The sequence below is a fragment of the Argopecten irradians genome, chromosome 3, assembly GCF_041381155.1.
Source record: "Argopecten irradians isolate NY chromosome 3, Ai_NY, whole genome shotgun sequence".
In the NCBI taxonomy this organism is placed as follows: Eukaryota; Metazoa; Mollusca; class Bivalvia; order Pectinida; family Pectinidae; genus Argopecten; species Argopecten irradians.
This window is the reverse complement of record NC_091136.1, coordinates 22,549,633-22,672,862: the sequence shown is the minus strand read 5'-3', so window position 1 is coordinate 22,672,862 and position 123,230 is coordinate 22,549,633. Positions and strand designations below refer to the sequence as shown.

The following is a 123,230-nucleotide window of genomic DNA, read 5'->3' as shown; positions in this document are numbered from 1 at the left end:
GAAAACATGACAGACACAATGTATAGATACCTGCACATGGATATTCTGTACATAAATAAATCAACCAAAGGCCAAAGATACAAGATATATGTATGTGTCTACAATTCAGACAAGTCACAACACATATGTGCATGTACATAGACACCACAGGACTTTGGTTCTATAGATATACGGACACCTCATATATGTGTAACACAGTATTGCCCGTAAACAGAGGTGTCTAAGGCCTGTGGTAGACGCCATATATATATATATCTTGTTTGTTTGTTTGTATATCTGCAATATGATCAAGACAACATACATGTACATGTTTGTAGATACAGTAGTGTATCAATGAAATGGACAAGACATATATATATACGGTGCAGTGTATCTACAAAGTAAACGAGACACAACACACATGTACCAATGTATGGTATATACAATGTGGTCAAGACATATCACAAATGTATATGTATGTACATTTGTATACATGTCCCTATGGGGATTTAGTTGATGGGGGCTCATGTCCTATAAATTAACACCCTCTTTGTTTAGCTACATGTATAAAGCTATATACATGTAGGTAGAGCATTGTACACATGCATAATATTTAACCTTATGAAACATTGAGATGTATATATATATATGCTTTATTTTCCTGTTTTAGTAAAGGTACAGGTAACATGCATAATTTGTTTCCATATACATGCAAGTCCCTAACTGTTACAAACTTTTGATTTGTCAACAATTCTTCTGTTGATGGTATTGATACTTTTGTGTCGAAGTATAAGAAAAAGGTTAGACTAGGTTCAATGATAAATTAGTTGCCTTGGTAACAAGTAAATTACTGCAGTGTGCACACATATGAAGAGTACTGCATTGCAATTTCGATTATATCCATATGTAAACCTATTCATCTGAACATCTTTATTTCGAAACACATACGCTATCGGCTTACTACATATGACGGAATAGGTAAGAAATGATATAGAATATTATACATGTAATGTTGAATATTATTGACATTCAAAAACTCTTCTAAAATAATAAGACTGGTGCATAAATATAAAATATTTAATGTTGTTAACAGTTAATGGGACAAACAAAATGTTGTACAACATAATAAAAGATATCTTTCCATGTTTCATTCGACTGGAGACTCACATAAATGTTTCTATAAGCAGAAAAAATGCATTTTTGTGTTGGCTCACTTTCAGTTGCCATGGTAACATTTTAGACCCAAACATAAATTATTTGTCATCAAATTGACCATGTTCTCTTCAAAAATCAATATGCATGTTGAAAGGTAACCAAAATTATAATATAAAACAATTTTGCTACAGCGAAAGCAAGACAGATACAGCGCTAAATAAAAAAAATTGCAAAAATCATTGGTTTGGAATATTTCTTCGTAACCATGGTAACAACTAAAACTAAATTGAAAAGGTGACATCCAATGGAACTTCAATCTCTTATTTACTGATATACTTGATTATTAAGTTGTTACATGAACATAAAAATCACTTTCATCGGCTTAAGAGCTTTACATGTAAGAAACTTTAACATTTTTATGAAAGTCCCAAATTCCGGTTGCTATGGTAACGTCATTAACGCAAAAACATAATTTTTCACAGAAAATCGGAAAAGGGTGTGATCTGAAGTTTCTAAATATATATGGGTTGAATATCAAAAATGTTGACGCAAAAGGGTGAAAAATCACTTTGAAACAAAATATTCGATTTCCGTGAGTTCCACAAAAAATTCTTGGGAGTTAAGGGGTTAAATCAGAATATTTTCATCAAATAGTAAAAAAGACACACGACTACGTAACGAATCAAAATAATGTTATTTTACTTACATAGGTTACGCTAAGAGGCAACAGTTGGTCCTCCTGGAAGTGTGGCCAGACCGAATTCATTTTTTCGATGATTCCCTGCCAATGGTCTTTTCTTTCTTCCTCCGGTACTTGGTCCCATTTGTTAGCGATGAATAAGACTTTTGCGGGGTCAAACGAAGGGATTTTCCCTTCTTCACGCAGACGTTTAATTTCGTCTAGTATCACAACCCCCTTGGAAAAACGAATAATGAATTCGGACCTTTATTGAGAGAATGCGTAACTATACATCTACAAATAATTATCAAAACAAATGATGATGAATATTTCAGTAATAATCGTTGCAGTATTACACTTATAAAGCACCTTATGCGATATACTCACTCTGTCATCGGCAATTCCGAGGGACACTGTAGCGTTGAGAATAAAGATGATCCCTATAGCTTTGGGTAGGTACTTCACCAGTGACTTCGTCAATTGTTCATTTTCACCGAATCCAGGTGTGTCCACGAGGTACACATTGTCCTTAAAACATAGTATGGTAATTAAAAAGGTTAGAAATCAAATACTTATCTGATATGAACAAAGATATTAATTGTCATATTTTATGTTAATCCATTCGAGTATCTTCATCAAAATATTGCCAACAGATTTTACGTTCGAAAGAGAATCATCTTAAACTTACTCGACCCTGGAGGCTCATTTTAGATATATGTTCATTTTTTGATTTCAGTGGTTTTGTGAAACAGTGATTTTATCTAAGGGTAAAAAAACATTGAATGTATGCATTAGAAAAAAAGTTTGAAATGAAATGCAAATTTCTGGAGAAAAATTAATGCCACTAAAAATCTGTAAATTAATAATGTCATCATTTTAAAGAAATACGGTAAGCACGATGAACAATATAAAATGACTCCAAGATAACAAAGGAAAAACGTAACCAAGACACAAAAGAGCAACGACAAGTCTAAATAGAATAAAATTTGTAAATAATGGTTTAGATTTAATATTTTTTGTTCTATTGTAACGATGATATCAGTATTTGTTGAAGAACATGATATAGTATGTGTTGTTCTACGTAATGTCCTTCGGCAATATGAAGTTAGACTTGTTCTTTGCTTTATAGTTTAGATATTGGGTCCAGTTCGAAAAAGGAGAAACTGTTTACTATTTCGGAGCATCTGAATCTTTATGCGTTTTGTTATATTTTAGGCTTTTTCTTTCTTTATTCCTTTTTAAACACATATTTCCAGTTTTGTGAAATTTAAGATGTGATTATATTCCCATATATGATAGGCTATGAGTTTGGAATACTATTCCTTTTTTGTATCTATTGCTCTTTCTAGTTTTTACCTCTAGTATGGAACTGGGCACTAAAACATCAATACATCTGTCTGCCTCTTCACAATTGTTTTTGTTCACAAGCTCTTTTAATTCGTCTTGGAACTCCTTTTCAGATTTACCGACCCCACTGATGATTCGGGGCTCGCTCGATTTAGAGCCATCAAACGAGCTGACGTGTGCCTCAATTTCCTTGCCTTTTGTAATGCGACACATACAGTGGGTACAGGGACGGGTTAACACTGGAAGGACTTTTCTTCCTATCAGTAAATTAAGGAAACTACTTTTCCCAGCACTGGTTTCTCCTTTAAATATAAATAAAAAGCACGTAACATCATTATGCAAAATAGTTGTAATAACTTTTTTTTCAAAATCGAATACGCAAATTCTGTCTATTTTACAAGGCACTGAGTTTGGTAAAAATAAATATCAAAATGTAATATTTGGTGGTGTTATCCTGAGTTTTCGAATGCATATGAATAGAAACTTCTTGACTGACGTTGTTGATTTAAATTACTACATGCATTTAATACAAAACATTGTTTATTTGTACAGAAAAAGAATTTAAGAAGTTGTTTAAGTTAGTATCATATAGATAGAGAATACATGGTTATTATCTTACAGTACAAGGTTTATTTTGGTGCGAGACTTAGGAAAGCCGAGATGATGAGGCTTTGCCGAGTCATCTCGGCTTTCTGTGTCAAGCACCAAAATAAAACTTGTATTGTAAGATATTAACCGTGTATTCTGTGTATCCTGCAACCATTATAGCATTCAAAACAAAAGCAAATTGACAGTTATTTACTTTGTTTCGCTCGAAGCGAGACGCTTCTTTGAAGTAAAGATTCATTCACTAAACCAAATGAGAGTGTACTTCTTTTTACTGCCGGGGGAAAATAAGCGCAATCACAAACAGTATCCGTAATCCTATTCAGTGTGATTTGTCACTGAAACAAAATGAAAATACTCAAAAAACAATAAATACCATTAAAGAATTACTTCACAATACACATTTTTGCCATGAGTCAAGACAAAGACGACATCGCCATATGAGATTTTCGATATCGTAAAAATGACCTCATTCCGGTTAATATGACGTCACGTTTTAGCGGGACTGAATGCCGTTTCATTCACCGGAAGGTTCAAGTTCTGGATCAAGTAAGAAAAAGTCAGATATGGAACAAATTCACGTAAACGTATTGACGGATAAAGCACAAGTTTATCCGGCAGTAGTTATCTGTCAGTATGTGGGACAGTTGCAGGATAAATATATATATTAAAAATGAAATCATGCTATCCTTTATTTAGAAGGTAGGTAATTAGTTACCAATGACAAGAATTGGTCGGATGGCTTCTTTTAGATCGATGATGGCTTGACGCACATGTTCAAAGAATTCAGGATCAAATTGCAGTACATTTTCCCTGACCATTGAAATACTTTCTGCATAAAACGCTAAGTGGTTGTAAATATAAAGTAGTAGTGCGCAGTCTCTGTCATCTTTCTCTAGTGATTGTTTCAGCTTTCGTTGGAACTAGATACAATACAAAATATAAATAAGGAAATCAGTATTCGTAATAGTTCAATGAAGTATTATAATCAATACAATTTCTATTATAGATTGTCATATATATTCATAGATAATATAATTCAAAATCGTTTTTTTGGGGAAAAGGAGGAGAACATGTTGATTTACCTCTGTTTCTGTGACAGCTACTTGGACCATGCTGAGAGTTTTAAACAGTCGACCAGCAACGTGATGCAGGGCACCCTAACTTTAAACTTTCTGTAATAACAAAGTTATTAATTTATAATAAAAGTTGTTAATATATGATTGTAATTCTTGTATGAAATATAATATATCAAAATATTCAACAGTATTTCATTAATGTAAGAGTCTGAAATTCACTTTCTTAGCTAAACTCATATGTTCAGACAGGAAACCTGTATGACATATTTAAAGAATATCAAAAATCTTACTCACATGCTCAGGCACAAAATTGTACGACGTGTTTGACGAACACCAAGTAGGATATTTACGATTAAATAGTTTTAAAAGGAAGAAATTTAATCAGGTTAAACAAGGCGGTCCAATAAGCTACATGTATGTATGCATTATATGGTTACCTGTGGTCTATCAAATGCAACAATTGTATTTGAAGTCATTCCCAGTTTCATTTTAGATTTTATCCAGGATGAACATACAACCGAGTTCTTTCTTCACCATGTAAACTCTTGTCGTGAGCTCATATTGTATATACTAGTAATCAATAACATGTCGTGCTTATGTCTGTGCGTTATCTAAAGTAAAGACACAACTATACGGAATGTTATTCTTATACAGATCAGCGATCAATAATTTGAAGGGACCTTTGACCTATGAACAAAACATTAGCTTGATTTCGTATGGCGAGAAAAAAACGATCACCATATATGGACGAACCCCAATCGAATACCAAGAAGCGTCTTATCGTGTGAGGTCTAAGTTTACCTATCTCGTCCACGTACATAACACACATACGTCATGTTACTATGTACATCCACAGTAAGACTGAACCTTAGACAGAACACTATAAACACATTCACTGTTAAACCTTATAATATGTCAGATACTGTATAACATGAAATATTCGTGGGTAATTTCTGTCGTGGTTTGAAGATTTGATATAATTTCGTGGATTGAGATATTCGTGGTTCCGATGGAACAAAAGTTACGATGATATAAAAACCAAAATTCGTTGTTTTTATTTTCGTGGTTTTACGGCAACGACGAAAACAACAAAAGTTTCTACAGAATGAACATTTCATTTTATCCTGATGGTTGTCTAAATAGATATTTTGTAACCTGACAAAATTGTAATTTGAACAAAAATTTGGGGTGGGGGGGGGGGGGAATGAGCAAATGTGTTGATTTACCTTTGTCTTTTTTATTGTTCCTTATCTCGTGCTGACAATTTTATCCAGTCGATCTGAAAAGTGATGAAATGAACCCTATATTGAAAACATTCTTTAATTCAAATGTATTTATTTGTTATACATGTAGTTCATATGTCATTGCAATGCAATTTCTTGACTCACATATATGATATCAAAATAATTCATTCATGAAAGATTCAGAAACTCAATCTCATTTTTAACTTAAGCTTTTTCTTAAACTTACATCTTCAGGTACGACTGCATAACCAAGAAGCCTATTTAACCGATCTAACAATTTTATAGGTAATAAAGTAATATAATTATATTCAATATACCCCATACACCGATTGCATTTTAAGCTATTTCATGGGTTTCTGACCATTTAGATCGGACGCCAGGTGAACATACAACTGAGTACTTCCTACACAATGTAAACTCTTTTTCTCATTGTATATCCAACGAACATTATGTCTGTGCATTTATCTAAAGTACAGTAAAACCCCATATAGCTCGAATAGCAGGGAACCAGATCAATAGTTCGAGGAATACAAGGTATTCGACTCATCCGAGTTTGGTCACGATCGATTATCCACAGTCAAATTGCCTGCTCTGAAACTATGACAAACAATGCATGTCAATGGCGTTTTAATTACCGTAATTTCTAGCATTTTGAATTTTTTCGAAAGTGGTTTTTGATAGCAATATCAAATTGAAAACATATGTATAACATAAAAATAACAATTTCCCAAGGGCCGAACACCTGTTCGAGGAATATATGGTTTAATACTATGTATTTGATGAAAAGGGGATGATTCTGATTCGAGGAATAAGGGATATTCGACGAATAACTGTTCGAGCTATATGGGGTTTTATAAGGACATGGTCGCGACCATGCAATCAGTTCCACGAATAGGTGTATTCGAGGAATGGGGGTTCGAGTTAGAGGGGTTATACTGTATAAACTCGTCCCTGCAGAATGTTATGCTAAACAAAGACAAACTCCTTCCTTGTAGCAAGAAGCGTCATATTGTGTTCATAGAACGGTTGAGTTAAATTTGAGTTTACCTACCTTATCAACTTACGTTACCTGCTGTTGCTATGGACATCAACAGACTTAACATCCTTCAAGACTTTGTCTGATACATTTTTCTAAGGTTACTTCTGAAATATCATTACAAAATAACTTTCCAACAGTCGTTGACATTCTACTCCATAATTATAAAAGAAAAATCGAATTTACAAAAGTCGATATAAAACATACCTGAGATCTTTATCGGTCGCCTCGTTCTCGTTTTCCAGGTAGCGTAGTGAATACAATCACCGGTTAGTTTAGATACGTTATTCGAATACCTGCTCGCAAGGGCAGATTACTCTGTAATATACAAATCCAGAATATCTTTAATATTATGATATCTATAAATATCATAAACAGCAGCAACCTTACTAGAGGTATTCGGTGGATATTGATAAAATATTTTATTTGTCTTCAACAATTTTTTATGTATACTCAGTATAGATCAATACACTGTAGTGACCATCTTATTTTCCCACATTGCCAATCATTATGTAAATAATTCGAAAATCATTCAAATACATTACCTAAACTGTTTTCTTCTCGCAGAACTGAAATGTATTATGTTTCCGTTTTATGATTGCACTTGAGCATATAATTACTATATATATGTGTGCTCAAAATCCCTAATTTTGAGTAGTAAACATTTGAGATGTTGTTGTAAGTTCGTAATGGTTTTTTTCTGATTCTACCAAAAGTAAAATATCCTTTTATTGTCAGTGGAAACAATTAATTACCGATTACAAGGTCGGTTTGTTTCGGTTAGTTATCCTTCTATGCACACATTCAAAGAATGTTGGATTAAATTGCAGAACATTTGCCCTGACTAATAAACTGCTTTCTGCACATTGTTGACCTAGTTGTAAACATCGACAAGTAGTTTGCAGTCGATGCCATTTTTCTTTAGTAATTTCTAGAAATTATCTCAGCTTTCGTTAGAGCAAGACATAAATAATACACATGGTAACTGTATCATCAAAATAATTTCTGGCACGGATTGTCATGTAATGATATAACTAATATGATTAAAAATCTTATGTGAATTCATCGGTGAAATTTGGGGGAAATGAGGAGAACATGTTGATTTACCTGTGTTTCTGTGACAGCTTCTTGGGCCATGATGACAGTTTTAAACAGTCGACCATCAACGATGCAGGACACCATATGAAAACATTCTTTAATCCAAATGTATTGATTTATCTTAAATATGTGATTGCAATGAGTAACCTTTGTTAATGACATCCCCTTATCGCTTAAATAGATGGCGCTCTAGACGTTGCGATCCAAGTGCATTTCCGGTTTCGGTAAAGATGGTATAAACACGCCTGTTAACTGTGCAGTGTATGCAACTGAAACGAACGTGCTGGGCATCAATTCCTGATGTTCGCCGAGATGTAAGAGAAAAAACAAATTCTGCTGCAAGTCGTTCATTCTTTAGAGAGAAATATTTGCCGACATGATGCGACGGCAAGTAGCATGGAATGTTGACTGTAATAGCTATGCCTAATACCCATGGGGTGTTGAAATACTAACAATTATAGTTATTTTGTTATCACCTTGTCCGAAAAACTATAGGTAATTATAAAGTAAAAACTCAAACGGTTGTAACATTATGCGTAAACGATATATTTACTTTGACTCGATGTTAAACAAATCACACTCTATGCCATTTTGATCATTTTAAATTTTAATGCTTGTTGATGCTTTATTACAATAGATTACACCAAAAATGTGATTTAGGGTCAATCTAAGGAAGATGAACCTTGCCGCATAAACCAAGATCAACAAATTTCAAAAGCAGATACATTGTTGGCCAAAAAAAAAAAAATCCATCAGTATTTTCTTGAAAAACCATAATAAGATAATTTACTTATTAACTTCAGAATACGATATATACATTGTATATACAATTTCATTTTTGACTGATATTTCGGGTAATTTAAACATATTACTTCCCTTTGCGATTGACACTACATGGCATTATATTTGCTAATAAAAACAGAAGAATTTTACAAATAAACAACATAGAATCATTACGAACGATCTTATAAGTGTTTTGAAACCAATTATACAAAATTCTATCCATATATCTTGCGATTGAAAATTGTATATACGCAACAATTTCTATTATTCCAGTTCAGCCATTAAGTTCGTTTTTCCATTCCATATAATGGATAATGCATACATATTTACAGAATGAGTAGAATTTACATAAGTTATTTTATAACTTAAAAGCTAAATATTCGTGAACTTGCAAGAGTAATTGCTCTTGACAATTTAAAAAAATAGCACTACCTGTAGTTATAAGACAAAGTCATGTTCTCCTTCATAATTCAATGATTTTTTTTTCATTTCAACCAATTTTATTGAATCAATCAAAAGGATTGGGCAACAGGCTATGCCTTATAAGCCCTTTCCTAGCCAGAAACTATAATCAAATAAAAGTATATACATGTATTAAGTTAATTAAACAACATCTTAATTAAACAAAAGAATATTATAATTACTATTAATATGCTAAGTATTATACTCTTATGGATATATAAGTTTGGGAATAAATTTCAAATTGATATTTTTATATATAATATAATTGTACAAGGGAGATAATTCATAAATAGACTGAATAATATTATAGTAGTAAGATAGTAATTAGTTATGTAATATAACAGACTAGTAAGCCACTAATTGTTTTTTGTTGTTGAAGTTTTCTCAGTTTTAATGGGTACATAATCCAGTGATTCTGCCTGTGTCTGGGACTACAAAAGTCCATAGCCAATTATTAGCAAAAGCCCCTAACACAGGCGCACCCAATACAACTGGAAAAAGAGAGTAAAGCTTAGTATCATCATTATTGTGATTCAAATAATAAGAGGATTTTTTTTTTTTTTTTTGAAGTTCAATGATATGGTATTGGTCATTTTCCTATCTAGACAGTAGAAGAAAGACTCATTTCAATGAATTCAACAAGTTTGGGCAATGACTCATCCAACACTTTATTTGAACGGGTGACCCTGGGTTGATCAGCAACATTTTTTTGTGTAAATGTTGACCTGAGTCCATCCTCACCATTTCTCTTATAAATGGTTATCAGATGTTGAAGTGTCAATCCAGATCCAGCCACATTTTCAACAGTTGGTAGTTTAAATATTCCATTTGAAACTAAAACTTTCAAGGAGTGAATATTTTTCGACTTCTCGTGCTTAAACATTAATGCTCTACACACATCAAGGAAAGAAAAACTGTGCGCTAACAAAATGTTCCTCGTCACCTCCTTCTTCCGTAGTAAATCGGACAAAGCTTTTACGTCCTCACAGGCGTCATGTGCCCCATAACTATAATCTTCTCCTAAAAGAGATTTGGCTAGATTTATCTGCTTGTAATTCAACTGACCCGGAAATGCTTCACGAAATACCCGGATGGAGTCAATACAACCAAAGGTACATGACAAAAGCTGATCTAATTTATTGACGTTTTTGGCTGCGTTAACAATCACAGGAAAGTCAAAACGCAGACCGTAATGGGCAATTAGTACGGGATTTTGGTACTTTTCAAGAAAGTCACAGAAGTTCTGTAGACCATCAGCTATAGAAAGTGCATCCTTCTTGTATCCATTAGCGATTAGCTCACCACTGCTGTTGATAGATATTCCAGTCAACTTTGAAGCTACTTCTCCGATTGGTATAGTCGGTATGACGTAGGTGTTGTAGACATCCCCAGTGTCTACTACGCGAGCAGCAATCTGGGTAATTTGAGGCATGGTATGTCCTTCTACTGAAATGATAAAATAATTGTTTTTTTTTTTAAATCCTAAGCACTTGTTCGAGTTAGATAATCATTAGATACTTTTAATGAATTTTCATACTGTAGACTGCTATATATATTATGAAAAAACAAAAATCAAAACAAATATGCAATCCCTAGCGCTTTAGCAGCTACTGCTGCTCTTCAGGGGATGTTTAATGTTTCTATATATATATATATATATATGGGACAAGGAAGTAATTCCAACCGTGTGGACAATATATATATATATATAAGTATGCTTTATGCTTTACAGAAACATCGGGAAAATAGACAATATGCAAGCTGAGTATTTAAGGAGGAATTTCATCAGGTTTTTGGATGATTGTTTTATAATCTGGCAAACTTAATAAGCTACATCCTGATATACAGTATACAATGGATTCAAGTACAGTAAAACTTCCCTTTTTGGATACATGTATATCTGTACATATTAAAAATGGTGAAATCACTACTGACTTATACTGTAAGCCGACAGATTCGCATAATTATCTTTATTTTTATTCAAATCATGCAAGGCATGTTAAGCTAAATATTCCCTTTAATTTAGCGTCCCGTCTAATCATAATCGTAAGTGATAAAACTATTTTAGCTAAACGCTTAGATAACTTATTTCTTTATCCGCGCAAACAGCATTATCCACAAGAGATTACGGAGTTGAAAGCGAAAAGAAAGAAGGACCTATTCATTTAATGAAACCGAATAAAGTGGAATCCAAAAGCAATATAATTCCTTTTGTCAGTACTTTTAATCCTAATAAAAAAGGACATTTGTAGTAAATTAAAGGGCCATAACTCTGATAAATAACATCTGCTGAAAGAGTTGATCGAACCTGGCTAGGCACTTAAGGCATTCAACCTTGGTACCAAGTTTGAAGAAAATCGGTTAATATTTATTACAGTTATTGTACGGAAGTGGCAGAAACTGAATTTTTTTATTTACGCAAAGGGCCATTATTTCGCTGAATTACGTGCGTTAAAAGTCGCGATGGAAGTTGGCCGAGTCCTTAAGGCATTTAACCTTGTTACTAAGTTTGGAGAAAATCGGTTTACATTTGTTACACTAATTGCACGGAAATGGCAGAAAATGACGTTTTTAGTAATTCAAAGGGCCATAACTCCGCTAAATAAAGTCCATCGACAGTCGCGATCGAACTTGGCCGATCCCATAAGGCATTAAACTTGTCACCAAGTTTTAAGAAAATCGGTTTACATTTGTTACAGTTATTGCACGGAGACGAAGTGTTACAGACAGACAGACAGACAGACAGACAGACAGACGGACGGACAGACAGACAAACCCCAATTAATATCCCCCGCTCCGAAACGGGGGATAAAAATAGCGACAGAATGAAATCGATATTATCTAAAAGGAAAATTATAAATTGTAAGCGTCAACATAAAAAAACTTAAATGTATTTAATGTGCATCAAAATTTGATTAAAAAATCAAGATAATTCTGTCACTATATGTATGCAAAAGCGTTGCAAAACATGCGATATTATTATAGAATGTAAACGTTATACATTCAAAAATGGTTTTCATTTCAGAAATAAAACTAATAAACTTGAATTGTACATCCAAAAATGTCATATATGCTCTTATTTTAATAATCGTTCCTATTTTTATATTGGTCAGACAGGAATGGACTGAGAAAGAGAGTTACATTACAACGACAACACAAAGACCATCTCAGTTATTTAACAGTAAACGAACATTGTCATTTGTGTGCTAATGATAACTTTTTTGTTTTACCAACATATCAAATGTCTGATTCAGATCTGTTAAGAAGAGAAAATAAAGAAATGCATTTCATACAAATTATGAAACCTGTGGTAAATTCAGAGCGGGACAGAGGAATGTCACATTAATAATCATTTGTCCTTATGTTTTTGTTACAGTTTCTTCTACCTTCTTTCACTATGTTGTTGTGTACAATATCATGACGTAATGTTACTATAACATCATTGTACAATTGAAGAAAATTAAAGCGGGAAACATAAGGCTATGATTTTGTATAATGGATGAAACTGAATAATTACAAATTTAAAGGCCGGGCACGACCTACTTAAAAAACCGGGTGGTTGGCAATTAAGCCGATAAGGGAGTAGGCGGTACTATACAGATACTGCATAGTGACCAGCCTCTGCTGCTACTTGTAAACACTGACCACATGTGTCTATAAACCACATGGTCAGTGTATACACTGTAGATGGTGAACAACGATTGCCACTTGCCAAGCACATACATACACTAGTAACAAAATAAATACTGTATTAGTAGTTTATTATTCAACATAGAATCTTTATGTAACAGTTATATACAATAATACATATATACATACATGTGCATTATAAATATATGTGCATGATTTGCAATTAAAATGTGCCTATAGATGTTGCCCTTAAAACAAATATTGTGCATTGTCTGTCTCACTTTGATATATATTATTGAAAATAATTGTATCTATTGTTACAATATTTATTGGATAAAGAATCTGAATTCAAAATACTTATCTGCATTTCTTTCATTTACATTTAAACAAAACAAAAAATAAATGTATTTATATACATACATGATTGCATGTACAACATACAATCATTTACACGTTTTACAAACATAACTATTCACAATTGAATTATTTCTGAATTAATATACGTTAAGTAATCTGTAAAGGACGTTAATTGATGATGAAATAATGCAATAACAGAAGCGTCCTATATATCAGTGCATGTCAATAATAATATTGTATGCTTTATATCTGCAATCACATCACTTACAGTTTGGCACAGTTTGATTAACTTTGATTAATCAGGTAAGTGTTATTTCTCCTTTGGTCCATTCACAGCTGATATCACCGAAAGATGTTATTGATCAGTTCGCTCCAAATTGAATTTGTATATCGATGTGTTGGCGCTTTATAGTTTTTCTTCCCTCGCTGACTGTGGGGAGCTTGTGCCCTACGAGGGTTCCAAACTGAAGTGTAGGGTCTGTCAACATTTTCGTTCCAATGGCAAACAGCCAGCTGTGATCTTGCGAGATACTGACTGTCACTAAATGATATCCTCTTGTCTTGAAATATGTTCATGGTGTTGTTGAAACTTTCCACATAAAAAGTATTCCGAGAAAGTACATAGTTCTCAGGATGTTTGAAAACAGCTGAATTAGTAATAACTCTCAGGAGTAATTTTTCGGCCGAAGGACTCCTCAAAAGTGTCACAGAAGGTTCGTATTTCTGCTCCCGTTGACATCTGGCTGATGGATGACAGTTACCATGGTTATTATGGTAATGCTGGATAGCATTGGTCAGAGATCCTTGAAGTTTTTTTGAATCATTTTCACAGTTTTGCATTGCCCAGTGAAAATGCGTACATACTGGTTGAACTTTATCAGCCAGTTCTTCTGACCATGTTTTTCCTTTCAAGTATGCTGGTCCTTTCGATACACCCTGCAATGCCTTTTTCATAGACTTGACAGCATGCCACGAGTCATTCTGGTTGGTAGTGAGAGGACGATGGTCTTTGACATACTTGTTGATGGAAAGATTCATATCATGTGTATGCACATTTATAGTAACATCTTTGCTATCAAAATAGTCATACAGTTTTTCTGTTCCAAACCGTTCATGTCTTTGGGACACAACGTCATCAGCTTTTGTTACATGGATGCACTCCAGGACCTTGTGCGTTTGTTCTCCAATAGCGACGACACTGGAATCTTTTGCGTTTTTCCTCCAGCCATGTCGGGCATCTGTCATGATGTCGATGCCGTGAAGGTCCTCATACATTCCAATTTCCTCCAAAAGTGCAGATTCAATGCTCTCTTTGTACGTTGTCTCAATGTGTTGTTTGTATGACCTAAACATGTAATTTCTTTTCTCTTCATTGATATTTCCAATATTGGAGGCACTGCAAAACCTGGTATAGTGAACAGGTAGCATTCCACTGCATACGAATCCATGCATCACGCGGTGGTTGATGAGATACTCATTGTTTGGCAAGTATGGCGATGATGACCAGAGTATCGTATGATGTTTCTCTTTTGAACAATTAAGTCGTATTGCAGCAACATGTCCTTTACTGGTCAGAGAGTGACTACCGAGGTTGCCATCACAAAGTCGAGCATGGTTTTCAGTGACTTCAACCAACCTCAGCAGTGATGATTTTGCTGTTAGAAACACAGGTTCATCAACATTGTTTTTTGGCACTTGAAGAAATGTAGATATATTTATATTTGCAGTGTTGGTGTTTGCTGGCTCATTTTGATGCTGCTTCATAAAGGCATCCAAGACATGTTCCAATATGTCACCATTGTTCACAGGACGGTTCCACTTACTATAAAGTACTTGTTTCACGTCATGTATTTTTGACAACAACTCTGTTTTTCTGCTGACATCACCGGGAATTTCAATCTTAAAACTTGATGCACGTTTTCTTTCAGCCATTGTCTACGATGTGTGAATCAGGATTGTGACATCAATGGATTGACCCGGCCCACACACATTTTCACATCTATATATACAATTCTTGTGAACCTCATAGAAGTCACCCCCTAATGCCAGCAACTGAAACCCAAGCTGACTACAGAATCTACATCTTTGTGTTTGCTTCTATACTTTGAACTTGATTATTGACAAGACCTTTAATCATATCTAAACTCTACCAACTGGAATCTATAGGTGATACTGTCTTTTTTAAAATCATATTAGTGGGACGTTTTAAAGCTGTACATACTACATTGTAAATCCATTTAATTTACACTTCAATTACTTATATATAACTAAAAATGACATATAAACTAGCACATAGCTTAAACTACTGTATTGTTTAGGATAATAAAAACAGCTTCATAAACCTCAAAAATTGTATTTCTGGGTGGCATCAATATTAGTCTCTGAATAATTATCATGAATTAGAAATAGTGAGGTAAGTTTACAAAACAAAAACAAATATCTATACAGGTAAAGTGTTCAGCCTTACCAGGCCCAGTGGGATGTCACTGCGGGGCTTAACTGACCATATGGGTGCTAGCACAGTATGACATATCTTATAACTATCAAATTAACAAAGATTTGTCAGGATTGCATTATCTACTCTTCTTTAAAAACATTGATAAACAAACTTTTATAATATATTTATATATTTAATATATATACATATATCATGCAATATTTTTTTTTATAATTTTTATTTTGAAATTCTCTTTTTTTTCCAATCAGTATCTAAAATGTAAATCAACGTGATGGTCAGGTTGAATACTTAAGCAATAAACTGTTACCAGATTGGACATACAGTTGATATGAAGCCCATCCGGAAGGAAGATAAATAGAATGGCGCCCGTTAGGGCGCCATGAATATTTATCTTTCGGACGGATGGGCTTCATATCAACTGTATGTCCAATCTGGTAACAGTTTATTACTTATATTTCCATTACGATTATTAAAATTCAACACTATACATGTATATCCTTTGAATTTTCCCGCTTGCGCTAGTGTTGACGTCACCAAGTTTAATAAACGGAACAGCCATATCATCAGCTTCTGAATATAGTTCAACACAAAACGGTTTGAAACAAGCGAACAAATGAAAATTATGCGATGATATTCTTTAATACATGCTATTTTGTAAACATGATAATACTATTAGATTTCATAGACCATGCAACTTTAAAACCACTTTTTAATGTTTTTGACCGTTATGTATAGGCGCAAGTATATATTGTATACACTGTCCGTGACGCGACGGAAACGTTAAATATTCATACGCTTGACCAGATTGGAGTTCATAGCGTGATATTGCCCATCTGGTTTAACATAGATCAAACGGGAAACTGAAAGTAGAATGGAAATATATGTTTCTAATTTGAATATTGTAATTTATCTCTTCATAATTGAAATATTTAGACTTTGTATAAACCAACAATTGTTCTAGCAGTCTTCTGTTAAAAAGTTAAAATGGACCTTTTTCAATAAAATAACCTTTAAAAAAATCTGTTCATCATAGAAATTTTGTCATATGCATTGCGAGGACTAAGTAATCGTAAATATATATATATATGTACTTTGTAAAACATTTTAAGATAAAATTTAGGGGGTTTTAGCAAGGGTGGCTACAAAACCCCCAATACTAATGAAAATCAATTTACTGTTTGGTGTGTGTATATGTATATAAATCAAACACACTGTTTGGCCTCAAACATCAGGTTTATGGAATTACTATCATCAAAGGGAATTTGACACCTAACTCCATACCAATGGTATGATGCAACAGGAAATACTGACCTCCTGTTAACTGGTCAGACATACAATCTGGAGGGAACTGTGCCCCTAGGTCACAGTTGCTAGTAAGGTGCGGTACTATAAGCATGGCATATGAAAGGAAATATTGTTTCAATTTTGTACTTACTTAGACCTGTAGTTTCCAAATCAAATGTGATGTTCGTCAAATGTCGACCATTTGGATCCAGCTTTTTGAATTTGCCTTTTGGAACAGCCTCTGGAATGTGCTCTATATCTACATTTTCCTCTAAGCCTAAAGTGTACAATATCAGATATCTGAGTTTACTATTTATTTAATGCTATCTATGACTTCATAAATTCACACACAATATTATAAACAATAATCTGAGATGGACCAGGTACAAGGGAGATGTTTTTTGTGTTATTGTTGATAAAAAATAATAATAATAAAAACAGAACAAAATAAGAATTGAATACATACATATGAATGATGAAGACAAAATATACGCAATTCGCCACGAAATAATGAGATATATATACTTGACGGATATGTGTCGCCCTCAAGAGACTCGTTCAACTGGAGCCTTCTGAGTTTAGAAGACGGAAGCTTCCTTTGTTGTTTAAGCTGTAACTTGCGTTTTTGGCTTATCGCAGCATGCATCATGTGTGTATGAACCTGTTGATCTACCTGCTATCGTGTTCACCTGGATAAATAGAAAATGCATGCCTTAATGGAACCGAGATTTTTTCAAGAATTTATTTTAAAATATGAATAGAAGTATTATATGTATTTATATTTGTTTATCTGTGTATATATCTTGTGATTCAATATATAGTATCACGCAGTACACAGAAACCCGTTGAATGGGTTTTAACGTCATATCTACTTATAATCATACGCATTGATAAATAACAACTGGTCAGAATATCAAAGATTAACGTTATGTACATCTGACTAGATTTGCATTCATGTGTAACTACAAAAAATATAACTACAAATACTTTCGGAGCAGGACCACGCAGGCTCATTGCTAATTGTTGAGTGTTTTTAATCACTCATTGGATCCAAATGGTAGACCAAAATGTACTATACAATCTTTGAAATCATGGATTAATAAGAGTTGTCTCCCCTATCTCATTGGAACCTGAATGATCGTGGAAACAGATCATTAAGTTTGGATTTAAACCATATTGTATCTAGGGGGTATGAACACATCATCTTCACATGACTCCATATAGCTAACAACCCCGGACCGATATACATCCCCATAACCAGAAATGGGTTGAGGATGAGGCATAGAGTAACCCTTAATTTTGCTATGGCCCACATACGAGGAAGTTTTCAGCCTAGCCCCAGCATCGCTAATAGGGTCATATATATCTCCCTGACTTGAGTTTACTCTGACTCCTCGACTCAAATCACAAGCATCTGCTTCTGATTTTGAAAAAAAAAACATAATAGCCTACCCCTACAAAATGAACGAGGTAATACATTCCGATACATCAACTCTGGAACGGAAGTTGACCTCTCAAGCGAGTGATTTTGTAAGAGCAATCTGATTGGTCGATTAATTTGTAACACATACTTACTAATTTAATTGACCAATCAGATTTCTCGTCAGAGCCAAAATTACAAATTCTGTTCCCCTTCCCCCAAGAACTTTCTGGCCTAATTTGGTCACAATCCGTACAGAAACCTATGACAAGTAGCGATTTAATTACCTCTATTTTCCCTACTGGGCCCCGCCCCTCACGCCCTAGTGGGTCAGAGCCAAAATTTATACAAGGTTTGTTTCCCTTCCCCTAAGGATGTTTCTGGCCAAATTTGGTTACAAGACATGCATATCTCTATGACTAGTAGCGATTTAACTTTCAGGGGAACAAAACAAAGTGGCCGCGAAATCTGCAAACTTTCAAGATGACATAGGAGTTAACTTATAGTGATGGGGTTGTGACGGAAACTGGAGGGCCTGGAGAAAAACAATATAATCTGGTCTGGCAGATAAACCCTTACCTTTCCAGTTATGACTAAATCACTAATATATACTACATACTAGATACCTGGTCACCTGATTTGTGTAGCTACTATATAATATATAGTAATTATATGATGTACCTACAGTGGCAGGACATACAATAATTGCTTTAAGACTGAATTACCAACAGTGTTTGTTTTTGTTTTTTTTTTAAATTTTTTTTTTTTTAATTTTTAAATTGTAGCAAAAAATTAAGAAAAGACAGTATTGCTTCTTTATTTACACACTAATTTTCAAATGCAATATACATTAAAATGTACTTTCTCTTTTATTCATGAGCACTATATCATATCAATAAATTGCGAATCTCATAAATACTGCCTGGAACACTGTCTGGCTCTACCATTTAAACTTCATGAGTTTCCCGCTCACTTTTAGAATCATTCCTAATCAGACTACCTACATTAAGTCTTAATATGAATAATTCCAACACCATATGCAGGGATGGGATATGATTCTTCCTCTTTTCATAGGATTCCCTTTGATTGAACAATATTTATGAGCATGAAGTCATGTCAGATGTAATCTAAAACATCATAAAATTCATTGAGAAATTTCCTTCCTTTACTGATAGGTTAAATCACATATGCACATGGTAAATGTTTAATTACAAACCACTACAATCTACTATACCACCAGTTAACACTGCTTACAACATGTGCATTAAATTGAGCTAGTCCTGTATTTGACATAACATGTAGTAATGTGAATATAAAAAAAATAAAAATAAATATTCATTGACAAATGACCGTGTTTAAATTCACCATGGATATAATGTGCATATAAATTAGGTGTTTTAATGAACGTTACATATCCAACAATGCCATAACATTCGTCGTTTTCTGATTGGTCAGGAACCAAAATCACGCTTAAAAATTAGCATATCTATACACGATATTGGAAATACCAGCTTTCCCATCTAATTAAATGATTTTCCAGAAACATATACATCAATAATTCTACTTTCGGTTTCGATTCTTCATAGATAAAATGTATATCATGAGGTCTAAAACTAAAACTAACTATATCGTGTTATCAGTAGTGTGAAGTAGTGTACTTATCTGGACCACGTATATTGCACAAAAACTTACTATGCACATTAACAGTAAGACAAAAATTTAGATAAAACACTATAAACATACTCAGTGTTTAGTTTTTAGTTTTAGATACGTTATTCGATTGGGTTCTACTTTCGTTTTCGCAACATTTATACAGACCCCCTTATAAACCTTTTAATATGTCAGATAATGAAAATCATGAAATATCCATGTATAACTTAAGTCGTGGTTTAGAGATTTGATATACGTTTGTGGATAAAGATATCCATGGTTAGTTGATGAAGGAATAATGACAATACTATTAAAACCAAAATTCGTTGTTGTAATTCGTTGTGTGGATTTTAAACAATTTTTGTTGTTGTTTTCGTCGTTGCCACAACGAACATTTCATGTTATTGAAAAAAAATGTAATTTGAACAATGACATTCACGTATGAGGGCCCTAGCGCGGTAGTGTTTAATCAGTTGTTAGCTTGAATCAACAGATCAAATGTTTGAAAAATATTGTAAAATCTGAGATTTACTGTTTTGACATTCGAGGGAAAAATGAGTAAATATGTTGATTAACTTTGTCTTTTTTCATGGTTGTTTTGGCCATACTGACAATTTTATCCACTCGACCTGAAAAGTAATGCAGGGAACCCTTGATTGAAAACATTCTTTTATCAAAATGTATTTATTTATAATACAAAGTTAATATGTGATTGCAATTTATTAATTAGTAATTCATTAATGAAAATTTCAGAAACTCAATCTCATATTTAACTTACACTTTTTCCAATCCTAAATTGACACCTTCAAGGGATCATTCAGACAATACGCATATCTCTTGTCGCTATATTTTATATGTATGTTCTATATATGTTCATTGTTTATGTTTTTGTGTACGTCCGTGACCGTCCTTAATATGTAATTTTATTTGTTCTTGTTTCTTGACAAAGGAGTAGATCGCCTCGACAATCTTTTGTCCACACAGTTAGAATTACTTCTTTGCCCTATATTTACTATTTTAAGTAATTCGTATCCTACAGACATATGTCTATAAGGATCCAGTGTTATATGGAAAACAACTGTTGATATTACTTCCTTGACCCATATATATATATGGACAACAATAGACTTAACGTCCTCAGACTTTGTCTGATACTTTGTTCTTATGTTACTTCTGAAATATCATTACAAAATCACTTTCCAACAACCGTTTTTAACATTCTACTCCATAATTATAAAAAAATTCGAATTCACAAAAGTCGATGGAAAACATACCCGTGATCTTTATCTGTCGCCTCGTTCTCGTTTTCCAGGTGGCGCAGTGAATACAGTCACCGACTAGTTTTGATACGTTATGCGATTGGTTTCGCTTTTGATTTCTGCAACATCTGTACAGATTTCCTTATATAATTATACTTCAAGATTTCCGACAGTTGCTTTACAGGTATTGTAGCTTGTGTATTTATGCACTGTACAAGATATATTGGGGTATGAAGGTTAATAGTCTGTTTCTATTGGATCAGTTTTAAGTCCGAGTATAACATATAGGGAAAATTTAGGATGTGAAGTTTAAGAAGTAGAGGAAAACCGGAATATCCTGTCAATATCTAACATAAACCTCATGTGAGGTTTTAGCTTATTGTTCTCATTGAAAATACATTTGTCATCAATTCCATTACATTCACTGAGTTTGTAGGAATTAAATTGACAGCTAAGAGTGTAAACTTGAATTTTCCGCATAACACCAATTGTACAACAGTTTAATATTAGGAAACAAATGCATACCTTTAATATTGAAATACTTATAAATATCATTTACAGCAGCAAACTTACTAAAGGTTTTCAGTGGATATTACTTAAACCTGTTACTTTTTTGTGTTCAATAAATCTTTTTATGTATACTCAGTATAGATCAATAGTTACCGTCTCGTTTTTGTCTTATTTTTTGCGAATATTCGTAAACTTCGTAAACATGAAATAGATACATTGCAATAATCGATAATAGGATATACGGCGTATGTAAATAGATGATATAATTTAGTTTCAACTTAAGGGGAGGAATTTTTATAAGTTAACTAATATATTGCATAACGTCCCATTCTTTTTCAATTTTAATGAAATAAATTTTTTATTTGATGAAAAACAATTCTTAATTGAATCGTTTTTTCAGTCATTTTTGTAATAGCTGAGAATTTTTTGTAGAAGTTGCAATCATTCATTCAAATCAGTACTGCGAATTAAAACTTTATTTATTTTTATTATCGTCATTTTGATAATCACGTTAAGTACAACGATACGATATTTAATTATTAAATATTAATTCGTATAGAAGATCAGCAGTGATCTTTAACTATTAGTAAATTACGCCTTGAAAACAATTATGTAAATATGTCTCGCTAAAAAGCTTGCTGGAGGTCAAAGTTTACCAAATGTGACAATTTTTTATTGTTTTTATTATTTAATTTTGTCCAATTTTTGTTTGCATTACACCGATGCAGTATGTCATTCTGAAGATTTTGATATCTTTAGATTTAAATTGGTCCACTAATTATTTTTTATGACCTAATTAATTAACAAAGTAATTTTGGCAAATTTCGACAATTATATTTTAAGCATATCCTCTGACTCCATCGGTCCGATCACTCACACAAGATCTTCCATCTATCACCGTGACCAATTCTTGTTTATATGGTGTTGATTCAAATTCAAAATGGCCGCAATGACGTCACTTCCGGTTTACCCTAGACAGCCATAACTCGTTAACCACTGAGCAAATTTCTTTCATTTTGTTATATGTTATGTAGAATAGCATATGGAGAAACTTTGTAATTGTACATTTTTCTCTAGAATGTCATCTTCCGGTTGATCATTGACTGATAATGCAAGTTTGCCGTTTTTGGTGAAAATCACGAATACATCTTCTTGTCAAGTTCTACATGGCATAGAGGCTTGATATGGTGCATGAAGTATGCTTAGGTAGTTGACTATCAGGTTTGAAAAAAAGAACGAGCTTGACCTTCATCCAAGGTCACAGAGTGCTTGTGATTTTAGAGCTATGAAAATTATCCAGTGAAAATACAGCTCATTAAGACAGACGTAGCTCGTCAACCACATCGCCAATTTCTCTGAATTTTGGATATGTTATGTAGAAAAGAAAGTGAAACAATAAACTTTGCTACCACTTTTCTGTAAAACGTGAACTTTCGGTTGCAAATAAGGGTAAAATTTCAAAAGTCTAATATTTTCACAAAATCATTAATAAATCTTCTCAAATTCTAGAAGGCCTACATACCTAATATTTAGCATGTAGCGTGCTGACATTAATTCCTACCACGTTTATTAATACGATTGACTTTCATCGATATCCAAGGTCACAGGGGCCAAAAACCCGAAAATCTTCAAATGACATCTGTTGTTCTGCAAGACCTAGATACCTTATATAGACATGCATGATTCTGAAATAAATGGCTACCAAGTTTGTAAATATGAAAGAGCTTGACCTTCATTCAAGGTCACTGTGGCTAACAATCTTAAAATCTTCAAATTACTTCTTGTGAAATTCTGAAATGGCAAAGACCTGGAATTGGGCGTGTAGGGCGTTAAGACAAAGTGCTACCAAGTTTAAGTTTTAATTACCTTGACCGGAATACCTTTTAGACGAAAAGCGCGTCAAATTGTCCCGGTGACAATTTCTAGTTTTATTTGTTCTTCTTATGTCTTGACAAAGGGGCAGATCGCCTCAACAATCTTTTGTCCACACTGTAAGAATTACTTCTTTCCCTTATATTTACTATTTTAAGTAATTCACATCCTACAGACATATGTCTATAAGGATCCAGTGTTATATGGAAAACAACTGTTGATATTACTTCCTTGACCCATATATATATATGGACAACAATAGACTTAACGTCCTCAGACTTTGTCTGATACTTTGTTCTTATGTTACTTCTGAAATATCATTACAAAATCACTTTCCAACAACCTTTTTGACATTCTACTCCATAGTCATAAAAGGAAAATTCGAAATTAAAAAAGTCGATGAAAACATACCCGTAATCTTTATCTGTCGCCTCGTTCTCGTTTTCCAGGTGGCGCAGTGAATACAGTCACCGGCTAGTTTTGATACGTTATGCGATTGGTTTCGCTTTCGATTTCTGCAACATCTGTACAGATTTCCTTGTATTATTATACTTCAAGATTTCCGACAGTTGCTTTATTATATATTAATTCGTATAGAAGATCAGCAGTGATCTTTAACTATTAGTAAATTACGCTTTGACAACAATTATGTAAATAAAACGAAAACCATTCTAAATTATCTAATGCTAGGTTTACACTATGTTCCCGGCGACCACGGTAGCCCCGTTTGCCCGGAACGTGGTGCGCCGTGGAATTTTGGCTATTTTTGTCTCTGTATTAAAGTTTAGCTAGGTCTTGTAAAGTTTTGCCACGGTCTTCTACGGATTACGTGGTAGACCGTGGATATAGGGGAAAGTGCTGTTCCCGGAGGTTAAAGGTATACTACGGCTTTAGCACGGTCTATCAAGGATACCACTACGTTCTCTCTAGGCCTGTTACGATCTGATAAGGTCTGCTACGTTTTACACGTTTTGATCAAACCCCGATACGTTTTTCACGGTCCGCGAAGGCTTACTAGGGATGAAAGTCTGATGCCAGGCTTTTTTGGAGCAAATGAAACAATATTTATTGCCGAAAATGTCATTTCAAACACGTTTTGATTACAAAATTATAATTATCATAGCCAAGTGTTTCTACGCAAATATTTTTTTTTCTGAAATGGTTCTCACTTAATCTGCCTTTTGAAATAATAGCTTTGGTATAATATGATGGTTTAAATGTGTTTGATAATGACTATTTCTATTTATTAATACAAATTACTCCATGAAGTAGCAAATATGTACCGGGCCAGGCAATCATATATTGCTTGCAACGCAAGACCGTAATAAGACGCAACACGCCGTATCACGTCGGGCTTTCAACCGTTACAAGCCGTGATGTGCCTTGACAGAACGCATCGAAATTGCTATCGTCCACCTTGGCTTGCCGTCAAAGCCTTGACAAACCTGGACAAAACGGCACAAAACGTGCAACCAATCTGCATCAACCGTGATAAAACGTGGAAAAAAACTCAACAGAACGTCACAAACCTTGAAATCACCGTGAGATTCCGGGGAACGTGCTTGCTGCCCGTTCCACCACGGACCGTCTGGACGTTTTGTTACGGCATCGTACGCACTGTTAGGTTTTGTTACGTCAATCCCGTTTTATTACGTCCTTTTGCGTTCACCATCAGTACCGTGACTGCCGTGGCAAATTTTCTGACAGTTTAAAAATCTGGCACGGCATCCACGGTATTCACGGCCGCTTACGTTTGTCTATCACGTCCTTCTGCGCTGTCTCACGTTGTCTCGCGGTCACCACGTTTTGTCCACGGTGGTCTGAAACGGGGCTGCCGTGGCCGCCGGGAACATAGTGTAAAACCTAGCATTAGAGTAAAAATTAAAGTGCTCAAATTACTATTAAATGTAAAAATAAAGTGACAAAAGTGTATAATTTCACGCATTAATTAATGCTCAATATTTTAATTACTACGAACCTGGTAAAGATTTACAGCAAAAATTAGCTCGATGAAGCTAAAAATACTGGCGCTACGATGATTTAGATAAAAACAATTTCAGTAAAAAATGGTAAAACTGTTGCTCTACTCAAAGCGAAAAAAAGGCGAAACGAGACTTCAACGGGACTAAAACCTCAGAAGAATACATCCTTAATTAGCCCAGTCTGTAATTTTGACTGTGAGGAGAAAGGTTAAACATGAAAACTTCTGTATTACAGATATCAAATATATCGTACCTGAAAACATTCGTACTCCGCTGTACATGACAAAACTGATCAACAGTGCCTACATTTTTACATTAGCAATAGTATGGATGCTTTACCCCTCAGGTACGTAATAGCTGTATTATTAGTAGTATTTTATCTATAAATGTCTCTCACTTACCTTTACACCTTTCTTAACTTTACTTACGTTTGTTTCGGTTTGTTTTGGTATTATAAAACGGTCTATAAGAAATTTAAGTTACTTCAAGTCAGTCTGTCTTCTTGTACGCGATATGTTGTGTGTAGTGAGTGCTATTTTGGGAGGCTGCGGTACGCTCGTACTGTCGCAGACCGGACGCTTGCCTATTTTGTGATAGCCAAGATATTAACGATGATTTACTTTTTATTGAAACACGACTCGTAATATGTTTGTGTTTATAGAAGTATTATCCAACCAAGTAGTCCATTATGGCTGAAACGCGGTGATAATGGGGATGTGGCAGGACATAGATAGATAGGATGACAAAATATAATGTGGATGTTGTTACCATAGAGAGATTGGATGACAAAATATAATGTGGATGTTGTTAGACGTAGAGAGAATGGATGACAAAATATAATGTGAATGTGGTAGGACACACCCGTAGAGAGGTTTATGTTCTGGCAGAAAAACACAAGTGGATTGCATCAATATCAGTCTGATAGTCCAATATATATTAATGTAAAGTAAGTTTACAAGAGAAGTCAGACTTTATTATGACATATTTATGATATGACAAAGTATTGTGTTTTGTTGGTCCTACTGTGTAATAAATCTCTCTGATATAAGATGTATAACAAACAAAGATGGCGAGGAGAGTAATCCCATTTGTCTGTGTTTACTTTGTAGGTGCCACTGACTCAGTATTACTGGACCATTTGGCGTGTGGACAGGTATGTTATCGCGAACATTATAAACCTTTTCTTCTAAAAATCACACATTTGAAGATGCTTCATCGCCAACATCATAAACGATGCTCATCATTTTAACAATAATTGGTGTTTAATCGTGAATACATATGAATAATTTACACAAAAAATAACATAAAACAATTTAGTTTGCTTTTGATGCATGTACTCCATTCCATATAGGACATAGTGCCACGAAATTTTTTCGGAATGCAATTAATCATATTTAATATTTTTATCCTGAAGTAAAATTTGAAGCTTAAACTTGTCAATGGTGGTAACAGTGTAAGTAACTTTTGTAACTGAAGAAAAATACTAAATCGTTAGCTCCTGTTTTTGATAGAGAAACAAGACCATTTGTCAGCGATGGAGCATCTCTAAACAAGGAGAGATGACTTTCAAAAACTCATATATTGTATGGCTTCGAACTGATAATTGCTGTTAATATACCGACCCAAAAGGAATTTCAGGCGGGGCGAGAAGGGCGCAGAATAAACGAGTAACATTCATAACCGACGACTTGATATGCTATCCTACAAAACTAAACCTACTTCAATATTCTGTTTTATGTTGTATTCTGGGAATTAATTGTGTAATTGTGATAGAAGATAATGCTTATTTGGTTAATTAGCATATTGAAATACCAGATCATTGGTCCTGACTAGAGTAATGTGTTGAAAAAGATTTCGTGGCTGACAATTAATATCGATGTGTTATTTCAGAGCGATGATCCCTTCCTTGAGACACATCTACATTTTGATATTTTTTATTTGATATTTATTTTTAGGTTTACAATCTAAGTCGTGGTGACTCTATAGATGTGCAATGGAATGGGACAGACCTCTCTTACAACTGTTCGCTGGGATTCGTGTCCAGAAACAAGTTTTGGGATACTTGTGTCAAAATAAAGCAATTCTTCATATATGAATGTGTATTTGAAATTCAAATACAGGATGCAAATAAGGTGAGCAATTAATTTTAGGAACTAGCATTCTATATCAATAACGAAAGTCTCTTTATCGTATTTGTGAATGTCGTTGATTCGGTTTAGATGAATTACTAAAACTTACATAACACTGTTTGGGGGTTAACAACATCCATCAGGGCCGCGTTCTTGTTATACTGTCGGTATTTCAGTGTAAACGTCTAATATCTTTCCGAAACAAAAATTGAAAAATAACACAATAAAATTGATATTGATGGTCTAAGATTTTATATTTCTTCTATAAGATAAAATGCTATATGCAACATTCTTAGTCTGTTTTGCAACTGGTGCAAAACGAAAACATACGCGAAAAGGATTCTGCGACCTCTGAAAATTATTTAATTCGTCCGCAAATTGTACCTTCAATGCTTTAGAGGCAAGTATTTGATTTCTATAGGGATGTTGTCAGATCCTCGTTGGATAGAGTGACATTAAGGCTCTGTATTTTGATAAGAATGCCTGTTGTTCTTATGACAGGTAGCAATTGTTCGTATTTTGTTACCTTTGGTTCTGATGTTGGTAGTAGCACCCAACACTTGGTCATTTGTGATCCACCATGTCTGGACCGATTGTTTTATCTTGCAGCTCTATAAAATCAAATTGTTGATAGAAATATGGTTTCACCATTGCGATTCCGCCCTTGATTTCGGCGTATAACGTGCTCCATCATTGGGCGTTAAGATAATCGAGAACGCGTTTGATGGAGTGGTATGATTTGGTATTTAGATGTTGACGACGTTTTTTGTTTCAGACATATGACTGCAATACCACAGTGATAGGGGAGGAATATTGTATATCCTCACAACAAACGCTCTACCTCGATTTTATCTACAGATACACCGGCACCATCACCTCTAGCCAAGAGGTTCGAGTCCGTGTAGAAGTCGGAAAGAAGAAGAGCAGCGAAGAAGGTGGAATTAATCGTAAGAAAATTACTTGTATATGCTCATTTATTGTTAAGTTTTGTACAACAGACAAACAATATAAAGCCCAATTGAGTAAGAATAACTTTTCACCTGTGTGTCGAAATAAGATGAATGAATAATTTGAAGAAATTCGAATCCAAAAATATATGACGTTATGAAATTAATCTAAGTATCTATGTATTTGCGATTATGGCGGACAATAGAAGTAGATCGACGACTAATTAATTGACACCTATGGTCCAGCCTATGTGTTGGTAAGTGTTGTGATTTGAGCCCTTAATCACACGAACAAGTGTTAACTCTTTGAATCCATTTATTGAACTAACCACATGTTACACAACTTCCGGTACTTGACACGCGCACGCGTATAATACTTAACCTGAGCTAAGCGAACCGAACCAATATTATAACATCTCCCCCTTTTCAAGGAAACAAAGTTACCAATAAACTCTTGAAAACACTAAAACTTTACACATAGTAAACATTTAACCATGTCCATATTAATCAATGAGCCATGTCCATATTGATCAATCGACACATGTAGACAGCTATGCCTTAGCTAGAACTAAACAAAATCATCGAAACGCTTGGGTTTCACAACACATCTACCCGAGCGCGTAGTAATAGACTTGGTTATTGAATTGTCACTGCGCGCAAGATCACGATCACGATCAGAGTCTAGCTCTGATGAGCACTCATTGTCACAGTCTGAAATGTTCCTGTCCTTCAAAACATCCGTGTTCCCAGGTGGGACATTAGGTTGGACTACTGGGTCTGGAATCACTTTGGACATTGGCTTGTCCAAAAGCACAGGGTTTCCAGCTCCCTGCATTACTTCGGAATCATCGACGAGCTTAGATCCGCGTCTGGTCAACAATAAGTGTCTTCGGTTCCTCCAGTAAACACCTTGTGATGTTCTGACCTGATAAGTTCGTCGTCTACGATTGGTCCTCTCGACGATCCCTTGTGAACTCCACAGTTTCTGGTTGTCAAGCTTGAGCTTAACTGTGTCTCCAGGCTCGAGTTCAGGTAATGTACGTACTGCATTGTGACGATCATATTGAGCCTTGTACCGCTCCTTGTAACTTTTGTCATGCTGATCAATACGTTTCTTACTTGGCCATTTTGGGTTCAGTGTTTTGGGAACAACTGGTACCGGGGTCCTTATCTGTCGTCCCATAATCAATTGACTTGGACTTGCCCCCATCGAGGCGATAGGTGTCGCCCTGTATGCCATGAGCGCCAAGAAGATATCGTCTTGTGCCAGAATCCGTTTGGCAATCTTCACTCCGCTCTCCGCTTCCCCGTTTGCCTGAGGGTAGTGAGGACTAGTAAAAGTCTGAACGAAGTTATACTTCTCAGCAAATGTGCTGAATTCTTTCGCAGTAAACTGTCGACCATTATCAGACACTAGTTCCTCGGGAACTCCGAATCGCGCAAATATGTTCTTTAATTTGCCGATAACTTGGCCACTGGTTATATTTGATAGGTGGGCAATCTCGAGGAATCGTGAATAGTAGTCCATGACCACTAGGTAGCTTTCATTTCTGAAATCACAGAGATCTGCGGAGATCTTCTGCCAAGGTCTCTCTGGTAGAGCGGTAACCTTCAACGGTTCTTTCCTTTGGGTAGGGCTATGCTCCTGACAGAATGTACACTTTTCCACTATTTCCTTGAGATCCTTACCGATGTTGGGCCACCACACGCACGTTGCTGCACGTTCGCGACACTTGGTAATACCAAGGTGGCCTTCATGAAGTGTTTCCAGAATTTCTTTCTGTAAACAGCGAGGTATAACGATCCTCTGTCTGTAAAGTAGCAATCCGTTTGAGACGGACAGTTCATTTCGCACCGCAAAATAGCCTTCCATATCATGTAAAGAGTTTTCGCGATCCGGCCATCCAGTTTTAGTAAGGCTCCACGCTTTCGCAAGCTGTGGATCCTCTGCTGTAGCTTGTCGTATCCGAGTCAGTTTACGGTCTGAAATCGGCCATGTTGATTCAACTGAGTCTACAAACATTTCTACCTCATCATCTGATGGAACCTCAGATATCTCGAGAGGGCTCCTCGACAAAGTATCCGGAACAACCAGGAGCTTCCCTGGTACATGTTCTGCTATCGGAGTAAATCTCCTCAGACGCATGAGGAGTCGTTGACATCTCAGAGGTGTCCTGTCTAGGTCCTGATTGTTGATAAGTGGCACTAGAGGTTTGTGATCAGTGAACAATTTGAAAGATTCTAGTCCTATCAAATAACGCTCGAATTTCTCGCAGGCCCACACAGACGCTAAACACTCTTTTTCAATCTGCGCATACCGTGACTCAGCAGGAGTTAGGGTGCGAGAGCAGAATGCTACTGGCTTGAGCTCATCTCCATCCTTTTGGAATAGTGCACCACCCAGGCCATAACTGCTGGCGTCAGCACTGACAAAAGTTGGTTTGTCTGGACCATAAAATGTCAATGTCGGAGTACTGGTCAGCTTTCTCTTTATCTCCTCGAACGCTCCTTGCTGATTAGGAGTCCACTGCCATACAACATCAGACTTCAAGAGGTCTGTCATGGGGCGTAGTATTGTCGACAGGTCTGGAATAAACCGTCCTAGGTAATTTATCATACCAATGACTCTCCGTAGCTCAGTAAGGTCTTTTGGTGGTTCAAGTCCCCTAATAGCTTCAACGCGACTGGGGTTAACGCTGATCCCATCTCCACTGACCACGTGGCCAAAATATTCCAGTTTTGACCTCCCAAACTCACATTTTTCCTTGTTAAGCTTAAGGCCCGATTCTCTTATCCTGTCCAAAACTTTGGCTAGACGTTCATCGTGTTCCTCTTGTGAGCTTCCATAGATTAATGTATCGTCGATGATTGCCTCGACTCCCTCCAGACCAGTCAACATTTCTGACATCTTGCGCTGGAAGATCTCAGGTGCCGATGTAATGCCGAAGGGGACACGACGAAACGCGAACCGTCCAAAAGGAGTTATAAAGGTAGTGAGCCGACTACTTCCAATATCCAAGGGGACTTGATAAAATCCACTGCTGGCATCTAACTTCGAGAATATTTTAGCTCCAGCTAGCTTAGGAGCTATATCTTCTAGAGTTGGTAGCATGAAGTGTTCTCGCATCACAGCTTCATTAAGTTTTTTGAGATCCACGCATATTCGGATCTTCCCAGACTTTTTCACCACGGGAACCATGGGGGCACACCAGTCTGTTGGTTCTGTCACCCTTTCTATGATACCATCTTTTTCCATGCGACTAAGTTCAGTTTTCACCTTTTCCAGTAATGGGAATGGTATACGCCTTGAGGCACTGACGCAATAGGGAACAGCATGGTCCTTGAGTTTAATACTCACTGGTTCACATGCCAGTAATCCTGTTGTTCCAAACAAGTCGTCCGTTATTGCCTCCACTCTCACCACTAGCCCCATTTGATGCGCGACATTCCGTCCGAGTAAATTGCTAGAACTTGATCCCTCCAACACGCAGACTGGAAACTTGAATTGTCTCCCCTTCAATTTAACTACACAGTCAAATTTCCCTTCTGAGGGAAGTATCTTTCCTCCTGGACCCTGGAGAATTGAGCCAGTGGGGGACAACTTTGGTCTAGGGTAAAGTTTATAATATGTCGCTTGAGATATTACGCTGGTGTCTGCTCCAGTTGTCTATCTTAAATGTTGTTGGGGTGTTTCCTACCTTGAGGGTAACTTCCCATGCCTTTTCATGACTGTAGCATGATGTTATGGCTCCCAGAAAGAACTCGTCCCTCTCTGTCACTTCCTTTACGTCCTTTTTAGTCCGACAACAACACGCGAAGTGATCCATTTTGTTACAAGCTCTACATCGCCTTCCTATAGCTGGACATTTATTCTGTCCGTGCGTACGAGCACAGCGCGAGCAGGTACCCCTATCATTGTGAGAATGTTTATTGTATTGGTGACCTTGGGCCTGTTGATGGGTACTTGGGTTGTTTTTCTTTTTAGATGGTCTCCCCTTTTTCACCTCTTCAACATGCTTATGACCCCCTTGATCTCGAATCTGTGACTTTACCAATTCTGCTTGCCTAGCAGTTTGAATGGCAGTCTCCAAAGTCAAATCTGCTTTCATCTGTAGTTTTTCAGAAATATTCCGGTCAGAAAGTCCGATTACTACCCTATCCCTCACAAACTCATCCTGATCTGAGAAGTTACAATGTTCGGCAATTTCATACAATGCCCTAACAAATTCCTCGACAGATTCCCCAGGTGCCTGTGACCGCTGATGAAAACGTGCTCGTTCGTGGATTATGTTTCGTTTTGGAATGAAATAATTGTGAAATTTCTCGATCACTTTGTCATATTTATCCTCGTCACCCGCGACATCGAATACCAATGTCTTAAATACATGCTCGGCCTGACTGCCCATAGCGTAAATTAATGCACTTATCTGTACTGCATCCTCATCCTTGTGTAGTTTGGTTGCGGTCCTGTAGCGCGCGAACCTTGTGCTCCAATCTTGCCACCCGCTTGGACGGCTAAAATCGAACTTTTCTGGGGCCTGGAACTTTGCCATCTGGACTGATCGATGTTGTAGTTCCTATTATATCACCAGAAAGTCACCACACTTGTTCATTCTGACACCTTGTTGTGATTTGACACCTATGGTCCAGCCTATGTGTTGGTAAGTGTTGTGATTTGAGCCCTTAATCACACGAACAAGTGTTAACTCTTTGAATCCATTTATTGAACTAACCACATGTTACACAACTTCCGGTACTTGACACGCGCACGCGTATAATACTTAACCTGAGCTAAGCGAACCGAACCAATATTATAACAGTAAGCTCTTATGACCAAGTCAATGTAATGGTAGGATCTTATGACAAAGCATATGTAATGGTGAGCTCTTATTGTCATGTGTTGGTAAGCGCTTATAGACAAAGTTATGTGTTGGTAAGCTCTTATGACCAAGTCTATTTGTTGATAAACGCTTATGGCCAAGCCATTTGTTGATAAACGCTTATGGCTAAGCCTATTTGTTAGTATGCTTTTAGGCCAAGTCTATGCGATGGTAACCTCAATTAATACTTAACTAATGTATGTTAGGCCCCGAGTAACATGAACTATGCATGTTTCTGTTTGCAGTGATATTCCAATGACTATATGTGTATGTATCTACAGTTATTTGAGCTCTAATTTATTGTACCGTGATTTCTTATTTTACAGCTATATTCCTATCAATAGGGGTTGTAGTTATCTTTTTGATATTTTGTGGCAAATCGAATAGAAAGGGAAGAAACAAACACCAAAATAACCAGCCCCGATCCATAACACAGCCTCCCGCCTCCAGTAGTAACGTATCAGGTAAGATCCGTAACACAGCCTCTCACCTTCAGTAATAACGTATCAGGTAAGATCCGTAACACAGCCTCCTGTCTCCAGTAATAACGTATCAGGTAAGATCCGTCTCCGTCATATACATCAGGTAAGATCCGTAACACAGCTCCCCTCCAGTAATAACGTATCAGGTAAGATCCGTAACACAGCCTCCCGCCTCCAGTAATAACGTATCAGGTAAGATCCGTAACACAGCCTCCTGTCTCCAGTAATATCGTATCAGGTAAGATCCGTAACACAGCCTCCTGTCTCCAGTAATAACGTATCAGGTAAGATCCGTAACACAGTCTCCCGCCTCCAGTAATAACGTATCAGGTAAGATCCGTAACACAGTCTCCTGTCTCCAGTAATAACGTATCAGGTAAGATCCGTAACACAGTCTCCCGCCTCCAGTAATAACGTATCAGGTAAGATCCGTAACACAGCCTCCTGTCTCCAGTAATAACGTATCAGGTAAGATCCGTAACACAGTCTCCCGCCTCCAGTAATAACGTATCAGGTAAGATCCGTAACACAGCCTCCTGTCTCCAGTAATAACGTATCAGGTAAGATCCGTAACACAGCCTCCGCCTCCAGTAATAACGTATCAGGTAAGATCCGTAACACAGCCTCCTGTCTCCAGTAATAACGTATCAGGTAAGATCCGTAACACAGCCTCCCGCCTCCAGTAATAACGTATCAGGTAAGATCCGTAACACAGCCTCCTGTCTCCAGTAATAACGTATCAGGTAAGATCCGTAACACAGCCTCCTGTCTCCAGTAATAACGTATCAGGTAAGATCCGTAACACAGCCTCCTGTCTCCAGTAATAACGTATCAGGTAAGATCCGTAACACAGCCTCCTGTCTCCAGTAATAACGTTATCAGGTAAGATCCGTAACACAGCCTCCTGTCTCCAGTAATAACGTATCAGGTAAGATCCGTAACACAGCCTCCTGTCTCCAGTAATAACGTATCAGGTAAGATCGTAACACAGCTCCGCCCCAGTAATAACGTATCAGGTAAGATCCGTAACACAGTCTCCGTCTCCAGTAATAACGTATCAGGTAAGATCCGTAACACAGCCTCCTGTCTCCAGTAATAACGTATCAGGTAAGATCCGTAACACAGCCTCCGTCTCCAGTAATAACGTATCAGGTAAGATCCGTAACACAGCCTCCTGTCTCCAGTAATAACGTATCAGGTAAGATCCGTAACACAGCCTCCTGTCTCCAGTAATAACGTATCAGGTAAGATCCGTAACACAGCCTCCTGTCTCCAGTAATAACGTATCAGGTAAGATCCGTAACACAGCCTCCGCCTCCAGTAATAACGTATCAGGTAAGATCCGTAACACAGCCTCCTGCCTCCAGTAATAACGTATCAGGTAAGATCCGTAACACAGCCTCCTGCCTCCAGTAATAACGTATCAGGTAAGATCCGTAACACAGCCTCCTGCCTCCAGTAATAACGTATCAGGTAAGATCCGTAACACAGCCTCCTGTCTCCAGTAATAACGTATCAGGTAAGATCCGTAACACAGCCTCCGCCTCCAGTAATAACGTATCAGGTAAGATCCGTAACACAGCCTCCTGCCTCCAGTAATAACGTATCAGGTAAGATCCGTAACACAGCCTCCCGCCTCCAGTAATAACGTATCAGGTAAGATCCGTAACACAGCTCCGTCCAGTATAACGTTCAGGTAAGATCGTAACACAGCCTCCAGTAATAACGTATCAGGTAAGATCCGTAACACAGCCTCCTGCCTCCAGTAATAACGTATCAGGTAAGATCCGTAACACAGCCTCCTGCCTCCAGTAAATAACGTATCAGGTAAGATCCGTAACACAGCCTCCTGCCTCCAGTAATAACGTATCAGGTAAGATCCGTAACACAGCCTCCTGCCTCCAGTAATAACGTATCAGGTAAGATCCGTAACACAGCCTCCTGCCTCCAGTAATAACGTATCAGGTAAGATCCGTAACACAGCCTCCTGCCTCCAGTAATAACGTATCAGGTAAGATCCGTAACACAGCCTCCTGCCTCCAGTAATAACGTATCAGGTAAGATCCGTAACACAGCCTCCCCTCTCCAGTAATAACGTATCAGGTAAGATCCGTAACACAGCCTCCTGTCTCCAGTAATAACGTATCAGGTAAGATCCGTAACACAGCCTCCCGCCTCCAGTAATAACGTATCAGATCCGTAACAGATCCGTAATAACACAGGTAAGATCCACAGTCTCCTGTCTCCAGTAATAACGTATCAGGTAAGATCCGTAACACAGCCTCCCGCCTCCAGTAAATAACGTATCAGGTAAGATCCGTAACACAGCCTCCTGCCTCCAGTAGTAACGTATCAGGTAAGATCCGTAACACAGCCTCCCCTCATATAACCAGGTAAGATCCTCCAGTAATAACGTATCAGGTAAGATCCGTAACACAGCCTCCTGCCGTCCAGTAATAACGTATCAGGTAAGATCCGTAACACAGCCTCCCTGCTCCAGTAATAACGTATCAGGTAAGATCCGTAACACAGCCTCCCGCCTCCAGTAATAACGTATCAGGTAAGATCCGTAACACAGCCTCCCGCCTCCAGTAATAACGTATCAGGTAAGATCCGTAACACAGCCTCCCGCCTCCAGTAATAACGTATCAGGTAAGATCCGTAACACAGCCTCCCGCCTCCAGTAATAACGTATCAGGTAAGATCCGTAACACAGCCTCCGCCTCCAGTAATAACGTATCAGGTAAGATCCGTAACACAGCCTCCCGCCTCCAGTAATAACGTATCAGGTAAGATCCGTAACACAGCCTCCGCCTCCAGTAATAACGTATCAGGTAAGATCCGTAACACAGCCTCCCGCCTCCAGTAATAACGTATCAAGATAAGATCCTGTCTCCAGTAATAACGTATCAGGTAAGATCCGTAAACACAGTCTCCTGTCTCCAGTAATAACGTATCAGGTAAGATCCGTAACACAGCCTCCTGTCTCCAGTAATAACGTATCAGGTAAGATCCGTAACACAGCCTCCCGCCTCCAGTAATAACGTAATCAGGTAAGATCCGTAACACAGCAGGTAAGATCCGTAACACAGCCTCTGTCTCCAGTAATAACGTATCAGGTAAGATCCGTAACACAGCCTCCTGCCTCCAGTAATAACGTATCAGGTAAGATCCGTAACACAGCCTCCGCCTCCAGTAATAACGTATCAGGTAAGATCCGTAACACAGCCTCCTGTCTCCAGTAATAACGTATCAGGTAAGATCCGTAACACAGCCTCCTGTCTCCAGTAATAAACGTATCAGGTAAGATCCGTAACACAGCCTAAGTAATAACGTATCAGTAAGATCAACACAGCCTCCTGTCTCCAGTAATAACGTATCAGGTAAGATCCGTAACACAGCCTCCTGCCTCCAGTAATAACGTATCAGGTAAGATCCGTAACACAGCCTCCCGCTCCAGTAATAACGTATCAGGTAAGATCCGTAACACAGCCTCCCGTCCTCAGTAATAACGTATCAGGTAAGATCCGTAACACAGCCTCTCTCGCCCTCCAGTAATAACGTATCAGGTAAGATCCGTAACACAGCCTCCTGCCTCCAGTAATAACGTATCAGGTAAGATCCGTAACACAGCCTCCCGCCTCCAGTAATAACGTATCAGGTAAGATCCGTAACACAGCCTCCCTGTCTCAGTAATAACACAGTATCAGGTAAGATCCGTAACACAGCCTCCTGCTCCAGTAATAACGTATCAGGTAAGATCCGTAACACAGCCTCCTGTCTCCAGTAATAACGTATCAGGTAAGATCCGTAACACAGCCTCCTGCCTCCAGTACAAACGTATCAGGTAAGATCCGTAACACAGCCTCCCGCCTCCAGTAATAAACGTATCAGGTAAGATCCGTAACACAGCCTCCCGCCTCCAGTAATAACGTATCAGGTAAGATCCGTAACACAGCCTCCTGTCTCCAGTAATAACGTATCAGGTAAGATCCGTAACACAGCCTCCTGCCTCCAGTAATAACGTATCAGGTAAGATCCGTAACACAGCCTCCCGCCTCAGTAATAAACGTATCAGGTAAGATCCGTAACACAGCCTCCTGTCTCCAGTAATAACGTATCAGGTAAGATCCGTAACACAGCCTCCTGCCTCCAGTAATAACGTATCAGGTAAGATCCGTAACACAGCCTCCCGCCTCCAGTAATAACGTATCAGGTAAGATCCGTAACACAGCCTCCCGCCTCCAGTAATAACGTATCAGGTAAGATCCGTAACACAGCCTCCCGCTCCAGTAATAACGTATCAGGTAAGATCCGTAACACAGCCTCCTGTCTCCAGTAATAACGTATCAGGTAAGATCCGTAACACAGCCTCCTGTCTCCAGTAATAACGTATCAGGTAAGATCCGTAACACAGCCTCTGCCTCCAGTAATAACGTATCAGGTAAGATCCGTAACACAGCCTCCCGTCCTCCAGTAATAACGTATCAGGTAAGATCCGTAACACAGCCTCTCCTGTCTCCAGTAATAACGTATCAGGTAAGATCCGTAACACAGTCTCCCTGCCTCCAGTAATAACGTATCAGGTAAGATCCGTAACACAGCCTCCTGTCTCCAGTAATAACGTATCAGGTAAGATCCGTAACACAGCCTCCCCTCCAGTAATAACGTATCAGGTAAGATCCGTAACACAGCCTCCTGTCTCCAGTAATAACGTATCAGGTAAAGATCCGTAACACAGCCTCCTGTCTCCAGTAATAAACGTATCAGGTAAGATCCGTAACACAGCCTCCTGCCTCCAGTAATAAACGTATCAGGTAAGATCCGTAACACAGCCTCCCGCCTCCAGTAATAACGTATCAGGTAAGATCCGTAACACAGCCTCCTGCCTCCAGTAATAACGTATCAGGTAAGATCCGTTAAACACAGCCTCCTGTCTCCAGTAATAACGTATCAGGTAAGATCCGTAACACAGCCTCCTGTCTCCAGTAATAACGTATCAGGTAAGATCCGTAACACAGTCTCCTGCCTCCAGTAATAACGTATCAGAAAGATCCGTAACACAGCTCCCGTCTCCAGTAATAACGTATCAGGTAAGATCCGTAACACAGCCTCCTGCCTCCAGTAATAACGTATCAGGTAAGATCCGTAACACAGCCTCCTGCCTCCAGTAATAACGTATCAGGTAAGATCCGTAACACAGCCTCCTGCCTCTCCAGTAATAACTATCAGGTAAGATCCGTAACACAGTCTCCTCCAGTAATAACGTATCAGGTAAGATCCGTAACACAGCCTCCTGTCCTCCAGTAATAACGTATCAGGTAAGATCCGTAACACAGTCTCCTGTCTCCAGTAATAACGTAATCAGGTAAGATCCGTAACACAGTCTCCTGTCTCCAGTAATAACGTATCAGGTAAGATCCGTAACACAAGCCTCCTGTCTCCAGTAATAACGTATCAGGTAAGATCCGTAACACAGCCTCCTGCTCTCCAGTAATATAACGTATCAGGTAAGATCCGTAACACAGCCTCCCGCCTCCAGTAATAAACGTATCAGGTAAGATCCGTAACACAGCCTCCTGCTCTCCAGTAATAACGTATAAGGTAAGATCCGTAACACAGCTCCTCCCGTCTCCAAGTAACAATAACGTATCAGGGTAAGATCCGTAACACAGCCTCCCTGTCTCCAGTAATAACGTATCAGGTAAGATCCGTAACACAGCCTCCTGTCTCCAGTAATAACGTATCAGGTAAGATCCGTAACACAGCCTCCTGTCTCCAGTAATAACGTATCAGGTAAGATCCGTAACACAGCCTCCTGCCCGCCTCCAGTAATAACGTATCAGTAAAGATCCGTAACACAGCCTCCCGCCTCCAGTAGTAACGTATCAAGTAAGTATTTTTTTTCTTTCTTTTTATTTTCCCAAACTTACGCTTCAGATAACAATTGACGGATCGACCAGGTCAATTATATCAATGTCATATGTTGTCCAAGGGTAAAAAAAGTTTGGATAATATTGATAATATATTTGTATGTCAAATACAAAGAACATTCACTATCTATTTTTTTTAAACCTTTTTTTTATTATGTATACTTGATATTATTATTACTAATAGGGCTTCCGTGTATGTACCCGACAAAAAATATTTCTTTTTTATTATGGATTTGTACAGGGTTTTTACGTCCACATTCAATCTTTGTAATTAACGGGTATTTATAATATTAAATCATATGTTTGAGAGTACTAAGAGTTATTTCATCTGTAGTTACCCTAATGCATACTTAAAAATTTCAAAACTCATTAACGAATACGGATATCGTCAAAAGACCATCACGAAATTCGGTAGTTTGAGATGAAATTCTTACGAGTTGATATATTTCCGTATGGTTCCTTGATTTTCAAGATAGATAATTATCGACTCGAGATTTCAAAAGATTGACACGCTATGTTTCCTTGCGCATATATACAGAAAACGGTAGTATTAAATTCATTTTTCATTGTCAAATGGAAAGGTGCATACAAAATGTTAATGCATCTAAACTTTCCATTGTAAAATTTGAATCTGAACTAGATAGATTTAATGCCCAATCCATTTGATGACTTTTACTTTATTTCAGACTACTAATGATAGCCCATCATACAGCCACCTGAAGATTCCACAAATTCTTCCTCTCCTCCCCAGTCGCCCGGTCAGTACACTACAGATCTAGTGAGCCCTCCGTCAAATGATTACATAATACAGATCACAAATTAGGCCTTCCAGAGATTAACGTAGAAGATGTTTTCTAGATCATCGAGCAAACTCCCTTTCTTCCCGTCGCCATGACTGGACAATACAAGGGCCCATTCCGCCCGAACCTCCCGATCACACAGCGTGACCGAGCCTCCCCTCTCCAATCTCTTGGTTAGATGTTAGAGCGGACACCTCCCCTCCCTCCACCCGATTATTCATCATTCATCAATCACGTGTCACCCTGATGACGTGTCTTCTGCCAATGACGTAACCCCTACATCCACGACATCGTCTCCTGGTAATACAGCCCCACCCTTATATGACGTGCGTCACCTCCGTCATATGAAGAAGTCATGAGTTGGGGGGTGCTGACCATTATAAAATATTGAAGAAAGACATCCTTAATGTGCCTATACCACATACTGTAAACGTTTAAAATCTGTTCACATGCGATTAAGTTACACGTAAATTGCCAACGGTAAGAAAATGTTCAGAGCACAGGTCACAGCATATGGTTTACTACACAGAGGAGACCCATAACACTTTAAATCGCGAAATCAAATCGCCTTGAAAAGACGCGAAAATTAAAACGTAGCCGTCCAAAACATGTTCAATTTACAGTATATCAATTCCCATCGTACTCCGAGAGTGGCGTGACTAGTATCCGTCCAATATATCGGCGTATGACCTTCTCTTTGTTCTTAAACCGCGTTCTTTCTGTTACTCTTGTGATGATGTGATGATAAAAAAAGACAACTATAAAGTATAAAAAGCAGCATATGAAGATATTGTATTCTTTTTACCGCGCATGCGAGAGAGAGAGAGAGGAGAGAGAGAGAGAGAGGGGGGGGGGGGGGGGAGAGGGAGAGATGGAGGGGGGGTGGGGCGGATTGCAAAACCCGGTTTGTGGAGGTGGGGGATGGTGGGGATTGCAAAACCCCGGTTTGTGAGCCGAGATCTCTGAGATATTTGTAATAAAATAAAACAATTAATGCGAGAGTGGATCAGTTTTTGTTGGGAGGGGTTTTTCCTCCCCACAATGAATAATAGAGAGGAGAGGAGAGAGAGAGAGAAGAGAGAGAGAGAGAGAGAGAGAGAGAGAGAGAAGAGAGAGAGAGGAGAGAGCACGTGAGAGAGTTGCTAATATTGTTGAATTGAGTTAAAGATAGCTTCCACCGCCGCCGAACAGAGCAACAAAATAGCGATTCATCTAATAAGAAACAATAATTGGTGCGTGTATATTATATAGTCTAATTAACACAAAAAAATAACGAGAAAATAATTTAATTTATTGCCTTTAGGTGCATTGGCCGCAATCAGTACTTTTAATCCATATAGGAATAAAGAGCTTCGGATTTTTTTTTCGGATGCAATAAAATTTATCTTTTTATATATTTTCAACCTTGAGAGTAAAATTAGAAAGAATCAAACTTTTTCAATGGTGGGTAATGGTGTAAAGTAAGTAACATGTTGGTAACTGAAGAAGAATTACTAAAACGTCCTTCACCTGTTTATTTTGATAAGGAAACAATACCAATTGTCAGCTTTGGAGCATCTTTAATATTTCCAGCAATATAAGAGTTATTTATACGTGTAGCTTCACTAGACAATATTTAACAATGTTTAATGGTAAATGTTAGAATATAGCCTTGGAGTATATCGTATTTATTCCTGCATTTACAATGGTTACAACGATTTTAACAATAGCCTAAAAACCAACTCATCCATTTACTAGGATAGAAAGGCATCTCTCTACAAACTTAATGATCTTATCTTTTCTCGGCAAACACGAACGGGTTCTCCGGGGGCCTAAAACTTTGGATGGACTGAAGTAGAAACCAGAAGGAACAAATAACTTAGAACATGTATTTTCATGTTTAAATTATAACATTAAAAGTGTTATTTCCTAATTTAAAACATTAAATACAGTTTTTTTTAAATAAATATGTTGTTGGGTGTTGGTCTCTGGCTTTGTCGTGTACAGTGAAACTCGTACATAACGACGTCGATTTAAGCGATAATAACAAAATGGAAATGAATCCTTCGACTGCAGCACATCAAATAGAATTAGCTAGTATTAGTCATTGTCAATATAGTGTTTGGCCTTTGCCTCCGATAAAGGTGATGAAACTAGCACTTTATGTGTCATCACTCACAGGAACGAGCGCTCACTCCGAAGTCGTCAGGAAGATGATAAAATCCTAATTTAGTTCACCTTTTTACAGTCGTCTTACCTCCAGTAAAGAGTCTGTAGCTGTTGTTAATGTAGGCACCTGGTACTTATTTAAGTCTGGATCAAGATGGAAGTAAAAAGTTTTAAGAGGGCGACGAGCCATAGAGGAATGCTGTAAACATAAGTAATAAAACAGTTTTTATGAAGTGTCTGACCGGACTGTGTGATTGCTGGACCATAAGTACAGGTTTTATGGAGGCTGACGATGAGAGGAATGTTGGACGCATAAGTTACAGTTTTTTATGAATGGCTGACGGACAGAGGAATGCTGGACCATAAGTACAGTTTTATGAAGGCTGAACAGACAGATGAATGCTGTTACCCATAAGAACAGGTTTTATGAAGGCTGACGAACAGAGGGATTGTTGGACCGTGATTATAGTTTTATGAAGGCAGAAGACTGAGGAATGCAGGAACATAAGAACAGGTTTTATGAAGGGCTGATGTAAGAGAAAATTCTGATCCCTTAATTAGAGTTTTATGAGGGCTGACGACAGAAGGAATAGCTTGTGGACCATAAGTACGTTTTATAGGGGTGGACGACACACCGAGGAATGCTGAACAATAAGTACAGTTTTATGAATGGCTGACGACAGAGGAATGATGGACCAAAAGCTACGATTTTTCTAATGAGGCTGACGAAACAGAGGAAATGCTGTACCAGAAGTAGCGAGGTTTTATTGAGGGCTGTCGTCATTGAGGAATGTTGGACCCACAAGTACAAAGTTTTAATGAGGGGCTGACCTACAGAGGAATGCTGGAACATAAGTACCAGTTTTATGAGGGATGACTACGAGGAATGCTTTACCATAAGTAGGGCTTACGACAGAGGAATTGTTGGACGATAAAGTACAATTTTATGAGGGCTGAAGGGGAATGTAGGTATAGCTGGACCACAATTACAGGTTTATGGAGGGCTTAACTGACAGAGGAATGCTGACCATATGTACAGTTTTAATGAGGCTTTCGACAGAGGAATGTTGGACCATCAAGTTACAGTTTTATGAGGGGGTGACGACTGATGAATGCTGGACCACAAGTAAAGTTATTATAGAGGGCTGACGTACTGAGGAATGCTGGACCATAAGTAGAGTTTTATGAGGCGCTTCACGACGAGACGGGAATGCTTTTCCCTAAAAGTCGAGTTTTTATGAGGGGCTGTCGACAGATGAGGAATAGCTGGACCATATAGTTCAGTTTTTATTAGGGCTGACGACAGAGGAACATCAGGAGCTTAAGATTTAGGTTTTATGAAGTGCTGACGACAGAGTATTTCTGGACCAAAAGTAGCAGTTTTAAGAGTGCTGACGACATGAGTAATGCTGGAGGCATAAGTACATCTGTCTATAGATCAGATATAAGTTTAACTGAAAGTAAATGACTGTTGATACATGTTAATGCTAATGAGACCATTCATCGCAATCGGACGTTCAACTGCCTTCATATATTTCGTTGATGTAAATGGTTTTTGATAAATATTATGGTAATATTTCTTTGACTTCGAATACTTCAAAATCATTTATATTCTTGGTTGTCACAGTGTAACAAGTTTTTAAAAAATGCGACAAAGTAAAATAAAAATCTCAAATTTGATAAAGTTAGTAAATGAATATTTGTCTTCATTTTTTGAAATCGTGTAGACTACTTGTAGTTTTAAACATCTTTTTTTGGAAATAACAGGGACAGAGAAAGCATCATTCCCTTCCTACAGAGAAGGACATGGAAGCCTTTACCCTCGTCAAGCCTCGGGTAAGACAATCGTGAATCTCCTCGTCGGATAGAGATTTCTCCGTCCTACCCTCAAGGTAGGGAAAGATCACATTAGTATCTTGTGGCGTTTTCATCCTTACCATACTCATATTTCCGATGGAACTTATTGACCCGTGCTATAATAATGATTGATAGGTGTTATATTAATGAATAGTATAGTCATTTACTAAATTGTTATTTATAAGGGTAACAGATTGACAGAACATAATTATTCCCTAAGCAATTTTAGGCTAGAAAAAATATATTTGAAATATGTTTAAATGAACAAAAGACATATTCAACTACATTTGAATATTTGATAGTTGCGTCCTGAATGTCAGGAACATTTAATGCCATTATCGATATACACAAGAATAGACAAGTTGTCCTTGATCCGTCAAAGGACGTTCTTGATAGAGAGGTTACATTGTGCATGCTATATAAATAATATATAACACTTGGTAATGTGTGAACTGGAGTTGATATACAAGTATACATATATAATGGAATAGTTTGTATCAGGGCTAAAATGTATTTATCTTAAGGATAGTGTGGACAAAAATGTCGTCAAAATTTCAAAGCAATTTGTCCTCCAGTCCCATAATATAAATTACAAGAAAACTTAGCAAGGCAGAGTAACAATAGCAATTCAATATAGAAATTATGTTTTATGTGACTAGGCAGAGGGAAGCGATATTGTCAGTAACAATAGGCCTATTGTAATACCTTGATAACAAGCTCGATCCCTAAGGATGACATAATCTTCTATCAACCGTGTCGTCTTCATTAGCATATATGCGTCAATTATAATTAGTGGTTATAAATAATATATCTAATTAAATGTCGTGAACTTCTTAGTGCGTATATACATATGTGTTAAGGCAAGCTTCTTAAATTATAAGTCGATATTTAATGTGTAATAAAAGGAAAGAATAAAATTAGAACTGCGCAGCGGTAACTAGACTTGTTATGTTTTGGGTGACTGTGATATAATGATATTCGTATTGTGTCTCTTTGCAAATGTGTAAACTCTTGTCTTTTTTTAGTGTTTATTTCACTGAATACATAGACACCAGTCATATACTACTGACAACGAGCGAACCAGTCGACCTACTCGATTTACGCTCAAACAAAAACACCAATTTTACAGACTGTAGTGTGTCTCGATCGTGGGACAGAATTTAAATTGTTTGCACTGTGGAAAGCACTCGACACAACTGAAGGCCAAAAGTGAGGCTGTGTCGAGTGAAATCCTCGTTATGAATGAGAAAATCTTGTAAAAGGTGACTAAATTTGGGATCTTATCTTTCTCTTCTTCCTAATGCCTCCATTGCCACCGACTCGATTATGGCTCCGAGTTAAGAGTTTGCCGTTGCTAGGTCTGTCCTCTGGTCAAAACACAACACACCATGGTCTATAAAAGTGATAGTTTCTGCTCTTATTTTAAAGGAAGCAAATATCACACAACTTTCAAGAAATTAAATTAAAAAAATAAGACAATTACTTTCCAGTAACTCTTACAAATGTGAAAGTGTTAAGAATCTTTAATATGGGGTTGTTTGTTTTATTAGGTCCTTTTAACAGTCAGGGTCGTTAAGGATGGCCTCCCGTGTGAATAATGTGTTGTGTAGTCTGAAGTTCTGTATGTTTTGGGCTGCCCTGCAGACAGGGCGTTACAATTGTATCTAATCGTAAAAGGTGACTAAATTTAGGATCTTATCTTTTCTTTTCTTCCAAACTGACTTTATTTTTCCTAACGTCTCCTTTGACACCGCCTCATTTTTGGCCTTTTGTTGAGCGCTCGTCCCTGTGAGGTAGGCTCTGGGTTCTGTCCCCTGGCCGAGTTTCTGCTCCTGCTAAGCGCTCAGCATACCGGGAGTGGAACGACTGGTTCGCCCATTGTCAGTATAATGTGACCGGGTGGGGTGAGTTGTTTGGTGTCTTCGGTGGCATGCTTCAGTGATATAGCACTATAAAAAGGACAAAAGTTCCACTATACAAGAAGACACAACACGAATATACCGCAGTCTCTGAAAAAACGCACCTCGCACTACATACACGCAATACACCGCATACATGGGAGGCCATCCTTACATGACACTAGCTGTTAATAGGACGTTAATTAATCAAACAAACAAACAAAGGAACCGATCAACACAAGGAGATCAGGATACTACAACCAAAACTGCCTGTCGTATATGGAACCTCCATCATATTCGTCTAATCGGATAGGCAGAGAACCAGAGACCAGGCTACCAACATTTAATGGACGTGGAGACTGGCAGGCATTTATAACCACATTCAACATGATATCGAATAGGTTTGGATGGAAGGAAGGAAGGCAGTGTGAGGCACTGATAACAGGACATTAATTGAATAAAACAAACAACCAAACTGTATGTTTTGGGAGGCTGCAGTATATTCGTGTTGTATATCCGTGTCGTAGAGAAACTCTTGACCTTTTTATAGTGCTACCTCACTGAAGCATGCCTCCGTAAAAAAAACACCCGATCCGGTCACATTATACTGACAACAGGCAAACCAGACGTCCCACTTTTTTTATGCTGAGAGCTAAGCAGGAGCAGAAACTACCACTTTTATATACTATAGTGTGTCTCGGCCAGAGGAGAGAACCCAAAGCCTCCTCACAGGCACGTAGGGACAATATAATGGAAAACTATGAGGACAATATTTATGTGATGAGAAATTTTGCAATTTTACAACTCCTTAAAGTGCTAGAAGACATTACAAACAAATTGGATGAAGGAAACAACGTGAACATAATTTACCTATAATTTAAAAAACGATGCTGGATCAAATCATTCTTAGAATTGAGAAATCATCAAATCATGTGGATGTAAAAGGTGCTGCCCTCAATGGATCGTGTTAGGTCTAGTTAATTAATATGATTATTTATATTAACGATTACCGATAACTCCAACGCCTCACTCTTGAACTATTTCCATATCGCTTGTATTGACGGGGCAGATGCTTCTCTCGACCTCCCTAGTTCAATAAAATATGAACACTGTATAACCACCGTACAGTAACGGAACTACATGTAGGTACCCCTCGAAGGGAAAGTCCGAATTTGAACAAAGGTAAGATTGTCGCTGTTGACTTGACAGATATTAAGAAGGATTTATCTTATGAATCTGCCTTTATATATCATAATATAGTAATGTAGTACTAGTGCTTTTCCAGCATCTGTTCTAACGACAGGCGATTTACGTCGGTACCTCCCTTATTGTGGTGGCATGTTTACATCTGTCAATTTTTTTCACACTTCTCAAAACCATTTATAAATATTGTGTGGCTGATATATTCGGAAACACGTGCACTAAGCGTCAGTCTCCAAAAACATCTCAAAATGCAGATAAATCTTGACTTTTCCACTTTCGCTTTTAAGGGGTACCTAGTTCCGGTGTCGTTACCATACGGTGATAACCAGTTCGGTTTTCAAATTTCAATTTACTAAAACACATATCCTCATTCTCACACCTACATGTATATACACTGTGATAAATATCCTTTTCAGTTCATATAGCCAAACGTAGCATATCGAGTATAAAGGTCACCAGACAGTGACCCCTACTGGGGTGTTGTCAGGTTCTAAACGGAGTTAAGTGTTTTAATCAGACCTTCTGTTTACGTTAACTAGAATTCCTAAACTAATGCTCTAGTTGTGCCTTGAAATCTCTATTCACCGGGGACTTTCCTGTTACTACAGACATAGTAAAATCACTAAATAAATGTTTACTTTCCATACCGAGCTATAAAATTCCCAAACCTGTTTCACGAAGACCTGTCCTGCAGTATCCAGCCCTATAAATTGCGTCTGAATTTTGAATATTATCTTGTCTTTTCATTTCCCCCTGACGCCGCTTCGCTTTTGGTTTGAGTTGATCTGAGTGTTTGCCCCTGTCGGGATGGGTTTGTCCCCTGGTCTAGATCTATAGGCCATAGTCAAAGAAATTGTAGTTTCTGCTCCTGTAAGGGGTAAAAACCCGACCTTTAGGTCATACATAGGAGATAACTCGCCATGATTTTACACAGGATTTGATGTTTTTATATAAAGATTTAATAACATTAAATAAACGTCCCCTCACCCTAGATTCCCAAAGCTTTTGCCATAAATTCATACGATATACTATCGAACGCTTTTCTATAATCTACGAATACACAATATAATCTATTGTTATTTTGCAAAGTTTTAGAGATTAAACTATTAGGAACAAAAATTGCGTCTCTGGTACCACATTCGAACTAAAACCCAAATCGAGCATCGGATATTACGTTATCCTGTTACCTGTTACCTGTCGTCGAGGTCATATTATCGGCTTTCACCGCTCTCACGACACATCACAGTTATTGTTTCCGGTGGTGTTTTGGATAGCAGTCAGGTTGGAATTTGATAGGTACATTCTTCCAGTGGTTGTTGAGTTTCCTTTTGAATTCATTTAAAGTTTTTGATGATACTACTTCTTCCGACAGCGAGTTCCAGGAATTTACAACCCGATGAGAGAATGAGAACTTCCTACAATTAAGTCTACAGTGACTTTTTTGGAGTTTATTAGATTGACCTCTGGTAGTGTTGCTGGCCCTGCAGGTAGGGCGTTAGAATTATGCCTGCTGCCCCTATTGCATGATCGTAAAAGGCGACTAAATTTAGGATCTTATCTTTTCTCTTCTTCCTAACTGACTTTATCTTTCCTAATGCCTCCCTTGGCACCGCCTCACTTTGGCCTTGAGTTGAGCGTTCGCCCCTGTGAGGAAGGCTCTGGGTTCTGTCCCCTGGCCGAGACACACCAAAGTCTATAAAAGTGGTAGTTTCTGCTCCTGCTTAGCGTTCAGCATACAGGGAGTGGGACGACTGGTTCGCCCGTTGTCAGTATAATGTGACCGGGTGGGGTGTGTTGCTTGGTGTCTTCGGCGGCATGCTTCAGTGATATAGCACTATAAAAAGGGCAACAGTTCCACTATACAAGAAGACACAACACGAACATACCGCAGTCTCCCAAAACACTCACCTCGCACAACATACATGCAGCGCACCGCATGCATGGGAGGCCGTCCTTACATGACCATAGCTGTTAATAGGACGTTAATAAATCAAACAAACTACTAGTGTTGCCTTTAAAAAGCTGTTTTTTATCACATTGGTCAATATCTCTCTTAATTCTGTAGACTTCAATAATGTCCATTCCAAGTCTTCTATATTGAAGGGTAGGCACTCCCAATTCAATTAGCCTCTCCTGGTAGGTGTTGTTCCGAATAGATCTTACTAGCTTTGTGGCTCGTCTTTGGACATTTTCTATTAATACTTTTTGTAGATTACAGCCCATACTGGCGAAGCATATTCTAGATGCGTTCGTACTAAAGCCTTGTACAAATTTATGAATGAGTTTTTGTCCAAGTTTTTGAAAAGTTCTTTTTATGATTCCTAGGTTTCTATTAGCTGTTTTCACTTGTTGCTGTATGTGTGATGAAAATTTAAGGTTGTTGTCAATTGTTACACCTAGATCTTTTTCTTCATGGATGTTATCAATTGGAGTCTGTGTATTATCAGAATTCATGAAATATACATTTGCTGGCCCATTTCCAATGTGTAGGTATTTTCACTTTGATGGGTTAAATTGGAGTTTCAACTCTGTCGACCATTGTGTCAAGTTGTCTATATCTTGTTGGAACTGGAGTCTCTGTCTTTCATTGTTGACACAGGCATACATTTTTGTGTCATCAGCAAATAATTTGACAGCGTTTCCTTCTACTTCAGGGAGATCGTTGATATAAATAAGGAATAGAGTTGGCCCAATTACACTTCCTTGCGGTATTCCACTAGTTACCTCAGACCATTTGGAGTGTTCTCCGTTCAGTACCACTCGTTGCTTCCTATTTGATAAAAAAAATCTTTAATCCAAAGTTTGACATTTCCAGTAGTACCGTATCCCTCTAACTTAGCAAGTAGTCTTTGGTGTGGCACAGTGTCGAAAACATTTTTTAAAATCAAGGTACAGTGTGTCTATGTTATTTCCTTTGTCTAACTCAATTGTCCACTGATTTATTACATCGATTAATTGTGTCACACAGGAACCGCCCTTCCTAAAACCATGCTGATGTTTTGTAAACAGATTGTTCGATTCCATTTGCTTTATTATTTGGTCCCTAAGAATCTTCTTAAAAAATTTGCATGTTATTGATGTTAAGCTTATTGATCTATAGTTCTGGGCTTGTTGTTTTGATCCTTTCTTGTGTATTGCGGTAATATTTGCTTCTTTCCATGCCAATGGTACCGAGTTGATGTTGAGAGATAGTTGGAATATTTGAGTTAGGGGCCTGGTAATTATTTCTGTCAGCTCTTGTAATAGTCTTGGGTGTAGGTAATCTGGTCCTAGAGATTTTGTGGTTTTTAGTTTCAGTAAATGCCTCTTCACATCGGAATTTTCAACAGTGCAATTTTGGAGTTCATTTACAAATGTTCTTTTTTCAAATATCGGGATGTTTGCTGTGTCTTCTTTAGTAAACACATTTGTAAAGAATTGATTCAGTTTTTCTGCTTTCTCCCCGTTGTCTGTAATAGTATTTCCTTGTTCATCTTCCAGGTTAACGATGCTGTCTTTCACTTTAGTTCTTGATGTCACATATTTCCAGAATGAACGATTGACTACTTTTTATATTTTCTGCTAGCTGTTTTTCAAAACCCTGTTTCGCTTTCCTGACCTAGCAATTCGTTTACTTCATTGTATTGTCTTTTATTTTGTTCATTTTTGTGATTGATATTTTTTCCAGCGTTTCTTTTTAATTTTAACTGCCTTTCTTGCACTATCATTCATGCATGGAGTATTGAATCTTCTAGAAAACACTTTACACATCGGTATGTTATCTTTAATTTCTTTGTATAGTTTGTCGGTAAAGTATTTCCAGGCTTCATCAATAGACCCCATTATTAGATATATTGTCCCACGATTCCCGACTCATATTCATCCTTATTTGGCCATAGTTCCTCTTGTTGTAGTTTAGACGTGGACTTTTAGTATTTTCAATGGCATACAAACATACTAAAAGTAGTGAGAATGTGACGGATACATGGTCACTGTTCCCCAATGGGATTTTCTTCGTTTGTGAGTAATAAATCCAAGATCGAAGGTGTTTCATTTTGACGTATACGGGTAGGTTATAAAATGTGCTGATGTAGATAGTTGTTTCTGATTATTTCCAAGAATTCCGTTAATTTAACTCCCCGTTTCATTTTCCCAGTTTATTTCTTGATAATTGAAGTCACTAATAGACACAATATGGGAGTATGTGTGATTTTTGTATCCGGTTGTTGATAGTACACTCCTTAATTCTTCAATTGCATCATTGGATGAATTGAGATTCTGTATATGCACTGAATAAGTAACCAGTCATTGTTTTAGTTTGATCTCTAGTGCTATGCATTCAATTACACGTAGTTGGCTTCGATAGTTTTTGATTCCGATGCTTGGAGACTATTTTTCACATAGATGCAGACGCCACGTCCTTTATATCCTTCAATTTCGCTGATATAGAGTTTGTAATTAGGGATTTGATATTCTGGCGTTTGTGGACAAGATCCTTGATCGCTATAATGTCATATTGATATTGTTCGGATATTGCTATAAATTCATTTGATATAAAACATTCCGTATTTACACTGTTAAAATTGGTAAAATCCTCTTCAATATAAAGTCTTGGGGACTGTACCTTGCTCGTCGCTTGTATCATGGTTCATAGTTGTCGTCGCGACATGGTTATAGGGCACTCCCTATTCCCCATTAACAAGCCACGTGATGGTGTATGGTAAAGCGTGCTCATATTATGTGGTGTTCCAATTATAGTGGTGTTATTGTACTCAGAGTAATTTTCTGTGGAGTCCAGATTATCATCAGTCGGTCCTTCAAAGGTTTTCTCGTCTTGTAAGGCATTTGCCTGATAGTTGGTATTCACGTGTTGTCCTGATTCTCTCTCTCTTTTGTGTATTCCCTTTGTCTTGGTGTTAAATCTTTTATTATGATAATTTTCTTCAATTGACGAGGAGCTTGTTCTTGAATATTTGTCGCTTTGTCCAGGATTTGTCTTCTTTCACTTTTGCTGTCTAGTATAATTTTCAGAGGTCTTGTTTTTCCTATGCTTGGGTTAGCGTTGCCACGTCTTATAGCGGTGTTGACTTTCACATCTTTGACGCCAATTGAGGCACATACAACTTTATAAATATTGTTTATATCCTCCGATTTCTTTTTCTCGTTGCTTTTCCTTAATGATTCTGGTTGATTAAAGACTATAACATTTAGTGCTCTATTTTTTGGTCATCAATTTCTCTCACTTCAGCACGTACGTCCAGAAAAAGGGAATTTCGGATTTCTGTTGTTATTTCCTCTTTGAGAGATGCTTTAATTAAGGTCTTGGACTTCCGTTTTAACTTTGCTGGCGATTGTATTGTCGATATTGTCTATCTTTTCTTCCAAAGATTTCAGCCTTGTTTCGCTTTTTGTGTCCATTATTGTAAGCATTGCCTTCAGGTTGTTTATTGATGGAAAATGTATTTTGCATCCTGTGTGTGCAGTTTAAGAGTTGTGTTTTTATTATTAAATATTTATTTACGGAATATGTTATATATTATATATAATATATTTATGTTTTCCGTCCTTTCCGGATTATATTTCAGAAAATGATATATCCATAAAGACATTTCATAGCATCTACATATATGCAATATGCCTATATATAGCAAAGGTTCTCGCTGACAAACATTGTCTACATTGTACGTGTACCTGTACATGTACATATTATGGACTATTCTAATGAGATTGAACGTACAATGTACATATAGACCTAGCTGCTTTCATTTTGAATACAAAACATTTCATTGTTTGTTGTCTTTCTTTAATTTAAGAAATATTTTCTGGCGCTAAAATCATTCCGTGGTCCTGTGCCATCCGCGAGAAATCGAGTTAACGTTATTGATGACATGTGCCCGCTGGAAGAGTTCCGAGGCTGTTCGACAAGGCTGTTACGCATGCGCTTCGCGACGAGAGAAACAAAATGGCGGCCACTAAGATGGCTGGAAAGAGCCCTGGCAGTGGGGGCATAGTAAGAGTAGGTTACTATGAAATGGAACGAACAATCGGAAAAGGGAATTTTGCAGTTGTTAAATTGGCAACTCATATTGCCACAAAAACTAAGGTGAGTACCCCACGTCCCATGAAAACCAGTGTAATAACCCATTTATGCTTCGTATCAGATGTTCGAAATCCCAAATTGTAAACATTGACAATTTTAATCATGTACTGTTACTACGATTATTACATGATGACTAATTGATAAAAGCGTGTGTTATGGTGCCAGTAATAAAGACTTTAATTGAAATCAGTGGTTTAAGTTTCATATGTTTGATATATGAACACCATAAACTTGTATCTTATATTGCCTAGGCTCTCGTACATGTTCAGTAGTACTGTCCCTAATCTCAAACCGATAAAGTTTGATTTATTTATTTCACATCCCCAAGATCTGAGAACAGACTGACGGTGTGTCCCACCTTTATGCTATTAATGGATATCAGTAAACATCCCGTCAAGATGATAATCACAAATAACTAATACGTCCCCATCAACAGGCTAAATTGGTTCACTACGTCCCCATCAACAGCTAAATTGGTTCACTCCAGATAGTTCAGATACTATGAAACATAACTCTTAGAATTTAAAGCTGATGCTGCAAGACAAGGAAATGTTATTAACACCTTAAGCTTGATTGCCTTAACCTTCATCTAGGTACACATCTTGTGTAGAACCTAGGAAATACGCGGGGGGGGGGTTGAGATCCCAAAGTACAATTTAATGCTGATAAGTCCAACCTTCCAATGCTTTTGACGTCGCATAATTTACATCAGAAATCAAAATATGATGTCACTAGAAGATTGGACTAATCGACGGTAAATTGTACTTTATAATATATATATACCCACATCGTTTTGGGATCTCGAAATCCCAATAGTATGTCTGTGGAGTTGCATGTCCTCATGCAAACTGAGACTTTTATGTAGCAGGCCTAGAGGAGGAAATGTAGCGGCCAGACCAGGCTTGAACTAGGCACTGCCAGGACCACTGAACCCCGAGTCAACATCAATGTTTTTCCTGTCTATATATTTGGGGCTGAAATAAGGCCCCATGTCCCAATCGTATTTCTTGTTATTTTTTCCAAAATCTATGTCTAAATATCCCAAATCAGTGAGTTGACGCTTATTTTGTGAGACGAAACAAAAAAATTCGGAAATCCCAAGTCTGAACGTCGTATTTTAGTATACAATATTACACTTGATTCTTAGAGAATGATAATTATTTATTTCTCCTGTTCCAAAATTTCGATAAACACTTAAAATTTTTCATTTCATACTTTTGTCACACAAAATTTCCAAATTTTTACCAGGTGAAAAATTCCCAAAATGCCCAGGAAAAACACTGAACATTAATGAAATATAGAAACATATACAGCATTAATGAATTATAGAAACATATACAGCATTAAAGAATTATAGAAAATATACAACAGTAATGAATTATAGATACATACGACATTAATGAATTAATATAGAAACATATACAGTATTAATTAATTATAGAAAAAAATATTTGTATATGTATAGATCCTACCATACGCAAAGGAGAAGTGAAGAAAGAAAAAACCAGATAAAGTGAGAAATCAAATATGTATAACAGCACATGTCAGGTCAAGCATTCAGTCATTATGCATGTCCATAACGCAACATGTACATAACCTACCCCTGTATATGCCAGCTTATATGCCTCTTCGGGGCATATTAAATGTATAACAGACAAAACAAAAATAAAATGACAATTAATATTCCAGTCACAGCCGAGACATTATTGTATAAACAGTGATAAAAGATACACACATAAAACTCAATTAGATTTGAATGAACAGAGTGTCACCTTTATATATATATATGTCTCTTTATCAAGCTGCCTGCATATGATACTTAAAGCATAAATAATTATATGCCTTGTAGATAATCGGGCCGTAATGATTGATTATTTTTCATTTAGGCAATGCACATAGGATATAAAAGCTTAAGCACTCAAAAAATACATTGTCAAGAATTTGCACTTTTGTCTGTTTACTTTTGACTCTAATCTAAGAAACACTTGTCTGGGGTCTCTTCATAACGGAACCATCAGAAAGTTAATCTAAGTCAAACCCATGAATCCACAACTTCATGACACACACACACATATATATATATAGTGAAAAGTGCTATCCGTCTCCACCTGTTTTCTCTCCTAGGACACCATATAAGGTATTGTGTAAAAGGAGGGGGTCGGTGTTGTTTGTACATAGTATTAAATACGGCCTCTGTCACTCAGCTGAAGGAGCATGCTTCTTTGGCTCAGTCGGTAGAGCGGTAGATTTCCACGCTGGAGACCCCGGTTCGATTTCTGGTCGGGCACTCCACAGGAATATGTATTTTCCCGGGTTCGATTCCTACACTTGTAGTTGACTACAGCTTATATTATTGAACCACACACATATTAATTTTGTAACTGGTTGTTGACCGTCTGTGTCTTATGAAAACTGGGATGAAATTTACAGGGTACTTTAATTTTGCCAGAGGGCATTTAGATGACTCTTGAAAATATTAAATGTCTTGTAAATACAGTTTTTTTTCTTATGACTTTTTTGAAAGAGGGGTTATTGACAAACAAAAAAATGCAATAAAAAATATATGTTGGTGTGCTTCTTTTTTCTCTATAGCTTCTTGAAAATGCCTACTTATTTACACTTTTTTCATCAATTTTCCATGAAAAATTCAATTATGAACAATAATTATTAAAATAAACAAAATATAAGTATCAGGTTAATTTTCTTCTTCTTCAAATTGATTCATGACTATGTCATTTACAAAGTTTGAGCAAAAAATTGTACATGAAAACGCATGTGTTGCCATTTGTTTCTTATTTTCATCCAGGTATGATTGATTATGTATGGCATGATTTAAATACATTATTTTAGCTTTTAAACTAAAATTTATCCAAATTGTTGTAAATACATCTTCTCCAATTTTTTTTCATATGATAAAAGAGACCTAAATGAACAAATATTTGAAAAAAAAATAATAGGTTAGTGTTGAAACTTTAGAAATAATGATGAAAAAAGAGAAAACCAAAAAATTACAGAGTTATCTCCCCTGGCCCGATTTACCAAATACATTGCTATTCATTTGGGGTGCATCCAAATTAATACAAACATTGCAACAAACATTTCTTATTCTTCCAAAATAGCAATAGTATATAGTTAATTAATTTTTTTTCAAAATTTATATTGTTTTTCAGATACAAATAGAGGACATCGAGAATCATATATAATATTAAATTTTGCCACTTTTAACATGACTGACAGAACCACAAAGTTCAGGTCTTAGTTATAATATTCATATTTATTTTACATACCTACAATTATGTAAGTATGTTGAATAAATTAATTTAATAAAAAATGTCTTTTTATAGTTTTTTTTTTTTAATTTCACCTATATATATTTAACATTTTATTGTTTTCACAAGAAGAATGAATGTTGTAATGCCATAACTATTTAAATGTCGGAAAAGAAATATCCATTTTAAATATGATGTCAATAGTGAATATAAGTTGTAAAAAAAATATAAATCATTAGAATTCCATTTCACATCTGCTTCAGACTTCTGTATCCAATTCATTATTATACAAAAATAATTAATCAATGCATGTTTAATTTACTCCGCCTTACAGCTAATAAGTATATACCAGGTATATATAAAGAGCCATCAATCATGACACAACAAAAGTGCTAGCAAGAAATTTTGTTGTTGTTGTTATTTTTTTTAAATATATATATAATATATATATTTATATATGTACATTGTATGTGAAAGGTACTACATGTATATATCAGTGATTTTGCACCAGAAATTGACTTCATTGGCAGGAATAAGAAATTTAATCTAGACTATTCCTATACATGTGTAATGGTTCTGAATCAGTATTAGGTACAGTAGTTTATCTGTAAATTTGAGATCCAAGATTGGAACCCTTGTCTTGTCATGTATTTGTCTGCTCCTCTTATATTACACATGTATAGTTCATGTCTATATATCCAACATGAAAGAAGCTAACACAATACTGCATTATTGATTTATTTATTTCACATAATAGAATTTCACCTGATAACATACACCAGGTATATATGCCTCTTTCACATTATGTGTATGACACATTTCCAAGAAAATTTTACACTATTATGATAAATTAATTGTTAAGAGTACCAAAACTGAAAATGTTTTTGATCACAGAATTTTTATTTCCTCTTGTACACACATGTTGAACACAAATTTGCTCCTGGAGTGGTTCCTAGTCGAATAATACTGTGATGTGCCTGCAGCCATTCTGTAAAAAAAATATGAGAACATACATGTACAGATGTATATCATGTAGGCCTTTCATGTGCCAAAGAAATATGATTTGTTACTTTCATAAATTTTACAACAATATCAGTTCAGAAGAGACAAGAGATGAACAAGTTTTCATTCTTTTCTTAATACCCTAACCTAGAATCATTTATAAATTATAGACCTAAATCTGATAAATGAATGTGTGCACATTGTACATGTACTCAACTGTACTTGAACTGTATGTGTGGAGGGGCTGATGGGAATATAACCTGTGTGCAATGTACAATATTTTAGCTATAGAATAAGTGTTTTACACATTGTTAATATACTGCATTTGATAATTGCGTTTATAGATAATGTAATAAAAATGTAAATGTACTTACATTTAGAATGTACCTTATTTACTGCCGTCAGTTGCGGTCACACTTAATAACGACAACAAACGACAACAAACGACAAGAAACGACAACAAACGACAACACGTTAAATACAAGGAAAAGTTAGTGACAACACAAGATATGTTATTCAGTACATTAAAATGAATATTTCTACCAAGTTTTATGAAGATTGGTGCAAAAATGAAGGAATTAGAGCGATTTTAATATTCTGAAATCGGCCGCTGGTCAACGATAAATCGAGTGACAAGAGGTTTGCCGTGACGGTATACCGACAACACGTTGAAACATCGAAAATGTTTTAAAAACCTAACGACAACAGAAGATGTGTTATTTGTCATACTATAATGCATCTATGTACAAAATTTCATTAAGATTGGAATAAAAATGAAGACTTTATACCTGTTTTAATGTTACGAGATCGGCGACTGGTCAGATTTATATCGCGAGTGTGTATGTTCAGTATTACCGACAACACATCATAGCATTAAAAAAATTAGAAAAACCTAACGACAACATAAGATATGTTGTTTGTCATACCATAATGCATCTCTGTACAAAAATTCATTAAGATTGGAGTAAAAATACCGGAGTAATGACGATTTCAAATATGAAGAGACGCAGAGTGTATACATGTGTGTAAGCCAAGCTTATTACATGTAGAGATCTAGAATCCGACCGACAACACAAATTATTTTACGAAATTACGCAGTAATGTTACCGCAAATAATAATATATGTAACCTATATCTAAAGAAAGTAATTCATGTCAATTGTAATGACTATTGATGAAGATTTGAATGAGTAATGGTCATTGAAACGTCTACGACGGCTTGCATACAGTATAGGCCTACATAGAAGAAGCACACACGTGTGTATATTATCAGAGTGATTACAGTTCGCGATTGTATTTATTGTTATGTAAACATATGGTGTGTATATATACTTCCCATATGTTATCTTAAGAAATACATTATTATATGGTGTTTTTTTATTGTACATTTTTGTATAAAATATTTGCGTATATTTTCGGGAGCATGAATGAACGACAAAGAAAAAGCGCCGATAATGTCGTCTATCTTTGGCGAGGATGGACTGATCAATTTGGATACTATCAAAGAATTTGATTCAGTATCAAGCAAAATCGACAATATGTATGGTGAACGTATGGGTACATATAGGTCTGAAAAAACTTTACCAACTATCCGGCGCAGGGTGGTTGAGGCCCGAGTACGATGCCCCCATATACCCAAAGGCTGGAAAAACAACAATTGCGAATCAATGAATGACATCATAAAGCTTGTTGGTGACTGGGAAAAAACGATAAGAGCACATACAAAACACGCAGTACAACCACGTGCGCAGATCGCGTCACGGAATAGGAGAGTACGAATTAGCTCCGCATGCGCAACATTTAAAAATAAGTTCAGTATTTTGGAGAACACTGCCAAAGACAAAGACAAAGACAACGACAACGGAACGTGCACAAGTTTTTGAAACTTGTGAAGCAGAAAAAGGAACTTATATCTTCCACTAATGGAATGCTAACTATTACAAAAACATCAGCCATCGCGAAAAAAACCGGATACACGAAAACGTGTGCGTGGAAATCGAACAGAATCGCACGGTCCGTCTAAACAGAAAAAAAATGTCTTAGCGAAATCTTGTGTGCCCGCAGGACGGGGTTCAAGATATTTAAGGATTGTGTTTCTCTTAAACAGTTAGACTTTAAACGATAAGTTTGCGAAATTATCAGTTGGACATTTTACGATATGTTTGCGAAATATCTTGTGTGCCCGCAAGACGGGATTCAAGATGTTGTAACAGTTAAAAATTCGTTGACCTTCTAATACTTTTCAAATGAATTACACGTATGTATGTGTCAGTAAAAATCATTCAATAAATAAAATGTGTAAGTTCAGCAATAAAAAGTGTTAAATAAACGTAATATTTGTAAGCTTCCCGAAATTAAACTTACGATACGCAAGTGAAATCTTGTGTGCCCGCAAGACGGGATTCAAGATATTTAAACTTAATCTTTCAAATAAAACGTATTAAATAAAGTTACCGCGTTAATAAAAAAAAGTGAATTAATATAAAAATATTTACGCAGCTAAAAATACACACACACAAAAAAAAACTTACGTGACGCTACCCAATTTGGAACGCTACCCAAAATGAAACACTTTTAAAATATGTGATACAGAATTTTCAGTTTGCAATCTAAACTAACAATAACAGTCCTGAACAAAAACTAAGGTGCTGACTATTTTGTGACAATTTTCTTTCCAGTTGCTTATTATCTGTGTTTAAAAATAATGAAATTTTGAAAAACTCCGGGAAACGACGTCGTGCGACACCCCTAAAAACACCATATATTTTAAAATGAGAAAATAAATGCTGAATGGAATATTTTTGAAAGACATGTGCCCTGAATAAACTAAAATATGTTTGAACTTTCTTTAAATGAATTCAAACATTTTTTTTCATGCCTGGACATTTATTAATCAAACTTTAATTATTTAGGAGGTGTTCCATTTTGGGTACTCAAATCTGCTGAAACACAGGGCTGACAAGTAAACAAATCATGAAATTATTAATAAAAGCATCTATTTGTGGAATGTTAAGAAAAAAATCTGGATTCAACCACATGTAAGAAATTTTTTACAATTATCTTCAAAAGTGTTCGTGTATTGAGTATGGCCTAGAGTTCTACACCGACTATAATGATGTTTACACAATAATGGCTTAGACAAACAGTATCGAGACCCTATGCACTCGTACACACGCGTGTACAGGCGTGTGTGAGTCGTCGATCTGTTGTCGGTAGTAAACCTGACCAGTCGCCGATCTCGTAACATTAAAACAGGTATAAAAGTCTTCATTTTTTTTCCAATCTTAATGAAATTTTGTACATATATGCAATATAGTATGACAAATAAAATATCTTCTGTTGTCGTTAGGTTTTTAAAAACATTTTCGATGTTTCAACGTGTTGTCGGTATACCGTCACGGCAAACCTCTTGTCACTCGATTTATCGTTGACCAGCGGCCGATTTCAGAATATTAAAATCGCTCTAATTCCTTCATTTTTGCTCCAATCTTCATAAAACTTGGTAGAAATATTCATTTTAATGTACTGAATGACATATCTTGTGTTGTCACTAACTTTTCCTTATATTTAACGTGTTGTCGTTTGTTGTCGTTATTAAGTATACTGCCGTCAGTTGGAAGATCTAGATCTTGCGACTTTGAATAACTTGTTAGCTTTAGATATTCTGAACAGTGTCAGTCAGTATTACGTACTAGTACTTAGAGGCAGTTACGTGAAATCGATGTAAGACAGGGTTTATTTTCCGCAACTGCATCATCAAACACACTGTCGTAAATTATCAGCATGATCACTCTTTCAACATTCCAGGGCAGATGTCCAGTTGACAAGTTTATAATCATGAGCTCGACTGCCCAACTGCAAGTTGGTCTGTCCGTCTAGTCACCACTCAGTTTGCTATTGATTAAAGTTCCACGATATACTAAATCTTGGTGTTTCATGTTTGTCTTTCTTCTAGTGTCACATTACAAGTGCACTGACTCTATATTATTTTCCTAATGACGGTTGAAAGATGTCACTCTCACCACACACATGAAAACTCGACCGACATTGTTTACATTTCCGGTCATTGCGCCGATATACGATATGTCGTAAAATGATACTATTTTTTACTAAAACTAAAAATAAACACTTGTGACTTCATGGAAACATCACATTTAGTTTATTTTTTAACAGTAAACACCTTAATAACCAAAACATATTTTAAAAATGGTTTACGTCATAGTAATGTTGCTAAAGAGTTACGTCCCTTTGTTCACGTCAAAATCCTCACCAGAAAACTACTTTAATTTTGCCAGAGGGCATTTAGATGACTCTTGAAAATATTAAATGTGGGGGTTCCCCGGCTTCAATTAGGGAATCATGTATGTAATTAAGGAGTTCCACTGGTCCACTAATGGCCATCTAAATAAACCTAAAGTAACATTTTGTGCTACTCCAGATCTGTTTCTTAAAGGTTTCAATATCATTGCCTCTGGTTCTAGTTGAAGACATAGTAAAAAGTTTCATTTGTCTTCATCAAGATTATCAATGTCAATGACTCATTGAGGATTTTATATACTTCAACAGCATCATTCATTTTACGCTTGTATTCTAGGTTTGGAAGTCCTAGCTTTTTAAGTCTCGAGTGATATGGGAGGTTTTTCAATACAGTGAATTGGGGTTTGTTTTATTTGCCTTACATTGGACATTTTACACTGCTATATGATCTCTTTTAGCAGTGGTGACCATACCTGTGTTACATAAGGAGACTCTTATACAGTGTGAGAAACATTGTCTGTGTAGACAAATGTCTTAAATATTAATCTGTTATAATTTTATCCTGCTTTCGCTGAAGACAATGGAATGGCCGGTTATTTAGCAATCAAACATTGGTCAGGGTTGTGTACCCAATAATTCTCACCTGTTGGTAGATACTGATCACAGTGTACATTCCATATAGAATCTGATGGCTGCCGGTGTGTTGGGAAGGTGTACTTATTGCATACTTTAAAATTTACCTTATATCCAGAAGAGAAGATGTGTTTGCTTAATTATATGCTTAACAATCATAAATGGCTAATGTGTTGATAAGGTGTGTTTTTTTGTAAAGCTTACGTTTCTTCCAAAAAAGGAGACGAGTCTGTGCTATGGTATTAATCAGACTGTTACCATGGGTCAGTCCTCTGCTTTTTCATGAGCAGCAATTTTCCCTTCAGAAATGAAACATCCCTATCAACAAATTAAAGCAGACCCATGCATATGTAAGACCTGTGTAACTATATAAGACTCAATTAATCTTTGAAAAGGCATAGCCCAATGATTGCCACTTTTACCTGCAGTCTCCTATGGCAAAAACACATGCATTTCACACATGCAGTACATCTGCTCGTGCCCACCCGTTGAATGCCCTAACTAGCTGTTAATAGGATGTTACCATTTTGGTCTGACTTGTCCAATTGATACAGCCAAACCTGTTGATAAAGACCACTTAATCAATAGTCTTTCTAGCCAGGTGGTCGTTATACACAGGTTAAATTGTGTAGAAATTGGTCATTTTGGACCCTAAAAAAGTGGTCTTATTTAGCATGTGGTCTTTATATGTAGGTTGTTAAGACAGATTGTACTGGATCTAAGTACCCCTTAGCTGTGCTGTAGATATGTACTTAAGACACCAGACCTTCTACATGATGAAGTATGCATGTGTATGTGTGCCAACCTAAGGTTTAAAGACCACGTTAAATGAGACAGGTGTTTTTGGTCTTTGCTAGCTAGCTTTCAAATAAATCCAATATAATGCAAATATATAACCACCATTAATTTTGTGTTTTTAGGTGGCAATCAAGATCATTGACAAGACACAACTGGACGAAGACAACCTAAACAAAATATACCGAGAAATTGAGATTATGAAACTCCTCAAACATCCGAACATCATTCGTCTGTATCAGGTAAGTAGAATAGATTGCCTTCTGAACACAATCAGAGGAGAAAATGTATCGCACAGACTGCGATTTGAACTATAGCTATATAGGCCCTGCAAACACTAGCCGGGTACTCTTTCATTGATTGCCCTAGTTCAAGTCTGCAACAAAGGTTTATTGTGCATTTTGGGGAAAATCGACCAACAATAGTTAAAGTTTGTTATCGCTATTTATCAGAAAAAACTGAAGGTATCTTTCTCAAATTTTATTTGCAGGTTCCCTTAGGGCCCTAGTTATGCATGTTGCATCATGGGACAAATTGGTCAACAAGATGGCCACCAGACAGCCTCTTAGATTTTGATAATTAAAGTTTGTTATTGCTATTTCTCAGAAAGTACTTAAAGGATCTTCTCAAATTATATGTGTTGCATTTTGGGAAAAATTGGTCAACAAAGATGGCCGCCAGGCGGCCATTTTTGATTTTGATAGTTTAAGTCTGTTATTGCAATTTCTCACAAATTAATGAAGGTAACTTTCTTAATTTCTATATACGTAGGTTCCCCTAGCTAGGGCCCTAGTTATGCATATTGAATTTTGGACAAATTTTCCAACAAGATAGCCATCATTATAGTAAAAGTTTGTTATTGTTATTTCTCATAAAGTACTGGAGGGATCATTCTAAAATTTCATATGTAGGTTCCCCTAGGGCCCTACTTTTGCATATTGCATATTGGGAGCAATCAGTCAACAGATGGTCGCCAGGCAGCCATCTTGGATTTTGATGGTTAAAGTTTGTTATCGCTATTTCTCTGAAAGAACTGAAGGGATAATTTCCGAATTTCATATATAGGTTCTCTTATATTAGGACCCTAGTTATGCATATTGAATTTTGTAACTGATTAGTCAGCAAGATGGTCGACCAGCCGCCATCTTGGATTTTGATAGTTAACGCTATTTCTCATAAATTACTGGAGGGATCTCTCTCGAATTCCATACGTAGGTTCCCCTTGGACCCTAGTTGTGCATAATGTCTTCTTTTGTGACTGATCGATCCACAAGATGCGCTATATATGACCAACCGGCCGCCATCTTAGATTTCATTGATGAAATTTTTTACTGCTATTTCTGCTATTGTAAGTACTTAAGCGATCTGTCTCAAATTTTATATTACATAGAAATATTTTTGAAAAAGTTTAAAAAGCAGGGAAAAGATCCCTCTTTCCATTGTCAGACAAAGATCATTCTTTGGTGGGCGCCAATGCAAGATCCCTCTGGGATCTCATGTTAGATTTGAGGATTTCAGGAAACCCAGGAATATAGCAAAAATATCACCACCCACTCGCATTTACAGTCGTACTATTATACATTCATCAAAAAGACAGAATTTCATTAGAATATGAATTAGTTAATGGTATTGCTTTGGTTGAAAAAATAAAAGCTTGGAAAATGAAACACCCATGAATAAGGATATGACAGTTTGGTCAGTCCCTGTATCCTGTCGTAGGGGTATTTATATATGGATGTCTTCAGGGCAACACTTAGCATGAGGTATTATCAACTGACTCATTAAAACATCTGTCTGCAAAGTTAAAACTTTATTGAATTCTTAAAGGTCAACTAAATAATGAATTCTACGTATATATTATAGCATCCCCGCTGATTAAAGTTTGCAACAGTTTGTATTGGGAAATCGCATAATCTAATTTTTAGGTCACCTGAGACGAAGTCTCAAGTGACCTATATATATTCTAATCGCCTTTTGTCCGTCGTATGTCCGTAAACAATTTACATTTTCAACTTCTTCTCAAAAACCGCTGAAGCAAATTCAATGAAATTTTGCACAAACCTTCTAAGGCATAAGGCCAATCAAAATTGTGAATTATATGGTCCCCACCCCCCAGGGGGCTGTGGGAGGGGCCAAAAGGGGTAAAATTGACCATAATTTCAAAAATCTTCTTCTCCACTCACAGATGTGATGGAATCAAATACTCTTCATAAATAGAAAGGTCTAAAGGTCCTTTACAAAAGTTGTGAATTATATGACCCTTAGGTCTCAGGTTTCTCCTTGGGGAGGGGGTTAAGTTTACTATAGTTTATATAGGGAATACACATTTTTGAGCATTATTCGGTCATTTGTAAAAGGAAATGAGTCAAATGTTGTCAGAATTATCCCTATGAAATGGCCATTGAAGGGGGAGGGGGTCAAGTTTACTATAGTTTATTTAGGAAAAACACATTTATGAATGTTATCTGCTTATTTTTCATAGGAAATTAGTCAAACTGGGTTAGAATTATTAGCCTGAGATAGCATTTTATTGTCATATCCATATTGGTCCTGGCCGACCCCCAGGGGCCTTAGGGGCGGGGCCAAAAAGGGTCAAATAGGCTAAAACTTCAAAAATCTTCTTCTGAATTCACAGATTTGATGGAACTAAATACTCTTCATAGATTGGAAGGTCTTAAAGCCCTTTACAAAAATTGTGAATTTCATCTCCCTGGGATCTCAGATTTTCCCCTGGGGAGGGGGTCAAATTTAATATAGTCTAAAGTAGGAAAAACACATTTATGAACATTATTTGCTTAGTTTTAATAGGAAATGAGTCAAACTGGGTTAGAATTATTAGCCTGAAATAGCATTTTAACACCATATCCATATTGGTCCTGGCTGACCCCCAGGGACCAGAGAGGCGGGGTCAAAATGGCTAAAATTTAAAAAATCTTCCTCTGAATTCACAGGTTTAATGGAACCAAATAATCTCCATAGATTAAAAAGTGAAATTTATAAAATAACTGACACTGACAGACTTCTAGTTTTTTAAGGAATTTTAAGCATAAGGTTTGGTAACATAATACACTAACTATCAAAATGAAAAACAAAAAATAAAAATTCTAATATGAAAGTTCAACTTAAAAGTTTATTTCAATTCGTAAATAATTTTTATAGATTTGAACCAACTTTGCAATGCAGTACTCAGGTGACGGTCAAGGCCTCTTGGGCCTCTTGTTTTATTTATTTTTTGTTGCCAATGGAAATTCAATTAAGTAATTATCATACATATTGATTAAGCTATATTTTAGCTGATTGATAAACCAGGTCAAAAGTATATTTTTTGTGCTTTAAAATTTTAGTGACCATTGCATTGCCGTCATTGGCCTTGTTAAAAGGTTGTTTAATACATAATTTGTGCTGTAGATCAGACATTGAGTAGAGCCGACCGAGTTATTGATCTAACCCTCTTTGTTATAAGGTGTCTCTGTGTGTGTATACATATAATACACTGTGTTTATAGATAATATTGTCTGTGAAATGATCATGTATTTATAGTGGGTAAATGCATGATAATCTTATGAAATTATGATATACATTTAATATACCCCAGTTAGATATATATAGCAGCTTGTATATGTATGAATAAGTATGAAATAGCCTATGTGTATGTGTGTAATGTGATATGATTTTCTATATGTATGTGTACATGTCTAATGTGATATGATATTCTATGTGTATGTGTGTAATGTGATATGATATTCTATGTGTATGTGTGTAATGTGATGTGATATTCTATTTGTATGGGTGTAATGTTATATGATATTTTATGTGTATGTGTGTAATATTGTGATATGATATTCTATGTGCATGTGTACATGTGTAATGTGATATGATATTCTATGTGTATGTGTGTAATGTGATATGATATTCTATATGTATGTGTGTAATATGATATGATATTCTATGTGTATACATGTGTAATGTGATATGATATTCTATGTGTGTAATGTGATATGATATTCTATGTGTATGTGTGTAATGTGATATGATATTCTATATGTATGTGTGTAATATGATATGATATTCTATGTGTATACATGTGTAATGTGATATGATATTCTATGTGTGTAATGTGATATGATATTCTATGTGTATGTGTGTAATGTGATATGATATTCTATGTGTGTAATGTGATATGATATTCTATATGTATGTGTGTAATGTGATATGATATTCTATGTGTATGGGTGTAATGTGATATGATATTCTATGTGTGTAATGTGATATGATATTCTATGTGTATGTGTGTAATGTGATATGATATTCTATGTGTATGTGTGTAATGTGATATGATATTCTATGTGTATGTGTGTAATGTGATATGATATTCTATGAAATAGCTCTGGATTCTCTGTGGTATATATTGGGAATATATATAAAACGGCATAAACTAATGTGTTTATATTTGTAAATACTGGTTTATACATTATTGAGGTTCCAACATCTGCAGACATCTTATATTTTATAAATTATATTAGATATATTTGGTTGTCTATAATTAATTTACAGATATTTAAAAACAAAAAGTACAGTCTGTTGTCTCAAAAGAACATACCAAATAACAGCCTTTGTTATGAAGATGAGCAATAGGGCATTAAAACTGTCTATTTATTTTTAATTAAAAATCCAACAGTTATATATTGGCAGACTCACACTATACATAATGTTGCATTTTGAGCTGTATGTATCGGTACCAGTGCACATCACTTGTTTGAAAGGGAAAAAAATACTGTACAGTTTAATTTTGTGTAGGGAAATTTTTTTGATATTCTCTGATACGACTGTAAACACAATTTTACACATGGAGTGTTTAATTTCGCTATTAGTTAAGATAAACATTTTGCTATGTTATAAACACCTTTTCACCTTTTGCAACATAGTTTCATACATATGAAATATTACGTGAAGGGGACATTTTTTACGCTTTAACGTCCTTCATGTAATCAGTTACATTTACAGTATTAGTTTGGGGGGACTTGATCCTGAATATATATACAGATTATCCATGTTGTCATTCTTCACTTAAGCATTGATGTCACTATTTTTCAACTTCATCGGGTTATGAAAGAAATTTTGATTGCAAACTTTTGTGAGAATCCGCCATTCTCGGATTTTTTCTTCATAGTATATGAAGAAAGAGGATCTGCCAATCAGAAAGTCACATAAAGTATGAAAACAAATAAAAATTAATTACCTGGGTATATAAAGCTTATTGACCAGTCACCTTGAATAAAAAAATTAAGTCCCCGGCGAATAAAACAAAAAGCAGCTGGGGAATGAAACATTAGTACTGTGAAAAAAACCCAAAAAACAGCTGTACGTGTACAGTGGATGGCAGGCTTGTTTACAATATATCAAATGCCCTAGTTATAACTGCTGCCTTTAATGGACCAAGTTGTTCAATTGTGGCAGACTCTTTGAAATAATTTCTTTGGAAAAAAAATCATATGTCCTTTAAAATGTTAAAGTTCATTGATTTCCAATCCTTTATTCTTGTCCATCCTTTAGATCTATTCTCGCTCATTATTAAACAATACCAGGTTTTATATGACCTAGATTAAAATACATATTTTTCCATTTCTGTCTTTATTAGGTCACCTGACCATAAGTCATGGTGATCTAATGCGATTGTCTTTTGTCCGTCGTCGTGCATCATCTGTCGTGCGTTAACATTTCCTTGTGAACGCAATAACGTGAGTTAATATAAAGCGAGCTTAATGAAACTTTGTATGTAGACTAACATTGGAAACATCTCGGACAAGTTCGAAAATTAGCTTGACAGTAATTTAAGGAGTTATTGTCCTTTGCACTAATAATTATTATTGGATATTGCGAATGTTATAACTTGAGTAAATATAAAGAGAGCTTAATGAAACTTTGTATGTAGATTAATATTGGAAAGATCTCAAACAAGTTCGAAAATCAGCTTGATTCAACCATAATATACAGAGTTACAACCCTTTGCACCAATAATTATTATTGGAAATTTTGAAAATGATAACTTATATTAATATGAACCGAGCTTAATGAATCTTTGTTTGTAGATTAACATTGAAAAGATCTCAGATGAGTTCGAAAATCAGCTTGATTCGACAGTTATTTACAGAGTTATTGCCCTTTCTACTAATGATTATCATTGGACCTTGTGAACACTATAACTTTAATAGATACGAACTGAACTTAATAAATCTTTGTTTGTAGACTAATATTGGAAAGATCTTGGATGAGTTCTAAAATCAGCTTGATTCCACTGTAATTTATGGAGTTATTGCCCTTTGCACTAATAATTGTTATTGGATATTGCGAATGTTATAACTTGAGTAAATATAAAGAGAGCTTAATGAAACTTTGTATGTAGATTAATATTGGAAAGATATCAAACAAGTTCGAAAATCAGCTTGATTCAACCATAATATACAGAGTTACAACCCTTTGCACCAATAATTATTATTGGAACTTCTGAAAATGATAACTTGTATTAATATGAACCGAGCTTAACGAATCTTTGTTTGTAGATTAACATTGAAAATATCTCAGATGAGTTCGAAAATCAGCTTGATTTGACAGTTATTTACAGAGTTATTGCCCTTTGTACTAATGATTATGATTGGACCTTGTGAACACTATAACTAATCAGCTTGATTCCAATCTAACTTAATTTCGCAGTTATTGCCCTTTTCAATAATAATTACTGATCCATGTGAACAGGATAACACGAGTTAATATACACCAAACTTAATGAATCTTTGTATGCAGACCTATTAGATCTATGTTCCTGATTCGTGAACAAAAGACATCAGTTGGCTAGTAAATGACATAACTAATTTGTATCAAATATCAGGTGACCGTGTAAGGCCCATGGACCTCTTGTTTTTCATTATTTTATCTCTTTGACAAACAACCCTACATTTTGGAATATTTGAAAATATGTGCTTTCCACCCCATATACTCCCCTACTGAACTAGATTATTTTGTGAGGTTTAAATGATGTACACACAATGAATCGGTGACTGTCATTTCATTTGAGTTTAGATTTCATGTCATAAAGACGGAACTTTGCAGTATATTCCTGAACATTTCCTTACCAATTCATATATATACACTTAATTTTTTTAATACGGCCCTTCATGCTAATCGGTGAATCAGTGAAGAGAACATGCTATTATCTAATAGATACAGGGCTCTGCCTTGAATGTTAATAAGTGTGTCATGAATATTACTGTATAAATTAATTGTGCAGAAGAAACTGGTGAGTTATAACTTGATCTATATATATTTATAAAAATCGTGATTTATTATCGCTGTCATTATTTTTACAGGTAATGCAGACAGATCGCATGTTATACCTTGTCACGGAATACGCCAGTGGGGGCGAAATATTTGGTAAGTATGTTCAATATATAGCATGTAATTAATTAAAACAAAAGTTAACTACCACTTATTGTAAATCTGTTCTTTCTTTTATCAATGAATGCATTGTTTTAGTCATCAGGTAAGTATAATGTATGAGTGTCAGATCTAACCTAAAGCACTGACTGTTGGTCTGTAGTTTTTCTCCGGGGACTGCAGATTTTCTCCACCAGCAAAACCTTGTATTTCCTTATATTGCTGTTATTGTGTCGCCTGCAATGCAAGGGCTACACTTACGTTAGGTATCACCATGTCGGCGTCAATGCCGTCCGGGAAATCATGCCGTCCGGGAAATGGTTTCCGTGCAATACCTTAAGTATGTTTTGTCCAATTTCAACCAAATTTGGTATATCGCTTTATATCATTGAGATCTCTGATGAGTTTGATAATGGTCAAAACCCGTCAATATTTTCAAGAGTTACGGGACTTTAAAATTGTAAAAAACAGATAAATCCACAGTTCCCGCTTGATAACCTGCATATTTATTGTCTAATTTCAACCAAATTTTATCTATTGTTTTATATGAATGAGATTTCGGATGAGTTCGATAATGGTCCGTTTATATTTGCAAGAGTTACAGGACTTTCAAATTGGCAAAACAGATAACTCTATGGTTTCCGCTCGTTATCTTTAGTATTTATTGTCCATTTTCAACCAGATTTGGTTTATTGCTTTATATTAATGAGTTCCTGCAGTGGTTTGATACTGGACAAAATCCATCAATATTTGCAAGAGTTACAGGACTTGATAACTTCACCTAATATTAACAATATTTTCAACTGTGAATAACTATTTTTTTGTGAAGATAAACAAACAGGCCTATCCACATATTTAAGGTCTTTTAACTAAAACTGAAATATGGACCGTCACCAACTCTGTATAGCCCACGATCGCATTTTGTCTGTGGTCCGTCTGTCCATCTGTTCACACTTGTGACTGCTATATCTTAGAAGGGGTCTGTCTCAAATTGTTGTTAGGCTCCCCTTATTTTTTAATGGGCCTTATTTGTGCACATTGCATAATTGAAGTTTGTTACTGGTACTACTATGGTGCTAAGGGACCTTTCTGAAATTTTACAGGTAGGTTCTTCTTAGTCCCAATATATAGATTATCAAATTACATTTTGTAATAGAAAAGGCATTCACTTCACCTGACTGATAAACAACTATCTTGAATTTTGTCACTTTTTCAGAAAGTATCGAAGAGGTGTATTTCTCAAATTAAATTTGAAGGGTTGTGGTCCTGAACATGAGCTCTGCATATCTATTTCTGAAACAATCCAAGCACATCATAGCAGACTGGACATATTGAATTTGACCATTGAAGTGTGTTTTTGCTACGTCTATTCAATATTTCAAAGGAAGGGAAAAGATCCGTCTTTCCATGGTCTGACAAGGATCATTCTTTAATTGGCACCAAAATGCCTTTAGAATCTCTTTTCTAATTTGACTTTGACTTGACTTATAATGTGTGTGAAAAGCAGGAACACTTTTCAATGTTAGCAAAGTATACTTGAGTAAATATATTGATAGACATTTTTCATGACCTGTTTGATCAGAATAGAACGTCGATGCTTCTAGAGTACCAAAACATCAACTGTCATGCAGTTACACTACATCACAGAGAATGCTTACTCTTTAGTTACTTTATAGTGGTTGTATGAAGGAGAAAAAAACCCACCTTCAGACCTAGCTAAAACACAACTCACTGATGTAATAGTACTTTTTTTGCATAGAAAGAGAGAGCATCACTTTATGATATAGGATTATGTTGATAATCCAAAGATCGGTGAGATAATGAGTGTAGTATGTAGTCTAACAGCTTGTTGTTGTAGTGACTAGCCTCTAATCATCACCTGTTTCACAACCAATGTGTATTTAACACTATCACTGGGTATTGGGTATTGATTGACTTTATAGCCGTACATCACCAGGGACCACAGTATTGCTCACCAGATCAGATCTACATTAACCAACTATTATGAAATTCAATCACCTCTACCCAATGTGCATTAACATATATTTATTATCTATCATAAACAAACTACATTTTTGACTTCTCTGAACCGACAGGCATTGGAACATCCGTCGCATATTTACAGGGCTGGACATTAACCATTGCCGAACAGCCCAGAGCAGGTCACACCTCCTGTCCGGCAAGTCAGTTGTATGACTTGCCCGACTGGGCAGGTGGAAATTTTAGTTATATATATGTTATTGATAATTGTTTAGGTTGATGTAGAGTTGATATTACAATCATTAAGGTAAACTTGCAACAAAAACTGTTCTATGAATTTGAAGCTTTCTGCAGATCTTCTGTGGAGGCTTGTCGCTCAATGTCGCCAGCTGTCAATCAAACCACACATGACTTTGCATTTCGTTTGTGTATGCTACAATGTTTGCTATGACATTGGTATACGTAGGTGCATGTGCATTTGCAAGCACAAGGCGTTGCTATATTACACCTGGCGATCGATCAATTACCACTAAACAGACAGATAGTTATATTATTGTTTATCTTAACAGAACATATTCTGTTGCAAAAATTGCTATTAACTACTGTAAACAGTGTATTATTAAATATTATTATTAGATATGAATGGGAAAGTTTTGCCCAACAGGCCAGTTCTTAAAAAAGTTAATGTCAAGCCCTGGTTTAGCCATTTTTACAGCCATACCAAGAAATAGGAGGATGTTAGTGTTATCTGTGTATGTCTGCCTTGTCCTTTCCTGTTCCCTCCATGTTAGTATTACATTTGTATCAGTGTATGTCTGCCTTGTCCTTTCCTGTTCCCTCCATGTTAGTGTTACATTTGTATCTGTGTATGTCTGCCTTGTCCTTTCCTGTTCCCTCCATGTTAGTATTACATTTGTATCAGTGTATGTCTGCCTTGTCCTTTCCTGTTCCCTCCATGTTAGTGTTACATTTGTATCAGTGTATGTCTGCCTTGTCCTTTCCTGTTCCCTCCATGTTAGTGTTACATTTGTATCTGTGTATGTCTGCCTTGTCCTTTCCTGTTCCCTCCATGTTAGTATTACATTTGTATCTGTGAATGTCTGCCTTGTCCTTTCCTGTTCCCTCCATGTTAGTGTTACATTTGTATCTGTGCCTTGTCCTTTCCTGTTCCCTCCATGTTAGTGTTACATTTGTATCTGTGTATGTCTGCCTTGTCCTTTCCTGTTCCCTCCATGTTAGAGTTACATTTGTATCAGTGTATGTCTGCTTTGTCCTTTCCTGTTCCCTCCATGTTAGTGTTACATTTGTATCTGTGTATGCCTGCCTTGTCCTTTCCTGTTCCCTCCATGTTAGTGTTACATTTGTATCAGTGTATGTCTGCCTTGTCCTTTCCTGTTCCCTCCATGTTAGTGTTACATTTGTATCAGTGTATGTCTGCCTTGTCCTTTCCTGTTCCCTCCATGTTAGTGTTACATTTGTATCTGTTTATGTCTGCCTTGTCCTTTCCTGTTCCCTCCATGTTAGTGTTACATTTGTATCTGTGTATGTCTGCCTTGTCCTTTCCTGTTCCCTCCATGTTAGAGTTACATTTGTATCTGTTTATGTCTGCCTTGTCCTTTCCTGTTCCCTCCATGTTAGTGTTACATTTGTATCTGTGTATGTCTGCCTTGTCCTTTCCTGTTCCCTCCATGTTAGAGTTACATTTGTATCTGTTTATGTCTGCCTTGTCCTTTCCTGTTCCCTCCATGTTAGTGTTACATTTGTATCTGTGTATGTCTGCCTTGTCCTTTCCTGTTCCCTCCATGTTAGAGTTACATTTGTATCTGTTTATGTCTGCCTTGTCCTTTCCTGTTCCCTCCATGTTAGTGTTACATTTGTATCTGTGTATGTCTGCCTTGTCCTTTCCTGTTCCCTCCATGTTAGTGTTACATTTGTATCTGTTTATGTCTGCCTTGTCCTTTCCTGTTCCCTCCATGTTAGTATTACATTTGTATCTGTGTATGTCTGCCTTGTCCTTTCCTGTTCCCTCCATGTTAGTGTTACATTTGTATCTGTGTATGTCTGCCTTGTCCTTTCCTGTTCCCTCCATGTTAGTGTTACATTTGTATCTGTGTATGTCTGCCTTGTCCTTTCCTGTTCCCTCCATGTTAGTGTTATTTGTGTATGTCTGCCTTGTCCTTTCCTGTTCCCTCCATGTTAGTGTTACATTTGTATCAGTGTATGTCTGCCTTGTCCTTTCCTGTTCCCTCCATGTTAGTGTTACATTTGTATCAGTGTATGTCTGCCTTGTCCTTTCCTGTTCCCTCCATGTTAGTGTTACATTTGTATCTGTTTATGTCTGCCTTGTCCTTTCCTGTTCCCTCCATGTTAGTGTTACATTTGTATCTGTGTATGTCTGCCTTGTCCTTTCCTGTTCCCTCCATGTTAGTGTTACATTTGTATCTGTGTATGTCTGCCTTGTCCTTTCCTGTTCCCTCCATGTTAGTGTTACATTTGTATCAGTGTATGTCTGCCTTGTCCTTTCCTGTTCCCTCCATGTTAGTGTTACATTTGTATCTGTGTATGTCTGCCTTGTCCTTTCCTGTTCCCTCCATGTTAGTGTTACATTTGTATCAGTGTATGTCTGCCTTGTCCTTTCCTGTTCCCTCCATGTTAGTGTTACATTTGTATCTGTGCCTTGTCCTTTCCTGTTCCCTCCATGTTAGTGTTACATTTGTATCAGTGTATGTCTGCCTTGTCCTTTCCTGTTCCCTCCATGTTAGTGTTACATTTGTATCTGTGTATGTCTGCCTTGTCCTTTCCTGTTCCCTCCATGTTAGTGTTACATTTGTATCTGTGTATGTCTGCCTTGTCCTTTCCTGTTCCCTCCATGTTAGTATTACATTTGTATCTGTGTATGTCTGCCTTGTCCTTTCCTGTTCCCTCCATGTTAGTGTTACATTTGTATCTGTGTATGTCTGCCTTGTCCTTTCCTGTTCCCTCCATGTTAGTGTTACATTTGTATCTGTGTATGTCTGCCTTGTCCTTTCCTGTTCCCTCCATGTTAGTGTTACATTTGTATCTGTGTATGTCTGCCTTGTCCTTTCCTGTTCCCTCCATGTTAGTGTTACATTTGTATCTGTGTATGTCTGCCTTGTCCTTTCCTGTTCCCTCCGTGTTAGTATTTACATTTGTATCAGTGTATGTCTGCCTTGTCCTTTCCTGTTCCCTCCATGTTAGTGTTACATTTGTATCTGTGTATGTCTGCCTTGTCCTTTCCTGTTCCCTCCATGTTAGTGTTACATTTGTATCTGTGTATGTCTGCCTTGCCCTTTCCTGTTCCCTCCATGTTAGTGTTATCTGTGTATGTCTGCCTTGTCCTTTCCTGTTCCCTCCATGTTAGTGTTACATTTGTATCTGTGTATGTCTGCCTTGTCCTTTCCTGTTCCCTCCATGTTAGTATTACATTTGTATCTGTGTATGTCTGCCTTGTCCTTTCCTGTTCCCTCCATGTTAGTGTTACATTTGTATCTGTGTATGTCTGCCTTTTTCAGATCACCTAGTCGCACATGGACGGATGAATGAAAAGGAGGCAAGAAGGAAGTTTAAACAGATAGTGGCGGCAGTCTCTTACTGTCACAGTCGCTGTGTGGTACACCGAGATCTGAAGGCAGAAAATCTCCTCTTAGATGCCAATCTTAATATCAAAATTGCAGGTAAGGTTTTCTTCAATGGTGTCAACTGAATTAAGTTACAACCATTTGTCTTACAGAAGGAGATATTACATAATTTAATCAATATGGCTGTTGAATTTCACAAAAGAATTAGAAATTTTGAAAAGAGAGGGCGTTGTGATGACTTCTTACAACTTCTTTAGAAAAAGAAATTTTGTCTTGGTTGTTGTAATTCTTTCCAAAGATTTGCAACGAAGCAAGAATTTATGTAAGAAATACCAATTAGGCCAAGCTAATTAGGGAGATGAGAAGATATGGTAGAATAAGGAATATTTTGTCGTGAAAGCAAGGAAGATTGGTTGTAAAATCAGTAGACATGCGCTTAAATTCATCATTGCTTATTGATTGTATGTAACTTTTAAGATACTGGCATCAGGATCATCTAATGATAATCTGAAGCTCAAAGGTCAAAGCAGATTTAAAAGTCATACTTTACTTATTTTACTTACATGTGATTTTATTTTTACACCATTGCAGACTTTGGGTTCAGTAATTACTTTAAACCAGGGTCTTGCTTAAAAACTTGGTGCGGAAGCCCTCCATATGCAGCACCAGAACTGTTCGAAGGGAAGGAATATGATGCTCCAAAAGTGGATATATGGGTGGGTATACAATCAACGATAGGAGCAACTTTTGTATAGATATTGTGTGTTAGTATAAAGGACTCAAGGTTGTTGGAGTGTGTTCAATGAAAATAAGTATTACATCTTAATAATTGTGAGAAACTTGATATATATATATATATATATATAGGACATGTAACATGTCTTGCGGAAACTTTTATTTATAAACCTATTTTTATTGTTTATGATAAATATCTAGTAACCTTCACCATTATTTAAAGTCATCCATTCTCAAATAGAGGGAAATGGGGTTATAATATGGAATCCTGGAATAGATGTTGGTTAAGGTTTTGTGCCAAATTGAGAAATACTGTTTTCCTTAATAGCTAGCAGTCATTTCTGCCTTGATACAGGATTATAAGTGTTGTTTTTGGTATGGTGAAGCTTTCCCCCTTCCCCTTCTCAGTCAGCCATATTTTCTTCTTGGATCAAGTTTTTCTCCTCTTCCTTCAGTCAGCCTTATTTTCTTTGTTGGTAAAATGTCCCCTCTCCCTTAATAAGTCAGCCATATTTTCTTCGTCAGTAAAATGTTTCCCCTCTCCCTTAATAAGTCAGCCATATTTTCTTTGTTAGTAAAATGTTTCCCCTATCCCTTAATAAGTCAGCAATATTTTCTTTGTTAGTAAAATGTTTCCCCTCTCCCTTAATAAGCCAGCCATATTTTCTTCATTGGTAAAATGTTTCCCCTCTCCCTTAATAAGTCAGCCATATTTTCTTCGTTGGTAAAACATTTACCCTCTCCCTTAATAAGTCAGCCATATTTTCTTTGTTAGTAAAATGTTTCCCCTCTCCCTTAATAAGCCAGCCATATTTTCTTCATTGGTAAAATGTTTCTACTCTCCCTTAATAAGTCAGCCATATTTTCTTTGTTGGTAAAACATTTCCCCTCTCCCTTAATAAGTCAGCCATATTTTCTTTGTTAGTAAAATGTTTCCCCTCTCCCTTAATAAGTCAGCCATATTTTCTTTGTTAGTAAAATGTTTCCCCTCTCCCTTAATAAGTCAGCCATATTTTCTTCATTGGTAAAACATTTCCCCTCTCCCTTAAAAAGTCAACCATATTTTCTTTGTTGATGAAGAAGATTCAGAAAGATAAGACATAATCTGTTTTTCATTACTATCAATCATGGTCTGCTCAGTTTGTCACACTTTCCGTGTCACACATTCCGAGAGTTTATTAAGCAGCTGTATATTATTTACTTTTTATTGCAATTTTTTCCATGTAAAAGTTGTTGATTACAGAGTGTCATTATTCACATCCCGGCATTCTTGTTTAATTTGTATGAGACGAGGATGTCAGACAGGAAACCGTTTGGCTTGAATATAGTATAATATCTAATCAGGAAATATAGTATATTATCTAGTCAGGAAATAGAGTATATTATCTAGTCAGGAAATATAGTATATTATCTAGTCAGGAAATATAGTATATCTGTTCAGGAAATATAGTATAATATCTAGTCAGGAAATATAGTATAATATCTATTCAGGAAATATAGTATAATATCTAGTCAGGAAATATAGTATAATATCTAGTCAGGAAATATAGTATAATATCTAGTCAGGAAATATAGTATAATATCTAGTCAGGAAATATAGTATATATCTAGTCAGGAAATATAGTATAATATCTAGTCAGGAAATATAGTATATTATCTAGTCAGGAAATATAGTATATCTGGTCAGGAAATATAGTATAATATCTAGTCAGGAAATATAGTAAAATATCTAGTCAGGAAATATAGTATAATATCTAGTCAGGAAATATAGTATAATATCTAGTCAGGAAATATAGTATATCTGGTCAGGAAATATAGTATAATATCTAGTCAGGAAATATAGTATAATATCTAGTCAGGAAATATAGTATATTATCTAGTCAGGAAATATAGTATAATATCTAGTCAGGAAATATAGTATATTATCTAGTCAGGAAATATAGTATAATAACTAGTCAGGAAATATAGTATAAGATATATACGGTAAACCTTCGGTTAGTTCGAACAAAATTAAATAAATATTGATGGACCAGTTCGAATTATCCGAAATTAAGCTTCAGGAAAAAATCGTGAGTTCGAACTATCCGAGTTGAAATCGGTAAAAACCAGTTTTGAGTACCGATGTACCTGGCATAAGCAATGTAAGGCAGAAAATCTATAGGGAAAGTATTTAGTTTCCTGAAGATATTATATTCAACCATTTTCTCGTGAACATGAGCATTTAATTGGTGAATTTATAATTAATTGCGTAGCAGAAGCCGCATGCTTATGTGCACGTGGACAAGGCCCCAAACAGCACCGTTCACGATCGCGGCCTATAATTTACATCGACGTCCGTTAATTGAGATAGAAACTTTATTTAAACCACAGAAAATCTAGTTAGATCTTTGTTATATTTCGTAACAAACGTAAATTTATTTATTAACTTTTTTAGTTAAAGAAAATCTGGTTTGATTTACGAAACTGCTGTTGAAAATATTTGTTTACATGTACATTCATTTCGTAAAATTAGGTCACAGTCGCACTAGAACTGTGACTGTCAGATTGTCCAAAACCCGATTGCACATCGTCTGCTTCTAAAATTACGTAACTAGTTTTAACCTGATGAAAAGCTACGTATCTATTGTGCAATTACCCAACAAGTGGATTGTTTTTGGCTGGAGCTGAATATGTAATCACACTCACTTGCTGTGACCCAGCGGCTGGCTTTTGATGCTCGCTGTGACACCTCGTAACTGGCCTGTCCAAGCCAGCATGAGGCACGTGTTTACAGGTAATTTAACACCTTGATTGGCTGATTAAAGATAGATTGAATACATATTTTAATGTCGACTTAAACTGATATCCGTATCTAGATTCAATTTGGACTTAACAAACATAGGCAATTTCTTCCACGTGTTTCCATCGGGTACAGCGAATTTAAATATACATTGTCGGGGCCTTGCTGCTTTGTGTACGATATATCGGCATAAATAATTTGTATATCTGTCGTATGGTCATTATAATGATGATCATTTATACAATCTTTATTCCATACATCAAAACTGTTGCAATATTCAAAATATATTGCCATTTTTAGGGACCTCATTGCGCCGATTTGCCGACAAAAATCTTACTTTTACGTTCATATTGACGTGTTTGAACTATCCGAAATAGGATTGATTATAAAAAGTCAGTGTTCGAACTATCACTAGCTAAAAAATTACCGTTTTTCTGGAAAAAATTGTGTGTTCGAACTATCCGGCGGTTCGAATTAACCGGAGGTTTACCGTATATATATCTAGTCAGGAAATATAGTATGATTTCCAGCCAGGAAATATAGTATGATATCTAGCCAGGAAACCTTTAAAATGTTATGAGTGAGTGATAATTGTGGTTAATCAAATGACACATAAAGATGTCATGAAAAAATGTTTTAGTATCATTTGTGACATAAATCTAGCCTTTGCAGTAATAAACTTTATGACATCTCAATATGTTGAGATTCAGAACTAAAAGATATATCAATGTTACTTGCTAATTTGGCATATATAGTTATTCACAGAATAAGGTAAAATAATGAAATTTAATTATAAGGAGCAATATAATACTGGATATATCAGGCAGGTGGTCAAGTAAAAAGCCTTGACTCCTTTTCATGTTGCCAGTCTAGATCTGGGTTTGATCCCTGGCACGGATCACATGCCAGATCATGTGAACTATTTTTCTCTGGGCACTCTGGTTTCCTCACACTCCTGTGTGAACATCCAGGACGTGCTAATAACATCTGGGATATGCTTTTAAATACCTACAGTATATTTGTTAAAATTGTAATGGGAACAGGCTAGCTTTAGTGGCTAATATGTTCTAGTCTCTAAGGAAAGATAATATGAATTTTTATGTTTCAGAGTCTTGGTGTGGTGCTATATGTGTTGGTATGTGGGGCATTGCCATTTGATGGCAACACCTTGCAGAGTCTGCGTGGGCGAGTGCTACGGGGCAAATTTGGAGTTCCGTTTTACATGACTACTGGTAGGAATGATTAGTACCCTATATAGTACAGAGATAGCTTGCCTTGTACTTGTATATCATGGACATGTTTGATTTGAGCAATTTTTATTTGTCCTGACCAAGAATTACAGCCAAAATTTAACTTGACTTCCAAATGCAAAAAATACAACAACAAAAAATTTTAAATAAAAGTTGTACCATTGTTCCACCAAGTAATGAGGTTAAACTGTAAGAATGGGAATAATTCATGTAGCATGTGATACCGGATAATGTTTGTGCGGGACTATTGTTTGTATTGGTGATGGAATGACGTCAAAAGATGATATCCTGAGCTAACGTTATTTCAGCGGGAATAGGTACGTTACATTACTACTGGAAATCCTAGTCCCGCACAAATGTCATCGGGTATCACATGGTAAGTGAAGTAGTCCCATTGCCTGTCTCATTCCATTCCTGTCATATCATGGAGAGTTATCTGCCCTTATATTATGGGTTGGTACAGATCTAGACGTTACCACATAATAATAAGTTCATAGTTTCAAGACTTCTGATTTTGTGTCAGGAAAAGACACATAAAAATCTGATAAATTATGTCAGAAGCTGGGATCAAGGGCTACATGTACCTTATTTGTTTGTATCGTTGACCTTAATTTTCAATCAAAGACAAAGGAATAAAATCTGCTGAAATCTGAAGCTGATTTCCTCTTAATAACCAAGAAATTGTGAAGTATGCTGATATGAATTAAGATCCTTGCTTTAGAATAGATGATTCCCAAAGTTAATAATAATAATGCAGGATTAATATGGCCTCTTGATAATAATATGGCTCCATTGGTCCCTTGGTACATTTCTAGTAGGGAATTGGTGATTACACAAAAACGACTTTTCCTAAGTACATTCTTAAACAAGAAAAAAGGTCTTTTTGTGAAATGTATGTACCTGTATGAACAATAAACTTTATCTTTTCATTACAGAATGTGAGAATTTGATAAAAATGATGCTAACTGTGGATGCCAATAAACGAATCACAATGAAGCAGATTATACAACATCGATGGATGAAAGGCGGCGATGATGATCCCGATTTTGAAGAGCAAATAAATGAGTACAATCGCCCGACGGATGTGGATCCTGACCTAGAAAACCTAAACGAACAGATTATATCTCACATGGAATACCTGGATATAGATATAGAGAGAGTTGTTAGGGTAACTACTTCTAAATATAGATAGAGTTGTTAGGGTAACTACTTCTAAATATAGATAGAGTTGTTAGGGTAACTACTTCTAAATATAGATAGAGTTGTTAGGGTAACTACTTCTAAATATAGATAGAGTTGTTAGGGTAACTACTTATAGATATAGAGAGAGTTGTTAGGGTAACTACTTCTAAATATAGATAGAGTTGTTAGGGTAACTATTTATAGATAAAGAGAGAGTTGTTAGGGTAACTACTTATAGATATAGATAGGGTTATTATTTTTAGATATAGAGAGAGTTGTTAGGGTAACTACTTATAGATATAAATGGGGTTATTATTTTTAGATATAGAGAGAGTTGTTAGGGTAACTACTTATAAATATAGATAGGGTTATTATTTTTAGATATAGAGAGAGTTGTTAGGGTAACTACTTATAAATATAGATAGGGTTATTATTTATAGATATAGAGAGAGTTGTTAGGGTAACTACTTATAAATATAGATAGGGTTATTATTTATAGATATAGAGAGAGTTGTTAGGGTAACTACTTATAAATATAGATAGGGTTATTATTTATAGATATAGAGAGAGTTGTTAGGGTAACTACTTATAGATATAAATGGGGTTATTATTTTTAGATATAGAGAGAGTTGTTAGGGTAACTCTTTATAGATATAGAGAGAGTTGTTAGGGTACCTATTTATAGATATAGAGAGAGTTGTTAGGGTACCTATTTATAGATATATAGAGAGTTGTTAGGTTTACTATTTATAGATATAGAGAGGGTTGTTAGGGTAACTATTTATAGATATATAGAGGGTTGTTAGAGTCATTATTTATAGATATAGAGATGATAGGGTCACTATTTATTGATATAAAGATAAATGTTAATGTTATGTTGTAACTTTATATATGTGACAAAGAATTCATTCTAAATGTAGACAGAATATATTCCAATTCAGTACACTGGCCTGTGAGGACCTAGGATGTTACTTGTATATTGAGTTCAGTAATCTGATATTCAGTTTGATTATTTGATTTTCTTGTTTGTGAGATAATTATTGAAGGGTGTTTATTTCAGTCTGTACGTGAACAGTGCTACGATTTCCATAGTGCCATATACCACCTTTTGTTGGACAAACTGAAGAAACATCCAAAGACGATGATGAGCAAACTACCGACTCTAGGTCCTCCGAACCTGCCCCTGGCTGTACGGACAGAACGAAGATCTAGTATCACTACCGGTGTTGGTGAGGAAAATATTATTGTTATAGTTGTATAATTCAATTTTGCTTGTTACGAGCATTTTCATTGGCTTAAAAATTTACATTATCAGCCCATAAAGGAAAAAATGGCGTCGCCGTTTGTAACGTTGCTTCTGATTGGCTGAGATGACGGCATAATGATTTCATAGACAAAAGAAAATGAATTTTGAATATTGAAGAGATTATCTTAAGTAAATTGAATTATAAGTATTAATTTGAATAGATTTTTTATGTTATGGAGATATAACACAAAAATCTGAGTGTACTCTTATCATAAACGCTTCGCAGTTTATTTAGAGTACACTCAGATTTTTGTGTCAATAAAGTCATCTTTGATAGAAGACACTTCCATGCTGATTTCCACACAAAAATGTCTGAAAATTCGTTTGTGATCATATACAAGCACACTTGGGATGGCGAGAATTGGTACTCGACAGAACTGGTCGCCTGCCAGTAATCTTTTGAAAATAATTTCAGACACATCATAGCAATAGACAATAACCATGTTATTAAGCTTTAAGATATCCATAGATTGAAGTAAATCTGATTAAAATTATACTTGTAATTTCGCTCGACTATGATGCTATACGATTCGCTTAAATACAATATCTAACAACTCTCCATTTGAGGTCACCTCAGCATGACCCCTGGCCTAAAATCAGAACATCCCTGGATGTTCTATTAGCTGTTTAATTAATTCCAAGTTAATCGATCAGGGACATGTTGATTTGCTAACCATAGGGTTCAAGCTGAGGTGACCTCAAATGGAGAGTTGTTAGATATTGTATTTGAGAGTATCGTAAAGCATCGTAGTGGAGCGAAATTACAAGTCTAAATTTTGATAAGATTGAGATCAAAGTGTGAAAGAGAAATTAATGATTTATTCTATGATTTTGTGAATATTTTATTAACAGTTGAAAGAGTCGAGGTACCTGTAGAAGTGGAGGTATCCAAGGAGACCGAGCCAAAGCTACCCACTGCCACGACAACAATTGGTGCTATTCCACAAGTACAATTCTTTAATGAAAATAATCAATTAACAGAGGTTGGTACTACTCATAATTTCTTCTTACAAAAATGACCACAAAAAGAACAAGATATAAATAATGATTTATTAAGAAATAACCAATTTTCTTTCCTAATGAAGGTTGTCAATTTGCATTCTATCTAGATATATTGTAATTACCTTATTTTTGCGCGTATAGTGCGCACCCACGTATAGTGCGCAGGTACGTTTTTGAGTTTCATTTTGGAAAAAAAAAATTTACAAAACCTAAAATCTCAGTTTTTGTATCTTCGTTCACAACATTTTGCATTGCCTCCAAACACTTTTGAAGAACAAAATCAAAAGGTTCTTATTGTTTATCAGTGCTTAAAACAACCTTCTGTTCATTAAAATTAACTGGCGAGAGGAGTTTGACACGATGATTGACACTTTGTTTACACAACGGCAGGCCTAGTTAGCTTGTGAATTGCCGGTGACACTATAATGAGGATATCAACAACGATGTTTCTACAATCAAATAATTAACCATACCTTGTGTAATTCCAAGTGGTATCAATCAAGTCTATTGTGTATCTGTTCGGCATTTAGGTTTAATTATTGTCCAAGATATTAGCTGAAAAGCCGACTGAGTAGGCCAATCAACCACAGGTGGCCGCCATATTTGATTACTGACAGCACGCTTCCGTATTCTCAATTATTTCAATTAGTATTGAAATCAGGATGATATCTTACAGAACCATTTCAAAAGATAGTAATAAGAGTAAATTTTACAGTCATACCATCATTTATAGTGCCGATTGGTCAGTGTTAATGTAGGAAGGTTTTAGTTTCGTATTTAATTTGCTGGCTCTGCATGTGGGATTACACTCACTTCCGTAAACATTTGCAAGTTCAAAAGTTTTCACATGCTGGAGAAACTTATTTATAAGGTAATCTGTCTAATGTGACGAATTAATTACACACTTATACATCGTTTCAAGCTCCAGGCTATATTCATTTAGCCATTTAGATTTGGAGATACCTTACTGAAGATTCACGATCGTAACATGAATCCGGTCATGAACACACGTGCTCTCAAAACGGACTTTCAAGGAATTAAAGATAAAAATTTCAAGAGATGTTTTCCTTTTATATTGAATATATGCATTGACCATTGACTTAAAGATCAAAGTATTTAATCATAATTATTTCACGACAACGTGTACAAAATGTTACTGCATAGCTCGGACCTGCCGGTCGGTGATCATAACCCAGGACCTGGCCATGCCTTGTACCTGCGTATAGTGCGCACCCCCAACTTTTCACTTGATAAATTATGAAAAAAAGTGCGCACTATACGCGCAAAAATACAGTAAACTTTTTTGAATTTGGATTCATTGTAATTACTTCTATTTTGTCATTTTGGTTTTGACATGTATATTGTAATTACCTCCCCTTTATTTTCTAGCCTGATGAAGGCAGTCAGCATTCCGATTCTGATAGTGAGGAACCGTGTCCTGAAGCTCTCGCTCGTTACCTGGCGATGCGGCGACACACAGTGGGTGTCGGCGACAGTCGTCATGAGGTGCCAGAAGACGTTCGAGTCAAACTTGCCAACAATCAGCCAATCATTGCCCTTCCTCAGCCCAACTATCTTCTGCCTCTCAGCCTCTTGCCCCATATGAATCTCCCTGATACAGTACCACAGGTCCAGAGTGAGGTGCCCAGCTATCCAACCAATGAACAGCATTTACTTCAGCCGCCCTTAATGTGGGGTCCAGGTAGGGGAACTCCTGTATAATGGGAACATTACTCTATAGTGAATAATACATCCAAGTGACCATTTCTTTGGTAATGTTAATGTTTGAAGTAATTGTGGTAAAGAGATTATCTCCATGGTTAGTATGGCTAGAAGTCACCAGCATTAGGGAAAGGAGAAATCAATTATATGGCTTTAGATTTTATTTTATGATAAAGGGAAAGAGAAATTAATTATGGACAATTGAAATGAAATCTGTTGGAATTTTAAGAATAAGAAAATCTTCCTTTCAGATTATGTACATGTATATTGTGAAACCTGACATTTTATTTACTAGTACTAATTTTACCTAAATCCAAGAATGAAGATTTATTAAAGCCAAATTTTCAATTTGTCATCCACCTTGTTTTACCCAGACGTCGGTGGTTGCCTTGGTAACATGAGCAGACGGGCATCTGATGGCGGGGCGAATATTCAGTTGTTTGCCAGACAAATGTACGGAGGGAGTCTGCCTGGGAGCCCAGGGAGCCAAGAATGTCTGGCTGGGGTAGGTGGTATATAATGTCTTGTTATTTGGTGTCTCTTTTGAAAATTCCTTAGAAACATTATGAAATTGTAATTGATTATCACATCATATTTCAGTAGTTTGAAAATAACCAATTGTAATGAAAATTATAATAAATAACTTTCTAGTCCCCTCTGTCCCCAGTTGGAACACTGTTGCCACCTATTCAGGGTTTTGTAACAGTAAATTGTAATGTTTCTGGTTTCCAGTCACCTCTGTCCCCGGTAGGAATGCCCCTGACACCTATTCAGGGTTCTGTAACAGTTAATTGTAATGTTTCTGGTTTCCAGTCCCCTCTGTCCCCGGTAGGAATGCCCCTGACACCTATGCAGGGTTCTGTAACAGTTAATTGTAATGTTTCTGGTTTGCAGTCCCCTCTGTCCCTGGTAGGAATGCCCCTGACACCTATGCAGGGTTCTGTAACAGTTAATTGTAATGTTTCTGGTTTGCAGTCCCCTCTGTCCCTGGTAGGAATGCCCCTGACACCAATGCAGGATTCTGTAACAGTTAATTGTAATGTTTCTGGTTTCCAGTCACCTCTGTCCCTGGTAGGAATGCCCTGACACCTATTCAGGGTTCTGTAACAGTTAATTGTAATGTTTCTGGTTTCCTGTCACCTCTGTCCCCGGTAGGAATGCCCTGACACCTATTCAGGGTTCTGTAACAGTTAATTGTAATGTTTCTGGTTTCCAGTCACCTCTGTCCCCGGTAGGAATGCCCTGACACCTATCTGGGGTTCTGTAACAGTTAATTGTAATGTTTCTGGTTTCCAGTCCCCTCTGTCCCCGGTAGGAATGCCCCTGACACCTATTCAGGGTTCTGTAACAGTGGAAGAAAATGAGGACGGTGGGTCTGACCAGGAGCCGGATACTGAAGCTGTACAGAGGTAGGACATTAAAACATGACTGATAAGGAACAGCTTTTGTCAGTAAAATTCAGAAAGCGAAGTCTGGTTCTCTATACATATTCAATTCTCCAGTATATTATGAACTGAATAAGAGAAAATTTTATTTTTACCAGATTTAAATTTTAGTGATCTTGCTTCCAGAGTATATATGATTCAACTAGATATACAGCATGTCATACCATTATTTCCAAATGGATGTTATCAAAAAAGCAAGAATTGTTTTGTCCTTTGTTGTGTTTGTTTGGTGCCCTAATAGATTATATGTCATAATTGAATTATGTGCCTTTACAGGTATCTGGCGCACCCCGCTGCCCTGATAGATTTTATGTCATAATTGAATTATGTGCCGTTCCAGGTATCTGGCTAGCAGGGGGCGCACCAAGCGACACACATTGGCAATGTCCAATCCGATGCACGAGATTCCAGAGGAACTACAACGTAAACTGTCTCTTCAGCCTATCAGACCTGTGCGTAGGAATCACTTCCCGGTGGGAGGGTCATTAAGTAAGTATATCAGTTTCAACCGCTGAAATTTTGTATTTTGATTTAAATATAAAAGGGTCATCTGCCCTTGCAGGTAGGTATTGATTGTGACATCATGTGTTTGCGAGTGTGACATTATACTTTTTGGTGAAAGTGAAGTGAATTGTGCTCACAAAACAACGATGTAACAATGGATACTTACCCGAAAGGGAACTAATTCTGTAATATGCAAAGACGGAATATAGGTAGTATGTACAGAAATTTCCCTCATACCTACGAGTGTAATAGTGGTTTAGCTGATACAATACACACATGTTGGCTGTGGATATGTTATGTGGCTACACATGTAATAGCCTCGTGACATCAAAGTAACTATTTTTTCGGTGACTAAATTTTTTAAATGTTATTTTCAGAAAATAGGCAGGTTTTACTGTAAATAATGCAAGAAATAGGATTTGTATTTAAAATATAATGCAATATTCTTCATGAATGGAAAATGGACTTGCAGTTATATCATATTGGTAAGACGAATGATTAAAACATCAAGGTATGAGAGAAAAATACTCTTTCATAGGTGGATATGAGGGATAGGGATATTCAACCCTCAGGATCACAAAATGTTGCAAAACTCATGGTAAGCCTGGGGTTTTACATTTTGTGACCCTCAGGCAGAATATCTCTCATATCCACATATGAAAGAGTCTTATGATATAGTATGTACAGAATTTTGTATGTTTTGATGTATAGCTGTAAACCTTTCGTGAAAGATGTACAGAAAGAATAATTTGTGTTATTCCATTGTGTTCCATTTACATACAGTTGTATAGGTCATTAAGAGTTTAATACCATTGTAGCACCAAACTCCTTCCGTGACGTGAACTCTCTACACTTACCTAACGAGAGATTCTCACCTGTCCGTCGGGCGAGTGATGGACTTCCTAATCTACACAAACATCAGTCTCACCTGGAGAAACTCTACAATCAGAATCTGAGCACGCGGCACAGTCACTCTAGTCTAAAACAGCTCCACCAGGAATGTCAGGAACTACAGGTCTGTTTCAATTACTACAATTACATTTGTATTATCGCCAAAGATCTGGTGATGTTTGAAGTAATAGAAATATTGTGATCGGGAATCAAGAGTGTAACGTGACGCTACCAAAATTGGAACACTTTTTGCAGATAATTTTAAAAATTTTCTTACTTGTGGTTGAATCCAGATTTTTTTCTTAACATTCCACAAATAGATGCTTTTATTATTAATTTCATGATTTTTCTTGTCAGCAGTGCATATATTTATAAATACAGAGCTTGGAATCATGCCCGGTCCAGCCCTGTGTTTCAGCTGGTTTGAGTACCCAAAATGGAACATCTCCTAAATAAAGTTTGATTAATAAATGCCCAGGCATGATAAAAAATGTTTGAATTCATTAAAAGAAAGTTCAAACATTTTTTAGTTTATTCAAGGCAGATGTCTTTCAAAAATATTCCATTCAGCATTTATTTTTCTTATTTTAAAATATATGGTGTTTTTAGGAATGTGGCACGACGTCGTTTCCCGGAGTTTTTCAAAATTTCGTTATTTTCATTTTTGAATACAGATAATAAGCAACTGGAAAGAAAATGACGTATTAGAATTGTCACAGTTATTAGTCAGCACCTTAATTTTTGTTCAGGACTGTTGTTGTTAGTTTAGATTGTAAACTGAAAATTCTGTATCACATATTTTAAAAGTGTTTCATTTTGGGTAGCGTTCCAAATTGAGTAGCGTCACGTTATATTGTTTAAACATTTCTTTTCCACTAAAAAGTCAATGACCTGAGGAAAGTTACCGGGTTCTGTAAACTAACTTTCTTATTTTATTTATTTATTTTAATTTATTTTTGCGAAATTCACTATCAAGGTAAGTAAATTCACTATCAAGGTAAGTTCGCTATCTCAACAAATTTATATCTTCCACATTTCTTGCACAGCCAAATTCAAAGATACCGCCATTCAATTTTAAATCAACGAAATTTAATTTCTGCGTACATGTTTTGAAACAGGTATTGCAAAATTTAGTAGCCCCGAAAGATAATTGGTTTATAGTATACAGTACTTCCCCCCTCTCAGTGTATACAGTATACAGTACTTCCCCCCTCTCAGTGTATACAGTATACAGTACTTTCCCCCCCCTCTCAGTGTATTCAGTTATACAGTACTTCCCCCCCCCTCTCGTGTATACAGTATACAGTACTCCCCCCCCCCCTCTCAGTGTATACAGTATACAGTACTCCCCCCCCCTCTCAGTGTATACAGTATACAGTACTCCCCCCCCCTCTCAGTGTATACAGTATACAGTACTTCCCCCCTCTCAGTGTATACAGTATACAGTACTTCCCCCCCCTCTCAGTGTATACAGTATACAGTACTTCCCCCCCCCTCTCAGTGTATACAGTATACAGTACTTCCCCCCCCCCCTCTCAGTGTATACAGTATACAGTACTCTCCCCCCCCCCTTTCAGTGTATACAGTATACAGTACTTCCCCCCCCTCTCAGTGTATACAGTATACAGTACTTCCCCCCCCCCTCTCAGTGTATACAGTATACAGTACTTCCCCCCCTCTCTCAGTGTATACAGTATACAGTACTTCCCCCCCTCTCAGTGTATACAGTATACAGTACTCCCCCCCCCTCTCAGTGTTATACAGTACTCCCCCCCTCTCAGTGTATACAGTATACAGTACTCCCCCCTCTCTCAGTGTATACAGTATACAGTACTCCCCCCCCCTCAGTGTATACAGTATACAGTACTTCCCCCCCTCTCAGTGTATACAGTATACAGTATTCCCCCCCTCACAGTGTATACAGTATACAGTACTCCCCCCCCTCTCAGTGTATACAGTATACAGTACTCCCCCCCTCTCAGTGTATACAGTATACAGTACTTCCCCCCCCCTCTCAGTGTATAAGTATACAGTACTTCCCCCCCCCTCTCAGTGTATAAAGTATACAGTACTTCCCCCCCTCTCAGTGTATACAGTATACAGTACTTCCCCCCCTCTCAGTGTATACAGTATACAGTACTCCCCCCCTCTCAGTGTATACAGTATACAGTACTTCCCCCCCTCTCAGTGTATACAGTATACAGTACTTCCTCCCCCCTCTCAGTGTATACAGTATACAGTACGTCCCCCCCTCTCAGTGTATACAGTATACAGTACGTCCCCCCCTCTCAGTGTATACAGTATACATTACTTCCCCCCCCCCTCTCAGTGTATACAGTATACAGTACTTCCCCCCTCTCAGTGTATACAGTATACATTACTTCCCCACCCCCCCTCTCAGTGTATACAGTATACATTACTTCCCCACCCCCCTCTCAGTGTATACAGTATACAGTACTTCCCCCCCTCTCAGTGTATACAGTATACAGTACTTCCCCCCCCCCCTCTCAGTGTATACAGTATACAGTACTTCCCCACCCTCCTCTCAGTGTATACAGTATACAGTACCCCCCCCCCCCCTCTCAGTGTATACAGTATACAGTACTTCCCCCCCCCCTCTCAGTGTATACTGTATACAGTACTTCCCCCCCCCCTCTCAGTGTATACAGTATACAGTACTTCCCCACCCCCCTCTCAGTGTATACAGTATACAGTACCTCCCCCCCTCTCAGTGTATACAGTATACAGTACTTCCCCCCCTCTCAGTGTATACAGTATACAGTACCTCCCCCCCCTCTCAGTGTATACAGTATACAGTACTTCCCCCCTCTCAGTGTATACAGTATACATTACTTCCCCACCCCCCTCTCAGTGTATACAGTATACATTACTTCCCCACCCCCCTCTCAGTGTATACAGTATACAGTACTTCCCCACCCCCCTCTCAGTGTATACAGTATATACAGTACTTCCCCCCCTCTCAGTGTATACAGTATACAGTACTCCCCCCCCCTCTCAGTGTATAAAGGTGTGGGGGATCAATCATAGGTACTGTGCTGCACTGTACATATACACTGCCCTCCAAAAGTTCTGTTACACATGCATTTTTTATAAATAAATTCAAAAAACAAGATAATTTCAATATTCTTTTAGTTATCACGTGAATATTTTATTTTCCAAATACTTTTACAATTTTTCATGATAATGCAATGGCCCTGAGTTCATGTATTGTAATGAAATTGGAATATTTGTTAAAAATCAAAAATATTGTTATTCTGTTGGTATATTTGGTATATCCTCCACATGCTCTAAGTACTGCCTTTATGCAGTCAGGCATACTTCTGATCAATGCTCTACATCTTCTAGCAGGTATCTCATCCCATGTGAGCTGCAATGCAGCTTCCAGTTCCCCAAGGTTTCCGCACTTGTGCTTGTGGACTTCCATATCAAGATCTCTCTACAGGTTTGCAATTGGGTTCAGGTCAGGGGATTGTGGGGGCTATTCCAAAGACTGAATATTGTTTTCATCCTTCCATTCAGTTACTATACGGGCTCTGTGGCATGGGGCACCATCATCCTGGAAGAAAAAGTTATTGCCGTAGCCTAGCAGATGTGCTGATGGTATTGCACCTTTCTCTAAAATGTCAATGTACTTTATTCCGTTGAGATTTCCTTTCAAAGGAGTAAGATATCCAGTCCCTCGGAAAGACATAGCGCCCCAAACCGTCACACCACCCTCACCAAACTTAACTGTAGGCACTACACACTCGTGATGTGATTGTTCATTCACCCTTCTTCTCACATACGTTCTGCCATCTGTTTGGAAGAGAGTGAATCTTGACTCATCAGTCCATAGAACTGTTGACCAGTCCACTCAGGTCCAATTTGTGTGATTCTGTGCGAATGCCAACCTCTTCTGACGATGGGTAACTGTTAAGAGTGGTTTTTTGGCAGCAACACAACCCTTCAACCCTACATTGTGTAATCTTCTCTTCACTGTTTTATTGGATGCCACAACACCAGTTTGGATCCATTCAGTTCGAAGTTCAAGAACTTTCTCCTTACGATTTCTTAGACTGGCCCGGACTAGTAATCTGTCATCCCGATCCTTAGAAATACATGGCCGACCAGAACGTTCCCGATCTTCGTAGTTACCCGTATCTTGGAATCTTTAATAGCCCTGTACACATTCTGTCTGTAACAAAAGAGAAATGGTCAAACTTTAGAACTGCATACCAAATTATGAATTGCAAAATCCTCAAAAGTTTCAAGGAAACAATTGACCACTTACATGTTAGTTCCAAGTATCCTTGTAGTTTGTGCCGCCGGAACACCATTGCGATGATAAAAAGCACACTGGAAACGGTCTTCTCTAGATAATTGCTGCATTTCGTTACATGAAATTTTTCATAATTAAATCATACTTTAAGAATAACAAAAATGATGACACATGGTGAGCAGTGATTAATTTTGTCATTTTAAATTAAATTTCCATGGAAATACGTTCCATAAGTGAGTTTGTTTTACTATTTTTAGGCATTTGATTGGTCTGTATAAAATATGAAATAATTGAATTATTAATAAAAACCTGTTTTAGGACTTAATTAGGAAAAGTATTTGTGTTAAAACACCAAAGTAGCATTATCCCCCTTTACGTCATTTAAAACAAATGACACAAAAAAATTCTATCCCCAATATTTTTGTCAAAAATAATTTTATACACAATTAAGAGAGTTGTAACAGAACTTTTGGAGGGCAGTGTAATTCCCAATGTCTAGTTGTATACGTGGCCAAGAAAGGGGATGGACACGTGTGCAATGAACTGTGGAATGAGCTTAGAAAAGGGAGATAATTTAGAAACTCTGAAATAACCATCTTATTGTTTGCTTCTAAATCTGATATCTCATCACTTAGGACTTTTTACATGAGGGCGAAAATGTTACAGTTTGGAGAAAAATAGCGATTTCTGAAGAATACTTACAGGAGTTTAAAAGCTTCTTATGACATTTGTGTTTTAGAAACAAGTCTGTAATAGAGATCGCGGAAGTGAAGCTGAACTACAACAACAGCATGCTCTACACCGATTACATCACACCCTACAGGTAAGGTCATACAAAGGAGTAAATTAGGTGTTTATCTTACTGTAGGTGTAAATCAGGTGTTTATCTTACTGTAGGTGTAAATCAGGTGTTTTATCTTACTGTAGGTGTAAATCAGGTGTTTTATCTTACTGTAGGTGTAAATCAGGTATTTTATCTTACTGTAGGTGTAAATTAGGTGTTTAGTTTATCTTACTGTGGGTGTAAATCAGGTGTTTACCTTACTGTAGGTGTAAATCAGGTGTTTTATCTTACTGTAGGTGTAAATCAGGTGTTTATCTTACTGTGGGTGTAAATCAGGTGTTTACCTTACTGTAGGTGTAAATCAGGTGTTTTATCTTACTGTGGGTGTAAATCATGTGTTTTATCTTACTGTAGGTGTAAATCAGGTGTTTATCTTACTGTGGGTGTAAATCAGGTGATTTATCTTACTGTAGGTGTAAATCAGGTGTTTATCTTACTGTAGGTGTAAATCAGGTGTTTTATCTTACTGTAGGTGTAAATCAGGTGTTTTATCTTACTGTAGGTGTAAATCAAGTGTTTTATCTTACTGTAGGTGTAAATCAGGTGTTTTATCTTACTGTAGGTGTAAATCATGTGTTTATCTTACTGTAGGTGTAAATCAGGTATTTTATCTTACTGTAGGTGTAAATTAGGTGTTTATCTTACTGTGGGTGTAAATCAGGTGTTTACCTTACTGTAGGTGTAAATCAGGTGTTTTATCTTACTGTAGGTGTAAATCAGGTGTTTTATCTTACTGTAGGTGTAAATTAGGTGTTTATCTTACTGTGGGTGTAAATCAGGTGTTTACCTTACTGTAGGTGTAAATCAGGTGTTTTATCTTACTGTAGGTGTAAATCAGGTGTTTTATCTTACTGTAGGTGTAAATCAGGTGTTTATCTTACTGTAGGTGTAAATCAGGTGTTTATCTTACTGTAGGTGTAAATCAGGTGTTTTATCTTACTGTAGGTGTAAATCAGGTGTTTTATCTTACTGTAGGTGTAAATCAGATGTTTCTCTTACTGTAGGTGTAAATCAGGTTTTTATCTTACTGTAGGTGTAAATCAGGTGTTTCTCTTACTGTAGGTGTAAATCAGGTTTTTATCTTACTGTAGGTGTAAATCAGGTGTTTTATCTTACTGTAGGTGTAAATCAGGTGTTTTATCTTACTGTAGGTGTAAATCAGGTGTTTATCTTACTGTAGGTGTAAATCAGGTGTTTATCTTACTGTAGGTGTAAATCAGGTGTTTATCTTACTGTAGGTGTAAATCAGGTGTTTATCTTACTGTAGGTGTAAATCAGGTGTTTTATCTTACTGTAGGTGTAAATCAGGTGTTTTATCTTACTGTAGGTGTAAATCAGGTGTTTATCTTACTGTAGGTGTAAATCAGGTGTTTTATCTTACTGTAGGTGTAAATCAGGTGTTTCATCTTACTGTAGGTGTAAATCAGGTGTTTCATCTTACTGTAGGTGTAAATCAGGTGTTTCATCTTACTGTAGGTGTAAATCAGGTGTTTACCTTACTGTAGGTGTAAATTAGGTGTTTACCTTAGTGTAGGTGTAAATCAGGTGTTTATCTTACTGTAGGTATAAATCAGGTTTGTACCTTACTGTAGGTGTAAATCAGGTGTTTACCTTAGTGTAGGTGTAAATCAGGTGTTTATCTTAGTGTAGGTGTAAATCAGGTGTTTACCTTACTGTAGGTGTAAATCAGGTGTTTACCTTACTGTAGGTGTAAATCAGGTGTTTATCTTACTCCATATTGTTGCTTAGAAAATAGAAAACCCGACATACAGGGAATATCAAGTACATCATTACAAATATAAACATAATGTAACAGGCTTATCACTTCTACATAAAAAAATCTCCCCTGGTGTTCAGGCCTGATTTAGTGTAACCCATACAATCTAAAACTAAAACAGAATTGGATCTAGAAGTAACTTGTTTCTGATTTTTGGGGCTAGATAGTTTATCCTGGTATAGAAAGCAGAACACATAATTCATGCATCAATAGCATTGACATAAGTCATTGATAATATTCATAATTAAACATTGGATTGAACATTCTAATATTGCGTCAACTGTTTTAGGTGTAGACTTTTAGGATAATGGCAGTTCTGGTAGAATTTCTGAAACACATTACTTTCATCACTTGGCACAAGCATGGGAATCTTGACAGGGTTATTAAATGTTGAATTATCTCCCTTAATTTTATGTTTACTTATTGTCTCCCTTTGGTTAATTTTGTGTAATTATCTCTCTTAGCTGGTACATTTCTGTTCTGGTTTTTTATTGGTTTCCTGCATCATCTTCTGTGACTCAAATATCTTATTGCAGTTTAACATATCAATTACATAAAGATGCTGCCAAAACCGTTTCATATTGTTTAATAGGTACAATATGATGGTTTAATTCTCACATTGTTTAATAGGTACAATATGGTGGCTTAATTCTCGCATTGTTTTATGGGTACAATATGATGGCTTAATTCTCACATTGTTTTATGGGTACAATATGATGGCTTAATTCTCACATTGTTTTATGGGTACAATATGATGGCTTAATTCTCACATTGTTTTATGGGTACAATATGATGGCTTAATTCTCACATTGTTTTATGGGTACAATATGATGGCTTAATTATCACATTGTTTTATGGGTACAATATGATGGCTTAATTCTCGCATTGTTTTATGGGTACAATATGATGGTTTAATTCTCACATTGTTTTATGGGTACAATATGATGGCTTAATTCTCACATTGTTTTATAGGTACAATATTATAGCTTCGTTTAACTGCACTTACAGTTCAACACCTTACTTCATCAGCAATTTCTGTAACATTTATTTCAATGCATGGAAATCTTATCTTGCTTTATTGAGGAAATCCTACACTAGGCATTTATACACCAATGATCCTTACAAAAGTTATCTAAACAGCACACAACTTCATAGACAACTTCAAAGTACAAAACAGCACACAACTTCAAAGTAAAAAAACAGCACACAACTTCAAAGACAACTTCAAAGTAAAAAAACAGCACACAACTTCAAAGTAAAAAACAACACACAACTTCAAAGTACAAAACAGCACACAACTTCAAAGACAACTTCAAAGTAAAAAAACAGCACACAACTTCAAAGTAAAAAACAGCACACAACTTCAAAGTAAAAAACAACACACAACTTCAAAGTACAAAACAGCACACAACTTCAAAGTACAAAACAGCACACTACTTCAAAGTAAAAAACAACACACAACTTCAAAGTACAAAACAACACACAACTTCAAAGTACAAAACAGCACACAACTTCAAAGTAAAAAAACAGCACACAACTTCAAAGACAACTTCAAAGTAAAAAAACAGCACACAACTTCAAAGTAAAAAACAACACACAACTTCAAAGTACAAAACAACACACAACTTCAAAGTAAAAAACAACACACAACTTCAAAGTACAAAACAGTACACAACTTCAAAGTAAAAAACAACACACAACTTCAAAGTACAAAACAACACACAATTTCAAAGTACAAAACAGCACACAACTTCAAAGTAAAAAAAACAGCACACAACTTCAAAGACAACTTCAAAGTAAAAAAACAGCACACAACTTCAAAGTAAAAAAACAACACACAACTTCAAAGTACAAAACAGCACACAACTTCAAAGACAACTTCAAAGTAAAAAAACAGCACACAACTTCAAAGTAAAAAACAGCACACAACTTCAAAGTAAAAAACAACACACAACTTCAAAGTACAAAACAACACACAACTTCAAAGTACAAAACAGCACACAACTTCAAAGTACAAAACAGCACACTACTTCAAAGTACAGAACAGCACACAACTTCAAAGTACAAAACAGCACACAACTTAAAAGTACAGAACAACACACAACTTCAAAGTACAGAACAACACACAACTTCAAAGTACAAAACAGCACACAACTTCAAAGTAAAAAACAGCACACAACTTCAAAGTAAAAAACAACACACAACTTCAAAGTACAAAACAGCACAAAACTTCAAAGTACAAAACAGCACACTACTTCAAAGTAAAAAACAACACACAACTTCAAAGTACAAAACAACACACAACTTCAAAGTACAAAACAGCACACTACTTCAAAGTAAAAAAACAGCACACAACTTCAAAGACAACTTCAAAGTAAAAAAACAGCACACAACTTCAAAGTAAAAAACAACACACAACTTCAAAGTACAAAACAACACACAACTTCAAAGTAAAAAACAACACACAACTTCAAAGTACAAAACAGTACACAATTTCAAAGTAAAAAACAACACACAACTTCAAAGTACAAAACAACACACAACTTCAAAGTACAAAACAGCACACAACTTCAAAGTAAAAAAACAGCACACAACTTCAAAGACAACTTCAAAGTAAAAAAACAGCACACAACTTCAAAGTAAAAAACAGCACACAACTTCAAAGTAAAAAACAACACACAACTTCAAAGTACAAAACAACACACAACTTCAAAGTACAAAACAGCACACAACTTCAAAGTACAAAACAGCACACTACTTCAAAGTACAGAACAGCACACAACTTCAAAGTACAAAACAGCACACAACTTCAAAGTACAGAACAACACACAACTTCAAAGTACAGAACAACACACAACTTCAAAGTACAAAACAGCACACAACTTCAAAGTACAGAACAACACACAACTTCAAAGTACAAAACAGCATACAACTTCAAAGTAGAGAACAACACACAACTTCAAAGTACAGAACAACACACAACTTCAAAGTACAAAACAGCACACAACTTCAAAGTACAAAACAGCACACAACTTCAAAGTACAAAACAGCACACAACTTCAAAGTACAAAACAGCACACTACTTCAAAGTACAAAACAGCACACTACTTCAAAGTACAAAACAGCACACAACTTCAAATGGGTCGCCAAATATTTTTAACTCGCATATTCCTTGCAAATCTTCAAATGGTTTGCCTTGGTGTCACACAAACCTATAGCAGTGTCACTGCTTTCCAGACTCTATAGATACTAAATGATACCAGATTGAGATCATTGTATGACACTATAAAAAGAATTCCAGCTCTATTAATCATCAGATTTCATCCAAATTATTGTTTTTATATCAATTAAGGAGGAAAATAGTTCATTCAGTTAATTCAAACGTCCAGCTCGCTTCATAGTAAATAACTATAGAATCCTCTGACTGTGAATTAGCTGATGTAGATATTACAAGTTACAAATAGAGAATCACTTAATGTTCAGCTATTCCATAATGATACAGGCCCATTGAGGCTTTTGTATATTCCATTTAGTGAATTCCATATCAAATAGTTATACATTCATTGTTTTGTTTGCTTGAATTTGTTTCATGTGTTTTGTATGTTTGTGAGAGACTTTTTGAATTCATTTTATTTATTGACTGAAGTCATTCGTTAGCATATATTTACATTTACATAAGGATAAGGGAGGTAACTCATCTCATATGCTGGAATGTATTTCAACATTTTCTGTAGGGTTTTTTTTTGTGAGCAGGGATATTTTGGTTGCTTTGAATGCTGTCAATATTTGATGTGACGTGTGTAGTAAGAGTTAATGTTTGGACGTGTGTAGTAAGAGTTAATGTTTGGACGTGTGTAGTAAGAGTTAATGTTTGGACGTGTGTAGTAAGAGTTAATATGAGTAGTAATGATTGGACGTGTGTAGTAAGAGTTAATGTTTGACGTGTGTAGTAAATACAGTGTAGTAAGAGTTAATGTTTGGACGTGTGTAGTAAGAGTTAATGTTTGGACGTGTGTAGTAAGAGTTAATGTTTGATATGATGTGTGTAGTAAGAGTTAATGTTATGTTTGGACGTGTGTAGTAAGAGTTATGTTTTGATATGACGTGTGTAGTAAGAGTTAATGTTTGACGTGTGTAGTAAGAGTTTATGTTTGGACGTGTGTAGTAAGAGTTAATGTTTGATATGACGTGTTAGTAAGAGTTTATGTTTGGACGTGTGTAGTAAGAGTTAATGTTTGATATGACGTGTGTAGTAAGAGTTTAATGTTTGGACTGTGTGTAGTAAGAGTTAATATTGATATGTGTGTGTAAGAGTTATGTTTGGACGTGTGTAGTAAGAGTTAATGTTTGATATTACGTGTGTAGTAAGAGTTAATGTTTGGACATGTGTGTAGTAAGAGTTAATGTTTGATATGACGTGTGTAGTAAGAGTTAATGTGACGTGTGTAGTAAGAGTTAATGTTTGGACGTGTGTAGTAAGAGTTAATGTTTGATATGATGTGTGTAGTAAGAGTTAATGTTTGATATGACGTGTGTAGTAAGAGTTAATGTTTGGACGTGTGTAGTAAGAGTTAATGTTTGGACGTGTGTAGTAAGAGTTAATGTTTGATATGATGTGTGTAGTAAAAGTTAATGTTTGATATGACGTGTGTAGTAAGAGTTAATGTTTGGACGTGTGTAGTAAGAGTTAATGTTTGGACGTGTGTAGTAAGAGTTAATGTTTGATATGACGTGTGTAGTAAGAGTTAATGTTTGATATGACGTGTGTAGTAAGAGTTAATGTTTGGACGTGTGTAGTAAGAGTTAATGTTTGATATGACGTGTGTAGTGAGAGAGTTAATGTTTGTATTAATGTTTGGACTGTGTAGTAAGAGTTAATGTTTGGACGTGTGTAGTAAGAGTTAATGTTTGGACGTGTGTAGTAAGAGTTAATGTTTGGACGTGTGTAGTAAGAGTTAATGTTTGGACGTGTGTAGTAAGAGTTAATGTTTGGACGTGTGTAGTAAGAGTTAATGTTTGGACGTGTGTAGTAAGAGTTAATGTTTGGATGTGTGTAGTAAGAGTTAATGTTTGGACGTGTGTAGTAAGAGTTAATGTTTGGACGTGTGTAGTAAGAGTTAATGTTTGGACGTGTGTAGTAAGAGTTAATGTTTGGACGTGTGTAGTAAGAGTTAATGTTTGATATGACGTGTGTAGTAAGAGTTAATGTTTGGACGTGTGTAGTAAGAGTTAATGTTTGGACTGTGTAGTAAGAGTTAATGTTTGGACGTGTGTAGTAAGAGTTAATGTTGACGTGTGTAGTAAGAGTTAATGTTTGGACGTGTGTAGTAAGAGTTAATGTTTGGACGTGTGTAGTAAGAGTTAATGTTTGGATGTGTGTAGTAAGAGTTAATGTTTGGACGTGTGTAGTAAGAGTTAATGTTTGATATGACGTGTGTAGTAAGAGTTAATGTTTGATATGACGTGTGTAGTAAGAGTTTATGTTTGGACGTGTGTAGTAAGAGTTAATGTTTGGATGTGTGTAGTAAGAGTTAATGTTTGGACGTGTGTAGTAAGAGTTAATGTTTGGATGTGTGTAGTAAGAGTTAATATTTGATATGACGTGTGTAGTAAGAGTTAATGTTTGGACGTGTGTAGTAAGAGTTAATGTTTGATATGACGTGTGTAGTAAGAGTTAATGTTTGATATGACGTGTGTAGTAAGAGTTAATGTTTGATATGACGTGTGTAGTAAGAGTTAATGTTTGATATGACGTGTGTAGTAAGAGTTAATGTTTGATATGACGTGTGTAGTAAGAGTTAATGTTTGGACGTGTGTAGTAAGAGTTAATGTTTGATATGACGTGTGTAGTAAGAGTTAATGTTTGGACATGTGTAGTAAGAGTTAATGTTTGATATGACGTGTGTAGTAAGAGTTAATGTTTGGACGTGTGTAGTAAGAGTTAATGTTTGGACGTGTGTAGTAAGAGTTAATGTTTGATATGACGTGTGTAGTAAGAGTTAATGTTTGATATGACGTGTGTAGTAAGAGTTAATGTTTGGACGTGTGTAGTAAGAGTTAATGTTTGATATGATGTGTGTAGTAAGAGTTAATGTTTGGACGTGTGTAGTAAGAGTTAATGTTTGATATGACGTGTGTAGTAAGAGTTAATGTTTGATATGACGTGTGTAGTAAGAGTTAATGTTTGATATGACGTGTGTAGTAAGAGTTAATGTTTGATATGACGTGTGTAGTAAGAGTTAATGTTTGGACGTGTGTAGTAAGAGTTAATGTTTGGACGTGTGTAGTAAGAGTTAATGTTTGGACGTGTGTAGTAAGAGTTAATGTTTGATATGACGTGTGTAGTAAGAGTTAATGTTTGATATGACGTGTGTAGTAAGAGTTAATGTTTGATATGACGTGTGTAGTAAGAGTTAATGTTTGATATGACGTGTGTAGTAAGAGTTAATGTTTGATATGACGTGTGTAGTAAGAGTTAATGTTTGATATGACGTGTGTAGTAAGAGTTAATGTTTGGACGTGTGTAGTAAGAGTTAATGTTTGGACGTGTGTAGTAAGAGTTAATGTTTGATATGACTGTGTGTAAGAGTTAATGTTTGGACGTGTGTAGTAAGAGTTAATGTTTGATATGACGTGTGTAGTAAGAGTTAATGTTTGATATGATGTGTGTAGTAAGAGTTAATGTTTGATATGACGTGTGTAGTAAGAGTTAATGTTTGATATGACGTGTGTAGTAAGAGTTAATGTTTGATATGACGTGTGTAGTAAGAGTTAATGTTTGGACGTGTGTAGTAAGAGTTAATGTTTGGACGTGTGTAGTAAGAGTTAATGTTTGATATGACGTGTGTAGTAAGAGTTAATGTTTGATATGACGTGTGTAGTAAGAGTTAATGTTTGATATGACGTGTGTAGTAAGAGTTAATGTTTGATATGACGTGTGTAGTAAGAGTTAATGTTTGGACGTGTGTAGTAAGAGTTAATGTTTGATATGACATGTGTAGTAAGAGTTAATGTTTGATATGACGTGTGTAGTAAGAGTTAATGTTTGATATGACGTGTGTAGTAAGAGTTAATGTTTGATATGACGTGTGTAGTAAGAGTTAATGTTTGGATGTGTGTAGTAAGAGTTAATGTTTGGACGTGTGTAGTAAGAGTTAATGTTTGGACGTGTGTAGTAAGAGTTAATGTTTGATATGACGTGTGTAGTAAGAGTTAATGTTTGATATGACGTGTGTAGTAAGAGTTAATGTTTGATATGACGTGTGTAGTAAGAGTTAATGTTTGATATGATGTGTGTAGTAAGAGTTAATGTTTGATATGACGTGTGTAGTAAGAGTTAATGTTTGATATGACGTGTGTAGTAAGAGTTAATGTTTGGACGTGTGTAGTAAGAGTTAATGTTTGGACGTGTGTAGTAAGAGTTAATGTTTGATATGACGTGTGTAGTAAGAGTTAATGTTTGATATGACGTGTGTAGTAAGAGTTAATGTTTGATATGACGTGTGTAGTAAGAGTTAATGTTTGATATGACGTGTGTAGTAAGAGTTAATGTTTGATATGACGTGTGTAGTAAGAGTTAATGTTTGGACGTGTGTAGTAAGAGTTAATGTTTGGACGTGTGTAGTAAGAGTTAATGTTTGACTGTGTAGTAAGAGTTAATGTTTGATATGTGTGTAGTAAGAATGTTAATGTTTGATATGACGTGTGTAGTAAGAGTTAATGTTTGATGACGTGTGTAGTAAGAGTTAATGTTTGATGACGTGTGTAGTAAGAGTTAATGTTTGGACGTGTGTAGTAAGAGTTAATGTTTGGACGTGTGTAGTAAGAGTTAATGTTTGATAGACGTGTGTAGTAAGAGTTAATGTTTGGACGTGTGTAGTAAGAGTTAATGTTTGATGACGTGTGTAGTAAGAGTTAATGTTTGGACGTGTGTAGTAAGAGTTAATGTTTGGACGTGTGTAGTAAGAGTTAATGTTTGATATGAGTGTGTAGTAAGAGTTAATGTTTGGACGTGTGTAGTAAGAGTTAATGTTTGGACGTGTGTAGTAAGAGTTAATGTTTGGATGCGTGTGTAGTAAGAGTTAATGTTTGATATGACGTGTGTAGTAAGAGTTAATGTTTGGACGTGTGTAGTAAGAGTTAATGTTTGGACGTGTGTAGTAAGAGTTAATGTTTGTATGACGTGTGTAGTAAGAGTTAATGTTTGACGTGTGTAGTAAGAGTTAATGTTTGGGACGTGTGTAGTAAGAGTTAATGTTTGTATGATGTGTAGTAAGAGTTAATGTTTGGACGTGTGTAGTAAGAGTTAATGTTTGATATGACGTGTGTAGTAAGAGTTTAATGTTTGGACGTGTGTAGTAAGAGTTAATGTTTGAGACGTGTGTAGTAAGAGTTAATGTTTGGACGTGTGTAGTAAGAGTTAATGTTTGATATGACGTGTGTAGTAAGAGTTAATGTTTGATATGACGTGTGTAGTAAGAGTTAATGTTTGATATGACGTGTGTAGTAAGAGTTAATGTTTGATATGACGTGTGTAGTAAGAGTTAATGTTTGATATGACGTGTGTAGTAAGAGTTAATGTTTGATATGATGTGTGTAGTAAGAGTTAATGTTTGGACGATGTGTGTAGTAAGAGTTAATGTTTGATATGACGTGTGTAGTAAGAGTTAATGTTTGATATGACGTGTGTGTAGTAAGAGTTAATGTTTGGATTGAGTAGTAGTAAGAGTTAATGTTTGATATGATGTGTGTAGTAAGAGTTAATGTTTGATATGAGTGTGTAGTAAGAGTTAATGTTTGATATGATGTGTGTAGTAAGAGTTAATGTTTGATATGATGTGTGTAGTAAGAGTTAATGTTTGATATGAGTGTGTAGTAAGAGTTAATGTTTGATATGACGTGTGTAGTAAGAGTTAATGTTTGATATGACGTGTGTAGTAAGAGTTAATGTTTGATATGTGTGTAGTAAAAGTTAATGTTTGATATGACGTGTGTAGTAAGAGTTAATGTTTGATATGACGTGTGTAGTAAGAGTTAATGTTTGAATGTTTGTGTAGTAAGAGTTAATGTTTGATATGACGTGTGTAGTAAGAGTTAATGTTTGATATGATGTGTGTAGTAAGAGTTAATGTTTGATATGATGTGTGTAGTAAGAGTTAATGTTTGATATGACGTGTGTAGTAAGAGTTAATGTTTGATATGACGTGTGTAGTAAGAGTTAATGTTTGATATGACGTGTGTAGTAAGAGTTAATGTTTGGACGTGTGTAGTAAGAGTTAATGTTTGATATGACGTGTGTAGTAAGAGTTAATGTTTGGACATGTGTAGTAAGAGTTAATGTTTGATATGACGTGTGTAGTAAGAGTTAATGTTTGGACGTGTGTAGTAAGAGTTAATGTTTGATATGACGTGTGTAGTAAGAGTTAATGTTTGGACGTGTGTAGTAAGAGTTAATGTTTGATATGATGTGTGTAGTAAGAGTTAATGTTTGATATGACGTGTGTAGTAAGAGTTAATGTTTGGACGTGTGTAGTAAGAGTTAATGTTTGGATCGTGTGTAGTAAGAGTTAATTTAATGACGTTGTAGTAAAGTTAATGGCGTGTGTAGTAAGAGTTAATGTTTGGACGTGTGTAGTAAGAAGTTAAAGTGTTTGATGGATGTGTGTAGTAAAAGTTAATGTTTGGATGTGTGTAGTAAGAGTTAATGTTTGATATGATGTGTGTAGTAAGAGTTAATGTTTGATATGAAAGGTGTGTAGTAAGAGTTAAAGTGGAGTGTTTGCTAAAAACATCAGGGTGTGTATTAAGTGGAGTAAGGGTTAGTTTGGCCTAAATACATCAGGTGTGTATTAAGAGAAAGGGTGGTGTTGTTATGGCCTAAAATACATCAGGGTGTGTATTAAGGGGAGTAAAGGGTGGAGTTATGGGCCTAAAATACATCAGGGTGTGTATTAAGGGGAGTAAAGGGTGGAGTTATGGCCTAAAATACATTAGGGTGTGTATTAAGGGGAGTAAAGGGTGGAGTTATGGCCTAAAATACATCAGGGTGTGTATTAAGGGGAGTAAAGGGTGGAGTTATGGCCTAAAATACATCAGGGTGTGTATTAAGGGGAGTAAAGGGTGGAGTTATGGCCTAAAATACATCAGGGTGTGTATTAAGGGGAGTAAAGGGTGGAGTTAGGGCCTAAAATACATCAGGGTGTGTATTAAGGGGAGTAAAGGGTGGAGTTAGGGCCTAAAATACATCAGGGTGTGTATTAAGGGGAGTAAAGGGTGGATGTTAGGGCCTAAAATACATTAGGGTGTGTATTAAGGGGAATAAAGGGTGGAGTTAGGGCCTAAAATACATCAGGGTGTGTATTAAGGGGAATAAAGGGTGGAGTTAGGGCCTAAAATACATCAGGGTGTGTATTAAGGGGAGTAAAGGGTGGAGTTAGGGCCTAAAATACATTAGGGTGTGTATTAAGGGGAATAAAGGGTGGAGTTAGGGCCTAAAATACATCAGGGTGTGTATTAAGGGGAGTAAAGGGTGGAGTTAGGGCCTAAAATACATCAGGGTGTGTATTAAGGGGAGTAAAGGGTGGAGTTAGGGCCTAAAATACATCAGGGTGTGTATTAAGGGGAGTAAAGGGTGGAGTTAGGGCCTAAAATACATCAGGGTGTGTATTAAGGGGAGTAAAGGGTGGAGTTAGGGCCTAAAATACATCAGGGTGTGTATTAAGGGGAGTAAAGGGTGGAGTTAGGGCCTAAAATACATCAGGGTGTGTATTAAGGGGAGTAAAGGGTGGAGTTAGGGCCTAAAATACATCAGGGTGTGTATTAAGGGGAGTAAAGGGTGGAGTTAGGGCCTAAAATACATCAGGGTGTGTATTAAGGGGAGTAAAGGGTGGAGTTAGGGCCTAAAATACATCAGGGTGTGTATTAAGGGGAGTAAAGGGTGGAGTTAGGGCCTAAAATACATCAGGGTGTGTATTAAGGGGAGTAAAGGGTGGAGTTAGGGCCTAAAATACATCAGGGTGTGTATTAAGGGGAGTAAAGGGTGGAGTTAGGGCCTAAAATACATCAGGGTGTGTATTAAGGGGAGTAAAGGGTGGAGTTATGGCCTAAAATACATCAGGGTGTGTATTAAGGGGAATAAAGGGTGGAGTTAGGGCCTAAAATACATCAGGGTGTGTATTAAGGGGAGTAAAGGGTGGAGTTAGGGCCTAAAATACATCAGGGTGTGTATTAAGGGGAGTAAAGGGTGGAGTTATGGCCTAAAATACATCAGGGTGTGTATTAAGGGGAGTAAAGGGTGGAGTTAGGGCCTAAAATACATCAGGGTGTGTATTAAGGGGAGTAAAGGGTGGAGTTATGGCCTAAAATACATCAGGGTGTGTATTAAGGGGAGTAAAGGGTGGAGTTATGGCCTAAAATACATCAGGGTGTGTATTAAGGGGAATAAAGGGTGGAGTTAGGGCCTAAAATACATCAGGGTGTGTATTAAGGGGAGTAAAGGGTGGAGTTATGGCCTAAAATACATCAGGGTGTGTATTAAGGGGAGTAAAGGGTGGAGTTATGGCCTAAAATACATCAGGGTGTGTATTAAGGGGAGTAAAGGGTGGAGTTATGGCCTAAAATACATCAGGGTGTGTATTAAGGGTAAGGAGTAAAGGGTGGAGTTAGTGGCCTAAAATACATCAGGGTGTGTATTAAGGGGAGTAAAGGGTGGAGTTATGGCCTAAAATACATCAGGGTGTGTATTAAGGGGAGTAAAGGGTGGAGTTATGGCCTAAAATACATCAGGGTGTGTATTAAGGGGAGTAAAGGGTGGAGTTATGGCCTAAAATACATCAGGGTGTGTATTAAGGGGAGTAAAGGGTGGAGTTAGGGCCTAAAATACATCAGGGTGTGTATTAAGGGGAGTAAAGGGTGGAGTTATGGCCTAAAATACATCAGGGTGTGTATTAAGGGGAGTAAAGGGTGGAGTTATGGCCTAAAACACATCAGGGTGTGTATTAAGGGGAGTAAAGGGTGGAGTTATGGCCTAAAATACATCAGGGTGTGTATTAAGGGGAGTAAAGGGTGGAGTTATGGCCTAAAATACATCAGGGTGTGTATTAAGGGGAGTAAAGGGTGGAGTTATGGCCTAAAATACATCAGGGTGTGTATTAAGGGGAGTAAAGGGTGGAGTTATGGCCTAAAATACATCAGGGTGTGTATTAAGGGGAGTAAAGGGTGGAGTTATGGCCTAAAATACATCAGGGTGTGTATTAAGGGGAGTAAAGGGTGGAGTTATGGCCTAAAATACATCAGGGTGTGTATTAAGGGGAGTAAAGGGTGGAGTTATGGCCTAAAATACATCAGGGTGTGTATTAAGGGGAGTAAAGGGTGGAGTTATGGCCTAAAATACATCAGGGTGTGTATTAAAGGGGAGTAAAGGGTGGAGTTATGGCCTAAAAATACATCAGGGTGTGTATTAAGGGGAGTAAAGGGTGGAGTTATGGCCTAAAATACATCAGGGTGTGTATTAAGGGGAGTAAAGGGTGGAGTTATGGCCTAAAATACATCAGGGTGTGTATTAAGGGGAGTAAAGGGTGGAGTTTATGGCCTAAAATACATCAGGGTGTGTATTAAGGGGAGTAAAGGGTGGAGTTATGGCCTAAAATACATCAGGGTGTGTATTAAGGGGAGTAAAGGGTGGAGTTATGGCCTAAAATACATCAGGGTGTGTATTAAGGGGAGTAAAGGGTGGAGTTATGGCCTAAAATACATCAGGGTGTGTATTAAGGGGAGTAAAGGGTGGAGTTATGGCCTAAAATACATCAGGGTGTGTATTAAGGGGAGTAAAGGGTGGAGTTATGGCCTAAAATACATCAGGGTGTGTATTAAGGGGAGTAAAGGGTGGAGTTATGGCCTAAAATACATCAGGGTGTGTATTAAGGGGAGTAAAGGGTGGAGTTATGGCCTAAAATACATCAGGGTGTGTATTAAGGGGAGTAAAGGGTGGAGTTATGGCCTAAAATACATCAGGGTGTGTATTAAGGGGAGTAAAGGGTGGAGTTAGGGCCTAAAATACATCAGGGTGTGTATTAAGGGGAGTAAAGGGTGGAGTTAGGGCCTAACCACATCAGGGTGTGTATTAAGGGGAGTAAAGGTTGAGTTCAAATATTCCAAGATAAGTGAAATGGGAGGAGCACTAGAGGGATGAGTAAATATGGTGTATGATATAACTTAAAAATGCCTTGTAGATGCAATCGATGCCAATGTTCCACTGAGCCTTTCCTTTACAAGGTGTCCTTGTCCGTTGATATCCACCCTAAACCTCCCCCCTCCCCTTCCACTAGGTATGTAAGCAATGTCATCCTCGATACTCCAGGGGTTCTGACCTCTTACTATCTCTACACCCCTTGACTATCTCATAGTGAAATTGAAGGCAGCTCAGCGGAAAACATTTGACCAATCACAGGCCAGCAAAGATTTCCTTTGAAGACTAAAGAGAGAGCGACGCCTAACATCAAAGCCACACATTCAACCACCGTTATACGGCTCTTTTGATGTACATCAAATGACTAAATTACCTGTTCTGTTCTATTGCCTCCAGTTTTACTATAAGATAGTCCAGGGGTGTAGAGATCTTAAGTGATAGGAACCTCTGGAATATCGAAGATGAAGCCATGTAGATGCAATGGATTTCCACTGAGCCTTTCCCTCTACGAGCCCCCATTACCATCAGCCAATCACACGCTTTGTTGTATATGTCTTTGGTTATCACCGGTTCTACTAACATTTGACATTGCATTCTAGAGATCATCATTAAGTTTGGGAAATTTAAGATTGTCTAAAGATGTTTTTTATGTACACTGTGGCATCGCAATGTTTAAACAGTGACACTGTCAACTGCAATACGGCAAGGTGTTGGTAGATACGTTGTCTAGTTCTATACAAACTTGACGCACCTTTCGCCTCAACAAAAAAAATAAATTAAACATATAAACAGAGGACGTGTTTAGAACACAGGAGTCAGACTGTCAAATTGTTTTGAAGTTATTAAATGGATTTTTTATGACTACTTTGAAAACAGGGTTAATTTTGTGTAAGAAAAAGAAAGAAGAAAAGAAAATCAAAATTGATATCGGGGTAGCTATTATACTATCAATCAACTACTTTTTGATTGATTGTTGTTTAAATGTAAAGAGCATTTCTGATTTTTTGTTAGTGGTTAGTGGAAGTAGACGATGACTACCTTCACATTTAACAGGAGCACTGTCATGTTACAGTCCCTAGTAAAGATGGTGAACTTAGTATGCAATGTCAGTTTTAATTGGAAAATTAACAAATGTTTAATTCATTTAGCTAAACTAGTGACATATATCCCAAATAATAATATATATTCTCTTGTAACCGCTATCATGTACTGAAAGTTGTTAAAAAAAATGTCCAAAGGTTTAGGCAGATGTTGACCTAGTGTTACTGCAGTAGTTTGTCCTGGTGATGAGGTCATTACCCTAAACATTACCAGCTTCTACTCCCAGCAGGAATCCGCTTCAAATGTTGCACATTTAAACACATGCATCCATAATAAATGTGATGAAGGCTGAATCGTTATAAAGCACTTAGTAGAACAAGTCACAAGCATTGCTGCATGGTAACTGTATTCTGACACTATATAACTACTGAAAACAAATGTACAAATAATTAGATGTTTTAGAATTATAGTACACACTGTCAATAAAAACTCTCAAAAAACTGGTGGTGGCCTGAGTGGTTAGATTGCCATTGTTCTGCCACAGGCTGTCCACTTACTGGGCCACAGTGACCGATTCGTCCACTTCCTGGGTCACAGTGACAGATTTGTTCACTTCCTTGACCACAGTGACCGATTTGTCCACTTCCTGGGTCACAGTGACAGATTTGTTCACTTCCTTGACCACAGTGACCGAATTGTCCATTTCCTTGGCCACAGTGACCAAGTCGTTCAGATGTCCCATCATTCTACCACTTCTATTTCCTTTCACAAGTTTTAGGTAGTACACTTTAGACAGATTTGTGTTTGTAATCTGACACATACCTAAATAGTTGTAAGGACATTAATAAACCAAACTAAATCATGGAGAGAGCACAACATTTCTGAGCAAACTTGAAAAGTTTCATCAAGTATGATCAATAAATATTTCATTGAGCTCTGCTGTTTCTGGATTAATGGTCCATTGATAAATGTATTTTAGGTCGACAGTTATTCTTTTAAAAGTACATGTTTATGATAACTTACAACTTACATAACACAATATCTGGTAGTATTCCATATACCTTTACTAATCTAATATCAATACAGGCAATTCTTCTACAATTTTAACATTTTATTATTTATTTTATAATTGATCAATTGTTTTATCATTTCATTTGTTTGGTTTTCTACTTTATTTTTCTCCTCTACTCTGGTGTTTTGGGAACATTATTTCTGGTTTTTGGGTAGTTGGTTTTGTATTAGGATAGAAATATGATGATTATGTCTGATGTAGACTATATACACAGGTATTGTGTATTATATATGGTAATATTCTACAGGTACTTTATATTACAGTAATTTATAATGGTTTATTACAAAATTTTAATGCATTCAACAAATGATGAATTGCTTGCACTATAGAGAACAACCAACTAAATAATTTTTCATGGACCACATTTTTAAAGTTTGTTAAAGTTTTGTAATTGTAATGTATTATTAAAACAACTGAAAGCTACTGTGTTCTATAATTAAAGTCTAGGTTCTCATATAGCACTAGTTAGAAAAAAGTGTGGGTCCTTCTGCTCAAACTCCAGCCAGAGTAGTCATTATGAAATCGGCCACATTTTGCGCTAAAAAATCCTGAAATTCTAATGTTTTTATCTATTAACAAAATTTATATTTTGAACCTAAATCGCATTCTGACTAACTTTTTCCTATGACATGTTTTCACAAAAAATGTCTTGTTAAAAAGCTCGCTAGAGGTCAAAGTTTACCAAATGTGACAATTTTTTTTTTATTATTATTCATTATTCAATTTTTACCATATTTGTTGCATTACATCGATGCAGTATGTCATTCTGAAGATTTTGATGCCTTCAAATTTAGAATTGGTCCACTACATAATTTTTTAAACATCTCTGACTCCACCAGTCCGATCATGCCCAATCTCACACAAGATCTTCCACTTATTACCGTGACCAATTCTTGTTAATATGGCATTGATTCAAATACAAATGTGGCAGAAATGAGGTCACTTCCGGTTTAACCTAGACATATATTCAAGGTCACATGGGCCAAAAAACCTAAAATTTTCAGATGGTTTTTCGTGAAGTTCTGTAAGGCCTAGCATGTTGAGACAAAGTGCCACCAAGCTTGTGAATATGAATGACCTTGACTGGAATACTTTTTAAGTGAAAAGCCCGTCAAATTGTCCCGGTGACAATTTTTAGTTACTTTTTAAATTCATAATTAGCCAGCCAATCAGTGGCCGGGTCAAAATTCTATCATGGGCTCAATCTTGTATAAACACAGAGGCCATTTTGAACGTCTTTTTTTCATTTACAGTGGAACCTCCCAAAACCGAACCTTCTCAAAACCGATCACCTCTAGAAACCGAACATGGATGTCATGTACGGAATGAATTCCTCTTTATTAATAGTATATAAAACTTCCCAAAACCGATCCCTCCCAATTCCGAATACCGGACCGATTTTGAGATCGGAATAGTCAAATGTAACTAAAATACACTTCTGAAAACCGGCCTTACCTGAGCAACACCGATAGATTGCATTGAGGTCTGATCAACCGACCGTGAAATACACACATACCTGTACCATAGTTGTTGCATGCCATGTCCTTAGGCATGTATACCGATGGGAAGGCTATAGGTACACAGTAATTATACCCGAGATGGTGGTGTAATTATTTAATCATGCCTATTGTTTAGATATCTAGCGAAGGTCTACCATGTGCACGCGGTTTGTTTACTGTAGGAAAACAAGCAGAGCTAGTAATAAAGAGAAAGTTTTGTATTCAAATCACACGTTTTTTTTTTATTTACATATGTAGTTGTCGGATAACGTAAATTATCTGTATGAAGAAGCCGAAGCCATGTATTGTTTTAGAAAATGACTATGTCATATAATGACCGGCATTGACTGAACATCGTGTAATTAGACCATATAATTTTATTCTTGACGTAACCGGAAGCGATCGGTCGTATGTAGGTTGCAGACGAGAACATCCCCAAGAACATTCACGCAACTAACTAACTAAACTACGTTTATAAGCGGTAACAAAGTCAAGTTTGCTGTAATCCATTCCTTTTAAACGTATGATTCTCTCTTTTGTGATAACATTCACATTAACAATCAATATCGGTCTGTTTTAACGAGCACTAGGCATACATGCGGTGCACTAATGTAAAAAACGACTTCCGATCGATTAAATCCGGATCGTGATGATCGGTATTCGGTTCACTTCTCCAAACCGAACCCTCTCTAAACAGGCCGAAATTATATGCACCGACCATGATCGGTTTCGGGAGGTTCCACTGTAGTTGGTTGTTCCCTATATGTATTATATACAGATTGCATTTATCACCAAAAGTGTTCTTATGCTATAATGCAGAATTTTCATGTAACCTATATCTGGTTATGTAATCCTTAAAACATTTTTAACAAAGAGGCTAAAAGATTATTTTTAAGATGCTGTTTTTAACTCTCTGTGCCAATTGATGATACGTTTTTTTGTCTTGTTGGAAAATAATCTTTATGGATATAACCACCAACTGAATTAGATAAAATGTCTTTATTTAGTTTCATGTATGGAATTGATTTTTCCTATTTCAGATGTTATTTTTATTTGATGAATATGTTTTGATAAAAGTCTTCTTTAAGCTTCAAAAACACATGTTAAACACATTTCAATTTAGCTTACTACATTTTACAATAAACCAGCATTCACCCACATCTTCTGTAGGTACAGAAATAATAGATATTCTGTCACATTTCAGCCTTATATATCACATAAAGATAATAGATCTATATAGAAAATCATTATCCTGTCTTGTTTTAGCCTTCTATACCACATAAAGATAATAGATCTATATAAATAATATTTATCCTGTCTTGTTTCAGCCGACTACAACAATCCAGCATTCACCTGTTCCGTCTCCACCTCTTGCTCCAGCCTCACCAAGCTTCGCGCGTCACGCTAGCTCTTCGACAGATTCTCAAAGTGCAACTCTGTATCAGCACCTACAACGCCTGCATCTTCATCAACAGATTCAAAATTCTCAGCAACCGTATCAACGCATGTCTCCCCCAACCTGTCTCCCGATGCAGCGTACCGATTCTCCACCTCAGAATTTCTCCCAGCTTTATCAGAACTTTGGTCAGTCTCACCAGCGTAACAGTCCACCACCTAACATAACTAACTTTCAGAATCTTCAGATGATTAAGGAAGACTCGCAGGATCTGCCTGACCAGAGCCCTAGTGAGGACGGAGAAGTTAGCATGCAGGTCGGCGACTCCGAGTTCACTTCCCAGGATAAAAAACACAGACAGTTCTCTGGGAAGCCCCAGATAAGTATTACTGATACCTCTGGTCATGTGACGGATGTGACTTCTGAGGGAGAGAATGATATGTCTCCCTCACCGACCGAGGTCGAATCCATGTCTGGAATACCAGCTACATATCACACTTTCCAGGACTTGTCAACTTCTCAGAATTCTCCTCAGCCATCCCCATCTCGTTCTCATCGACCTCTTTCTCATTCTCATTCCTCGCCAGCCTCGCCTAATCATCAGTCTCATCCACCGAAGAATTTTACATCTCACCCGGCTACCTATAATTCTCTCATTTTTGGCAGTTATATTACAAACTTGGCGGCCATTCCCCACAACATTACAGACTTGAGTAACCTAGGTAACCCAAAGAGCTACACCGTACCTGATCCGATTCATGCTAACATTCCCTACACCTGTGGCTGGGTAGGCCCACAGGTGTCCTCACAAAATAGGTCACAACAACCTAGTTCTGCACGGATGCCTGTGGGCCGACAGACAAGGGGGGTGGGTGTTCCGGAATCAGTAAAGTACCAGAATGTTGGTGTACCTAATTCAAATGTAAGTGTTGAAGCCCAAAGCAACAGAGTTTACAATGGTGAACAAAATCTCATTCACGATATAGATATGTCTGTTAAACAGGACGCCCTGAACTCCTCTAACAGTATAGGACATGTAGATTTGTTAACATCTCCGGGCCTGAATAAGATTCAGGGCTCCAACATCAATCTTACATCCACACGCACTGTCAGCGATATATTACAGGAACTCAAGAGAATTCTGGGAGATCGTGGAAAGGAAGTAGTGTACCAGTGTTCAGATCATCTGTTCCGATTGGAGAACTCGGATGTTCAGATGGAGCTGGAAGTGTGCCAGGGCATTAGTTATAATGGTCTACAGGTGCGAAGGATCTCCGGGGACAAGGGACATTACCGGGCTCTGTGTCAGGAACTACTGTCAGGAATCAACCTATGATGGCCGTTTTTTTATCTTGGAAATATCGCAAAACAATGCTGTAAACAGTGCCAGAAACATGGAATAGAAAACAGTGCTGGGGTTAGCTTCTACAGTCTCTGTTTATTCTCAGTAATTAGTTGCCAAGGCTGTCAAGTTCTCATTAAGGGAAGTAACTTTGATAGATAACTGTTGGTTACTTTGGGTTTTCCTAGGAATGGTGACCATGGAGTACTCAGGGTTTCCTGGAATTGGTGACCATGAGCAACTCTGGGGTTTTCCTTGAATGGTGGCCATTAGATACTCAAGAGTTTTCCTGGTATTTTTGGTTACCATGAGGTACTCAGGGTTTTCTTGGAATTGGTAAATATACAGAGTACTTTTAGAGTTTTACTGAGATCGATCAATATGGAGAACTGGGAGGAGATTGGGGATTTCCTGGGATTAATTTCATGGGTCACTTATGGTTTTCCTAGAATTTATCATAAGGAATAGTCAGAGTGTTCCTTGTTGTTGCCATACAGTTAAATCTGAGCACCTTGGGGTGTTTGTATCTAGGCACTGTGTAACTATAACTGTTAAGCATTTGGTTGTGTCTGATCTACCTGTCCTATTTTGACATGGCACATCAAAAAAAGTTCTCCTGCTTTGCCACTTCATTTCCAATCGGTGATATGGCATGTATGTGTTTGAAAAGGGGGCTGTATCAAAGGTTGCTACTGATGAAATTTGTAAGATATATATGCTTAATATGTTTTTGATACAGTCCCTTTTGGGAATACAAAACATTGGTCTGTGATATAAAGTGCTTATGGCTTTACGATTAGACCCTCGCTTCCTTGAAAAAAGATGTTTGAATGGGACTCATTCACGTACCACGTGCACGTGATACCCGATAACGTTTGTGCGGGACTATTGTTTCTATTGGTGATGGAATGACGTCAAATGACGTTATCGCGGGATAACGTCATTTCAGCGGGAAGATTAAAAAGAGCTACATTCCATCACCACTGGAGATACTAGTCCCACATAAACGTTATCTGGTATCACGTGGTACATGAAATGAATTAGTCCCATTTATTCAGATGAAAAATAGTTAGAAAGATGCATTAGTAGCAGTACTGAACAAAAAGGTTGTAGACACGGTCACTGGGTAAAACTGACCAATCACCATGCAGTTTGTAGCCACGCCTTGTGCTCACACTCGGATGGGTTTCCATTCAATGTCGGAGCAAACAATATGGCATACAAAATACACAGTCTTGTATCTGTACAGTGGTTTGATTGACAGCTGACGATCGGTCAATTCAGTTCCAACAATAGTCAATGTACTGTGTTATCTGGTGAAGTAGTTGCTGCTATTTTGAAAGTTCTAAAATGTAACTTATCAATCAAGTTCATTCCATGTCTTTACAAGGAGGCCTGGGTCTTATACGCTGTGTAAGAGGTGCGATGTGAACATCAAACACGAAGTTGTACATACTGCATGGTTACCTATCTTACTTTTATAATATTGATTATATCTATGTTTTTGTTAAATATTCATGATATTTTTATTTAATTATTGTATTATCAAGTGAAGTTGGTTGTATATTAAGTCAGTTGAATTTATATTATTGTACAGTGCTATACGCATACTGTGAACCACTTCATCTTCGTGTACATGTATACTATATTGTTTTGCAAATACATAAATTCGCAATCAAGGGCTGTTATATATACTTATTTACATTTTGTAATGACGTTTTATACATTTAATCATGAAACATTTGAATTAGCGACTGAGCTCTCGTGAAATTTTTTGAAAACTTGCATCTCGCGAAAATGAAGTGGTTTTTTGCACCAGTTGCTAGAAAGGGGAATATAATCTTCATTATACCTGTCCATCGACAGTTTATGTTTGATATCATGGTCAGACCTGGCTGTGGTGATAAAGTCTGCGAGACCCAATCTCATCGCAGGTTTATTTTATGTTTTAATTGTTCATTCAAGGAATATTTAAAAGGATAATTTGCATTTAATGTTTTCAAATTTTTGGATAATTATTCTTAATTCGTGTAGAGCTGGTCTACATCATTTTATTTGTTTTTAAGGAAAAATCAAGGTGTTTGTTAAAGATGCTCCACCGCTGACAGAACATAAACAATACTCATCACTTGAACAATAATTGGTGTTTAATCATGAATATATATGTGTCTAATTAACACAAAAATTATTATAAAATAATTTATTTTGCATTAATTTTGGTGCATGACTCCAAATAGAATAGAGTGCCAAGGAATTTTTTCAGGATGCAATTAATTATTTTTTATGATTCTAACTTGAAGTAAAATTAGAAGCTCAAACTTTCCAATGATGGTAATGGTGTAAAGTAAGTATCTTTTATAACTGAAGAAAAATACTAAATTGTCTGCTCCTGTTTTTGATAGTGAAAAAATACCATTTGTCAGCGGAGGAGCATCTTTAATGTAATATAGCAGTGTCCTGATCATAGATTTGAATATCATGATAATCTGCAAAAAATAATGGAATAATTTAGTTGAAAAATTATGTCATATCCTGAAATATCTGGTTGTAGAAGTTTGGATAATTTGTTGAGTTTGGAATATTGACTTACATTATTATCCTTTAGTTATCTCCCTTACACCACGTGTCTGATTTTCTAACCTTGAGAAGGTAGTGGCCTAACACAATATGAACTCTTTTAGTTCTGCAAGATAACTTCCCATCACTTGATTTCTAGCTCTGCTACTTCTGGTAGCTCTTCTCTCTATGAGCTGGCAGATCTTTTAAGAAGAATTCTCTTCTATTCCCTTCTAAGAAAAGTGCAAATTGAGTTGATATTATGTCTGATGAAAAGGCAAACAAATTGTCAATTTATGATCTAAAATAGTTCCATGTGGAAATGCTAAAAACTTGACAAAGGGTAAACATAACTGAGTTTTCTACCAGAATGTATTGATATAATGTACTTCTTACTGCGACAGAAGTAAACACAAGTGTATAAATATATGTTTGTGTGTCATATATGTCTTTCATTAGAATTTAATTTTATATAAATATGATGATTTTATATATCAATATAAAAAATTATACACTGTAAATGAACATATTTTATTAGTAAGTCAATTTATCTCACTGTTTTTAGATCAAAACATTTATGCTTTATTATAAATGCATTAATTGCAGTTTATTTGTGAAACTATTGTAAATTGGCAACGTCATCGTTTCAATAAGATATCTAAATCTTGTACTGAAATTTTACAATTGGCAAAAGTACACGTACATTTACATCAGTTTCATTAACAGGTTTTAAAGTAATTTCTGAAATCTTGGGGTGGGGCGGATTCAATTTCAAAAAGTGAAAGTTAGGCATGTTGTCCTGAAGAGTATAGTTATACAGGAAATTATCAACATTTATCTATTGGTAAACAGAGCATGCCAAATAATCTCTCATTAAAATCATTGTCAGTGATGTGATATGTACCCAGTATGTAGAATGGTGATGCAGATTTGACAAAGATTAATGTGTCATTAGATATCCAGAACTGCTTGTCATACAAGTATCATGTGATTTTAGAAGATACTCATTTAAAGAAGATTCTCTCTAGTAGTCAGATCACAAACTGTTAATCTGTTAATTTTCAAATTCAAATAATAATTGTTGTCCAGGTAACTAAACAGGTAAATTGACATTATGGCAATGAAAGGAGGGGCATTACAGTCTTTCCTGTGGCAAATTGTCTGATTTTAGCTGTGATATTTCTTAGTTTCAACATAGATTTTTCTTTCTTTGTTTTTTAAAGTAAATTTGCAGGTTCGAACTTATGATGTGTTGGGGGCCGGTAACTATTATTTACTTTACATTTTTATAATGTTGTATCAGATTTAAGAAATCTTATTAGTTGAATGTTTATTTTTAAGTGTATATTATTTACAATATAAACCTTCTATTTTTTGTGCACTACTCAGATCCAAGTACAGTATAATCAACTTAACTTAAAATTTTTAATGATTTGGTCCTCACCAAAATATCTCTGGAAAGGTATACATGTATTCGAACCTGTCTATAAAGACCACCCGAAATATACATGTAGTAGAACCTGTCTATACACCTGAGAAACAAGGAAAATGTGAAATGTTGCTAAGACATGTCTCTATAACGAGGTATTCACTAAGACATGTCTCTATACATAGGTGGTCAATAAGACATATCTCTATACAGAGGTGGTCAATTAGACATGTCGTTATAACAAGATGATCTCTTTACAGAGGTGGTCACTAAGACAAATCTCTATACAAAGATGGTCACTAAGACATGTCTCTATACAGAGGTGGTCACTAAGACATGTCTCTATAGAAAGGTGGTCAATAAAACATGTGTCTATAGTGAGGTGGTCTCTATAGAGAGGTGGTCACTAAGACATGTCTCTATAGAGAGGTGGTCACTAAGACATGTGTCTATAGAGAGGCGTGTCTATAGAGAGGTGGTCACTGAGACATCTCTACACAGAGGTGGTCACTAAGATATGTCTCTATAGAGAGGTGGTCAATAAGACATGTGTCTACAGTGAGGTGGTCTCTATTGAGAGGTGGTCACTAAGACATGTCTCTATAGCGAGGCGGTCTCTTTAGAGGTGGTCACTAAGACATGTCTTTAGCGAGGCGGTCTCTATATAGAGGTGGTCACTAAGACATGTCTATAGCGAGGCAGTCTCTATATAGAGGTGGTCTCTATATAGAGGTGGTCACTAAGACATGTCTATAGCGAGGCAGTCTCTTTAGAGGTGGTCACTTAGACATGTCTTTAGTGAGGCGGTCTCTATATAGAGGTGGTCTCTATACAGAGGTGGTCACTAAGACTGGTCTCTTTAGGGAGGTGGTCTGTATAGAGAGGTAGTCACTTATACATGTTCCACTGTACAAAAATAAGATGAACATTAACAGTTTATCAGTGCAAAGTACAGTAAAATGTCTGTTGATAAGAGTTTCTCAAATTAGACTGGTTCTGTATGTTATTGATTGTTGTTGCCTGTTTTTGTTTTCCCTAGGTAATGTACTTCAATTAATCTGTGTTACGAAAAGAAATCAGGATAAAATTTATTTGAATTCATCATTGAATATTATGAATAATGCCTAATTTATAGCAAAAAGAAAATGTATTTATTAATCTTCTTCCTTTTTTTGTAACATTTGAAACATATTGGGTATTAGTTTATGATTATTTGATTCTGATCTTTTAATATCTGATTTTTCTTTAAGAGCCCCTTGAGAGATTTCATTCCTTCTAGGCCCCAAAGACCGTGTGACAATTGAATGATTAGGGTATTTAAAAGGAATATTATGAAGATTATGTGCCTGTGAAATATGGGAGAAACCCATAGAATTTGGGATTAGTTCAGAAAACCCCAGGTGGAACCTCAAGATTCTTAGATGGTAACATGTTCTAAGGTTCTCTAAGGGTCGCTGATATTTTAGTGTGATATATTGGTGGTTTAAGATGATTGAATGCCTTTGGTATCCCTTATGGGTTCCTTAGTACGAATGTGTCCGAGGTACTTAAGGGAAGTCCTTACATAGTTTATGATGGGGACATGTGCACTACAAAGCTGTAGTGCATAAATGTGTATGAAGATGTTACACACGTGCAAGTGTTCGTTACTACGTGTATATTTGTTTGTTTGGCGACCTGTGTCAAGTGAAAGTGTATGTGTGTGGTTCGTAAGTATGTGTGTCACCCCTTAATGTGATGTCATGTTGGGAAAAAAAACATGTGACAATAAATTGGAAGATTCATCATTTTCTCCAGAAGAACTTTATTGTGTTTATTTTGTCTTTTATCGAACAACAACCATAAATAGCATGACTTATTTACACAGACTCAGGAGTTCCATCCATGATACCCACCATATATACTGTATATCTAATGTAGGTTAAATCCACAGTATCTACAGGGTAATTAGACAACTCCACGGAATCTACAGGGTAATTAGACAACCCCACAGAATTTACAGGGTAATAAGACAACTCCACAGTATCTACAGGGTAATTAGACAACTCCACAGTATCTACAGGGTAATTAGACAACTCCACAGAATCTACAGGGTAATTAGACAACTCCACAGTATCTACAGGGTAATTAGACAACTCCACAGTATCTACAGAGTAATTAGACAACTCCACAGTATCTACAGGGTAATTAGACAACTCCACAGAATCTACAGGGTAATTAGACAACTCCACAGAATCTACAGGGTAATTAGACAACTCCACAGAATCTACAGGGTAATTAGACAACTCCACAGTATCTACAGGGTAATTAGACAACTCCACAGTATCTACAAGGTAATTAGACAACTCCACAGAATCTACAAGGTAATCAGACAACTCCACAGAATCTACAAGGTAATTAGACAACTCCACAGAATCTACAAGGTAATTAGAAAATGCGGGGAATCTACAGGGTAATTAGACAACTCCACATTATCTACAGGGTAATTAGACAACTCCGAAGAATTTACAGGGTAATAAGACAACTCCACAGTATCTACAGGGTAATTAGACAACTCCACAGAATCTACAGGGTAATTATACAACTCCACAGTATCTACAGGTTAATAAGACAACTCCACAGAATCAACAGGGTAATTAGACAACTCCACATAATCTACAGGATGATTTGCTTTTGAAGTTTCGCATATTTTCATAATTACTCTTAATTTATGTAGAGCTGGTTCACCATCATTTATTTGTTTTAAGGGAAAATTAGGGTGGTTGTAAATGTGAAATAACAG

At 36.4% G+C, this 123,230-nt stretch overlaps 4 protein-coding genes and 1 long non-coding RNA gene across 12 annotated transcripts; 1 reads left to right on the top strand and 4 right to left on the bottom strand.

Moving 5' to 3' along the window:
• Positions 1–2,342: 2,342 nt before the first annotated feature.
• On the bottom strand, positions 2,343–6,206 carry LOC138317880 (uncharacterized). Its single transcript, XM_069259854.1, has 4 exons — positions 6,072–6,206; positions 4,852–4,941; positions 4,485–4,689; positions 2,343–3,462 (listed from the first exon to the last, which is right to left on the bottom strand). The coding sequence occupies exons 2-4, from the start codon at positions 4,879–4,881 to the stop codon at positions 3,092–3,094; spliced, it is 606 nt and encodes a 201-aa protein (XP_069115955.1). The 5' UTR covers positions 4,882–4,941; positions 6,072–6,206; the 3' UTR covers positions 2,343–3,091.
• Positions 6,207–9,462: 3,256 nt separating this feature from the next.
• LOC138317879 (uncharacterized) lies at positions 9,463–24,375 on the bottom strand. 2 transcript variants are annotated; one of them, XM_069259852.1, is made up of 4 exons: positions 24,320–24,375; positions 17,723–17,886; positions 17,349–17,474; positions 9,463–10,914 (listed from the first exon to the last, which is right to left on the bottom strand). In XM_069259852.1, exons 2-4 carry the CDS (start codon positions 17,844–17,846, stop codon positions 10,070–10,072), a joined length of 1,095 nt encoding a protein of 364 aa, XP_069115953.1. In that variant the 5' UTR covers positions 17,847–17,886; positions 24,320–24,375; the 3' UTR covers positions 9,463–10,069. The 2 variants fall into 2 exon arrangements, with proteins under 2 accessions (XP_069115953.1, XP_069115954.1); XM_069259853.1 differs by lacking the exon at positions 24,320–24,375 and adding an exon at positions 21,542–21,931.
• An 8,211-nt stretch (positions 24,376–32,586) lies between these two features.
• Positions 32,587–33,519, bottom strand: LOC138319565 (uncharacterized). Its single transcript, XM_069262717.1, has one exon. It carries the CDS (start codon positions 33,517–33,519, stop codon positions 32,587–32,589), a length of 933 nt encoding a protein of 310 aa, XP_069118818.1.
• A 20,579-nt stretch (positions 33,520–54,098) lies between these two features.
• On the top strand, positions 54,099–122,250 carry LOC138317876 (serine/threonine-protein kinase SIK3-like). Of its 7 annotated transcripts, none has more exons than XR_011207817.1 (18): positions 54,099–54,249; positions 64,327–64,443; positions 71,566–71,629; positions 77,146–77,307; positions 77,803–77,927; positions 81,834–81,957; positions 82,911–83,143; positions 84,218–84,386; positions 85,316–85,446; positions 86,855–87,167; positions 87,562–87,692; positions 88,484–88,596; positions 88,973–89,121; positions 89,955–90,151; positions 95,046–95,129; positions 115,054–121,028; positions 121,074–121,118; positions 121,269–122,250. XR_011207817.1 is itself a non-coding variant. In XM_069259851.1 (17 exons), the coding sequence occupies exons 1-17, from the start codon at positions 54,109–54,111 to the stop codon at positions 116,034–116,036; spliced, it is 3,168 nt and encodes a 1,055-aa protein (XP_069115952.1). In that variant the 5' UTR covers positions 54,099–54,108; the 3' UTR covers positions 116,037–116,172. The 7 variants fall into 7 exon arrangements, 2 of the variants coding, with proteins under 2 accessions (XP_069115952.1, XP_069115951.1); XR_011207816.1 differs by having other exon boundaries at positions 121,164–122,250; XR_011207814.1 differs by having other exon boundaries at positions 121,074–122,250.
• Positions 58,241–60,208, bottom strand: LOC138317875 (uncharacterized). The gene is made up of 2 exons (XR_011207812.1): positions 58,892–60,208; positions 58,241–58,503 (listed from the first exon to the last, which is right to left on the bottom strand). It is a non-coding gene; the product is annotated as an uncharacterized lncRNA (long non-coding RNA).
• Positions 122,251–123,230: the final 980 nt, after the last annotated feature.

What these genes read in the sequence shown, in the direction of transcription:
- LOC138317880 (XM_069259854.1), bottom strand. Translation starts at nt 4,881, where the DNA reads ATGGTCCAAGTAGCTGTCACAGAAACAGAG. An exon ending in TAGCTGTCACAGAAACAGAG is followed by an intron (nt 4,690 to 4,851) that starts GTAAATCAACAT and finishes TATTGTATCTAG; the next exon opens with TTCCAACGAAAGCTGAAACA. An exon ending in CCGACCAATTCTTGTCATTG is followed by an intron (nt 3,463 to 4,484) that starts GTAACTAATTAC and finishes TTATATTTAAAG; the next exon opens with GAGAAACCAGTGCTGGGAAA.
- LOC138317879 (XM_069259852.1), bottom strand. Translation starts at nt 17,846, where the DNA reads ATGATGCATGCTGCGATAAGCCAAAAACGCAAGTTACAGCTTAAACAA. An exon ending in GGGCGACACATATCCGTCAA is followed by an intron (nt 17,475 to 17,722) that starts GTATATATATCT and finishes TGTACACTTTAG; the next exon opens with GCTTAGAGGAAAATGTAGAT. An exon ending in TTTGGAAACTACAGGTCTAA is followed by an intron (nt 10,915 to 17,348) that starts GTAAGTACAAAA and finishes TTATCATTTCAG; the next exon opens with TAGAAGGACATACCATGCCT.
- LOC138319565 (XM_069262717.1), bottom strand. Translation starts at nt 33,519, where the DNA reads ATGGCAAAGTTCCAGGCCCCAGAAAAGTTCGATTTTAGCCGTCCAAGC.
- LOC138317876 (XM_069259850.1), top strand. Translation starts at nt 54,109, where the DNA reads ATGGCGGCCACTAAGATGGCTGGAAAGAGCCCTGGCAGTGGGGGCATA. An exon ending in TCTTAATATCAAAATTGCAG is followed by an intron (nt 77,308 to 77,802) that starts GTAAGGTTTTCT and finishes ACACCATTGCAG; the next exon opens with ACTTTGGGTTCAGTAATTAC. An exon ending in CCCGGTGGGAGGGTCATTAA is followed by an intron (nt 89,122 to 89,954) that starts GTAAGTATATCA and finishes ATACCATTGTAG; the next exon opens with CACCAAACTCCTTCCGTGAC.